General features: G+C 31.9%; 7 protein-coding genes across 7 annotated transcripts; 2 read left to right on the forward strand and 5 right to left on the reverse strand.

The window, feature by feature from the left end:
* Positions 1-2,186: 2,186 nt before the first annotated feature.
* Positions 2,187-83,829, forward strand: LOC124529655 (extracellular serine/threonine protein CG31145). The gene is made up of 12 exons (XM_047103487.1): positions 2,187-2,417; positions 23,809-23,841; positions 61,225-61,578; positions 68,264-68,506; positions 70,812-70,936; positions 73,394-73,472; positions 76,565-76,657; positions 79,199-79,442; positions 81,025-81,105; positions 81,399-81,511; positions 81,837-81,977; positions 82,417-83,829. The coding sequence occupies exons 3-12, from the start codon at positions 61,370-61,372 to the stop codon at positions 82,604-82,606; spliced, it is 1,518 nt and encodes a 505-aa protein (XP_046959443.1). The 5' UTR covers positions 2,187-2,417; positions 23,809-23,841; positions 61,225-61,369; the 3' UTR covers positions 82,607-83,829.
* LOC124529795 lies at positions 46,481-49,419 on the reverse strand. The gene is made up of 4 exons (XM_047103711.1): positions 47,709-49,419; positions 47,222-47,658; positions 46,572-46,898; positions 46,481-46,504 (listed from the first exon to the last, which is right to left on the reverse strand). The coding sequence occupies exons 1-4, from the start codon at positions 49,417-49,419 to the stop codon at positions 46,481-46,483; spliced, it is 2,499 nt and encodes an 832-aa protein (XP_046959667.1).
* A 12,576-nt stretch (positions 83,830-96,405) lies between the features above and the next one.
* LOC124529796 lies at positions 96,406-98,139 on the reverse strand. Its single transcript, XM_047103712.1, has one exon. It carries the CDS (start codon positions 98,137-98,139, stop codon positions 96,406-96,408), a length of 1,734 nt encoding a protein of 577 aa, XP_046959668.1.
* A 2,231-nt stretch (positions 98,140-100,370) lies between these two features.
* On the reverse strand, positions 100,371-107,614 carry LOC124529900. Its single transcript, XM_047103838.1, has 4 exons — positions 107,458-107,614; positions 103,250-103,370; positions 101,947-102,046; positions 100,371-101,271 (listed from the first exon to the last, which is right to left on the reverse strand). Exons 1-4 carry the CDS (start codon positions 107,497-107,499, stop codon positions 101,154-101,156), a joined length of 381 nt encoding a protein of 126 aa, XP_046959794.1. The 5' UTR covers positions 107,500-107,614; the 3' UTR covers positions 100,371-101,153.
* A 5,946-nt stretch (positions 107,615-113,560) lies between these two features.
* Positions 113,561-118,916, reverse strand: LOC124529890. Its single transcript, XM_047103828.1, has 3 exons — positions 118,802-118,916; positions 114,189-114,438; positions 113,561-113,862 (listed from the first exon to the last, which is right to left on the reverse strand). Exons 1-3 carry the CDS (start codon positions 118,857-118,859, stop codon positions 113,859-113,861), a joined length of 312 nt encoding a protein of 103 aa, XP_046959784.1. The 5' UTR covers positions 118,860-118,916; the 3' UTR covers positions 113,561-113,858.
* A 9,413-nt stretch (positions 118,917-128,329) lies between these two features.
* Positions 128,330-133,357, forward strand: LOC124530118 (pupal cuticle protein 20-like). The gene is made up of 4 exons (XM_047104120.1): positions 128,330-128,470; positions 129,823-130,097; positions 132,117-132,362; positions 132,568-133,357. The coding sequence occupies exons 1-4, from the start codon at positions 128,456-128,458 to the stop codon at positions 132,704-132,706; spliced, it is 675 nt and encodes a 224-aa protein (XP_046960076.1). The 5' UTR covers positions 128,330-128,455; the 3' UTR covers positions 132,707-133,357.
* A 5,361-nt stretch (positions 133,358-138,718) lies between these two features.
* LOC124529910 (pupal cuticle protein 20-like) lies at positions 138,719-142,276 on the reverse strand. The gene is made up of 4 exons (XM_047103847.1): positions 142,166-142,276; positions 141,742-141,884; positions 140,774-141,016; positions 138,719-138,882 (listed from the first exon to the last, which is right to left on the reverse strand). Exons 1-4 carry the CDS (start codon positions 142,175-142,177, stop codon positions 138,843-138,845), a joined length of 438 nt encoding a protein of 145 aa, XP_046959803.1. The 5' UTR covers positions 142,178-142,276; the 3' UTR covers positions 138,719-138,842.
* Between the last annotated feature and the right edge of the window lie 1,903 nt (positions 142,277-144,179).

Genomic DNA, 144,179 nt, shown 5'->3' on the forward strand with positions numbered 1-144,179 from the left:
ATTTCAAAATTTTCATAGCTTATTAAAGAATTTTTGTGTATGGTTTTGCTGTATTCGAATTTCGAGGTAATCTTTTTAGGTGATATTAAATATTAAAAATAACATTCTTTTTGTTTTCATTCTAAAACAGTGGGTAAACTTAAACTGATAACACCTTATTCCAAGTGAACATGCCAGCCGGTCAATGATATTCAAATAAACAGATATGTTATATCCATACTAAACAACAGAAAAAAGTGTGCCGCGCCGGGGACCGTTTATTTTAGTTTATTTTTACATTTCGTTAAAAGTAAAAAAGAATAGCTTGATAAAAACAATAAGTAAAAGGGATAACTAGATGTTTTAATTACGCAAAACTTATTACTAAGTAATTATGATGTATTATAACGTTTTACTACGTAAAACGACTAAAGGCAAACGTCACAATTAGGACGTTTTCTAGTCTTCACTTTTTGCGCGTTAATAACATATGTATATGTTTACTAAAACATCATTGCAGCCGGTACTAAGTTTTATTTTATATTATTTAGGAGTAGAATTCGAACTATAAAGTTATTCAAAATAATGTTTAAATAATACTAAACGACTTAGATAGGGAAACACAACTGCATACATCATTCATGAAGACTAAACAAAATATCGAAATAATTGTTTTTAAAATAACTACTTTTAAAATTTCTTGTAGCCCGTGCGACTCATACTCGTACATACCTACATACATAACTTTTTGGTTTGTTCGCGGATTATAATATTGATATAGTTTATTTTGTTTTTACTTACATACTTATGTCTTAAATTCAATAATAATAATGCGTTGGCAGAAAAGAAAATCTTGGTGTATGTGTATGTCTAAACTGACAAAGCTGAGAACACGTCGAAAATAGTGGCCAAAAGTTGGCCATTATATACACGCACCCTAGTAAAATGGTTTGACGGTAGGCAAGTGTTAAGCGTAGGTGTCTCACATACGATGATAAAGTTGGTTCGTGTCTTTAAGTTCTTTCGTAGTTTGATACTCTATCTAGATATGTGAATAATCTAGAAAAATGTTATTCTATTTTAAGAACTTCGTGTATAATTTGAATTTAAATAATTACCTAATACCTTATAAAATCTAATAATGTAGAAACAATTTCTTACGACAAAATATTAATTTATACGTGGGGGAAACCGTTTGATGACAGTTTATCATTCATTTATACCTATCACTCACAGTTTAAAATGCTCACTAGAATTCGATACTGAATTACAACTACCTCTTGTTGAATAAAAAAAATATTGTAAAACGTCAACTTCGAATTGTAGCTACAGCGGCTTTGCATTTTTGATTGTTTGCGAAACCGTTCAATGCGTACTGGTCTTTGTATCTATTATTTTAACATAACAAGAGACAAAAAACTAAGTCGGTTACTTTATCCGCTATAAACTAATTGTAGTGACGAAAGAATAAAATTGTATAATCGTAACTATTTTGTTTTTTTTTTTTTAAGTTCTTACCGATTATTTGTTTGACTCAAAATTTTTAGATTTGTTTTTAATTTATTTAAGTTCTTTAGGTATGTTATAGAATAATTTATAAATGTTATTGTTCTAATTAGACAGAGGTACACACTAAACTCATCAATAAAAAGTGGGGCAATACGTATCAGTCACTGTTATTTACAAGCCACTTTTGCGTACCTATGTACCTATCTAATGAATTCAAATTTAAAATATTATCAACCTATCTTTTTAAGTAAACAGTACGAATACGATTTTAATTGATAATTTATTGTTATTAAAATGTAATAGATACAGCAGAAAAAAAGTTCCAAATTCAGATGACCTAGCAAAATGATGAATCTTTTTTTAAACTTTTTTACAAAATTTTTTGTTTGTAAATTTGGATGACAGGCCGAAATTGATAATTGTAAGGAACCCTTTTTGTCACAGGACACATAAATACAACGTAAAAACAAACAAATGATAACAAGCAAACAGTTTATCCAATTGCACTTTCTTAAGGGCATAATTGCTTTAAAGTGTTAAAAATGGAACAGGAAAATATGTCACAAATTGTATCATACACTGGTCCTTGTTAGGTTAAATTTTCAAATCTGTGCGTCCATGTCCACACGAATGTAGTATATATTCAAAACAACTACGCTTCGACCAAGTTCCAAGTTTCAACTCAGTAATAACTGAGAGGCAGGCTGGGCTGCGCGCCTCCGTGTCCATACGCCGCGTAAATATTTACGTGAACTTTATAAACTTTCAAAACCTCGTGATTTTGCTTTAAAAATCTGTGAAAGTGATTTGATTATAAAATACCGGTTGAATATATATATATGCAATTGTTATTTCGCGAAAAAATATTTTAATCAGCTGTGTCATTTGTTTAGAGAAACATCGTTTTGTCGCCGGTCATCAATTCGCAGGTTGGTTGGTATTGGTGTTTGAACTGATAAAAATGTTTTGTTATTCGAATATTTATCTAGACAAAGCTTGTATTGGTATATTGCCAATTTCTCTAGTGTGTTACTGTTGTTGTTCTATGTGTTGCGTATGAAACAAAATAAACAAAACATATTAAAGAAAATAGGAAAAAGTCTGATTAAACATTTAATTACATTTGTTAAAATAAACTTAATGCAACAAAATTTTTGTAGGACGTAAATATAAAATATAATGAATTTAACATTGACAAGAACTACAATCAAAAGTTTGTTACACCTTATTCACAATTATTACTGGTTTAACATAACAAAATATAACTCATTAAAAATACTACAATTATGTAATACTCATATATAGCATATGACTCATATATATTATATGAACAAACTAAACTAAAAATAAAAAGGAAGATAATACATTAGTCTTACATAAAAACCATTAAAATTTCTTTTGTAGTTTCCTACTCTAAAACTTATCACCTTTAAATACATTTACAGTAACATACTTCTGATAATATGTGAACGTAATTTGGAGAAACAAGTTATGATATTTTGAGGTTAAGTAATCAAACAAAAAAATCTAATAATACAAAGAATAGCGCCCCACGCGTACCTACAGGTTTAACACACAATTACGTAAAATGTTTGCATTTTAATATTGTACGCCTCTTTGAAATGCAAGTCTTGTGTGTCTGTATACACAATGGTAACCATTTGCTATCTCAAATCTAAAAGCGACATTGGGTTACATTTTCTTCGCTTTTGGCGAAACTTGAATAAAATTGTAGACAAGACAACTTATAATAGTTATACAAATGCACAAATAATGATTTTATTATTGCAAAAAATATTATAAGTAGATATAATAAGTTTTAAATCGTTTCATTATTTATTAAAGCGACTTGTTTTCAACGCGCGATGTTTAAGGAAATATTTGAATCTAAATGTGAAAACTGGAGCAGTTTTGATTAAAATTTATCGCGACAACAACAAGAAGTATATGTAAAACTATTTTTTATGTTTGCAAATTTTATTACTAAAATATTTAAAAAAATAAATCGAACAGCGTTTATTTGCGTTAATGGGTCATCAAAATCAACTAATTCCATTATGTAGAAGACGGCCGATGATCCGATCCGGTTACGAAATTGATGTTTCGGTTATTTAACGGGCCCTAAATAGTCTAGCCTAATCCATTTGATACGATCAACATATTCATTACATAATCGAAAAACTAGTGTAAGTACTTTTTACATTGGTTATATTTGCGTACCTTTGGTCCTTATATCCTTATACATAGAAGCTAACTTACGGTATTTCTGTAAGTTCAATATTGTCCACATAACTTGTTTGAAATGTTGTTGTTAACATGCACTGTTTATAAATTATTGCGATACTGAGCATTTCATTATTGTTCAATACGATTTGATTGTTCTAATTTGCTTGGTTATATCATGCTTTAACATTTTTGGCGTTCTTATTACAGCACTGATTTTTTTCAAAATAATAACAAAAATCTCTGCGGTTTCATTGATATTTGCGATAATAGAAAACATGTCTGATTAAATGATTACTTTTGTTATAGTAATAAAATGTGACGTCAATATTTCGTCATAGTTAACATTTAAATTTATACAACCTATATAATTAAATTCTATCTATCTATATAAATATATATCAAAGTTCGCAATGTAAGCGGAAGTGCGGCTCGATTGAAATTCAAACTAGTATCTATAACTGCTGTAACAGACTAAAGAAACTTAGGTACATCATTGTTCACGGTGTATTCTCTATCCAAACTTGGAACTACTCAATTGACTATTTGGTTATCCCGAACTCGGTAAAGTTGATAGGTATATAAATTATCATTATCCCGAAGTTGACATTTTGACGTTGTTAGATTGGCATCTATAATAAACATAAAAAATTGGTGTCGCCTGTGCTTACCAAATTTTGAACACGGTGAGCAATTTAAATGATTAATTATTTATCTAAATGGTTCATGCACGATCTTGGGCACACAGATGCAATCAATTCCTTCGTTAACTTATTCCGCTTGGACAACAATCTGGCGAGCTCGGAAACAGATCAAGCACAATCAAATTTGGCTTCACGTGCTTACTGGGATGTAAGTCTGTTAATTATGCTTTCTGTTTGTTATATAATAATTAATATCAATGCAGTACTGGACACATAGAGTTTTTTGAACAGGTCTTGTTTAAAAATAAATGCTCTTTCAATAAAATTAGTCCAATAAAACCTGTATGTACATGTGTACCTGTAAAAAGACTAGGAAAACATAATTATCCGGCCTCGATTGAAGCACATCGCGTTAAAATTGACAGTAAGTATTAGAGTAGTATTTTTTGTTGTTTCAGTAATAACAACATACTTATAATAAATAGGAATAAGGAGGTAAATAGGAATATCTTGATAATTTTTATTGGAGTTTGCTTTTCAATTTTAACATTGCAAAAAATATTCAAGTTGCGAATTTTTCAGAATATTTAAAATTAATGGTCTGTTTCAGCAATATTTTATTTAGCATAAATTCTAAACATTTATTAAGAACATATTAAACTAATGATTTATATTTAAGTGTATTCTATTAAAAACAAAAACTTGAATATAAATTTATGAACTTGTGTGAAGTATAAAATTGCAATAATAGTATATTAGAAGCTTATGATTTTTAATATTTATAAAAAAAAAGAAGTAATTATAGTATGCAATGAATATTTTTACGTTGATGTAATTTATTTAATCAATCATTTAAAACTGACACCTAAAAAAATATAGTGAAGGTTGAAATTGAAACTACGTGTTGCTATTTGGGTCCCAAGATCACTGGGTAACTGTCAAAGATATTGCCGCATTCCGCACATACCGGTCATTTCTCTAATTATATTGTAGCATTGGTACTATAATATAAGTAAGAAAATAAAGTGTATTATTTGTAACTGTAACGTTTTAACTATAATATTATGACGAATATGTATTACTTCAACTTAAATTCCTTTGAGAAAAAAAAATTACTCGACTGTTGGAATTAGATATTAAATTATTGAATTTAGGGTATTTTTAATGGAATTTAATAATTCATTATTATTAACAATAAGAATAGAAGCCAGCTTTAGATATATGTGTATAAATCTTTTTAATTTAACTACTGCTTCAAAAAAAAATATAAGTTCCGGTACCGTGAAATCACAATGTTGGTAAATTAAACACATTAATAAAGAGCTATATGTGGACTAAGGCTCTATAAGCCACATTTTTCATGTTCCACTTTCTACGAGGAAAATTGTGGACTCCATGGTGTAATTAGGCCCCTGAGTAAATGTCCACTTAGTATCGGATGACAAAGTATAATGAGTTCAAGAGTAGGAATGAAATTTAATTATATGTTATCAATACAGATTATGGCGTAATGTACTGTTGATCGACTACATATCGTCTACACCCGCATACCATGATGATATGCCACTCTACCAGGCACTTTTCCGTAGAAAGTGCGACTATAGTGATGATATTTGACTTACAACTGATTTAACATATATCATCCTGATTTCTGAACGTGAGAAAGAGAAGGCGATATGTTTTAGTCCTATTGCACTTTGTATAAGTATAATAAATTACATTGTACATTTCCATTTGGTTAGTTGCACAGAGGCATTATTGATGATTTTTAAATAGGTTAAAAGTATTTATGCCTTTTTAACATTAAAACCAAAATTCTGTTAAATATAATGAGTAATAAACTGTTGCATTCATATATGTGACAGCTAATAATATATGATTTTGTAAAAAAAAAGAAACAAAAATGTAAAATGAATTACTAGAAAACCAATAAAAATCTGTAACATAAGCCATTATTAATGCCGTTACTTGGTTTAATATTGAAACTGCTTCTTACCGTCATTAGTAAATTTCGCCTTCATATTTACAATTTGCTCAATACTCTTTATAAAAGATTAATAAAAAAGTAATGGTGTTTTATTATTTGAAAATGTTTGGTTATGCTCTAATAGACTTATCAGAAATAATTTTAGTGTTATTTACGACAGATTTAACAGTAATCAGTGTGATTTATGAGAGGTCAACTAGAAGAAAAGAAACACTGGAAGAAAAAACTATTTGAAGTAGATGCACAGATCAAGGAAAATACCAAATTTTTGTAAGCGGGGTACAGTTGTAACTAACAGTATTTAAAAATGTTTAAAGTATTCAAATTGCAAAGAACCAAATTATACAATGCTTAGTAGTTCTAAGATAAAAACGGCCAAAAGTAATGTAATCGTTGCGTCGACTCCGAATTGACACTAATCTTGCGGTCACGGTCAACTGCTTTTTACTATTAAGGTAGTAAATTTTTGAATTAAATATATTACTCATTGAGCTTTACTGAAATTTTTCTATATATTTATTTGGCAAAAATGATTTGATGTTATTTGATGATCAATATAAAGAATGTAGTATTTATTGTTATACTTTGAATGGAATTTTATTATATGATCAGTGATAAAAGATCATTTGAGGAAAAATGTAGATCATTGTCTAATTATCTACATATGTAGAATATATAGAAAGAGATTACAAGTTACGCGTCAATTTACGGAATTGTAATCACGAGTTACAAAACTAAAAAAAATCTATTGATCAAGTTTTAGCGAATACGAAATAGTGCGCGCGTTTTGGATGGTTGAAATGTAGAAGATTTTTGTCTGTGTAAGAAAGCCATGAAAATAGCAGTACCAATGTCTATATTCCGTGGTGACCACTTACTTTCAGCGTCCAACAGGTGATCATGACATAAAAAATTAAAAATAAATCGATAGTTGATATTTATAATTTCAACTTTTAAATATGTTTTGTGTTTTTGCGTCAATATTTATTAATTCAGATTAATATATATATATAATTGTTATTTTATAGGATATTTACTTTTTTAATTTATTAAAGAAATTATATTTCTCCGAAAACCATTAGACTATGACGATAACCGAATATAACAAGAGTAATTAACACTACTTAAAAGTAATAAACTAGTGTAGCTAAATACTTTACGTATTACCTCCTAGTTTTTATACCTCTTCGTAACAGTTATGAGCGCTTCCTCGTCAGTTCCTTAGCGTTAGCGTAAATCAAACCATTTCATTTGAAGCACCGTAATAACAATGTTTATGATTTAACTGCTATAATGCTGATTAATAATTCATCGATTACCCTTTTAGGAAATATTAAGTTTAGCATAATACGAGACTTAATTTATTATTACGTTATGGTTATATTTGTAAGAGAACATGTTATAAATGAAGCCTGGTTTGATGATTTTATATAAAAAAATCGTAAAAATATAAAGGACATTGATTACAAAACTAATTTAAATTGAATTATCTGTTGCAAAAACGAAATTAAATTACGAAGTATCTATTATGGATCAAATTAAAATCGTAATGAATTAACACATTTAAAATAGTACAGTGTTATCTGTGCCCTATTATATTACGTTATTGACTTGGCTATAGATTATTTAATTGAAAATAATTATGCGTGTTACGTTTAATTATTACGTTTACATGGGCTGTGCGCTGTGCACCGTTACGAATCATTCAATCAGCTGAGCATTCGTTAAAGAAACGTGCAATCTATTCCTGATTATCTACGCCTCAAAGAAAATACTGTTTCGAATGAATTGTCTACCGCTAGCGAGGCTAATAATGTATGAGAAAATAATTGGATTGGATTAATTAAGCCGCTTTTTGCTTTAACCGTTGAACTCATTATGTATCACGTGGATGATAAAGCAAGTCTAAATAAAAATACTATTCTTATTGCACATTGTATGTTTCAAAGATTTACTTCTCCTCCTGCTCCTGGATTAAAATAATTTCTCTAATAACAAGTGAGTACATAACCTGTTAGTAATTTGTTTGGTACATTTTTATATTAATATAATTAAAAGCCTCTATTATTTAGGCTAAATCTATGTTGAATTTATTTATTTTCTCTGCTTGGTGTTCAATAAAGTATAAAGCAAAGTAAATATTAACTTAATAACTGTTTTCACATTGCGGATCCATGACTTAGAAGATAAGGAAGCATCTGATATAAGGGAGTACAAAAACCATATTACATTTTTTTTTAAATAAATTCCTATATTATATATGCGACCTCATCACTAAGAGAAGAAATTCATTACACCACAGACGTATTGAAAACATATAAATTTGTATGACAATACAGTACCATAAAATTAAAGTTATTGACAAACAAGCAATAAAATTATGTGGAAAATTCTCACGGCCATGAATAATAAAGATATAATCTAAACAATCTTTTTAACAGAGAATTATAATTTTATTACCTACCTAGTACCTAGTAGTTAGTATTAGTAGTAGAATTTTTTTCTATGACAATTTTACTAAATTAAATTAAATTAATGCAAAGGTTTGAATGATTCGGCAAGTACGGCTTAATAGTTTTCGGTAGGAGTAGAAATATTTGCAGCTAACTTCAAATACTTGGCAAATGCCGTGTCACGATTCGTTAGCAATGTCTGAAAGTGTAATTACATAACATTATACTTAACGTTTGAGTGCGTTTTGTAAACTAAGTGTATTTTTTGTCACGTATGTACAATGTACACAGAGAATACATTTTTTAATGGTTATATTGTAGTTTGCTCAATTCTTTGGAAAGGCTCTTTAAAGGTTCTTGGTCGATGAAAATTTAGGTATAAAAAGTGAGTTAAAGATTTTAGTATTCTGACGACTACGTCAGAATTGGTCTATGTATTCTAATAAAAAATAATAATATCGAATGTTGTCATAAATACCTACTGTCTAAAATACTTCTTACGTTATCTTTTTTTAAATATCTTCCATTTAATTATTTATTGTAAAATTTAGTGTAAGTATGTAATTAATGTAATGTTTAGGTAAATATGTTTAAATATTTCAAAATTATTACATTTTCTTGTAGATTTGCTTGCAGGTCTATATTTATATAACTATAAATAATATAAAAAGATAATAGGTACTATTACTGTAAACCAATTGCAGTAATTCCCTTTTTAAAACCGGAAAAAACAAGATTCGTGCGTAGTAAGAGTTCGTTCACATTATACCAAATGTCTGCTTCTCAGTATAATCCTAAAATAGCATCTATACTAGACACATTTTCTTTGAACTTAGTATTTTGTAGTAATGCTTTTTCGTAACTGTATTATTTGAAAAATAACGCAGTAACTCACGGAGTACAAACAAATTTAAAACTCATCAATAATTTAACTTCGACGGCTAATAGTATATTTTATAGTAAATAATATTGCATCACTTTTATATTAGTTTACGTAAGTATATTGAATACTATGAATCCTCTTATAAATAGCATAGGTGATAAGCATTTTTACCTTAATTAATCATAATGAATAGATAATGCAATTTTATTTATAATAAACTTAATAAATAAAATTAATGTCAAATTTACTGCAGATTTTAAAAGTGAATCTCATAGTGGGAACAGTCTCTCATATAAATCAGTCCCGTGAAGCAGCTATTTGTCAGTCCGGACACGGGGTCATTTCGAGACAATTGATTCATCGAGACGTGGCAAATGTCGGTGTTGGTTTGTCGACCTACCTCCTATGTACTCGTATCAGATGAATTAAAGCGTAGGAAAGGTAGGAGCGCACATATATATAAATAGACACAGCTAAAACTATTCCAGTCCTTACTGTTAATGTTGTTACTTGGTGGTAGGGCTTTGTGCAAGCCCGTCTGGGTAGATACCACCCACTCATCAGTTATTCTACCGCCAAATAACGGTACTCAGTATTGTTGTGTTCCGGTTTAAAGGTTGAGTGAGCCAGTATAACTACAGGCACAAGGGACATAACACCTTAGTTCCCAAGGTTGGTGGCACATTGACGATGTAAGGAATAGTTAATATTTCTTACAGCTTCATTGTCTATGGGTGATGGTGACCACTTACCATCAGGTGGCCTATATGCTCGTCCGCCAAACTATACCATAAAAAAATATCTTGAAGCTTTTCCTACTCTTCTCCATGGAGATCTAGCTGATATTCATGCGCTATAATTACTTTCGAATCATGTAATTTACTCTGATGTCTCGAGCATGAGGTGAATTATAAACGCAGTCGGTGCTTGTCTGGATTTTGTACGTGCGACCTTGGGTTAAATCCAAGCGTTCTACATCCTGGCTACTTCGGCTTCAAAATCTTTGTTCATCAATCACCTCATTTTTTTTAACCTAGCTCCCTCTAGTTAAAAGTATTAATATTTCTGCTCATAACGTCTTGATTTTTTTAGTCAGTATCCGTAAGTATAGTATCTTTTGTTGTATGCTTATAAATGATAAATTATAATCTTGTTTCTCATATTATATAATTTGTTGCATTACATAATTTATTTTATATTTCGTAATCTACATAAAGGTCCTTCATGATGATGTCGTCTTAACCGGTTTCGTTCACGCCGGTCAAACTCAAGGGGGACCAGTTAACTGCGCAAGAAATATTTCAGTGCACAAGTGCGCAAGCACAGGTACACTCTCTTATCTCACTCTCCTAATCCGATGGAACGGAAAATCCAGACCCCGGATTGTTAGTCAGTTTTTTTGCCATCAAACCGAATAATAAAATCGTCTCGACCAATCTGCAGCCGTATATCTATAGATGACTAACGAGCCAGTCACGTCTTTTTGCTTCAATGAATACGGAAGATTCTAAAGTTCAAGCTAAAGAGCATTTAAAGTGAAAGTAAGTCATATCTCAACGAGACTTATCTGACGCATCTGACCTTGACTGATATTCATGTACAACCGATTTATAAAGTTACTAGCTGCCCGGATCTTCGCTTTTGGTTTGCTGCGTTGAGACCATTTATTTTTTATGTAGTAATATGTAAGCCACAAATGCGTGAAAAAATTATAAAACAATTTGTATAGAATTAATGTTCTGCCGACATGTCACATGACATCATCATTAATATCACGTAATAAATAATTTATATGTACATATATTGTTTATATTTGTATTTTGTATGAATGTACATTTTTATATTTAGATTTGATGTGGTTTGCTTGTCAACCAAATTTTACAATGAGTTAATTAAAAAATGATACATTTTCGTTAAAATGTATTTGTAATAAATATATAATTATACAGAATCTACAAATATCGATCGACGATATTGAGGTTGACTATAAGGAAGGAAGAAATTATAAGTAAATTGGTTAGTTGATTATAATTGGGACATCCGAGATTATCTCTCGGTGACGTAGCGAGTATGTTATTTGACGCCTTAACAAATAGACAAACATGATTACAAAATTCTTAAATTTATAAATATTTTTATCAATTGTGGGACATCTCTATGATCGCCCCTCTCAGGTATTTATTTCAATTCTACATTATATAAGGTCAACAACCGAATATACAATACTAATTCCAGAAGAAAAAGTAGATATTAATAGTGTTTACCTTGAAATACAATAGTTTTTGTACTATTAGCCTTGTTAAAATATGTTAAATTACTTTTTAGACTACATTTATGTCGTGGTCATTTGTACCATTCTAAAATGTATATAATTATTATTTATACCTACCTACTATTAAAATATTTATTGTATAGTATATCGCTAAAATTAAATTTTGCTTATTTCATTTATTTCGCAGGGCAATAAAATTTAATTCTACACTATTTTTTCTTCATCTGTTGTATTTAAAATCAAATAGTATCGTGCGACCTTGGCCTTTGTAAACGAAACCATAGCATTACATGCTGTAATGAGATTTGAACTCCGCTTTGTGAGTTCTATCTGAAGCATCTTTAAGCAACGCATTTTCTATACCATTTTTTATTATGTGTATTTTATCGCTTGATTGGTGTATTAATTCACTAATTAATAGTGGTTGCAATAGAAATGATTTTTGATTTTTTGCAATAATTGCGATATTACGGTTTCTTTAATAAGATTATTGTCACAATTTTTTATACTTAATATTTACCTCGTTTAATGAAATATATGTCTTTGACAACAAAAAAGTGTGTGTTGTTGTATGCCTCGTTTCTTGTAGTTTTTTTTGATAATTTCAGCTCCCAATCTGCACAAAGATTGGCTGAAATTTGTTATATTGTTTAATCTTAAATCTACATAATGTAATAATTTTAGGGCTGCTTTTTGCGGAGAATAATAAATATCATATTTACCTTGGAGCTTATTCGTATTAAATTTATGTAACGTGACTAGTAAAATTGACTCACATGCTGATATCTAAAATAGTAATGTGCTCCGATATCACGCTCAATTGCCAAATCAATTAGTTTTCTTCATTTATTTATAATTATTAGCGCTAACAAAAGTATAGCACAGCTGCAACAAGTCAGGCATACTTACTTTTGCGGTTCAAATAACACGGAAATACCTTTACGTGTTGCTGTAATAAACCAATATAGAGAAGGTGAAGATCGTAGATAAGAAAATGTAATTCCACGAAATGAAGACGTACTTATTTTTTAATTTCAAATACTTGTTTTTGTTTACAAAAAATGCTTCATTTATTCCTATTAAAGCTTATTTTTTTTTTCACTTTCAAAGATTTTTCGTCTACACAATTTTAAGTAAACAGACGACTTTAAAATGTATTAGAAATTACCTTTTTTGTATGATTCTTTTTTATATAGAAAAACGTTTAAAAAGAAAAATATTAATACTATATCATAGAATTTAGATCCACAAGACCACTAAGCAATTTGGAAGATTATATTTTCTCTGCGGTCGAAATACTATACTACTGGTTTGAATAATACTAGGAAATTTTCGGTAACGAAAAATATTTAAATACAGACAGATTAGACAGATTTAAATACAGACATTTCAAATAAAAAGACTAAGGTTACCATTAATTCTTATTAAAATAATTTTTTTATACAACAAAAACAAAAACATTAAAAATTTTGATTTACAAAATGATATTTGATATTTTGTGTCATTTAAATTAGACGCATTTTATTAATTAGGTACAATTTAAATATCAATGTTTGTAGGTGTTGTCCTCACATCGACTGGACTTAAGATTTTCTGTCTTGATTATACGTGCACCTAATAATACAAAAAAAAACCGAATACAATAATGCAACTTACATAATGATTTTAGATAACAATAACGACGTTGAAAGTTTAATACCAATGTCCTTCTACCGAATCTGCACTAGATGTACTTGTATAATATGTATTGCAAACGGTCTATGAGGTACAATCTAATGGTCTGATGAGACGTCTATCAGACACAAGCGGAGAGGGTAAGGTATTTTGATGTTACAACATCGTACAGCAACTAAGAATTCCCTATTTTTTTTTATAATTGACTGGATCAGACACTTTGACCCGGAGCCTCGGTAGCTCTGCTTTAAGCTATATATAAAAGTATGTATGTATATGTATAATTAAACCACCATGGATGCTAGAAAACAGCAAAAATTAAGACATGTTCATCGCGTTTTTGTTTTTAAATTGTTATTTTGTATTCGAATGACAGGTACCATTAGCAAATTATCCATAAGATTAATATAAATCTATGAATGTTAATTGTTCAAGTAGGTATTTAAGGACGCTACAAACTATGAAGTTGTATTGTTTAATACTAACGACAGCTGACACTATTATGAAACCGTAATATTACCACATTATTATAATTACTTAATGATTCTTGATTGGCTACTTTCTCTTTCATTCGCATACAGGCATATATACAACATAATATATTATCAATATATACAGTGTCATCTTTCTAATCGTAAAAACTCCATAAAGCTTAATATACCTGTTACTATTCTAGAATATGAATTCGTTTTACCATTTCGAAAAAAATCAAAATGCCTGAATAAATAATGTTAGAATGTGAATAGAATTATAAAATATTGGATTAATTAATTAAATTTGAATATTTAATGGTAAGTTATATTCATGGCATGCTTGACGTAGCATGTTGTTATTTTTTTAATTGAAAAGTTTTTTTTTATTTATTTAATTCCTCTAAAATATCCTTATAAATGTAATGATTCCAATTACAAAATTATGGTTATGAAATATACAAAACTGTTATAGACGCTGCAATGACATTTATTCGTAACAGTTCCGCGATTATCCGCCTTGCCGATGACACGGTGCCCAATCGACTCGTCTGTGATCACAGGTCACAAGTTTAGGGTTGTCTATTTTGATTCTTAAAAAAAAAAACTATTACATAGTTTTCATTTCGGACACACTAAAAATAACTTTTTTTTTAATCTAGTTTGGAATATGGGTTCAAATTTGGATTTTAAGCATTAGGTCTGTATTAATTTATCTTCTATTGCCAAACAAATCTGCACACAGCCTCATTGATTCGTGGTCGTTTAATAAGGCTCAGTCAGAAGTCGAGTTCCTTGGTTCCTAATGGAGCCAATGTAAGTTGAGTGTTTCTTATAACCAATTCTCAGTAGTAAGTGAAAGTACCGCCCCATCAAACTATGGGTGAGTGAGTTATCGGTAGTAGTCATTTTATTATAGAATATAATAAAGACTCATTGGTTGCAATAAAAATATGTAGGTAACTTCACACACACTAAGTAGTAAATAATATGTAAATATTAAAAAAATAACGTAACCATATAAAATCCTAAAAAATGGACAACATGGGTGACGAAAAGGGGGCAACCTTTGGGTTAAGAGGTAACCGCATCGCACTAGTTCAAACCGGCTCTGCAACTTTCGCATCTTGTCCCGAACAAGTAAACTATTACGTCATAATTTATAAGATGACATTACTGTCCATTTAACCAATACTAAAATGTACCTATGGGAACAAAACTCAATAATATTTGTATTTTGAAAATATTAATAATTATATTAGCAGTTTGTTGCATTATATTGATTACGGACTACTTTATTAAGAAAAAAAGACAGTCTAAAATGTGTCAGACCCTACGTTTTTAATTTTCTGACGACACCGAATTTCGTTATCGTTCAATCGCCAGTTTCGAAACAGTGCATTTACTATAAAGTCAACTGTGGCTTCACTGGGCCTAAATTAGTTTAGTAATTGTATTTTTCTCTATTATAAACTAAATCTCACCTTTTATAATCTTCTCGCTATTGGGTATAAAATCATTTTAATCTCTATAACATAATATTAGACAATTTATTTTGATTTCGTCACGCATGGTGGTGTTACAGTGTAATAAAAATTACTGCAGACATTTTTTACATTTATTATATTATTATTATTCTGTAAATTTTTAATAGCATAAATAAATATTTGTTTGACAGTTTCAAAATAGAAAACATTGAATATATCAATCTTACTGCAATTTTTGTATGTATATAAAAATGTTTACGTTAAATTGTGATTGTGATATACTGATAATCTTTCATAGTAATGATCTAACTGTAAGAAATAACTAAATCGATTTATATCATTTTTTTTTAAATTCGTTGATGCGGAGAAGGCTCACGAACTATATGATATAATGCATAATTTGCGTTTAAAAACTGGTTATACAATGTTATATCGAATTATCGATTGATTTAACATATTATATGATGCTTTGATTTGAAGCGACTGAGTGGAACGAGTTATTTAAATATAAATTGTTCCGCAGTATTAAACAACTGATTTGAATTGAGTCCTTGAGTATTGCATCGAAATTAACGATTTGCCTTCTAGTTCTTTCACTTTCAACCTTCATGTGTGCCTAAATAAAAAAATGTATCGTATGTTTTTGTTTGTATTATATTTTTTATGAAGCATTGGAAGCGTTCGCCTAAACCTAATCAAAATAGTTCGTTTACGACTAAACTTTACTGGTTTTGCTATTTCAAATTTTAATGTTTTCTTGCAGTAAAATATCGTACATAGATTTATGATTTTAGGTAGTGATATGGAATTATGTTGCCGACTAGTAAACGTATAGAGATGAACATAAAAAACTACTTTTAAAAATAATCTATTTTTATTTGACTGAATGTATTGGTTGTATTTTATAACGATTTTTTGACGATCTTCATATGTTCTTGGAATTGTTTGTTATTTTATTATTGTATACAAAAAAAAATAGTTTTCATAGGTTAAGTCTACGTGTAAAAAATATGAATTATTTCTCAACACGGTACGTGTTACGTATATTCTTTAAGTGAATGATGTTACAAAGTACTTATGGTTATTATATTAAGATTATAAAAAGGTTAGTTTTGTTTGTCTGCTCAAATCCAGATTTACGCTCAGGTTAAACTCAGACTTTAATGTAGGTATAAACTATTATTAGCATTTGCGTTAATCTTCAATATAAAGAAACAGAACTTACTTTTATAAGCTTTTATTTAATTTGACCTGTGTGTATGTTCGGCTTAAGTATTGAAACTGAATTTTTAACCAGTTACACTCAACCGATTACGGTGAAATTTGGTCACATTTCCAGTTTTTATTGCAATATATGGTGTATTGCAATACAATTAAGTAAGAATAAATAAGAACTTTAATTGACAATTACTATATCAGCATGAAGTATGATTATTGTAACAAGCATATTGTGGTAGAATTTACTCATACGAAGACAGGATGGGTTTGTAGTCTTATAGTAAAGCGAATGAATACGGAAAAACAGTTTGACTTTAGTAATGTGTCGAGGATATGAAGTCAGGAATGCGCCTCGCCAGCTGACGTTGACTGGCAAAACGCCAACAAGGTCGTCAATACTTTCTATATTTTTTTCAAGAATCTCAAAAAAAGAAACTAAAATGTAATTGCTTCTCTGCTAATATCGTTAAAATATTTATAGATGAGCACGTTAGAGAAAACAGAGTCAAGTTCTAGAAATAAATATTTGTTATTTGAATGTGTTCTTTATAATATTTTTAAAAGTGCGTTAGTGTGGTTATACTATTAATTACGCCATAAATCAAATGAAAAAGAAAAGGGGAATGCAAATAAAAAAATTTTTAAAGTAAACTCCATATGTGAGGTTAATATAATCGTATGATTATCCTAAAAACAAAACGATGTTCCCAAAAGTTGTTGCTATCGTATGCGATTTTCCAGGCAACCTTGCCCCAGGGCCGGCGACACATGCTCTCGTTATAGCTCGCGCGATGCGTGGGCGCGCGATCTTTCTTTACAACAAGATCCGCTCAAAACAACTCGCGCGCAGCTCACTTTACAACACTTTTCCAATTTTCTTTTAACTTTTCTTCTATAAGCATGAGTGTGTGATTTGGTTTAAATGGTGAATGTATAAATTAATCGTTTTAGTGCAGCGTTCACCTTAGTTGTTTCAGTGATGCGGTATTTACAGTTTTGTATAGTGATTTTATATAGGTAATGTTTTATACTTATTTTGCTTACGTTTTTAAATTTGTAACTACAGTTAAATTATAATTGCTTTATATATGCATGATATAAAAATATCCCCATGTCAATTTCATAAAATAGTACGAAGTATTTATCTTTCAAAACAATTTATTACTCTCAATGTTATTTAAGTAATCATTACTACGTGTAGATATACAAATAATATTGATTGTATCACATTATATAATGTAGTGTAAACACATCCAAATGTACTAAGATACAGCAGACTTTACACATAAATTATTCAAAGTTATTTCGTAATTTTTTATTCGTATACATCTCATCTGATAGTAATAAATAATGCCTCACGAATCACGATTAGACGCCTTAAAATCTTTTTGTGATTCTCAAACCAAAATATTATTTGTCATTTATATTTGAACTGCACGTAAATATACCTACATGTAAATATATGTTTTGATAAGTAAAAACATATAATATTCATAAGTTTTATATAATACAATCGTAAATATTCGTCGACACTGTAATAGAAGATAGCAGGTTTAAATCTTTGCAAGCAAATGTAAGTCCTGTTGAAATCTAAATGTTTCGGATAAAATTCTGTCATATTTGCATTCACCAAGCCACAATCGCGCAACGACTGAAATAAGCTCCTAACGTACATAGGAAAGGAGACTTGAAAGGAGACAAAAACTCTTCCTTACTGCACTGCAAACGCAAACTACACAAGAATTAACCTTATACATATGATATAACACATCGCCTCAACTTTGTAACTATCCTTACATTGCTGCTGACATTAAATGCATGCAAGAACGAAAAATGTAAGGCTTTGTAAGTACGTTTCGACATTTATCAGGCAAAATAATAAGTGAGTTCATATTGTAAATGTAAAATTGTGCAACCCTACATATGACCACATCGGCTTCATTATATTCCGTATTACGTAAGGTATAAGAACTAAATTTAACGCATGTATACATTACGTGTATGTTCTATTAAGTTTATCGATTAGTAACAATATTAACTATCTATTTATGAATATTTAAAAACAATTGAATTGTATAGAACTTACTAAAATCTTGCGACATTTAGATACACCATATTTAATAGAATATCGCTACAGTTACAGAATGAAATAAACAACTGAATGCATAAGGATCCTTTTGTTTCAGCAATTATTTAAGTGACAGCGGTTTAGAAGTGTTCGCAATCACATTCAAAAAATAATGAAACGTATAATTAAATTACAATACTATAAATAATTCATTGATGCAATAAAAAAATAAAACGTTTATATTTTGATGAAACGTTTCTATTTTAGTACCTTCTATATGCCAGCTTACCTAACAAGCTGGTAAGTATATTCCGAGATCGAGTATTCATCAAATCAGGAATGTTCTCGATTTACTCCGTGTATTAGGAATATTTCTATAAAACTGTATAATAGCAATTCCTTTATTACTCATTCGTGTTACGTTATTCAACAAAAGTTTAATTATGTAGGTAGTAGATGTCTTTGATAAATAGGTACACTATGGCATAATTTTGTTTTGTAAGAGAAGAAACCCAAAACGAAATGTCAGAGATCGAAAGTAAATATCTCTCAAATATATATATCAGTTCCGAGAAGGAATCTAAAATATTAATGTAATTACACGATCATTGGTCTTATAAATATAAATATTGTTTGCGTTCACGCATGTCTCTGCGTAGTTTTCTTTTTATTGTACTTCAGATAAATACTCTGACTTAAAAAAAAACATACCTCAATTTCTTGTAAGTACGAATTAAATTGAATTGATACGAGATTTCATGTATATATATTTTTTGATAAACTGCAATTGAATTTTGTATAATTTAGATGTCACGATTGTGCTATGTTAAATGAGTTAACATAAATTCGTACATTTACATTCGAATGCCTTAAGCCTACAGTGATATCTATGATATCATCACATACTCCTAACAATTGGTAATACTTTTAGATTAGTCATATAAAATTATTCCAAAATATTTAAAGAAACGACATAAATATACTTAATTAATACATACGTATATGTGCGATGTTATTTTCATTTATACTATCGTAGTGCGCGTATTATGTAGTACGTAATTTCGTTAGTATGTACCTAACTAACACCAGAGAGGTACGTTTTCGATAAGTTCATTAAATTAATAAATAAAATATTATGTACAAAATAAACTGATAGAGTTATAAAACTTATCAGTTTATGCCTCTAACTTCGAACGGTAAAGATCATTCTTGAAAAAAATGTTTTATTGCTTCTATAAAATTGTTTTACCCTTGTTTTTGAAAATTATAAAAAAAAATACACATAATTATAGTAAACTCCAACAGTTTATGCCTCTAACTTCGAACGGTAAAGATCATTCTTGAAAAAATGTTTTATGTGCTTCTATAAAATAGCCCTTGTTTTTGAAAATTATAAATGACATGAAAACGTTTTTAAAAAAATACAGTTAAATATAATAAGATATTATAACAGAATATTATTTCACGTTTGGAAAATGCAATACCTGTCGCTATAAATAAGATTTATTTATCTAAACGCTACATACATCGTAATGTGCATTATCAATTTAACTTATTATTTTGCTTAACCTTTTACGTTTTGCATGCAATGGGGATAATTTAATATGATCATGACTCGGGCAGTTTATGTTGAATGAGTTTATACAGTTCTAATGAAGATTACCTTTAAATTTCTAAAACTCATCATCATATCGTTTAATAAAATTAGATCAGTAGTAGTCGGGACTTTAGTAGACAAATGTATTAGATTTTTAATATGTGAAAATTTACGCTGAAAGTCATCAATAGATCAGCTGCTGAATTAAATAAGGGTATTGTACCCCCCTTTGTTCATTTAAATGTATTAAAAAATATGCCTAGATTGTTCAAAACTATCAAACACTTCGGATTTCTTTACACCTTTTCTCGGTAAACATGCCTTTTTAATCTCATTGATCTTCATTACTATATTTAAATATGTATATTACATAACTTCTAAACCGCTATTACTATGCCGAGTCCCATGTCCAAAGGTTGTCTGGAAGAGATCTCTTTTTAGCGATAAGACCGCCTTTGTACGTCTTCCCTAGCTTTCTTTATAACTGTTTTTTTGTGTACAATAAAGAGTATTTGTAGTTACTTGCCGGCACTATACTTTAAAACGGTTACCGCCAGCTATTGGTTCTAGGTTGTACAAATGTTTACACGTAATAACAAAATGTCTTCTGAAATAATTCTTCAAAAAAATATTTATAGAAACTATTCTATCACAATTTTATGTATGGAATAAATCCAAACACAATTCAACGCTTGAATGAACAGATATAAATCCACAATGCAAGAGCGTGTCATAATTACATACATAAGTTTCAACAATGCGTAATACAAGCGAGGGCGCATTTGTCGCTTGTTGTATGCAACTCTGTAAATGTTGGTTCGAAAAAGAAAAGGACACATATATTCATTCGCCTTTTCTAAATAGATATAAAAAAAACTTAGATATACATATTCAATGCAATTTGCTAATTTTGATACTTGTGACTACACTTTTGATAATTACTTCGCCGACATTCAAAATGTCATTTCGTGAATTTATAATTAGTATAATAGATTTTATTAAAGATCTTGACCAAAGTTACACGTCAATTCAATGTCAAAGCTGTTTATTGGTACTCCTGCGGTCGAAATAGGCTATAGAAACCTATTTGGAGCTGCTCCGTTGGGTTTTAGCGGTAATACATCGAAGGGGTCAATGTTTTCGCCATTGTCCTAAATTCTGTTTAGACTCCATATAAACGAAAACTTCTAACCTTCTTTTATACATTGATAAAAAAAAACATAGAAATGACATCTTAATAAACCTTACGATGTAAACAAAAGCAGATATGCTACAAAAAAGTTGATGAACATTTTTTTTTAACATCGATAAATAACGTTTAATTTTCGTCATGGAAATATTCATATTTGGCAAATCCAATAATAATTTAGTAAGTATAGGTGACGCTTATCTCAGAGTCTTCTAGTTTACTTCACTTTAAAGAAAAATCTTTGTACACATAGCCCATTTATCGAAAAATGTAACAACATCACTTTAAACCTCAGGGTCGGAGTAATAAGGTTGTCGTTCAAACCACGCGGAACAGCTCTGCAGAAACATAAAAAAAACATTCAATGGAAATCGTAAACCACCAAAAGACCATATTTATATTTAGTCAAGACCATATAACACTTAACTTAATAATGGATTGACAAATTTGTATTTTATACGTCAGACGTCTGATGTCTCGTGCGGTACTTATGGCGGGTCTTTTAAACCTGTCTCCGACCTTGGCTCTTAAATAACCGGGCGTAAACCGGTACCGAGTTGATGTAAACAGAATGATTATGGTGCATGACATTTCTACGTTATTAAATAAATTACACATTCATTCTCTATCTACTACTGTATGACAAGAACTAAATCATTTATTTTTTTATTAATGGACCTTTTTTCACAAAAGTTTTGATTTTTTTAAATGGTCATAGATATATTTATTAATTGAATTAACGAGTCCTCAAAAAAGATACACACTAAATGCATATTCTTAAAAAAAACATATAAGGGTTACAAGTTGTGTGCTCCTTCAATTAAAGGAGACCACAGCATACAAAGCAAAAAATGTAAGCAATATTTTTAAGCAAAAATATTAAAATACAATTGTAGTAATTTTATTTAAATACAAATATAATATTATAATATCAATTTCCATATATTATTATAACTGTTATATAATATTGTATATTGATTAATAAATTTATGCATTAAAAACTATTTACCCCTAAAATAACTATATAAATTAATATGTTTTTCCCCCGTTAAGGGCAGTTATTGTAGAGGAATTTAAAAAAATAGTAAATAAATACGATATTAGTAACATTAAATTATAAAAATTAAAACTTTTTATTAATATATAATGTTTTTGTATTTAATATACCTAAATTACAAAGGTCACAAATAGGTATATACAATTATATTACTTATCAAATTAAACAACAAAGTCGTATGTTTAAATAGCTGGTGTGTGAGACAATTAAATTTGAGTAAGTGTAATTCAATACACTTCATTTATTTATTTAGATATTCGTAACAAATATTAAGGTAATATATATTTACGCAATACATGGTCATTTTGTTAATTATATAATTATATCAAATACATATTTTTTTTGTCTCATCCTAGATTTTTTTGCAAATTAAATATTATGAGACAGATTTTTAAATTTGAATCATAGAAAATCATTTAGGTACAGCAATGCAGTTTTTTATGTACCTAGTTATTTCAAATAAGTAATCATAATTTATGTTAGTGAATAAGAAGTTTCTGGTATAAATGAATATTAAAAAAAAAAAAACAGAAAAAGTATTTTGTAACGTTCTGAGCGCAATTAAACGAGACGATTGAATTTCTGTTCAGCGGTTGGAAAAGTTAATGGCATCATTTTTTTTTTCTTATAATTTACTATTTTATTTAAAATAATATTTAACGTAGCAACCAAACCCTCTCGTCAATTAAGGGGAAGTTCTGTAAGTTGCCGAAGTTTCTGTTTGATTTGACGTTTTTGCACTAATGACCGAATGGGGTACCGCCCGACCTCTTTAATGTTACTTGATGCCTGGTATTTATTCACATTTATCGACATTATGAGTATTCGTTATTGAAATTTATTGTTATTTGTCATATTGCAGCTACATTTGTGTTTACATTCGTAATACATAGTATTTTTTGTTTTGGGAGTTGATTATTGCCGTCTTTTTCTTTCGAATGAAAATCTGTTGTGACAAAAAGAGTAAAATGATTTTTAAATACACACCCGTTAAACAAACTTTATAAGTAAAGCTATAAAAGCGCATTATTTAGTACATTATTTAATTTCTATTATTGCCTTGTAAATTTGAGTATCACGTTTTTGTTTTTTTTTCAGGAACCTGTGGTCAGCAGTCTTCTTCTGTTGCAGGTAAAATAAAAATATAATTCTAATTTTATATAAAACGTTGAACATAAAGCGAATACAATGATTGATGTTGCTCATTGTTACACAAGATTAAATAAGTACAATAGGTAGATATGAAACTATCATAAAGATTGAATATAAATTTTTTTCACATCCTCATTAACAGTGAGACGACAAAGCGACAATAGCGTGCAAGTGATTTGTAGGTCGATCTCACGATATGATCCCGGTTAAGTAACCGTGGTAATATAAAACGCAGTAAATTGATACCATCTCTCCTATTATTTATTATTACATTTATATAAAACAAAAAAAACAAAAGAGCCTTATGAGATCTAATTCCTCGTATCCGTTGGTACCTATAGAGTCAACGGAAAATTGCAATGCAATTAATGGAACAAAAAATCATATAAATACTATTGTACACATAACGAATGTATTCTGTGGTATACAACAAAAAATGAAATCGAAAACTTTAGTAGAATACTAAAAAAGAATGAAATACATCTTGGTTTATTTATCAAATAATAAAACAATTGCCTTTTTTTATTATACTATTTTTATGGACAAACTGTGTGTGTCATTGACATGGTTTACATTTTTATTTAAATAATTAACAAATATATAACGGATATGGAGGTAGAGGACGACCAAGGCAACGATGGATAGATTGTGTGAAAGAGGATATGGTTAGAAAGAATGTTACTTGTGAGATGACGTCTGACAGAGAAGTATGGAAGGAGAAGACATGCTGCGCCGACCCCGAATAATATTGGGATAAGGGCAGGAGGATGATGAACTAACAAATAATAATAACGCAATTTCACGGACACGACTTATAAAATAAAATACTAAAATACTATAACAATACCAACCTATCTTTCTTATCTCTAGTTTTCTAGGTATATAACTTAGGTGCCTATTATTATATTTTCTTCCTTCTTTCATTCATTTATTGGGAATACACGCTATACAATACACCCTTTTAATACCTATCTTCATTACCAGTTCTCTTAATTTCCAATCTCACGGACTAATTTAATTGTATCTTCACTAGGTACAATAGTCACAGCTTTGTAAAGTAACAGCATGTAAATTTCCCACTGCTGGGCTAAGGCCTCCTCTTCTTTTGAGGAGAAGGTTTGGAACATATTCCACCACGCTGTTCCAATGCGGGTTGGTGGAATGCACATGTGGCAGAATTTCGATGAAATTAGACACATGCAGGTTTCCTCACGATGTTTTCCTTCACCGCCGATCACGAGATGAATTACACAAAAAGCACAATTAAGCCCACATATGCAGTGGTGCGTGCTGGGATTGAACCCGAAGTCATGGGTTAAGATGAACGCGTTCTTACCACTGGCCCATCTCAAGCTTTATAACATATAATAAAAATATAATTTGTAATAGATACGTCTTCAGTTTCAAAAATGAATTACATCGTTAATATAATAGTGTATCAAAAATCTATAAACTCAATTTCAATAGACGGTAATCGATACTTTGAATAAAAACCAATCATCTTTGTTTGTGCGCTAGGTCAAATAATATTCCTAGAAAAGATGTTTTACTCGTTACGGCTTGTTTTGAGAATTTCCATTTAATATTAATATAAAATTTTAATAATTTTAAGCAATATATATATATACTTAAAACGATTTTTAATATTTTCAATATAAAAATAAGTAAATGAATTCATTCCAATAATAAAATCGAAAAATTATTTCATAATTAAAAAAAAAAAACTTCAAAAAACATAACTGAAACTTAAGTTAATTGGTAAAGTTATATCATTGGTATATTTATGACGTGCACAAGATTGCATTGTAAATGAACACAAGTTGAACATTCTACATACCTGTATTTTTTTAAGTCGGCAAATATTACCTGTATTCTTTTAAGTTTATTGCTTAGACAAATAATCCTACCGTTTCATTGGAAAGTTAGTGATTACACGTATGAGTGCGCTACGATAATGCTTGTACCTTCGCCGTCACTGTTTTCTACTTGAAATTGACTCGTTTCGAACGCTGTAAGGTATTTTTATGGTTTACCTCATTAATTCGAAAAACATCACTAAAAGCGACGTATTGAATCTTAAATTTCTATCACGTCTATGTATAACGTGTTCTTTAATAAATATATTAACATATTTATGATTATTCTTAACATTTTCATACGTCATATCTCTTTATGGGTGTATCTCACGAACTTAGCTGTTATATTAATATTCTAATATTAATAATATGTCATCAATGATGATTTCAAAGAAGGAGGAAGAAAAGAGGTATACTATATATAATCATGTGAACACTCTCTTAACCTCACAATTGGATGGGAAGACAATACCACGTGACCAGAAACAGATGATGCGCAGGACTAACGAGGCAATGGAAATTTCCTATCTCCAGGTTAATACTGAGTATTCCTGTACAGAAAAAAACCTATTAAGTTTTATACGCCTGACCTGGAATTCGGGATATACAGCTTTATATGCTAGCTACTGTTTGCGTATATTCTTATCAATATTTTAATACAGTTTTTGCCTGTGGCATCACTAGTGTTTCAGTGGTTTGTCGCCAGGTACTATTTACAATATGCCTTCATAAACTATAGCCTATGTATCATTGTGATTTATAAGCTATATTATTGTAAAGTTTCATTAAAATCATTCGGTATATTTTTGAGAGAAAGCGCAACAAACATCCATTCATATGAACGTTTGCCTTTATATTAGTAATTTATAGAAAGGAGCTTCTGTGTAAAATTTGAAGCTTATAAGAAAGACAGGCTACTTTTGGCGTTATCTATTTGATATTTAGTAAGAAAGAAAATAACACCGTTAAAATATTCTTATTTTTTGAAAGATAATGTAATAATAATTAAACATATTTAAATATTAAATAGTTTGAAAAAAGTTAATGAGTATAATTGTGTTATAAAACGTCAGTATAATAAATACACTGGATATCACGAGCGCAATCATCATTTACCAAGTTACGCAAGCCGTAAGAAATAAGTGGATGGCGAGTAGATGGATGCAGATACTCATACTGTAAGTGCAACCTTGACCGACAGCTCCGTTTTGTAAACATGTATCGAATAATGAGAGAATATTAAAAATAGTGACAATTTTTATTTATTCTACCGCCAAATAACAGTACTCAGTATTGTTGTGTTCCGGTTTGAAGGGTGACTGAGCCAGTGTAACTACAGGCACAAGGGACATAGCATCTTAGTTCCCAAGGCTGGTGGCGCATTGACGATGTAATGAATAGTTAATATTTCTTACAGCTTCATTGTCTATGGGTGATGGTGACCACTTACCATCAGGTGGCCCATATGCTCGTCCACAAACCTATAACATAAAAAAAAAATTAAAATCGTTAAATAATTCCTCACTCTTCTATTTGAATATGGTCTATGTTTCATTTCCAAACTATATAACGGAACGTAGGAGCTATTTTGTTTGATTTTAATTATGTAAATCACTTCCCACTTTCCGATTGTGAAACTTGAACTCTAAGGATAATATCAAATGTAAACAGCAAAGGGTTCTTATTGGAGGAGTTAATAGTTCTCGCTTCTATAATAATAATTTGATGATCATGTCCTCTGTCGAATTCGGAGTCGATTACGGCGACTATTCTCAACAGAGAATTTGCTGGATACGTATATCACAGGGCACAATAGTTCAAGTGTGCGGAAACATGTAGGAATAATAAAATCGTAATAAATACATTATGTTCTAATTGTTATAATAGTAGTACAATATGATAACTATTTAGTAAAAATACAATAACATAGCAAACTTGAAATGGTTAAGAAGAATAGGCCCCCTTGGTATTTACTCTTAATCAAAGTCAAAGTGAAAATATACCTTATTCAAGTAGGCTTTTAAATCGACAACAAACAGACTATTTCTAATAAAGAAGGGTTGGGAATGTGGATTCTACTGAGAAGAATCGGCAAGAAGCTCATCAGTTACTTTTTTTCCAGATTTAACGTACAAGGTTATATCAGTTAAATATACTTATGTATGTATGTATTATATCTTGTCTGGAAATGAACAAGTATTAGCTTCACGCTTTTTTTATCATCTATATAATTTGTTATTGAATGATATAAATTTTTTTAGTAATGTATTTTCAGCAAAGTTTTTCTTTAAAGGGTTGGTTTCGAGTAATTAATTAGTACCTACTAATATTAAGATCTCTCCATATTCATACGGCCCGTCTGAAACAAAAACAGACAACCGTATACTCTTCGACCGACAGTTTCCCGAAACAAAGTTTTGGTATGTCTATAATAGTTTTGCCAATGTTGTCAGCGAAAACGTCCAGACCAATTCTCTTTCCTACTACATTGATATAAATCTACGTACTCTTAACTATGTTAACCCTTTTTGGGAAATTTTAAAAGTTACAATATATCGTATATAGATATTACTGAAGAATCCTCTCTGAAATCGTAAACATTGTTAAAGATGCCACAGTCTGAAATGTCCAGGTTCAAATGCCAAATCTTCAATATAATAGATTTCAATAATATAACGTTCTTAAAATTGATATAATTAAAAAATTCTAACGTTTTATCTTTCTATCACAAACATAAGTCAATTTACCGCCAATCGAAAATGTAAGCAAGCGAGTAACATAGGGTTGTCATTAACGAAATATTAAAAATAGGACAATATTTAAATGTAATAATATAAATATAAAATAATAAATAATAAATTATAAAACTTAATTTTTGTTCAACAATTTTATTAACTCAAATGCTGACACAGCTGATAGGTATTTTAATTTAATAAAACTTATGGAATATTATATAGATAAATATTTCAGACGGCACATTGAATATGTTTTTTTTTTAATTATTAATAGTAAACTTTAATTTTCTATCAAAATTATTTTGAGCAATATTTAATAAGCTAATATAGCCCTAGCACATAATCGCGTGCTGTAGATTTTCCGCTTCCTATGCGTTAACAACGAGCGTGCAAATGTGAGCATCAACACGCAATAACTTGTATATTATTAATATACTTTGTATTATAGGTGAAAGTAAGTTTGTTTGTCTCGTTTTAAGTTTCAATTCTCTTAAAAGAACTATTTTGGGGACATCGAACGCGTAATAAGTTACCACTTACATCACTATTTGTGCCCATAATATTATACTGCAATACGATAATTCCGAGTAATCTTCTTCAACGGTAGAATAAAATTTTGTGATTGAGTGAATGAATGAATGTTATGATGAGTGGTTACTGATTCAACAGAATTGAATAGTTGATAGGATTAGTTAATTACGTCCATCATTCCTAGTTACGTATAATATAATATCGTATTTTAATATTACTACCTTAACAGGTACAGAGGAGATAATTTTATGTGTAAGACTGATTATTATAGCTCTTTCTACCTGATTTAACATATATTTTCATTACTAATTATTTCTCTGAAACTACTATTAAACATAAATTAACGATATATGTTGTAATTTATTATTAACAATTACCAAACAATAAATGTTCACTTAATAATTAATAAAGAATTAATGAGCTCACAATTCACAAAAACAAGTTTTATTTATTTTAATATGATAAAAAAATGTCAAGAATGAATGCAATATTAAATTACATATTTTGATATAAATTATTTTATTTATATTGTTATTTACTGAGTGTTTATTATTGTTTCATTGGATATGTAGTTGTATATTAACAAAAATAAAATTTCAGTTCTTTAAATATTAAAGTTAATTTAATACTAGTAAAATCGAGGCAGTCTTGCCTCTACATATATAATATACAAACTATCACGGCGATTGCTTGAGCGGTACAAAACTTGATATTCAGCAAAGACATCTAGCGACGACTCACGTCAAAGAGTGTGTCTGTAAATAAAAGTATTGTTATGAAAAAATACATGTGGATATGTTTGGGCTTTGATGGTTATAGACCAAAAAGTATTAAGTCCAAGTAGAAGTTTTAATCTTAAACAGATACTATCAACGTCTATTTTATCTACATAGTATGAAACAAAGTCGCTTCCGTCCGTATTAACGATTAGATCTTTTAAAGTACGTAACGGATATTAATGCGGTTATAATCAATAAACAGTGTTTCAACAAAGTTTAATGTACGATATGAGAACAGTATAAAAGAGTAAAGTTATTTTTTTTGTTATTTTTTTTGCTATTTGAAAGAGCCGGGTCTAGGTATTGCTATGTATATATAATATAAATATATAGACGCAATGTACTTGGACATTGTCAAAAACTTACGACGTATACAAATATAACAATCAAAAGAGCTAATATAACGGGTAGTTAAACGAGATGTGTCTATAAAAATATGGTACGTGTAAAATAATAATGTACACGCACTAAAATGTTTTATCGTTTTCATTATATATCGGAACTTGGACGCTATCATCTAACTTATTATGGTCAGACAACGTCTTTACGAAGGACGTAAACGGAACGCCGTAAACGAATGTTAAGAAACGATTTATTCTTCAAAATAACTGAATGAAAACTATAAAAAATTATAGATACCTTATTGAAAAAAAAAACAATGTGACATAAGAATAATCATTTATTTATACAAGAAGCTACTATCCAATATACTAGAACATTTCCATAATACTGCAGAAATATCATAGCTGAGATGGACCAGTGGTTAGAACACGCGATCTTAACCGATGATTTCGGGTTCAAACCTAGGCAAGCATCAATATATATATGTGCTTAATTTGTGTTTATAATTCATCTCGTGCTCGGTGGTGAAGGAAAACATCGTGAGGAAACTTGCATGTTTCAAATTTCATCGAAATTCTGCCACATGTGTATTTCACCAACCCGCATTGGAACAGCGTGGTAGAATATGTTGCATACCCTCTGGAAGAGGAGACCTTACCTCAGCAGTGGGAAATGTACAGGCTGTTACTTTAATTTACTGCAGAAATATCATATGTAGGTAAACTTATGTGAAATTAAATAAAAATCGATTGTCAATAAAGAAATATTGCAGACTCTACGTTTACAAATGTCGCCTACTCAAAACATACGTCGAAACGAGCTTTTATTTATCTAAAGCCAGTTAAAAAACTAAAAAGAATGTTGTATGTACAAATTAAAATAGCGCTGAGGACTTATAAATCGGTAATTAACTTCCCTCGTAAACCTATTTTATCGAAACTAATCATATTCATGCAGCGTATTATTTCTTGGCCATCGACCGTGTAAACTCAGATTTCACGGTGACACATAAAACTGTAAAATTTATAGCTCATACAAAAAGCTATATTTTTATTTTTACAATTTCATTTTTATTTTCATCAATAAACGCGTTATTGCGTAAATATATGTGTAACAGAAAAAAACTTTACGATTGATTCTTGTATTATTTTATATCTACATGATTTTTATGTATAAATAATTTGTCATTTAATATAAAATATATGTTTTAAAGAGGTTGTACATGCGTATTCAATATAATATAAAAAAATGGAGTCTTGAAAAGATTTTTTAAATTCCAATGAATTAATAATGAAGCAAAAGATAAACAAATATTATTTTCGAGTGAAAATATACAGTTGGTACAAATTGATATCTATCAACAACCATTTTGTTTGCGATGGCTTTTGTTTCATACTAATGATCGCACGTGACGTTTTGAATATGTTTGCTTGGAGTGTGGGACGAAAAAATCCAAACAGTCTATGCATACGACATTATAGTATTTTTAATCAATTTAATTATTTATTACCTGTTTGTATTGGTTTATAATAATATTCTTTGTTTGTAATATTGACACGGAGATATAAAAAAGCACCTTTTTATTTACGACCACAATTTTCGTCGCGTGATCTAAATATTCGATTAACTCAGCATGCGATTAATTGCGTTTTTTCTCATGTTTCTTATTTGAATGAATCAACACTCGATTTCATTGTGTGCTATATCTAAATTTGTAGAGATTAAAATTTACTTGGTGTTTGGCGATGTTAGGAATGGTAATTCCTAACTGCGCTAAAAGTATAGGAGAAATAACTACATTATGAAAGGAATGAACTTACCTAGACCATAGATGTATATTTTATTATTATAAATGCGAAAGTAACTTTGTCGTCTGTCTATCACTCTTAAGCGCTGAACCCAACTTCCAAGAAAGGACATAGGCTTTTTTGCCTAATACATGACAACCAACACCATGAAACTGATTATATATACATATAAATATTGCAAAATATACCGAATGAGAAATCAGATGGTTTATTAAAATATAACATTGTTTATGGTCGTCACAATACATGAACATCGTCGACAGGGCGCTGACACCTGTAGCCACGCATGCCAAATATCATATGATATATTTCTCATTTAATTGCACATCAATTCATTACAATTGTCGTTTGATATGATTATGTCGTATCCAATTAATTGAACAATGTAAGCTTAATTGTATTATTGTTTGAATCTGAATCATATGATAGGTGATTTAAAACCGCATTTTGTGAAGCTAGAACCCATTTTATTATTTGTCTGTAATAAATTGTAGTTTACCCGCCGCGGCTTCGCACGCGTGTAATTTATTAATAAAGAAAATCAGAAGTGCATTTAACATGAAAAACATTAAGTGGATATAGTTATTTTATATAAGTAGGAAGTAATTTTATTGTAAAAAATATATCAAAATTTGATTAAGGTTTATATATTCATATTTGGGGTAATTTTAACATCTATGGTCAAAATTTTAATGTTACAGCCAGTTCATAGCAACACTTTTTTATTTTATACAATCGGCTAAATCTATAAAATATTCACTTGAATTATATAATGTAATGGACAAATTTTATCTATACTAAACGTCTAAGGATAAATAATTGATTGGAAACATGACTAAGCATAAACCAATAGTTTTTATTAATCTGTAATAGATAAAAATAGTTACATATTATGACTTTGCTGACATGGGCTTTACTGTTTGCCTTACAATTGTCTAATACATTATTTTGATGTAATTCGTGTGGTGTGATTAGCCACGTAAGTGTGCGTAAAAAGTAACGGAAATATTTAAACACCATAGCTCTTTCTCAAAACGCTTTCTTCTCGAACTTCAACGAATTTGAATCTTATCCAAATCCGTTGAGTTGTCTAAAACGAGTTAGTAGAGTAGTTTACTTAAAACTTTAAACCATTTTTTTTAATATTTTTGGGAAAATATATAAACAAAATACCTCTAATTAGGATTACTACCAATAACATATACATATTCAAAACCATCTAATGATCAATAGATTTAAAATTTAGGTGGTCGTGGTCGGCGGTGCGCCCACCACTATCACCTACTGTTGCTTCTGCACATCAATGATTTTTTGCAAATCACTAACCTTCAGTGCTATGCAGGCGACAGTTTCATAGACACCTTATACACTGGTCATACTATTATTGAGTCTTTCTTGAACAAGTCTCAGACTGGGAGCGGTTCTAATTAAACCCCAAAAATTCACAGGTATGAGCTATAACCGCTAAAATGTCACCATTTGTTTTATCTCCGCGATTTGAGCACATTCATATTGCTGTCACAGCTAATATCGAAATACTTGGTTTTATGTTTCGTACCTCGTTAAGTACCTTTCATTACTCCTGGCTGCTAAATTACAACTTTGGAAATCACATCAGTATTTGAAAGTTCATCCAAACTACCAAGATATTCAAAAATAAGCAACAGCATGGTCATTAAGGCATCTCCTGCCTCACAGTTCTAATTTGTCAAAACACCTTATTCCCTCGGAGATTTTTTCGAACCGACTCGACTTGGGGACTTTCAAGAAAAAGCCTACATACTTCTTAGGGGCCAGCCAAGCCTTCACGGGTGTTTCAGATGTCTATGGACAGTGGTAACTTACCATCAGAAGAGGCTCCTGCGCGTTTGCCGCCTATACTATAACAATAAAAACTATGCCTTTCGTGATGTATACGAACCCTACAGGAAGTGAGTACGAGATCAACTACTACTTTAGGTAAATAATGACTGAAGTATTTAAGAATGTACTAGTTAGATAAAAAAATCTTATCAATATGTTTCACAAGAGCGTAAATATAAAAAGTTTTTCTGATACCGAATTCCTCACGATGTTATTTTAACCACGAAACAAAAAACAAATTGAGTACTTACAAATAAAATTCATGCCTGTATCTTTTGTATCTGGAATACTGGATAGATTTTTATTTATTCAGCGAAAATAAACTTTAATTCACCGACACTACTTAAATTTATCTAATCGACGCCAGTTGTCTATATAATTCACTTTGTTTTAAGTAAAAATATGGATCAGAAAAATAAAATGAAGAAGAAACTACGAATAAAATATACCTATGAAATCTTTATCTATGCTATAATTTAGAGAGACAAGGTTCGTCTATTGAGCAATTTACTAATTAAATATAAAACTAATTATAAATTTGTAATATATTTTGATAACATTCCGTCTTATTACTATATATTAATTGTTGTTTACATGCCGGAGGTAATGCCCGAATTATTCCGTTTATAAATGTAGTTCTAGGTCAACACCTCCAAACGCATTGGATTAAGGCCAATTCACATAAATTAATACCTATCTCAGTTTAGGCACGTGTTTATCAATATGTAAACTATGTGTAGAAAGGTTTATAATACTATTATTGTATATAACGCGAGTCATCATAATGTCTTTCGTATTACGTGTATAAAATACAATAAATAAAATAAAATATGTATAGTACGACACAACTTGTCGCATCGGCAAAATTCGTAAAACCGATCACATCCGAATTAAGTAGGCTATCCCAAATTATCAATGTTTATTTCTCACGCGAATATGATCTTTGCACAAATGTAATAACTTGTAATATCATATGACCTAATATATTCGTCAATTTGACGCGTAAATTTACATGCACTTGCTTTCTCTGACGCGTGAATCTATAGTGACGAATAGCGTCGAATGGCGCGATAGGGAGCTATTTCTATTGGTTGTGTAAATCGGCAGTAATCGGTTTTATTTTCATTCCATTGGATTTTCCGATGATTCCATCTAATTTGTGTCTTACTGTAACTATATTAATCGAATGTTATATAGGCTACTAGTAGTCGCCCGCGGCTTCGCTCGCGTTTTCGCGTTAGGATGATTGGTTGCCACGTGTCAGGCAACAATGAAGCCTATGTCCTTTCTTGAAGTTCAAGTTTGCTTCATACAATATTTCAAATTCAGTTCAGCGGTTTGGTCGTGAAAGGCGACAGACAGACAGACAAAATTACTTCCACATTTATAATATTAATAATATAGATTTTCGGATCAAAATATAAATACTTTTTAATCACGTAGCCTTTTTTAATTAATTTATGAAGCCACCGCACAGCTTGGAATGTAGATTCCTCGGAGAAGGACATACAAGAAACTAATTAGTTTTCTTTTCTACCTCTTTTTATACATTTATATTGATTAAATTGAAACATTTTTTTCTACTTAAGTTCTCATTTTTGAATAGAGATGTTTCAGTGCTATGGTGCTATTCTCAAAATAAATTTGAGAAGATTCGACAATTATTGGAGTATTTATAATTATTTTATGAATTATAAATATATTTTATATGAATTATAAATTAATTCATGCCTAATTTGTGTTTATAATTCATCTCGTGCTCGGCGGTGAAGGAAAACATCGTGAGGAAACCTGTATGTGTCTAACTGAATAGGAATTCTGCCACATGTGTATTCCATCAACTTGCATTGGAACAGCGTGGTGGAATATGTTCCGAACCTCCTCCTCAAAGGGAGAGGAGGCCTTAGCCCAGCAGTGGGAAATTTACAGGCTGCAGTTTTTATGCTGCAATAGTTATATCCTGTATAAAAATCCACCAACATAATCTTAATTTTTTTATTATCTATATTTTTATTATAATAACTACTTAGTTTCACGCTGTTAATCAATTGCACTCTAGTTCTTGCAACAGAACTATTAAAATTAAATTTGCCCTGACCATCTTTGCTACTATTAAAGGTAATAATAAAGTTTGGCGTTGTAAAGAAAGTTACAACGAAGCGAACATTAACCTATTCCTCACAATCACCATCGTATAAAATTAAGTGAACATAATACTTTATTGGAGTAGTTTCCAATCAGGATAATAAAAACGACATTTTAGGAAAATTAAACGAAGAGCTACCATTGGTTTGAAATCTATACCGAAAAGATACGGTCAAAAGAAAATCGAAAATAAATTAGGTACTTTCATGCCCATAATACCTGAATTATTGTATTATTCAGGACTAAAGAACAATAATTGTAAATTTGATTTATCTTGTGTATTTTTTGGCAATTCTTTTCACTAAAATTTCTTTTCAGAGACCACCGTCTCCAACGACTACAGTTAAAATATTAACAATGGAAAATGATTGAACAAGATATGGAAATAACATAAGAAATGCTTAAATCTCTTATTTATTTTATACTCCTTTTATATGAAAATAATTTTCAAGTAGGTTTTTTATATTGTGTTGATATATGCAGTTCTGACATAATGAAGGTAATTTGAAACGTTTGCGGAATAGGAAGGCGTATCTGTCAATATGGGTTTAAAATATCTCGCCAACGAAACCAGATTTGAAAGATATTTATAACCGATACGTGATAGTCGCGTTTGTAATCACGTGTTCTGTGTTGATTGAAACATATATGTTTGTTTCACTTACTCCTGTTAATATTAAATATATCTTCCTCTCTCCCATGACATTCATACCGTTTAATATTTTCTATGGCTTCTAGGAATGCCATGTGATCACGTTATGTTAAAGTCGCATAGAAAAATTAATTACAGCAACTAAAATTATTTATATACTAGTTATTGCCCGCGGCTTCGCTCGCGTTTTAGAGTATTGGTTGTTATGTGTTAGGCAAGATGTCTATGTCTTTTCCTGGAGTTCCAGTTTGTTTCATACCAAATTTCAACAAATTCGGTTCAGCGGTTTGGTCGTGAAAGATCGACAGACCGACAGAGGTACTTTCACATTTATAATATATAGATATAACGATAATAAACACACTATGTACTTTCTTATTTACATTCAGGTATATAGTCAACTTTTAATGCTTTGTATTGCTTGTTTATTCCGTGGTAACATGGATGTTGAATATTATGGAGGTAGAGATTATATTTGCTAATAGAATTTTGTTTTTCCAGAATAAATTCCCTGAGGTATATTTAGTACCTATAACCGTCTAGTATGTTTATAATTATATTGAATTCTATTAAAACCCGACAAATGACTCCAGTGATATATCAAGCAGTCGAGCACAGAAATTTACGTGTAGCGTATGTGTTATTAAACGATTTTTTATTTTATCTGTTATCGAGAAGTTATAGCTGTCATGGTCATGAACGGAAGGTTCACACTCCACGCCTCCACTGATCTTCTGATCTGACTTCATTTAACTCCAAACTTTCTGTCTTACTTAACTATTTTGTTTTAAGATTGCATTGTAATAAAGTTTTTTTTTCATCCCTTGACACTCGATTGCTCATCTTGCACCACCGATGATATCTATAATGATATTGAATATAAATAATATAACTATATAAATGACTAGCGACCCGCCCCGGCTTCGCACGGGTCAATGCTGATACTAAATAAACTACAGATTTTCTCTTGGTTCTTTAGTATCTTGACCGTACATCATGTACAAAAAACTTCCTCTCCAATCGTTCTATCTATTAAATAACTCGCATCAAAATCTGTTGAGTAATTTGAAAGATCTGATTATACATTGGGACAGACAGCGGTAAGCGACTTTGTTTTATACTATGTAATAATGATGACTATGATTTTCATTGTCGTTAACAAAAATAAAGGTGACAACACTCAAACGAATTAAGAATTAGTTATCTCAAGATATAATGCAAATATTGATAAGACCACATAGAGCGTATTTGGTATTTCTACTATTATTAAATACATAAAATTTATCTTTTTCATTTCATGTAGGGTTATGGGTAAAAATATTAATCACTGCCAATGTAAGGAGTGTTGTTTATAACTTATGCAGACGTGTTGGCGCAGCCCTATCACGGAGTACGTTAAAATAATTTTCCGAACAGAAATAGAAGAATCGAGCGTATAATATAGTAAGGTGACGATAAATGACTATTTATGTACATATAACATATGTTCTCGTATACACAATAATATTTTTCCAAAATATAATATGTGCCTGGTTGCGCAGTACTGGATACTTGTGACTAATTTCTTACGGCCAATTCAAATTGTCACCAACTGAATCAACAATGTAAATAACAATTAAAATGTTTAATATATATCTTGGAAAAAAACCAGAATCGTGGCCTTAGTCATTTTAACTAATATTAACTATGTGTAGATAATATTAGTACAAATAACTAAGACTATATATTCTGTGCTAATATTATAAATGTTTGAAATTTGTTTGTGTGTAATGTAACAAAATTAATGACCCGAATAAAAAAAATCACTGGTATTAATCTACTATACTCCTGTTTTATTTATAATTTTCATTTGTAGGGCGGGTCGCTAGTTTCATGTTCGAGTATTTTTCGTATATTTTAACCAAGTTAGCTGAACCTGCAACTTTCAGCCTCCGAAATTCATAAAACTTACAGCACCCAAACCCTTCAATTTACTTCAAGGGGTGAATCCAAACAGTAGTTTGTACCCGGGGAATTTAAAATACATACTATTTCTACACCAAATTTCATCAAAATTTATTCAGCGGTTTAAGCGTTACGAGGTAACTCTTAACAGAGTTACTTTCGCATTTATAATATTTGCAGACATAAGTTTATTTTTATTTTATACATTGTTGTAAATATAACAATACATTGCCTTTGACTTTAGAATACTTAACGAACACCCATGGTCCGTATGTGTTTTCTATTTTAATGTTTTGCAAATAAATGTACTTTTTTTAAATATAAGCTAGCCCTTGAGTGTTATTACACCTAATGGAAAATGAAAATACAGTCTAAGGCTGCGCTTGCCTAGAGGCTAGAAGATGCTTATTCTAGACTTGAAGATACCCATATTGTGTTCGTTTTTATAGAATAGATTGGCGGACGAGCATATGGGCCACCTGATGGTAAGTGGTCACCATCACCCCTAGACAATGACACTGTACGAAATGATAACTATTCCTTATATCGTCAATGCGCCACCAAACTTGGGAACTAAGATGCTATGTCCCTTGTGCCTGTAGTTACACTGGCTCACTCACCCTTCAAACCGGAACACAACAATACTGTGTACTGTTGTTTAGCGGTAGAATATCTGATGAGTGGGTGGTACCTACCCAGGCGGGCTTGTACAAATCCCTACCACCAAGTAAAAGTATGGTGGAGAATACGAAAGTTGGCAGGGTATTTGGGACATTAGCGGTTCGTATCAGAAATGAGAAAACGTTAAGAAACAAAAAGAGTTGAGAGGCAGGCGGAACAATTAAACAGAATAAAAATAATAGTTCTAAAAACAGAACATTACCAAGATCCGAAACATGTTTTTATTTTTTATTTAAATAGTTATCGAACAATAAGTTATTTACATTTTCACATATAATCGCAATTGTTAAAATAATTGTTTATATTTTATTAAAATGTTTTCGATACTGATAATTTGCATTAAAATAAAGGATTGAAATGTTCCGGTCTTTAACAGTTTACAATAAAAACTATTGTTACATAAATATTACAAAAAGTAAAGATGCGTGTAATGCAATCGAGAATTCTATTATTCTATTGAATTGGAAGAAAATTTAGCATTTGAACATGACAAAGAATACATTGTAATATGTGAGTATTTTGAATATGTCATGCTCGTTAGAGTGACGTAATTATTTGTGAGATCAGTCCGAACGTTTGTTACGGACACGTACGGTGTAAATGTTTAATAGAATGTTTGAATAGACAATATTTTTGCTGTCGGTACTCGTATTAAGTCGGGAAATAAACAAACAGTCACGTACTAATTTTATACATTGTACGTATTTTTGTTGTATCTTGTACATAAGAATGTACCTATATAAAAAATTAAAATACATTCAAAAATATATTTGTCAAATACGTATACAATGACATTGGTTTTGTGTGAGATACGGTGTTATTATCAAAAACAAATTGAATCAGCGTGAGATTATTTTTAGAAAATTGCTAAAAGCAATTTGATTCTACATTCCGAAATCAAAGATCGTAGCTTAAGAAAGAAAGTAAACAACGCATATGGAATACGATAGCAATCGTCATAGTGCGCCTGTCCGCCGTGACACATACTCGCAGCTATTCACAACAATGTTATACCGAATAATTCTGTGAATTTAAATTGCACGATCTCATTTTGGGTGTTTTCTCTAAATTCCCTTAGCGTGACATTGATAAAGATCGCCGTTTTACATGGTTACATCCGTGAAACTGGAAGTGACTGTTATTTGTATGCAGCGCGGCCGGCGTCTACTGCATGGCTTATTAAACGTCTGACACACTTGTAGATACACGATTTAGATATCAATGATATAAATTTAATTCCTTAGTCTTGTTTATTGTATTTGATACACACTATAGTTTCGTATATTTTTAGACTGAATTTAATACTCATTTGAGATAACATACAATTTTGGTTTTATAAACTATAATTTTAACTTTGTCTGCAATGGTCTAATTATATGTAAATTACAAACACATTTTAAATTTAAATATGCGAATGTTATCTTAAGTTTAGGTGCAGTATTTTTTGTATAATTACTATCATAAAAATCGTACAACCTAGATTAAATTGAACATAATAATTTATCTAGTATATTATCTTTTATTAGATATATGCTATGACATACATATTAACATCCTAATGCTCGTAGGAGTATATTTTTATTAACATACCATTAAATGAAGGTTCTTTTTTTCTGTTAAAAGATTTGACTTTGATTCTGTTACCAGTCACCCAACGACCCGCCGTCACCTAATTACGTGTAACCCATTGTGAAACTGTCAATGTCAACTTTACACCAAGGTGGGATTTTTTTACTATCACAATTGTCAATATGTTATTGAAGAATTTAAAATTAATAAAGTTTAGATATAAAGAATAGAATATTTATGGAAAAAAGACAAAAGACAATTTTATAATGGAAAATGCTATTTTAGTTTGGTAATATCCTCATATTCTTGAATTACGTTAGGCAGTTTATTAAATAACTGTGTTCCTTCAAACAAAATATACTTTTGACTGATGATTATGTGGTTCTCGCTATAAGTAATCGAAGTTTATTAATAATATATAAATATTCCTTATTAAATTGAGCTGAATGCCTTTGGGTGACAATTTAGATCAAATAAAGATATATTACATTTGCAGCGCTTTTGTTTACATTATATCATAATAATTTGAAATTAACTGTAGCTCCTTAATTGCTTTTAAACAATTTAATATCGATTTTTCTGGTCCAGATGAATAGCTCGAAACTTTATTTCTTGACTGGAAGCGTTTAAAAATAAATGAAAGAAGCGAGGTTAAAAAGTATACTTGGACTGAATCAGTCAGTCAAGAGTGGGGAATAAGCTAAGCTGAAAGAACCTCATTTCCGCCGTTTATTCAATACATTTCATTTAAATTTCTTAGACCGTTTAAGAGATGGCTGAGTGGTTTAATTTCTCACATTGACTCCGCACGTGGGATAAGACCAAGAAACGCTTTTATCTTCTATAGGATAATTTATAGGTTAAGTGAATTGATGACATTCCTTTCACTATATTAGATTCTATTCACTTTTGTTTTAACTTATTTTTAAATATAGTGAAATTTTAGGTACATTATAATAGAAACAGCTTTAATACGCACATAACTGTATATAAAAAATAACTTTCTTTAATTAACTGACTCAGTCATTAATAATAGGCTATTTGACAATGCGAAAAATAAATTGTAAATTATTGTAATCAGTGTATATTATGAGTTTATACTTAATTTATTCAAAAATCAATAAATAAAAATGCAAATTTTCAAACGTTTGTCACGTGACACAAAACGCTCCTTATTGGCCGGGCTTATGATGAAGACATTTTCTTGTAAACCTTGCTTTTCTACTATATGTGCCACAGTTTAAAATACAGCAAAGTGACGTCACCGACCCCATTGCAGCGCCATATTGTTCAAGTAGCGTTTTCGCGCGTTATATAAATATGGAATTTTTCATATGATATTTTTCGGCAAATATGTACTAGAAATAAAAAATCAACTTTTACTGGGTTCCTTAACATCTATTAAATAATATAAAATGGATTTTAAAAACCAGTCAAATAGCCTATTAAAGTGACAGCACTTATAAAGTAAAAAGACGTCTCGTTTCGCACTACAGGGAATTTGTATTGACTGTTGATTTTGTATTAGCTTTTGTTGCTTCACTATGTTCCGCTTGCCTTTTTACTTTAAATTTGGAGTTAACTTCCATATTATTATTTAATTTTATGTAAAAAAAAGGATTTAGCAAAATTTTGACTTTAAATTCGCTCCGATGGCATCGATTTTACATTCATGAAGTAACACACTTAACACATACGTTTTTAGAAACAGTCAATACTGACGTGTTAAAAACATACATGCATACGTGTTAAATAATAAAATATTAAAAATTAATTTTGATAGAGTGCTGTTATACAATATGCTAAATTTATTATAAATGAATTAGATATACTTAACTGCATCGCTTTTTGGGTTTGCATGTCTACATCATACTTCTCCTGTGATATTTAATGGCTGCCAGAAAATGGATTAAGCCGTTTTACAAAAAAATTGCTATACAATTTTTAAGCAAGTAAAGCTTACATAATGTCGCGTAATCGTCGTGATCATCGAATTTGATAACGTTTAATATTTTTAAAGCAACTAGTTTATTCGCGCGGTTTTCCCATTAAACATAAGTTGCTTTTCTTAAGTTATAGGGTATATAATGTCATATTTGTGAATAAATGGATCAACAAACGCAAAAAAAGATTTTTAAATGAGAGTATAATATATTCTTCTTTTAATTTTGATAGTATCGACATAATTTAGCACAGATTAAATCATGTTAAACTGTACTATTGTACTGTTTTAATGACACGGGTACAATATTTTTATTTTTAACAATATACGTTTGGGTTGACCTAAATAATATTTTGTTCTTTGCAGCGTATACTCGTACATATCTACGTTACTACCGTCCCGTCCTCTACAGTCCGGTTGGAACACAACAATTTAGTCATTAACTATCTTGTGGGCAGGTAATTTGTCCTTCCGTCATTTGAGGGCCAATTTAGTTGTTATCCTAAAATAAGCAATTATAAATTTATTTATAACGACTGATAATTCCCTACCGAATTCAAAAACTTTTATCAGCTAATATAATTGAATTGACGGCTCATTATTTGAACATTAATATTGAACAAAAATTTGAGGAAAGGCAATTTGTTATGCACTCTTGTGGAGGATGATTTTATTTGCAATCATAGTTTTATTAAAATAATTTCACCAAAAACAAATACTGTGTTAATTGATGTATCATTGTGATCGTTGTTTTTGACTTCATTGAAGCCCGCTGAGAAAGGGATTTTAAATACGGAAAGAAAAATATAACGAAAAAAAAAAATACTAAATGTTATACTCATATTTGAAATTAGAATTCAAATCAAGATAATTTTGTAGATATTGAAATAGCAACGAGTAGTGCTGAAACCCGCGATGTACACAACGCCAAACAAATGCTGAATGATTAAATTATTTATTCCTCGTAGGTATTTCAATAAATATCAGAATATGTGACATCGAGGTAGTTCGTTAATAATAATTACCTGCTTGGACTAACATACTTAAATTTGCAAAGCAAATGAAACACGAGTCGTTTCTATTTTATTAAATGTCTAAGCAATTTACTTTGGCAAGTTTAGTATAATTCAATAATTTATCATACGAACCTTGCTTTTATTAATTTATATGCAGTGTTCGATTTGTAGTTACACAATTCTAAATTTTAAAGGTTACTTACTAGATAACTTTCATGTTTAATATTTGAAGTATTGCTAGGGATAAGGATAGAGATTATGCATTACCCATATCCTTTAATGTTATTGGCTGACAATGTGTATCCAACACTTCATGATGATCGGTTGATTAAGATGTGATCGTATATCAAACAAATTCACCTTCGTTTGTAATATACCTCTCCATAGTGACTTCGCTTGAAATAAATAATAAACAGTCACAAAACGTTTTTACCGTAATGTATATATATAGTCTTTTTTTTTTTTTTTTTCTTTCTTTTTTTTTTTTTTACGCTGGAAAAACGCTTTGCGCGCTTCCCCCACGTGATGGAAAGTGGGGGGGTGTGTGGGACTCCCCGGTTTCCTGAACGCCTAGTGCGCCCAGGTCCACCGGGTTTACCCACTAAAAAACCAGCGGTACCCTCTCCGTCTTTCGGAGGGCGCCACGGGATCGCTTACGCATGCTACCGTGACGCCCTGACGGTCGGCCCGCCTATGCGGCCCTCCAATACCTAGAGGGGGTTCCCAGGGTACTGAGACCCCCCTGGTCCCTGCGGCGCCTATTGGGGCGGGAGGAGAAAGTGCGCGTAGCGCCTCTTCCTCCTCCCCGGTCTTCTACGGCGGAGCGGGTCTGCAGCGGCGTCCTCTTCCCGCTCCCGCTCCGCAGCTTCCTTCTGCGACATCACGCTTTCGCAGAAGGAGCGCATCTCCGACCAACACGTCTCGCTGCCGAGCATTTCATTGACGATGCTCGACAGCGAGAGGTCTCCGCCCATAGACGCCGCCAAGGAGTGCCTCTGAGGCCCCCACGCGGCACACTCACTCAGGGTGTGGTGCGCCGTGTCTACTGGCGCACCACACTCGTGGCAGGAGGGTGACACCTCCCGCCGCGCTATTCCGTGCAGGTACTTACCGAAGCATCCGTGCCCGGTAAGTACCTGCGTCATCCTGAAGGTGAGCGTGCCCTTCTTCCTCGCGACCCAACGACTCAAGTGGGGACGTATCGCCTCCACTGTCGCCAGGCCCGCCGTTGGTGACCCCAGGTCCTCCTGCCATCGGGCGATCAGGGCTTGCTGGGCTAGAGCCCTGATCCGCCCGACCTCCGCCGACCCTGGACGGACGCCGCGGTTCCTCGCCTCAACCCGGAACCGGTACACCTCCGCGAGCACCTCTGCCTGGAGCTCCCAGGGCGGATCGCCCGCGAGAAGTGTCGCCGCAGTCCACGACACCGTACGGTACCCTCTGACGCCTCTCACCGCTATGACCCTCTGCGGCTTCCGCAGAAGGGCCCGATTGTCAGCGGTGAGGGCGTCGATCCAGATCGGGGCACCGTACAGCGCCATCGACCTCACTACGCCGGAGTACAGACGCCGGCATAGCGATCCCGGCCCCCCCACATTCGGAAGGAGGCGGCCGAGAGCGGCGGCGGCGTTGATGAGCCTCGGGCCGAGGTGCACAAAGTGCTGCCCAAAGCTCCATCGACCGTCCAGGATGAGGCCCAGATACTTCATCTGGGCCTGTACCTTGATCACCGTCCCCCGGACGGTGATGCTCGCCCCTCGTGGGGGTCCCTTCCGAGGACCGTGGAATAGGAGGGCCTCCGTTTTAGATATGGAGACCCTCAGGCCCAGCATTCCCATACGGTCCACGGTGAGGGCCGTTCCGACCTCGGCAAGGCGAGCCGCCTCCCGAAAGTCCCGCCCAGTCGCCGTGACGAGGGTGTCGTCGGCGTAGCACAACACCCCCATCCCGGGTAGGACGGGAGCTCGTAGGAGCCAGTCGAAACCGACGTTCCACAGAATTGGGCCGAGAACCGACCCCTGTGGAACGCCGCAGCCTACCCGATGCCGGACCAACCTCCCGTCGACCCCCGCCCAGAGGACCTCCCTGTCCTGGAGGTACGCCTCCAGCAACCTCCTCAGATAGGTCGGTACCCCATGGTATCGGAGTGCCTCCCGTATCGTCTCGAAAGGGAGACTGTTGAAGGCGTTCGCCACGTCAAGCGACACCGCCAGGACGACCTGCCCCCGGGCCACCGCTTCCGTCGTCCGAGTCTTCAGGGCGTCCAGGGCGTCGACCGTCGACCAGCCCGCCCTGAACCCGAACTGAGCCTCTGAAAGACCCGGACCGACCTCCTCGAGGTGCTGAACGAGACGGGCTGCGAGAATCTTCTCGAAAAGTTTTCCCGTCTCGTTCAGCAGTACTATTGGCCTGTATGCTGAGGGGGAATCTAACGGCCGACCTTCCTTCGGCAACAGGACCAATTTCCCTTCTTTCCAAGGCCTCGGAAACTGCCCGCTGCACAGACACTCGTCGAACAGCTCCCGAAGCCTTACACCTAGGAATTCCAGGGCGTCGCACAGAACACGCCCTGGAACCCCGTCCGGACCCGGCGCCGTGTTCTTGGCCCTCAGACGACTGAGAGCCATCTCCATCTCCCGCTCCGTGATCAGTGGTGGAGCCACTGCGTCTTCGATCACGGAGCGGGGAGCCATCTGCGGAGGGACATGCTCGCCTGGATGGAGTTCCCCAACCAGGCGTAGGAGGAGTTCCGGTGTCATCGTCTCGGTGACGGGGGCGCCTTGATTGCGGAATTTCCCGCGTACACCGCGGTACGGGCGCCCCCACGGATCTCGATTGAGACCCGCTAGAAGCTCCTCCCTGGCCTTTTCCTTGGCCTTGCTTATCGCCAGCTGCAGATCTTTTTTCAACTGACGATAAGCGTCCAGCATCCGTCCCTCCAGTTCCATGTCGAGACCGTTGCGCCTTCGACATCGGACGTAGGCCCTTCGCGCCCGGCAGCACGACGCCCGCAGGTCGGCGATTTCGGGCGACCACCAATAGACGTGCCGGCGCGGAACCCTGCGCCGGGTCCGAGGCATGGCCGCATCGCAGACCTCCTTGAGGGAACTGCGCATGCAGCCCGCCAGCTCCTCAGCGCTGGCGCCCTCCCTCCTCCCCGCGGAACCCCATCGCTGCACAATGGCGGCCTCCTTGACCAGCTCTCGATCGACCTGGCCGAGAGACCACCTCGGCAGCGTGGTCGGTACCCTCTGGGGTTCCGCCGGCCTGCGAGAGGTGGAGATCTCGAATCGGATGTATCGGTGATCCGATAGGGTCTCCACCTCCTCCTCCACTCTCCAATCGAGCACTCTGCGTGCTATTGCAGGGGTGGCGAACGAGACGTCCACCACGGAACCCCCCTGATGGCGCACGCAGGTTTGAACCTGCCCCCTGTTGAGAAGGGACAGGTCGGAGAGCAGGGCCCACACCTGGCCCTCCCTCGCGGGTTCGTGACGGGGTTGCCCCAGGCACGCGACTTCGCGTTGAGGTCTCCGAGAGCCATTATCGGTTTCGGCGACTGCCTGGCCACCGCAGCTCTGACTAAGCCGAGATATGTCTCGAACTCAACCAGGCTGCGGTTAGGGGAGAAGTACGTACCGACGACGACGTATTCCCCCCACCCCACCACTACGTAGCCCGAGCTCCTCTCGATGAGTGAGAGGGGGGGCCCCGTTCCGCTTCTCGTGAGGACCACCACGGTGTCGTCCGAGTCCCCAAGCCAATGAGGCAGGGGAGGGACGAAATAGGGCTCACAGGCCACCGCCAGGTCTACCTGCCACTCCGCCATCGACTGCAGCAGCAGGTCCTGCGCTCCGGCGGCGTGGTTTACATTCGCTTGGAGGAAACTCAGTTGTCCGTGCATTTTTTGGTTCGTTGAGCTTCCTCCGATGCCTGACGGCTACATTCACTTGCGGCGGTCCTGGTTCCTTGGACCGACTTGCCTTTCGTGTGGGGAGGGTTGCAGTCCTTTCCACCCATCGAATGCCCTGAGGGCCTTCCAGCCTCTGCACAAACTGCGCAATGAGCTGCTGCAAAGCAAGTCGGTGCCAGGTGTCCTGCACCTCCACACCTGTAGCACAGCGAACTCCTGTCGACTTTTGACGGGCAGAGGGCTCTCGTGTGCCCGAGACCAAAGCACCGAAAACAGCGAAGAGGTTGCTGCTCCAGGACCCTGACCCTAGCAGAGCTCCATCCCACTAGGAGCCTTCCGTTGGTGGCCAGGGTCTTAGCCGCCACCGTTGGGCACTTCACAGTAGCCATGCCCACTCCCGCAGGACCAATGCCGACAGTCCCGACCCGGACAGAGTCAACTTGGCAATTACCAACCCTGGCTATGGCTGCGGCCAGCTTGGTCTTTGTGACGGAGTCGTCCAGCCCCGTGATCCTCAACTCAGTCATCCTCACTGGTAGAACGACGTTGGCCACTCCATCCAAGGCGACGCGGAGCTTATCGGCCAGACGCCCAGCCTGCTCCTGGCTTTGCGACTTGGGCAGCTCCAGGACCCTAGCGCCGGTGGCAGCGCGGCGAATTTTTATGCCCTCCCCAATGCCTAGCTGCGCCAGGTCAACGCTTTGCTCGGCCTTTTCTAGCACCTGAGCGTACGTCACTCCCTTCACCTCTGCCTCAGGCTGCAGCGAGATGATTACGGCCGCGGTGCGGGGCATGGATATTTTGCCCTTCTTCGGAGCTACCGTCAGGGTGGTTGTGGGTTTGCTTGCGACTGGTGGGGAAGGTTTCTTCTTTTTCCCTTTTCGGACAACAGTGGCCCAACTTTCTTCCTGTCCCGTACCAGCCTGGGCTGAAGGGGCGGGCGTTCTAGCTGGTGGTGGTACCGTTGCAGCTGAAGTTGTCCTGCTACTTTTGGCCTGCTTCTGCTTTTTAGGAGCAGAAGCCGTGAGTGGCGACGAGGGTCTCGGTGCGTCCAGCTCTTCAGTTGCAGCTAGTGGGCTGCTTACTCTAGGGGGAGGGAGTCTGGCGTCCAGCATCGCATCGATCGAGATCGTGATGAACTCTCTTAGTTCATCAATAATTTCAACGCTGGATGGCGTGGCCGTAGAAGGCCCACTCAAAGCCGTCATGGCCGCCCTCATGTCGGCGAACTCCCTCCTGTGAGCCTTCAGTTCCTCTTTGAGGTTTTCGACCTCCCGGCGAAGGCGACTATTGTCCGCCTGCAGACGCCGTGTCTCTTCTGCCTCGGTGCGAGAAGAGAGGACCTCGACTATCGCCTGTAGGGCGGCCGCAGATTCCTTGAGGCTTTTAATATAGCCGAACTTGAGGTTGCCCGACTTTTTAGCAACTGTGAGGATAGCGGCTACGTTGCGCGCCGCCTCCGCCTGCAATTCATCCGCTCCGAGCGTCGCCGGGTCTGCCATGTTGTTTGTCACCGACGATGACGGCACTACTGCGTCCTTCCCTTCCGTTGGTGCCTTTTTAAAGGCACGGCTACGGAGGGCCCTCTCGAAGGCAACTTCCCGTTCCTCCTCCTCCTTTCGCTTTAATTCGGCCCGAGCTCGGGTGAGGCCGTTATCTTTATTTTTGCCACGGCGGTGGGCAACGGGTCTTGCCGTCTTTCCTCCTTCGCTTCCGGTGTCGGAGTCGTCGGTCTCCAGCGATCGATGTTTTCCGACAGAGGCCTCTGATGCGGTCTCCATCTCCGAATCCATCCAAATCTACCAAATCTAGTCAGACAAGATTATCCCACACGACAGGTACGATCCATAGGTTCTGATAATGTTATGTCATTTTTGTGTGAGATTCATCCGCGTGAGAAGAAAATGACTATATTAAAAAATCAAAGTTAGCCTAATGTGCAACCGAAACGAGCGTTAGATTTGGGAAAATTGGAACAAAATTTTATAAATCCCTGTACAAGGTCATCTGAATTGATATACCAAATGACAACTGGGAGGGTGTGGGGGGCTTTTTTCCGATTTCCCGAGTGGAAATCGAGAAAACGGGTACGGGGCGATGATCTGGGGGTGGATCCGAGTAGGATTCACGAAAAAAAAGCGGTCAAAATCGAACAAAATTTTTATATGAAAATATTTAATACTACGTAACGGGTAGGACTTAGCGAAATTATTATAGAAAAATTTAAAAGTAAAAAAGTGAAAAAATTATGAAATTAAACGATTAAATTAGTTAATATAAATAAAAATAAGACGAAAATGTGTAGTGAGAAAATGCGATATCTCTAATATTTTAGAAAATAGCAAGCCTGTAAGGAGACCGTGTTTCGATCGCTTAGGTAACCTCGGTTTTGAGGGTGGGTGTCTTTTCCGATTTCCCGAGTGGAAATCGAGAAAACGGGTACGGGGCGATGATCTGGGGGTGGATCCGAGTAGGATTCACGAAAAAAAAGCGGTCAAAATCGAACAAAATTTTTATATGAAAATATTTAATACTACGTAACGGGTAGGACTTAGCGAAATTATTATAGAAAAATTTAAAAGTAAAAAAGTGAAAAAATTATGAAATTAAACGATTAAATTAGTTAATATAAATAAAAATAAGACGAAAATGTGTAGTGAGAAAATGCGATATCTCTAATATTTTAGAAAATAGCAAGCCTGTAAGGAGACCGTGTTTCGATCGCTTAGGTAACCTCGGTTTTGAGGGTGGGTGTCTTTTCCGATTTCCCGAGTGGAAATCGAGAAAACGAGTACGGGGCGATGATCTGGGGGTGGATCCGAGTAGGATTCACGAAAAAAAGCGGTCAAAATCGAACAAAATTTTTATATGAAAATATTTAATACTACGTAACGGGTAGGACTTAGCGAAATTATTATAGAAAAATTTAAAAGTAAAAAAGTGAAAAAAATTATGAAATTAAACGATTAAATTAGTTAATATAAACAAAAATAAGACGAAAATGTGTAGTGAGAAAATGCGATATCTCTAATATTTTAGAAAATAGCAAGCCTGTCGTATATATATAGTCTATTACAATCAAGTGTCATGATTTTTTAAATATAATTATAAAATTTTAATTGAAATATTAATATTTAGTACGGTTTTGATTTTTAAATAAGTTTTTTTTCATTGAAATAACATTTATTAGTATGATTATTGATTCGGTTATCGACACCGTATAGTGGGACTCCCGTCAGTTCCTCTCGTGGCGTGGTATGGCGAGCTGGTACTGCCTGGCACGAGAAAAACAAAAGGCGGTTGATTTTGAACGGGGAGTGGAGAAGAAAGCTAGATTCGTGGTTGAGCGGTAAAAGTATAAAATTAATATGCAATAAGCGGATAAATAATATATGTATCGATTGGTAAAGTAATATATTGACATAAATTAATGTTATGTGAGTAGTTTTATTAAACAAGGAAGGAATGAATGAAGATAAACAAACCAAGGATTTACGTATTCCACACGATTTTCTAATAGCTCAGCTTGTACACAACACAGTTCTTATTGAACTTAACTACTTAAATCCACTTTATTTTCAAAGTACCGATAGTAGTTTTGTAATCCTTGACGCGATTTTTTCGCAAATCCATATCAAATATTACAGATTATTGAAGTTGTCAACCAATGATATCGTGTCAAATCTGTGTCTAAAGTTGTTTCTTTGGCTTTTGCCCTTTTGAGGTTGGAATAAACTAAATATTTAATACTTAATGCGGTGCAAACCAATAATACTCCCAGTCTGTCAAAAAATGCACGTAATGTACTAAGTACATGTATTCAAGTAAAACATTATGACCTTTGGAAAGTGTCAACGCTCCACATCCTCTGATGAACACCATAGATTTAGTTAATTCATGTATTTTAAAACAATTGCACTTCCTTTATTGCTTTTATATTACGTCATGATGTAGTTATTCTGGTACATAATAAATATACATAACAGATGCTGCGCAGGCGTCGGAAATCTGTCATTCAGGATGCGCCGCATATAATGGATATAATGAAATGATAATGAAGGCAGGTGTCCTTACACCTTTACTGAGTGCTCGTTGATATTTTAAATGTAATGTTTAACGTATGAATGTAATAAACAAATAAAATTACTTCACTAAAGAATTAAAGAAAAAAATATTATTTAATTGAATGATTGTAATGCTTAATCGTAATCTTCGCTTGAAGATATAATGTCCAGAAAATATTTTAATCCATACTGGTACAACAATAGTTTTAGAGTATTCATCATTGGCAATCCATATTCGTCCAATGCTGGACAAAGGTTTCTTCAAATGCACGCTTCTGTGCTCTTTCTTCGGCTACTCGCATCCAGCTCCTGCCAGCCGTCTTGCGCAAATCATCATTCCACCATGCCTGAAGACGTCCTACACTACGTTTGCTAAAACGAGGTCTCCACTCCCTTTAAGTGTTAACAGATTAAAATGCATGTCATAAAGTAAATTTATGTATAAAGGAAATAATTAATTTAAATTACTTAATTGATAATTTAAATTTGGAATCGCAATTTTCATAAGAACAAAGCCGCAAGAAATTGCTGTAGTGAATTTATTTTAATCGCATAGCAGAAACACTATGTCCATATTAAAATTCCTGATATGGATCTTGTTTAAAATGTACAAGGTTATCGATACATGTAACGAGTTTCGTAATTTCATCTGTTGTATGGAAGTCGATAACTTGTATTAATTAATTTTAACTTTATAAAAATATACTCTTACAATTATATCCTTTTGGGGTTTTATTACATTAAATAATTATTTTTAAATTGTCATAGATATGAATGGGTGATGCATAAAAAGGACTCAACAACAACAGCCTGTAAATTCCCACTGCTGAGTTAAAGGCCTCCTCTCCCTTTGAGGAGAAGGTTTGGAACATATTCCACCACACTGTTCCAATGCGTGTTGGTGGAATACAAATGTGGCAGAATTTCTATGAAATTTGTCACATGCAGGTTTCCTCACGATGTTTTCCTTTACCGCTGAGCACGAGATGAATTATAAAGACAAATTAAGCATATGAATCACCGGTGCTTGCCTAACCACTGGGCCATCTCGGCTCAAAAGGACTCAGTCTAGAATAATTTACTTATTATCTTGCCTAGGGGTAATACGAAATCTATGGTGTAACCCACTATCTACTAATTTAATAATTAGGCAGCTTGTTTACTTATAAAAATGAATAAAAAATAATAAAACAAGAAGTGTCTAATAGCTCTCAGAATGTTGTTTTTCGGAGATTCAGCCTCGATTAGTATCTTAACTGATCATATGATATCAGAAAGGTATGTGCTAAAGGCGATTTTGGCTACAATGATTATAACATTCAATAAATTCACATATGAAAATAGAATACCAGCGCAACTCTGATTCAAATTTTGCCCGAATGATATAGGAAGCGAGTTCTTACAGAATAGCACTGCAAAACAGTTACTGTTTCTAATTTATATTAATTAGATATGTTACGATACAAAATGAATGTTATTTTACAAAACTTACTAAGAATAAGCATTCGTAGAGGCTGTGCGTTATTTGAAAAAATGTCCTACTTCACAGCGCTGGCTTTCCACGTTATTGTATTGAATTGTGTTTTGTTATCTGCTTTAGATCGTAGACTTATATAAGCTGGAAGCGACATTAATGTTCACAGTAAATTATTTCGTTATACGATTTTGAGATAAATTATTACGCATTAGAATAATAAGCATAATTATTTGTCTAACGAAACCAAACTTAAAGAGGCATGATTTTTTAACACTTTTGAATATGTATCTTCACAGCTTGTATTTGAAATCGATACAATCGAAGAAATAAAGCAATTAAATATATGTTATTCAAATAGTTTGCATGTTAATATAACGTTGATTACGCCAGTCCCTGATATACGGTCGATAGAGGCTTCTTATTGTCTGTTATATTGTTCTAGGTACACGTATATTGCAGAAAGTACCTACATTCGGCTAATGGAAACTGTGATCAAGATGTTATCTCTATATAGCTGTTGTTGTACCATTGTTTATCTCCTCATTCAATGACTAAAGCGATCATTGCGTGCTCCTAGTGCTTATGTTTGCCTGGTACATTGTACGTCTGTTCCTTACATCTATTGTTCTTTAACTTACCTATATATGAACTGAAAAACTTTTTCTTTTGTTGAATTATTTTTACGTAACCTTTTCTTGTACGGTAAAATATTTGCCATTCATCTAATCATGTAGTGATTATACCATGTACACATTAAGCTATTCTTTATCGATATCGATATTAGTTTAAATACAAAAATAATTGGTCAGAACTTTTCGATACTTTACGAAGTCAATGTTAGAAGTCAAAGTATGCACAGTTGTGATGTTGCACCATATTTGTGTATTCGTGTTGGTTTTGAAATAGCACTTTCAATGACACTAATGCATGGGTGCATACGTGGAGGTAATGTTAGCTATCGTCCTGCGGTGCATAATGACCGCTGGAAGTTAAACATTACGCAAACACAACAATCATTTGTTTCTTTTGTAAAATTGCATATAAAAAATAAAAATGTTTTCATTTCATTTAAAATAAAATATTTTTGCTTTCATCGTAATCCTTTATTCCATTTCAATAATTATGCGTTATTTTCACAAATATTATTTTGCGTATTTAATTATTTGTAATTTATCGATGTTTGTAAATAAAACATCCATGAGAATCGCATTCAATAACGCGTTTCTCGGATTCCTTTAGTTACATCAGCACGGTTTAATTAATAAAGTCATATTTCTCTCTTTTTAATAGCATTTTTGTGAATTACAATGGAAATTAAATTTATAAAGTTATTGCATATTTCTCATTAAATAATGATAAAAATCCCAAAGTCTTGTGGTAAGCCATAGGTAATCTTAAAGTTTGTTGAGGAAAGGCGCGATGGATGCGAGATCTTCACAGTCAGGAATCAGCTTGCCTTTGAACTTGATACAGGACTCAGCACAAAGGGGTCCTTCGAACCACGGGCCGAACATCTTCTTGCATTGAGCGCAATTTTCAATACAAATTTCCAGAGGATCCCATCCAGTTGCAATTGCTGGGCTGGCGTTGGTTTGATCCAAATAGAACAAAAACATAACCACACACAGGACAGCGCAAAAGTTGAATTTTCCGATCATTTTGAAGTGATTGTAGGTTTCTTGTATTTAGTGAAGGCAGATGAGTTGATGAAGACTGTGATATCCAAATGGGTCGCGAGTGTTTTATACAAGAATCTGCTGATTTTCTTAAATGAACCGTATCTGTGAACCACGGGTGGTTTCGCGTTTTCCATTATCTAAATGTATTTTTTTTCTAATTAGATTGTGAAAATAATGGCGATTTTACTTAGGCTAAATATATCAATAACTACTTCTGAACAAAAACTTATTTATATTACTGGCCATTTATTTTTTAAATGATAATGCTTTGAATTCTTCTAATGAAGTTAAGTTGCATTTGTAAATCATTTGTAATGTACATGTACTAAATTTGTGTGAAGTCAATGTAATTATTAACTAAATATCAAACTACTATAAAATAATTTTAATTAGTTAAAGAAATTCAAAACGAAGCAGTTATGCTTACATTTCAATTACTAAACAGAAAACGTAACGTTAAATAAATATTTTTAAATAAAACGTAGCTCGTATCGTAGACATGCTTGAAATGATTATACATAAAATATTTTTTTTGTGTTATGTTATAAAGAGTCTATTATTCATTTTTCTATCAAACACTGTCACAGAAATTTCAATTTTATGTCAATAGCACTAATTAAGTTGGCTCAAGTTGCGAACTTATATAAATTAACGAGGGCTGCGTAGCGTGCTGCAAATTGGATAATTGAAGTCTTTTTGTTCGGCGTTATCATACTCGTATGCAAGGCTGAAGAGTCTCATGTACGTTTTACAATTGAACTGGAGTTGTACCACGTGTTCCAACTATTTTTCAGACGGCTTGCGAATTTTTGTTTCTTGTGATATGACAGGAACCCATTTTTTCTCCTGATTAGAGAAGATGCTTTTCATAAAGATGTATGATTTCGACTTCTGTGATGAATCCTGTTTTTACTATTAAGAAAACTGTTGTTATTCTGGATTCGTTAAATTTAAGAAAGCCTACTTAAAATTCGTTGAAATATCTCCACATTTCTTACGTGAATTAAGTTATGTTTGTTACTTTCATATTTTATTGGATCACTTATACGTATGCTCCATAAAACTTTAGGTTAGGTTTTAATAGTTTTAGATAAAAGTTATAAATTGTATACAATACCCATCTTTTTAAAAACTATGAAATAAAAAAATGAGACCTGTCTGGACGTGAAACCAGTAGTAGAACGTCAATTTTAAAATGCTGCAACAAAAATACAAAAACGTACATTTTTGTTTTCTCGTATTCGATTTCGAACAAATAAAACAACTTTGTCCTTTTTCATCTCTAATTGATGTTACTAGGGTGTTTCAATTTTTGAATCAAAAATCATGCGATAGGACGAATGCAAACTTGAAAATGTGCAAGAAATATTCAACAAAAAATATTTTATTTTTACGACAATGGTTCTAGTATGGATGTGGTAGCTTATAAGGCAAGTGAAAACCAAGAAAGGTATGACGGTGTGTCACGGCCTATTATTGCTTACGGTAACCATTATAAGATGAGCCATCTGCGCAGGAGATATAACACACATGTATAAAACACAGGTGCACTTTCTATTCCTTCACACTCCTAATTCGATAAAAAAGCAATCCTACACAGTCGAAAGAGTGAACTAGTAGCAATTTTAAAAGCATGCGGTATTTGTTAAACATGCACAATTGATAGTCCATTATACTTTTAGCAATGGATGACAGGTTCAAGAAATGGATAACATAATTTCTAGAGAAGACAAATTAAGAAAAAACTCACCATGTTCCGTTACTGTTCAATAAGTAGTACTAAAGATGCAAGCAATGCTGTCCATAACATTGATTTTCGAAAAAGTGTTTTTACCATCTGTTTTCGTTCTATTTTATAAGAATGTTTTTCTTAAAGCAAAACTTAAGTGTCGAGGATCAAAACACTTTTATTCTTTCATAAAACGCGCTTTTATGATTCGAAAATGGTTACGAACGCTTTGTAACGAAAAATATATATATGGGGCTATAATTTATTATTAATTATAATGTTAAACATTACTCTTGTTTCGTCATACTTGTGTAGGATTAGATCTTGTTTGAAATATATTACAGCTCTTACTCGTACAGATACAATAGCCATTTGGTATTATGTGTTTCTCCGACATCGTATGATATTCCCCTTGTTTTTTTCCTTGAATATTTTACAATATTTTATGACAATGTTTACTTTCAACGTCTCCTGGGGAAGCTTTACATATGCCTAATTTTTTTTTATGTTTACTGCCTCATGAAGGAGAATGACTGGTCTTATTATAATTATATTGAACATACAACCTGAGGAATCGGCTATAACTAAGGAGTATCGCACCCAGAGAGAGAGCATCTTAGAAGAAAAGCTGATGAGATTAGTTTGTCTAAATATCTATCGCTATATTCCAGACCACACAAATATGTTCATAATCAAACGGTATGTTAATAAAAATAGAATTTATTTTAAAATTGTATCCATAATTCATTTCTAAAAAAATCTCAACGTTTTATTGAATAACCAAATATAATTCAGTGAATACGACTCTCTCAAATCATCTTAGGCGCACGCGCCTGGATGGATATTCTTATCGACTTGGTAAGTTAGTAGTTTAACATAGATTTTTAAACTATTTTAAGACCCGACATGCTAATACATTATATTATTTAACATCTTTATTAGGCAATTCAAAAGCAAATCTTTTTAAATAATTATTACGTGGGGTCTCAATTGGTGATAAAATATATCCATTAAATCATTTTGGGACTGTAAACAAATATAGATGTCATAACAACTACTAATGTGTCAAAGTGCTGCATTTGAAAGTGTCTATTCATAAAATTAAGAAATTTAAAAACAGAATTCTTTAATATAATTATATTTGTTAACAGAATTTTATGAAACGCGTTATCCTAATTGTTAGAGAGTTATAACTCATAATTGGGGGTGGTTTTATTAAAATGTTATCAGTTGAAATCCATTTTTTTTTTAACTATTTAATACAACACGCACTAAATATTGTACTTTGGTGATTCAATGTGGGAAACCTTCAAACGAAAGCATTCCAAAAACAACTGTAAAGTTTCAACTTAGAAAGAAGAATCAGAAATCGGATGAAAAAACTTAATCTTATAGAATACATACAAAATTGTAGACATTATTTCTCATCCGCGTATGAGGTAAGCCTATTTGCACATTCACAAATTAAAATTACTTGCATCTCTTTAACCTCAACCTTAGCCATTTGAATATGCTAAATCCCTCTTTGGGATTCACACTTGCGTCATACTTGCGATTTTTGCTTGCTGAGATAGCATAACAAGCAGAGGGACAGATTTACTTATATACTAGATGTTATACCTGGAAAATATCGAACCGATACGACTTGGGAACCTTCAATGAAAGAGCGTGCTCCTCCCTTTTTTTTATATGTTGGCGGACGAGCATATGGGCCACCTGATGATAAGTGGTCACTATCACCCATAGACAATAACGCTGTAAGAAATATTAACTATTCCTTACATCGTCAATGTGTGCCACCAACCTTGGGAACTAAGATTTTATGTCCCTTGTGACTGTAGTTACACTGGCTCACTCACCCTTCAAACCGGAACACAACAATACTGAGCACTGTTATTTGGCGGTAGAATAACTGATGAGTGAGTGGTACCTACCCAGACGGGCTTGCACAAAGCCCTTCCACCAAGTAAAAGCCCTTCCACCAAGTAAACATATCGTTTTCCCTTATAACATAAAAAAACAGGATGTCTGCGTTTTCATAACACTTAACTTAAACAGACGTATGTTTTATTAAATGCCACATTCCTGAGCTTCATATTTACTAAGTAAAATAAATAGGCCTGTCAAACTAGTATTTACATAGATATTTATATAAGTGGTATTATAAACTTAGCTTAAAGCAAAAACGAAATGGGTCTAAAATACAATTATTATATATTTATTTTAGATGTATTATTATTTTATTAGAGTTCTAGTTTTACGATAGATTTCGTCTTTATTTAAATTCATTATTATTAATAGGTACGCATTCGAATATACATATGTAAATCAAATATGAATCTTTACATAATCTTTTTGTAGTTGTTCTGATATCAAGAAGTCGTAATATATATATATATATATATATATATATATATATATATATATATATATATATATTAATATAAATGAAAGTAAAAATGAACAGTAAAACTTAAATTCATTGTATTTGTTATGTAGTGACGCAATAACATTCGACAAATAGTCTATAATTTGTTAATCTAAAAAGGTCAACATATTTTACAATGTATTAAATATAATATAATATTATCAATTACTCGTGTCAGTTTTATCTGCGTATGCGCAGATTTTATGCATTGGATTATGAGTGATTAGCAGATTCAGCGATATTTAACACTACTATAACATAAATATTAGGTTTCTATTTCTTAGACTCAGCTAAATTGGCGAGCTGCATACAAATATGTATGTGTGACAATGTGTGTTGCAGAATATATATTTATGAGATTTTCTAAATTTATTTATGTGAATTGGTTTGCTTTGGTTGGTGGACTGCCAGAGGAGCTATTTGCAAGTAAGTGGTCACCAATGCCACCAAAAATTGTTATTGCAAAACAGATTAATTATTCCTAGTATCCGCTATATGCGACCAACTTAGGAACTGAGATATTGTCTCTTCTGATTGAGTGTGTTTGTTGTTTGACAGTAGAATATATGTTGAATGGTACCTACCTGGGTGAGTTGCTCAAAGCCCGGACACCAAGTAAACATATTCTTAAAACCTTAACTTGTTTAGAGAAGAAGATTATTCCTATACTTCAATAGCGATACTTAGATAAATTTTGTGGATGAATTAGATCAGATTCATACAATTTTCTTCGCCATGTATGACTTTACCTCTACTGGAAAATTTGTATGTGCTAACCACTGTGACAACTACTGTAGTAAAGATTTATTAAATAAGTGGATAATAATTCGAATGTGTTGCAACTGATGGCACTATGGCTAAACCTTCACGCTAGTGTCAACATAAGTACAAAGTTTTAACTCAATCGAATGAATGGCTCGGCACGCATACGACATAAATAAAGATAAGATAGAAATAATATTTTAATATACATACATAGATTGTGCTGAGGAATATAAAAATGTCTTAAAATTACTAGCTATTATATATGATAAGTTAAATAACTTAATTGATTATTTATCACATTAATTCACTCACGTAATACTTTAAAAGACGATATCTTTGAAAACAAATGTTTCATTCAAGTTTTTGTTAAAGGATAAAATTATTATCATATATATATCTAGATATAATTCTAAGACATCTTTTAATTACTTTTACTAGTACTCCGACATAGATAAACAATTTTCGAATTTGTTTTTCGAATATAATATTTATAAGAATTTTAAAGTATTTGTTTACAATTTAATACTTATCTTTTCAAGTCTCCATTGAACTCTGTACAAGTACTCAAATTAAGACGTCGCTTCCTTAATATTTCAAAAGCATTATACTCCGTCATTACTCCAGCTTGCGTAATCGGTTAACCTCACGGTCGTGAGTAAACGCTAGTGAACTCTGTAGTAGTGGTACCAACATTAGCTGTTTCCTTGGTATTTGAACACTATATGAACTGGTTTTATATAAAAATGTCACGTTGCTGCCATTTAATCGAATGCATTTAATGCCATTGTCGTAAATAGGTATCGCAAATAGGTCTTGCATTTTTCTGTCATCAAATTGTACAATGTTTTTTGTGACAGACGAAATAGAATGAAATTAATGTTATCAATTAATCCGAAGCATTTGCGTTAGACAAAACCTTATCTAATAAAAGATAGAGGTATATACCTAATAATTTTTATTCTTGTTAAGTGATGCGAGGCTTAGGAAATCCGGAAAAACGTACTCAAAAATCTTAATATTATGTTATCATTTAATTAAATAATAAACTTGAAATTAATTATATATACATACTAGCTATGTCTGTGACTACGTGCGCGTTTGAATTGAACAAAAAAGTTATTGTTCCGTTCACAAATTCTAATATTAAGATCAGCCGGAACAAACAGACAGAATGACAAATACTTTAAAGAAATGTTATTTTAATATACGTACTGTGTAAACTGTACATGAATTAAAAAAACCGTATCTTCTAATATTAACAACAGACACTCGAATTTTAATACACGTATAGATTTGGAACCTTGAAATAAATTTACTCTTATGTAAAATTTCGAGTATTTGTAATTAAATTTGTTTGCTTTTTGAATAAATAAATACGGCGAAATTTCCGGGAAAATTATAAATTATTACGAATTCAACTTTATAAGTGATGCGTTTGTTTCAGTGTTAGCGGGTGGGCGCGCGCACAGTGGCGGCGGTGGCGGTGGCGGTGGCGCGGTGGCTGCGCGCGCGACTGTAAGCGCTCGCCGACGCCGGACCATGCGCCTGGGGGCAGTGCGACCGCGCCGCGCCGCCAGACCGCGCGCACCATGCTCAACATGAAACTTAAAGAGCGCCTCGCGCTTGCCTTAAGCGCCTTCCTCGTACTATTCACGCTCATGCTTATTGTAGACCTACAAATGGACTATGGCATATCGGGGCATAGAGTACCATTGCATGGTCGAGTGAAAATAGGCGACGACACTGATAAAGGACGATCCGCGTACATTGAATTTCGGAAACGTTTTCTTCAGAAAAGGTAAGTTAGTGTATTGAGTGTTTTTAGTGATAGTGTTTGTGTGTGTTTCGGGGTATGTGTTGTTTATTACGAATTCGAAATATTCCACTTCGTGACATATCCTTCGTCAAAACAATAATTCCCTTAGATTTGCTTATCTTATCATAAATTAATTAATATATTGACCTCTGATACCGGAAATTAGATAATATTTTGTAATATTTTTCAAAAGCATTCAATCTTTAGTCGTTTGACATTCATAATTTTTAATCACTTAAATTAAAACAAATGTAACTTTAGTAATTAATTGCTATTTAAAATAAATTAAATCATTTTAAATGAACAATTTGTGAAAATCTAATAACTTTATTAATAATTTAATTCCATAAAATTTAGAAATAAACTGTATCGTTGCGTTATCATGTGTTTACTGGTTTGACAGCGTCTTCTGTGATAAGGAATTACGTTTTCTCATTATGTAAACAAAATATCATAATGATGTCTAAAACAATATATATTTATATGCATTAACTAATCGTTCTACTTTATTTTTATTACAAATACATTTATTAAATTTTTAATGCATTTAGTAATTCTTTAATTGAAATAATAGTGCTATTTATAAATGAATGTATTCGTATAATTTTACCGTTTTGTTAAACTAGCTGTAACTCTTTATTCTAGTTAATGTTAATACATTATATTTTAGGTCTTTCTTATTTTAATTTTAAGTAAGTAAAATATCATGATAAAATCGTTTGCAATGTTCTTTTCTAACTCTACATAATTATTTTTAAAAACGTACCAAACGTGTCTTTATGTGGTCTGTTTTATTTTTTTAAAAACAAAGTTATAATCAATAAGTTATATTCAAAATTATTAATTTAAAATTTTCGGTCGCAGCGTAAAAATAATCAAAGGTTATATTTAGGTACTTTTTTTCTTTTTTGTCTGGTCTGGTCTGTCTAAAGTCTGGGATAGATTAAAAAAATATTTTAAAATTTTTATGCATTATAGGAACACTAGGTACTTGCCTGTCTTCGTTTTTATAACAATTAATATTTTATTAGTTTTTTATCACGGAAAAATGTTTTAAATATTTAAAAAAAAAACTTTATTTATTTACAGGTTTTTTTTTATAGAATACTTCATTTCGCGTTTACGAAGTTTTTTTTTAAATATAATTTAAAAGTAAAATAAAGTAATTTATCTGTTACATGTAAATGTTATCAGTGGAAATTTTTGAATCTGCAAATTTTCTACGCAATGGATTTGTGTTCGGCGTCGGTGACAATAAATTATTTTTGAAAAAAAAAAAAAACGATCGTTAAATTATAGAATACACTTAACAAAAGAAACTAGCAACACTGAACGATTTTAAGACTTTAAAGCTAGTGATTGATATATAAGCACGTCCTTATGAAACTAAAGTACTATTAGATATGTTGAACAATACTTGAATCAACAATGTTTTCAGTTTCTTGACCCGTCTCGCTACTTTATTTCACTAATATGAATCTTATCTAATCTACATCACCCCTTCTATCACGTAATGGATTACTGGTATAGTTTTTACCTGTATTATTAAAGTATAGAAATCTAGCAGTGGGACTTAACTGGTCTTGTTTTACTGTAGTTACGGATTCATGATACACTGCGATAGTTATAATTTTTATTTTCGAAATGTAATGTTTCCATTTATTTATTGTTTGTTATTGTGTATGCGTTATATTGTTTAATAATATTAACATTTAACATCTAAGAATGTTAAGCTTTGAGTCGCGAGTTATGTTCAAATACTATGTTACTACTTCCGCACTGATATACCCGTCTAGTAGGAAATAATAATCAAACATATTAAGGTTAGGCTTTATCGAGTTTATATTTAATTATGATTAACAATTAAAAAAAATTGATCATGTATTTATGTATCATATAATATAATTATTACTTATTTGTTTACATTACAATATAATAATAATGATTGGTAACGATGTATGTTTGTTTATAACTCTTTGGAATACTCAATTAAAAAGAAAATACATATGTAAAAAAATTAGGAAATTACTATATGCTGTTTTCCATGAAACCATCATTAAAAATGTATACTGAAAATAATAAACGAGTGTTAAATATAACATCATCAATACAGAAATAATTCGTTATCTTAAAGTAAGTAAACACGTTCGAATTTCGGCCCTTTAATTTTTTATCAGTCGCTCGTCATAATCTGCTTTTTTATCAAATTTATCACATTTTTTATCAACTCAATCCTTCCATATTGTATAGATGTATAAAGTGGATTTTTTTGTATAACGTAAATTTGCCATAGACCGTTGTAATTAAAATCATGAAAGTGTTTCTCGTTTATAGGTAATATTCATATGTTGATATTCTTTTATAACTAACCTTTTGCGTAATACGAAGGTGTAGGTACTCTTTTATACTTTGTATTAAAGACCGTACAATCTAGACAAATATTGTAATTGTAACGAGGCCGTATGCCTGTGTATATTTATTTTTTAATTTATTCATAATTGGTTAATGGAATGTTAAAAGCAACTTTTATAAATATCTACTGTCTTTCTGTGCACTCAAAACTCGACCTTGCGTATTTATAAATTGATTTAGTTTTTCCGTAGGAAGAATATTAAATGTTGATATGTAAAGAACGTGAGTACCGAAAGGTCATAAGATTTATGCATCAGAAACGTTTTATTCAAATGTCACATTAGGGAACGTTGCACTGAAATTCGATCTTGAAATGTCTTATTGCGTACAGAATGTTTTATTTTCATAATGACTTATATAATAAGTGTGAAGTTGGGTGACAAATTTTTGCTCATATAGCAAGATGAACATACTATTAGTATGATACTCATTATACATGCTTTCTGCAGCTTTATTCTTTACGTTTACCTTTAACTTAGGAAAAAATAAATTTGTCTTTATGTGATTTTAAGACTGGTAGACCGTATGAATATTCTTACCTTAAGAAAACCTTATATAAGCCAATTAAACGAATAAGTTAGTATTTGTTTGGTTATTATATTACTATTGTCATATGGAATTTTAATGCCGATAAGAAAATCTTTCATAATAATTGTCATTACAATTATAAATTATTTTTTCCAAGATAACTATTATAACTAATTACATGTTAATTAGTGTGTTACCAGCCATAGTATATCTGGGAAATAATTAAAGAGAATTGTAACAGCGTGTTATTTCTATATGTGGAGTAAAAACCAGTGAAACATCTAATAAGCCTCTGGTCATCAGTATTAACTTTTCAAAAAGTAGCACTTTTTACTGTCCCGCTGCTAAGCTAAGGCGTACTCTTCTTTTGAGGAGATGTAGCAGGCGAGAGTATGTAGTTCATTCAACGGCCACTGCGGTGCTATAGATTCATATTTCCTAGATTTTCATATAACAAGCAAATTTCCCTACGATTTTCCTCCAATGTGGAATTTGAGAAGAATTATAAACACAAAAAAAAAATAAGCAAACAAAACTTATATAATCTTAATCTTGCAATCTGCGGGTAAAATCCAAGTCTTCTAACCACGGGGCGATTTCGACAAAGTTATTATTCATATTCATGCTTTGTGGGTTTTACGAGTTACGAAATAAATGAGTTTTACTATGATAAATTAAAATATTTGTACAGTTTTTTATGTATATTTCAAAAAAATGCCTTCAATAAGTTATTTGTAGCCGTTTAAGGTCGAGAAGTGTTTCCAGTTTTGCATCTTATCACAAGATTGCAGATGTTATGTCAAAGGTCGTGGGGAGATCCACTGCAAACACTCGTGTGGAATGATCTGAGTAAGATCTCAATATTTATATAAATAGTATATAATGTGTCTATATAGTTAACGCTCGTTGAGAAGATTATTTCTATCAAAACAAAAGATCATTTCAAAATTATTAATTTAAATAAGTAATGAGTCGAATTAAAATGAAATAAAACAAGTCATAAAAAATAAAAATTATTATTATAAGTTTTATCCCTTTTTCAAAAATTTTAGGATTTGTTGAATTTCGTGGCGGATAATTAATAAATTTGTGCTAAATTCGCATTAATATATAATATTATTGAGTCACTTTTGAGTTTCTTGCTCGTCCTCTGAAGTAGAATGTACAATCCAATTGGTGCTGATGTTATATTAGACAGGTTAAATTTCTCTAATAATATGTTAGCTATACTGTTTTAAATAGTTTCGCCTATATGTGACTTACTCGAACACATCAGTAAAAGTATTTGGTATTCACAGTTGTTTGCGTCAATATGTTACTTATAACATTTGCAATCTGCCCATCGTTTATAGAAGTGACAGCTTTTGTTGTAGAACAATGCATTAATTAATTTGTCACCTCGGCTGAGCAAATATGTAAAGTAAACGAAATATGAGTTCGCCACTCAATGCTTTTATGCCTTAGAACAATAGCTGTGTACAATCGAAACGTCATATCATTACAATGGCCCAGCAAACAAAAATCTTAAGAATTAATGCTCACACCAAGCATTGCCTTCATTGTTCAAGTAAATTATTTCTAGAATCGTTTATGTATAGTTAAGTTAATAAATGCCTGTATTTCTTTGCGCGCGATAAAAATTTAACGTTCAAATTTAAATTTTGCTCACGTTACACTTCTGTATCTTGTATTCAATTGCATTCGTTATTTATTATTTGTTTAGAGACTATGAAAATTGCGTCTAATACACCTGTCTAACGATGGGTGGCTTACGAGATCTGACGAGTCTTAGTTTAGTTAGACCCCTATTTTTATATAAAACAGGTTTTAAGTAAAAATTGAGCGCTCAATAGATAACGTTGCTTAGTTGCTGATTTAATCAATCGCGTCCGAAAATTAAAACATGTAGTTTTACGAGCATATATAATTCTTACTGCATCATCACAGACATGTATTTAATAATTATATATTAGTTTCACTTTTTCTAACTATTACTACGGGGTAACAATCATGTTTTTATTTTATGACCTTAAACGAGATTTAAATGAGTTCTTATACAAAAGATTTTTTAGATATCATTATATATGTAATACTAGATGTCGCCCGCGGCTCTAGATATGGAATCCACCCGAAAATAGTATCATAAAGAAATTACAAGAAATTTTATGAGTAGTTACTTTTTTATAAATGTAATACACTTTCAACTGTAGTCTGATTAGAGTACTTACGCTTTGTCCACCAAGAATTAGGTGGTATATATTATTTTTTTATTACATTAATTAAAACCAATGGGTGTTATTATATTAAAAATCCTGTATATGAACTTATATGAAATAACATCAATATCTTCAGTCCATTTGCTTCGTCTGAAATGTTCCTCGTAAGATAATTACTACTAAAAATTTGCATCGTGTAAACGGAACTTATGAAGACATTGTTGCTTCATTAACATTTAGCATCATTAAACGTGCACTCTAAATTGTAACGATCTGGCTACTATGAAATATTTAATACGAACTTAAAAATTACTTTGAAGAAAAATTAAATATAAATTATGAAAATTTTTAATAAACATTAAAAATATTACACACATGATTATATTTCTTAATAAATTAAATCTAAAGAATATGAAAAGAAAATAATAATAATAAAATAAACTTAACTAAATTATTATAATTTTTTATTTAATTTAAGATAATTAATTATATTAAAACTAATTCACCTATTGAAATTGTTTATAAGTAGTTGTCGCCCGCGGCTTCGCTTGCATTTTAGGATTTTGGTTGTCATGTGTTAGGCAAATAAGTAGCCTATGTCCTTTCTTAGAATTCAAGTATGCTTCATACCAAATTTAAATAAATTCGGCTCAGCGGTTAGGTCGTTAAAGAACGACAGAGTTACTTTAACATTTATAATATTAATAAAGATTGACTTATAAAAGCACTTGAAATCTCCTTCGTGCTCATTCCAATTTGAACCAACATTATTCAGATCATATACTCTTATACCATGTTATTATATGTCCAAGGAGATCTCGCCAAATAAAGTATATATTAATAGTCATTTATTTCAGCAATACTATAAAGATATACGTTATTCTATATACAGTAGGACATTATTTTTATTTCACTTCGACGTATACGAATTACGACTTTGTTATCATCGGTTAATGACTGAAAGCTTGCTTAATAATATCGCTTCGTCTGTTATGAAACTTTTTAAACAATTCAAAATCAAATATTTACAATACAAGTCTGGAGTAAACAAAACAATCGACTTGAAAAGGCTTAGGCGTGAATTGTGAAGGAAATTTCACAAAACTAATTGACTTAAATCTATTAAACCTTTATTTATTAAGATGTTATTGAGTGCGTACTCAGAAAATTCGTTTATTATTAATTGGGTATAAACCAATATAAATAAATAAAGCTTTTATTATAAAGTTATCTAAGTACATTTATATATAAATATGAGACAACATCACATACATTACTCTGATCCCAATGTAAGTAGCTGAAGCACTTGTGTTATGGAAATCAGAAGTAACGACGGTACCACAAACACCCAGACCCAAGACAACATAGAAAACTAATGGTAATCTACATCGACTCGGCCGGGAATCGAACCCGGGACCTCAGAGTGGCGTACCCATGAAAACCGGTGTACACACCACTCGACCATGGAGGTCGTCAAATATATAACTTACTTATTACGTTTTTATTGACAGTAATGGCAGCAATGGCTCAAGAGAATACGAGCAATCGGCTCCGAGTGAGACGAGTGGGAGCGATGTCGAACTTCGTACTCCGGCCACGCCGGCGGATCGCTTTGAAGACTTGCAAAGAATACTCCTTCTACAACTACAAGGCAAAGCCGACGAGAATCCCGTCGTGATACCCCCGCATCGCGACTTAAACGTCTTAAGGCCTGAAAACCCGACCATCGGCGAAATGGAAGATCTGGAGCCCAGGTGAGAATACTAATATATTTAAAAAAAAACTCGTTACAGTCCGAACAATATTTCAAAATAAATATTTCTTCGTTTCGTTTCGTTTAACATTAAGAAAACATTAACCTAAATATTCAAGAATGTACAGAAATTAATATTAAGACCGAGAAATATTAATTAAAATTGTTCGCGAAAAACGACTCGAAAAGGACATTACAAGGAAAATTTGGGAAAGTTGTCGACAGCTGACATCCACAAGTACAATTTATGTAGCGCGGCAAGACGCCGAATTAAATAGTTGGTTACCTACTCCGTTATTGCTGCAATTAAACTCTGATAAAACGTACATTGCATTTAACGATTCAACCGTTTCGCTTCCCCCGCACTTAATTCTCTTAAGTACCTTACATTCGTCATAACGATGGGCATGTTACGTCGATTTTTAATTTTAAACAAAAACCTCATTTAATTATAATATTATGAAGAAAAATTATAATTTGAAAGTCTAACTAAAATAGACTATACAGCATTCATCATTGCAAGAATAGTCGACTGTTCGTACATCCTAAAAGCTTTTCATCCACAACGAATAACCCGGCTGAGCGCTGAAGTATGCATCAAAACCAAACAGGTTGGTCGCTCAGTGGTTGACGTAATTTTACCAAAGTAAATATTAGGCCAAATCTCATAGGACCACGGCGAATGGAATGAAAAAATATCATGCTACATGGTCGTTCGTTTTTAGCTTTATGCTTCTCTTATGTCTTAAGGGAATGTATTTTCGATATTATTATAAAACGGATCATACTTGAACGATAGACTGATTCTATAATGTAACAGACAGGGTGACCTTTTTTATCTTGCAAAGCGAATTTTACCAGCTTTGCTGCGAAACTTATTTAAAATCCTGTTACGGGGCTGTGTGGAGATAGGCGCGGGCCTTTGACAATAAAACTAAATGGAATGAATGCATGAGGGCTTCCTCAAACGTTGCTCAAGATATGACGAGGCCTTATAGCTAAATTCATGTATCGCGCAAAAAGGGTTGCTTTGATATATGAATAATTTTTACCATATTCTCGGCTCATCTACGAAAATGTAAAATTAAATGAGAACATTTTCGAAGGTATTTTCTTTACTGTATATAAGGCGAATATTTTCACACATATACATATAATATTGTCTTCTTCGTACTTTTATAGTATATCAGGTGTTCACTATTAAGTTTTGAGGGTATTTTTTTTAAAGAGTACATTTTATTTTTCATGGAAACATATGAGATAAATCAAGGCATAACCAAATATATGAAAATCTTATCTATGAATAAAAAATTACGTCTTAGTCCTTATACTGGTCACGAGGTCTAAGTCATTTTCGGTTAAGACATACGACAATGCGATTCAACGGGAAATGCTGTTAGCATTCTTGTCACTACTCCATACGACCATGACCTTGATTAAGAAAAAAACCGCTATACCATAAGTAATATTTGCACTAAAATGATTTAATAAATGCATCATTTTGAAAGCACTGATTGTTACTTTGGAGATCTTAAAATATGATTTTTCCCAATTTTGTTTGAAAAACTGAGGCCATAGCAATACTTCGTTGGCGTTTTAGGGGGTTGGTTGTCAGACAAAAAAGTAGCCTTCCTTGAAGTTCAAGTTTGTTTCGTTGTCGTGAAAGAGCGACAAACAGACAGACAGAGTTACTTTTACATTTTAAATATTACTATAGATACTGAATTTTTCATTCAAGAAAACAGCAACAAAAACAGAGGCAGTTACGTTTTAAAAAATGACCTGCAGGAAAAATGTTGCTTTTGCAATTTATCAAGTTAGCCATTCAGAATTCTAAACGTCCATTTGTACTAAATCGAATCGATCGTTTTGAATTCCCATTTGACACGAGCACAATTCACACCGAAGGAGAGTCAATAAATTTTATGGCAGACGGCTTGATTTCTAAATGCAGGTTATCGGGGCATGCCACAAATCGAGAACGTAACACGTAGGCTCCTTAGTATTCCGTTCCTTCCTGCGCCGTGTCGCCTGGAGTCTCGCCCGCCTCTGGCAACCAAATCACGTCCACTTATGTGTTCCACGCAGCCAAAACCAACACGCCGTTGGAAAATCTTCCATGTAAATCTCGACATTAACGATCAGGTTTAAGAATGTGTGATGCAAATTTAAAGTGCCTCGGTAGATATTCCATTGTCCTATTGAACTTGTTACTTTCATTTTATCTTGCAAACATCTCATATGCTAGGCACTTCACGTCGCTGGACAAACGGATGCGGATATTGATTATTTTATTTCTTTTTCAGCGTAAATGCATCGAATTTAGAGAAATTCCAGCTAAAAATTGCGCAACATGAACTTTATGAAGATGGAGAGCCGCTGGTTGGCGCAGTACTCCAAGACATGGCTACGATCCCGATATTACACGTTGGTGCGTATGCAACAATTGTAACTCATTTAAAACATAATATATTTTAATAAAATGTATCTGTAATTGGCACTGCACTTTGCTCCAATACAGATTGTTAGACTTATATAGAAATCTATTATGTATGTCACAATTAGTTTGACATTTTTTTTAATTATTTGATTTGATTTATCCAATTCGGCCGACCATGCTTTTTTTATTAATAGCAAATTGATAAAATACAAATAATATTATAAATTAATAAAGTTTGTAAATTCATATAATGTATGTATTTGTCATTGCTCTTTGTTAAAAAAATCATCGAAACGTATATATGTATAATGATATTGAATAAAACTTGTGTCTCGAATATTTTACACTGTTTTAAACATAGTGGAAAATTTATTTGGTGCCTCATTGTTATACGAAGGCCTTGCTTTAGCATCTATCAAAATTCACAAATCCGAAATTTCAACATTTAACAAAGATATTCTCATACTGTATTACAAATATAAGATGCTCTATAAGATGATTAAAGCACAATGACTACTTAATCTGCTTTTAATAACAATAGCGGGTTCTTCTCTTGCCTTGGGCCATATTTATTCTAATCATACACTTTGCTTCGGGCTACGTGGTGTCCACGTGGACAGTGCCTGGAGTACTAGGTATTTAATAATAACAATCCTATGTTCTTCGGATAGGAAAACTTTTCAAAGAAACTTTGATTAGATTGTAATAATTTATGTATTTATTCAATACAATATACATATCATAACAGGGCATGGTTGTCCCAATTCGTTTAATAACAATATTTAAAATAAATCTCTGCCTCATATATGTAGCATATATTCCAGGTGGCAATCCTTGTGATATTTATATTTTCAAATATACCTAAAGATTTTGATCAGTGCAATTTTGTTTGCGATGAACGACAACGACCATTAAAAACACATGTTGACTCTGCATGTTACTCTTTGGAAGTGATTTTAGTACTAATAACTCCCGAAAGGTTATACGTTCATAATTGTTATAAATCATATATTTAATAACGGATAATTTCTGACAATCTTATGTAATAAATATTAATATATAATTTAATCGTAAATTGTTAATTCCAAACTAAGTTTAGCGTTTAAATATTTATGTCAAATTGCAAAACTTAACAATCACCAAGTGAAACGAGTTAGGTTCTCTACATTAGGATATCTATACTATTCTATAATAACCAATGTTGATCTGAATACCAAATTCCACCCACTATAACGACCAATCACATTTCTTTTTTTATATTTAATAATTGTATTGTTAGTTAGTGTTAGTTGCGTTCTTGTTAAAACCGTTCTTAAGTATCGTTATTTAATTTAATACATTAAGAAAGTCAATAAAACTTAACAAATGAAGGCTGATTTCATGTGTGATAACATATACACATTGACATCGGGAGTTTTAGTATAAGAAATATATTTTTCATGAGTATGAAATAATGTATTTTAATACCGACTCTTAATTATTAAAACGACCCACGCCACACATAATAATTACGATTTGAAAACCTTCGATCGTTCGTGTATCGTATTTTGTGAGGATTTATACGACTCGTGATAAATAATCAAAAATTAAAATCAAAATAAACTTTATTCAAGTAGGCTTTTATAAGCACTTTTGAATCGTTATTTTACAATTAAGTGAAGCTACCACTGGTTCGGAAAGTAGATTCTACCGAGAAGAACCGGCAAGAAACTCAGTAGTTACTCTTTTTTAACATTTAAAAATACAAAGTCATGTTAGTTAAATACAATTATTTAAATTAATATATCCTGCGTGGAAGTCAACAGGTACTAGCTGTTGAGAATTATGCTATTTTAATTATCGATATGTAATAAAAATAAATTCAATTATTTTACATAATTACATTTTCAACATCGTACACAGAGTAAAGTCGAAGTTTCATTAAGTAGGTAAAATACGTCGCGACCGTCCACCTGCGTGTGTACAAAAGCTTAAGCAGCCAGGGTATGTATATTAAATGAAGTCGGGTCTGCAATCAGTGGAGGGTTAGCGGTTGCGGACAATGGTGCCACAACAATCTCGCCCTTTACTTCCAATTGGACTTTAATATTTAAACTACTTAAATGGATTTCATTGTTAAAATCGGCTCTATCAAATACTACTCTATTTTTAGTTATACGATCAAGAATGATAATTGTTGAATGTATAGATGTGTATTACCAGATCGATTGGGTCCTTAGACAACTTTCAAGCTTAACCTTACTTGTATATTCTCATTTGTTTTGAAGGTCGTACTCTAATTTGTTATTGTGATACGAATGACATCGAATATAACGAATTAAATCTATTTCATTAAATTGTCAGTTGTTTTATGAGATTATTTAAAATGTAATAATGAAAAACAATATTATATAGGTTTAATTATTAATAATTGTTTGAGAGACGTTAAAAAGTTGTTTTCTATTACAGAACAAAAAGAAGGTGGCACCCAATTGAAGCTTATAATCGATTACCCCAACGGTGTCCAGGCGCTATTCAAACCAATGAGGTGAGATCTTTGTAATGTGTTATATTGAGAATATTTTATGTTGTGTTTTCCTACAGCCGCATTGTGCCATAACTCTAATATAAGTACTTTAGTTTCGAGTGCTTGGTTCTGTACGACTTGTATAAGTTCTGTCATGTTGTTGAGAGCATAACGCGTTGCTTCCATTCACCAAACTTCTGAGAACATTCTTTCACATGATCGGCTTAGAGGCTTGCCCACTCTTCTGAACTACAAGTGCTATTGAAGGAAGTGAGGAGTTTTTTCGAAGTTCTGCGACGCTTGGGCCATTGTTACCGTAATATTGTTGGCTTGTTCAAACTACGAATGCGAACTAACTTGTGTTTATTCTATTATCGAACTTAGGTATTCATTGGTATCGGTTCAACTTGAAAATATAAGTAAAAAAAAATTGTAAGAAAGAAAATAATGTTAAGATGAAATTAATTCGCCACGACATCATTATGATTAAATTATTCGAGAATACTTTAAGGAAAACATTGTCGGTTTCGAGTGGATAGTGTATCAGATGTCAAAAGCTTTTAACACTTCGGGGTAACTTAAAATTTTATTAATTGAAGTCGCGAATTACTTTATTTTATTTAGTTGAAATGGAAATCAAATTGACTCACATACACATATATTAGTTAGTTACATAAATTAAGCTTCGTTTTAAGATTAACAAGAAAATTGTATATAGTTATCTTGGCGACAGTTCAAGGGTTGGTGATAGCCCTCACTATTCGCTTTGGGACAATAAATTGCAACAGTCGATAGGAACCCTTCCCTGTTGATAGGTTTATAGGTCACGGGCTTATCCGAGTTATGTGATTACTTATAAAAATAAAGAGATCTATTTTTATAGATTTACCTTTCTTGATATGTAGTCTGCTGCTATATCCTTAGTTTATTTTAAAATCGTATAAATGCTTTAAATTTTATAAGTATTGTTAAAACATTAAACGATTACAAATTTTGTGTACATGTTTAGAAAAATATGAGAGGAAGTCAAGAAATATGTGAGACTTCTTAAATAAAATAATATGTTAAATAAATAAGTAATTAAGAGCTTCATGGAGATGGAATATTGAGTCTTATCGCCAACGTCATGCTAATGGACGTCGAAGATTTTGATATACGACTGTTATCGGACTGAGACGCGATTGATACAAAGTTGTCACTGCTGTCTGCCCTTCATTCTTGGTTAATAAAAAATAACATCATACGCCAGTAATACTGTAGTATTCACAAACACATACGTATGTATTTATATCTGTATACGCTCAAATATCACGTCACTACTTATTTTGCTTTAGGCGTATATTTCTTAGTAGTAAAAATAATTACTAATAATCTTTACATATAATAACATGTTAGTGTTTGTTTGTATGTATTATCATAATAGCAAGTTTTTTACTAAACGCATGAACGGCTATACCAATTTTGACGGGACTTTCACTGGCGGATAGCTGATGAAATAAGGAGTAATTTAGGCTATAATAAAAACTATTTTGTTAAATTCAAAAGAGTAGTTCAGTGCGAAGTCGCGGGCACAGCTCGTAATTAATATTAATATATTTACATTACATTAACTAATTTTATCGTAGTATATTTCGATCTGATCGTCCTTTACTAAGAGACAATGTAATGTCGTCTGTCGATCGTCGATTGTTATTAAATAATATGTATTGAACATACACTGTTATTATTGAGAATGAGTAAAGTATAAAAGGTTTAAATTTCATCGATCTGATCCACTAGAGCGCAATAAATTGGATGACATCCATGGTCGTATGTTACCTGAATCGCTGCTATCTAACCAGCTTCACGATTTAAGCGCCTTTTTAAACGTTTTGCTTCCGACGTATTGATATAGTACATCGTTTGTGTTAAACGATTATGTTGTTTCTATATACTTATTCAAAATTCAAATATGCTTCTTTACACGTAGACCCTTATAATTACTTTTAAATAGTTGTTTTACTAGATCAGTTTAATATTTAGTATTGGTTCGACACGTAGATTTAGTAGTAGTTATCTAAAATAACCGGCAAGATAATCAATAGATTATTTTTTTCCAAGAATTAAATAACAGAGGTTAGTTAAGTAAATAACAACGAAAGCTTAGTATTATGTATACATTTTTTATCGAATACGTTTTCTTTAACGATATTTCAATTTTAACATGAGATTTAAATTAATTAATTGGCAAAGCTAATATTATAAATATTTTATACTTCAGATCTATTGTTAGTAATTTAATAATCTCCGTAGTCATTTACGTTCGTTCCTAATTTAAATGTTTTGATATTGCTCAAGTGATTGTTTAGAAGATTTAATACATTAATGTGGAAAATTCAATCAATATATTTAATTAGTTTACCAATCGATTATAATATATAAGTTATTTTTAATAGTCTTGCTCAGGTACATACACACATTTGATACGCAGCAAGTTTAATTTTTTTTTAAATCGAAACAGCCAGAATCGATTATAGTAAAACCTTATTGGTGATCAACTTTAATTTCTATTTATATCACAATTTTAATCAATAAATAAAATTAAAAGGTCTTAAAGGTTAAGCTCTTAAGTATTCTTGTTAGAACTCAAATCATCCACAGTAAAGCACGTTTTATTAGATAATCAGTCTTGATATACATTAATTAAGTAATCAGAACAGTACGCGCCGTGCTTTATCTAAGATCATACACTTGTACACTCCTTGCTCTCATTGAAGATATTATCGCGTATACTCTGTATGTAGGCATAAAATGTAAAGTACTTAAAATTACTAATTTTGTACCTTATAATAATTAATTACAGAGAGCAATAAATTAGTTCTGGCGAATTTATTTTTGGAATACATTTAATATTTCGTACTATAAATAGAAGATTTTAGTACATTAAAATTTGAAAGTAACGTTCTTATTTATAACATATATTAATACATTAAATTTAATGTACGTTTAACGATTTAAATACAAAGATATAAAAGAAGAATGTAAAAAAGCTATGCATAGAATATTGCTAAGATCATGTGCTAACAACGTGGGATCAAACAACGGCACCGCTAAGTAATATCTTCTGCCGACAGATTCGCGCGAGACGTCCAAACATTGCCTAACCACTTCTACTTCTCAGACTACGAGCGCCATAACGCTGAAATTGCAGCTTTTCATCTCGACCGGTAAGTGCTCAGATTATTACAATATATTAACTGTAACAAAAGCCGTAACGAAAAAACGCATTATCGTTTTTTATAGACGAAAAACATTAGACAAATGTTCCGAGTATATGTATGTAGATTAAGTTTTGCTATATTTTCATGATATGAGTTGTACAACAACACTATTGACAATAATATTTAATGAAGCATTATATGTAGGTTGTTTTTTTTATTTTGTTAATTTGTCGATTGCTTAAACTGGAGTCAGTGCAAGGAGGTGTGATAGGATGCAATAAAAAAAATGTTAAAAAATATTACATCCATAATTCGAGATAATAAGAGACATAAATCAAGATTTTGGAATTCAAACGGAGACGCTTGTGGCATTCAGGTGATCTCTATTTACTGTAAACATAAAACAATAATTGTCACGGTGGTTACAGGTAATTAATAGGCAGTGTCCAACAAGATGTAATAGCACACTGTTGACTAGCACGACACTAATTATATGACGTAGAACTAATTAGGATTGTCGCTATGACGAGATGATTGCACGTAAATATAACCTTGCTAACTTAGAACTGAGTCATTTGTTGTGGTTTAAGTTTTTAGTTTGACAAACTGAAACCAAAATTTGTAGGTACTTTACTTAATTTACTTGGCCAATAACTTGTTCTACTAACATACTCTGAGCTTTTGGGTAGATATCACCAATTGATACATAGTAGATATAACATTTGCAACATCCATTTCCGTTAAAATTGTTGTGTTCCGGTTTGGAACGATTGGTTCAGGTACAAATTGCTGGTTAATAAGAGATTGTTGAAATTTTGTAATTATAACTATAAGGCCAATGTCTATGAGAGTGGTGATCACTTAATTAATTTAATTTTATATTCTGAGTTATTACTTAAATTTCAAGTTAGTTACATTGTTTATCGAGAAATAATTAAAATATTTAAGGAAGACAACGCTTCTCAAACTTTTATTTTCAAAATTTTATTCGAATAAACAAAACTTATAATAACAAAATAAGTATTGATATAAGTAAATGTGCAATACGTTTTTCCATTTCTTTTATGTCAATAGTGTCATGTTGTTGATAATAAACGACTCAGTAAACTTTCACTTATGTAAACCTATCGAGGAATAAAGTGTAAACCGAATCAAAGATTAGATACTATGACAATGATATAAAATTAAATTCAACGTAGTTGTAAGACAAAACAATAATTTGCTACTGTAATACAAATAACGATTGCTCGCTATGATTACAGAAATACACATTTATAAATATTTGACGTGTCTTACAATAAATACAGACATACGGTTCAAACCGTGAGTCATTATATATTGCGTTCTACCTAACATTATAAAGGCTCTATGTCAATACGGTATTTCATTTTTTCATATATGGTTTGTGGCTATAACAAACAAGAAACCTTATTATTACTAAAATAAAACAAATAATACAGCTTGCGTTACTTTTGAATAAATTATAAAAGCAATAAGTAACTACTCAGTTTCTTGACGATTCTGATTTCTGAACCGGTAGTAGCTTCACTTAATATACAAAGTTCTGTAAAATGACTATTCAAAAGTTCTTGTAAAAATACTCTTCAATTAAGGATATTTTGAATTTAGTGATTACCGATTACTAACAAACAAATCTTTGCTTTTTATATTATAAATGTAGTTAATTTCTATGTATATATTTATAGAAAGACAGAGATATATGTATAGGGTTGTTCGTAATTTTTAAGTTTGCATGTGATAGAGCGAAATGCAACAAAAGTAAAATTCAAAATAACCTCAAAAATCGACGATGTAAGTCTTTGGCGATACCAAAATTACAATGAACAAAAAACAATAACACTTTTAAAGTTAAACCCAAACCGTTAAATCTACAAACTGGATATCCGACACTGCATGTAATCTAATCATCTTACTGTCATAATTAAAGCGTATATTTAAATTCAAGCAATAATAAACCTTGTAATCTTTGCCGGAAAGGGTTAAGGATTCTTCAGAAAATGTTCGTACCGCACCATTTAATCAAATAATTAACTTCCGCAGTCTGCTCTGAGTCATGTGAAACCCTTTAAATAAATATTTACGTTGATAAGTTTAGTAGCTTTTTGGGACTTGAAATAATTTTAATGCAACAAACAACAACAACTACAGCCTGTCAATTTCCCAACAACAACAACAACAACAACAGCCTCTAAATTTCCCACCGCTGGGCTAAGGCCAAACCTTCTCCTCAAAGGGAGAGGCCCATTGAGAAGAAGGTTTGGAACATAATTCACCATGCTGTTCCAATGCGGATTGGTGAAATACACATGTGGTAGAATTTCTATGAAATTAGATACATGCAGGTTTTCTCACGATGTTTTCCTTCACCGCCGAGCACGAGATGAATTATAAACACAAATTAAACACATGAATCAGAGGTGCTTTCCTGGGTTTGAGCCCGCAGTCACCGGTTAAGATGCACGCGTTCTAACCACTATACTAAAATGAATATCATTTGCTACACCACTGTTAATATACTTCAACCAGGATCCTCGGCTTCCGACGAGCGATGCCAGTCGTGGGCCGCGTGCTCAACATGACAACTGAGATCTATGACGTCACCGAGGGGGACATCCTAAAGACTTTCTTCGTGTCGCCTGCAAATAACTTTTGTTTCCACGGCAAGTGTTCTTACTACTGCGACACGGGACACGCTATCTGCGGGAACCCTGATATGCTGGAAGGAAGTTTCGCCGCATTCCTGCCGACTGCGGATTTAGCTGAACGAAAGGTACGTGATCGAATTATTTAATTATCAATACACATTTCCTCTCCCTTTCATGCCAGCCTTTGTTCAATTATAAAACGTTACTCATACGACATTGACGTTTAATTTGTGTGAAAATTTAATTATAATAATGGTCTTAAGTGTGAAAAAAATAAATTGTTTTATGGTAATTTATATTACAATGTATTATTACTCGCCCCGGCTTCACACGGGTGCAAATGATATGATATTAAATATACTGAAGAGTTTGTTAATTTATTTAATCACATTAGAAACTTTTGAAATATCAGTATTTCTTAATCATATTGTCCATGTATTATTTACAAAAAACTTCCTCTCGAATCACTCTATCTATTAAAAAAAGCCGCACCAAAATCCGTTGCGTAATTTTAAACATCTAAGCATACAAAGGGACAGACAGCGGTAAGCGACTTTGTTTTATGCTAAGTAATTATGATAACCAATTGTAAGTAAGTATTGAATATATAGAATTTAATTATATATATATAAAAATTGAATTTTATCATTCGATAAAGAGCAAAATCGTTCGTAATGATGAGAGGGGCTAAAGCTAATTACGTGGGCAACCTCAACGCGACGTCTGTTCCCGGGCCAGATGTCTTGAAACTTTTAAGGGTGCCGGTTACTTATGTATGTTTATCTGTAATATTCTTTCGTGTTTTTGTTGATTTAATATTAAGCTGCAATAATCCTAACTAATACTATAAATGCAAAAATGTAATTATTTACTTGTTTTTTTATTACATCGTTATCGCTCAACCGATTGAATTTTTGCATTCACGTTGATAGGGGTGCAGAAAAAGATGTTTTGCCACCTAACGCCTGATTTGCACGACCCGAAGGAATGTGTTTAAAATAGAGACCAATTTTTTTATCTTTACACTATAAGTTTATCTATGTAATTAATTATTGTAAATCCTATTGTTTAACTTTTGCCTTTAAAATATACCTTTGTCGTTCTAATGAAAACTTCGAAATAGGTTTTTGTGCATGCCCGTCTGATATCGCCTCTACCGCGAAAGAGCAATACTTAGTTTTGGTCTGTTCCAGTGTGATGGGTGACCGGCAGGAGGGACGTAATATCTTAGTCTCCAACGATCCAAGCGTTTTGGAGATCTGAGAGATTATTAATGTTTCTTACAGAACTAATAAAGCCTATAGACGGAGTCGTACCATTAAATGGCCGATGTGTCAATTAGTTAACCTACATGATAAAAAGTCACGTATGAAAGTCATTACAATTTACAGAATGAGCATTAAATCGAGGTTTACTGGCCTTTAAATACTTCCACTATTCACCTTCTTTCTCGATCATCAGAATATGACTTTCAAATTATTCTACGTATTTGCAAAGTTTGAAATCGATACAACGATTAGAAGTAGGTTGAATCCACTTCCTAGAATTGTTTGCATACAGACTTTCTTACATAAAACATAAGTTGAGATCAAATGTCTAAAAACGACATTTGAATCTTGTATTTTTTAATAAATTACAATACAAAAACTACCTTTTGTACTTGTAAAGTACCACATATATAATTCAAAGATTAAAATATTTCATCAGGTTTGGAGGCATCCGTGGAGAAGATCGTACCATAAGCGACGAAAAGCTCAATGGGAATTACAATCTGACTACTGTGATACGGTTAGTGATTACTTTACTCGTTTTACATACAAAGTGTTACCATTTACTTTCAATCGTCGTTTTTTGGACAGAAGATAAATTTCTTAGATTATACTAATTTTAGTGCGATACATTTTCTAAAACACTGACTTGACTTGTAAAAAAAAAAAAACATCCAAATTAAATATTAATAATATATAACCCTTTTTATAATAATTTGTCCGAAAATATATTGACCTAAATTCTCTTTTTAGGAAAAGTCATACACGTAAAATAAACTCATGCGCTAATGATAATAACTATCTTATTGACAGGTGCGCACGACCCCACCCTACGACTCTGGGCGTCGTCTTCTGGATTTGATGGATATGTCTATATTCGATTTCCTTACCGGCAACATGGATAGACACCACTACGAGACTTTCAAGTTAGTATGTTAAACAGGATATTAGTGTGGCCGTAATATATATTTTTTTGATAAAAAATTAACCAATGAATTTGCTCGTACGATACAACAGTTTCGAATGATGTTTCATTTAATTTTTTAATAATATAAATATAAACACATAAAAATCTTTTTGGAACTTTATTAAGGTGCGTTTTATGCGTCGTATCAACAAAGGTGATATTGGATGTTACGTTATGAATATTTGCATAGCGAATCGATTTATTTGTCGTGAGCATATCAGTTAGAGTAGAGGTTATTTAATTATATAAAGAAATAACATAATAAAAATGAATTCTTGTTCCAGAATGTTCGGCAATGAAACTTTCACCCTGCACCTGGATCAGGGCCGCGCGTTTGGAAAAGCCTTTCACGACGAGCTCAGTATACTGGCGCCGCTGTTGCAGTGCTGTCTGGTCCGGCACACAACGCTTGCTGTGTTACTCAAGTGAGTCATACCCGCCTCTGTCGAGCTCATACAGTCTGCTCAATATATCCATAAGTAGCTCTATCTATACGTATAAATGTGAAAGTAATTATGTCTGTATATTTGTTACCCTTTAACGGTCACTGAACCGAATTTGATAAAATTTGGTATGAAGCAAGCTTGAACTCCAAGATAGGACATAGATTACTTTTTTATGCTAAACACCTGACGAACAAAATAAAAATTGGACCAATACCGTGGGCGACAACTAGTTGCATATAAATATTTTATACAATTGGCATTTAACAAATATTTGTACCTATGTTTGCGTCCTATACTTAATGATATTGCGTAATGATATTTATTGAATATAAGAAAAACTTTTCGCTATATTTTTTGGCATATTTTTAAAGCACAACAAACATTTTGTTACACTGTATTTCCGTTTTGTCTATTTCAGGTACCACAACGGCGTTCCTCTATCAACAGTTCTTCGGGAATCTTTGAAAGCTGATCCAGTGGCTCCTATTCTATGGGAGCCTCACCTGGCAGCTTTAGATCGCCGTATAGTCACTGTTCTGGACGCAATTAGGAAGTGTAGAGACAAGTTAGAAAATCCAATATTGAATGAAGTGAACGATTTCGTATGACCGTAGCCTGTCGAATATGATGGAACATTTGAAGGATCAGTTTGAAGACAGTGATAACAGTGTGATATGCAAAGTTACGAAGTGCGGTGAAAGGGAAGGTGCAATTGATGAAAAATGACTCACTAGTCGAACTCTCGTATTCCTGACTTAGATATAGAAAGATTTCAAACGCAAACGCAGGTCTTTGGTTCAGAGAGACTATTAGAATTAAGTTTTTGTGCCAAAGATTGTCCAAATGAAATCTTGAAATTTATTCAGCATAATCTTTTAACCATTCCACTGATTAAGGAGCCATGTTACATGCCAAAAAATTAAAAAAAAAATATGATGTAAATCTATCCGTTTGTACAAATCTATTAGAGCGACAATAGTTTGTGTGAACACGTGTTCGATGTATTAGTTTAGTTATTATTATTTTTTGTATATTTTGAAAGTTTTAAGTCTGAATCATGCCTATTTTAAGTGCAAACTTTGTACATAAATGAAATGCAAACTAGCTGTTACGTTTAAGATAAATCGATTTTTCGTTGTGAATCTGTTACCATAGTTCGAAGCTCAATGAGACATATCGTGTTGCGGTCCTTGCAAGTGATATTTATATAATAGATGTTTTATTATCTGTCTTTGTTGTTATATTACTTTTAGAAATTCATAATGCAACTTTTTTCATATATATTTTAAAGTGGACTTGTATATGATTAAGTTACTTGCGCTGCGTTTATTGCGTTTTTATTCTTAACTAAATAAATCTTACAATTAAGTTCTATTAGTAATTTTAAATTATTTCTCGAAGTGTAAGTTGGCGTTAGTTAAAATGAATTATACGTTAATTGTTCTGAAATATTTATTTAATCGTTATTTATATTTATACTTGAATGCAATAAAACATTAAAATGCAAAATAGTTTTATAGCAAACGCTTTCTACGAATTATATCCAATTTGGAATAATATTTACGAAATATATATAAATATATATAAGGTGTGTTCAAGTAGCATTCTTATAAAAGTTAATGTTAATTATTATTCCTACTTAAAATTATAATTTGTGTAAGCTTAGGAATGGCAGTGTCAGTTGATATGAGGCTTTATGTGAAACGCAGTTCGAAATAGACGACTTGCCAAAGATGTACCTTCACACATACATGATTGTGTTTAAACGTTGTATGAGATATATGACGCTACTGTATGCGTGTCTGTTGATTGTTAATAAACTTTTAAAAAGTAACTTGTGATGTTTTTTATTAGCCCATTCAGAATTTTTAGTGATATGTAACCTGTATATCTTATTGCATACGAAAATGTAGTACTTATTATAAAAAACGAAAAGATTCAAGTAACACTTTCGAATTTTCCTTTTACAAGATAAACGTAAATCTCCTGGGGACGTATATTCTAAAAAGAAAAAACCAGAAAAAAAATCAGTATATTAACCAATCATATAACGTAAGTATATAGGAAATGAAACCAGTGAACTTTAATCATTTATAAGATTAAGATAAGAATTAATAACATTAAATGCTTAAATATATACAAATATGAACTAAAATAAGTATATGGTAGGTCATACCCACGGTTGTTATTTCAAAATATTTGATAAGATTTTTTCAAATTGTTTGTTAAGGAATTTAAACAATTATGGAAATATATTTATTTATCCCACAGGACTTTTAACTATCGCAAATTAATCGTTTTAAAAAGTTCAAGCTTTTTTTTTTTAAATAATAAGTCGATATGGATGCGTGAAATAGCATAGTTTAATTAACGTTGCTTCTTTGCGATGTTTCGGTGTTGCCTGATCTAAAAATATTAGCAACGTATCTACCTCTTAAACCCTAGTCATGTCTAACCTAAAAGAAAACACTAAGACCTTGCTCTTTTACTCATACATAAAGTAGTAATTACTATGATTCTTTCACTAACTTTCTTATATTTAACTTAAAAAATAACGTAATTACAAGTCAATATTTCATCACCAATTTACCTCGGCTGATAAATTTATAATATCGCAGTTAGATTTTCTTTAAATTTGACATAATTAAAAAACTCGGTATATATTTACCACGCACTACATTTGGCGTTCCCAACACTAACTCTTTCGGCTAAACTGAAATGAAGACTGTTAATATGACAGTAGTGTGGTTTTGTCATTCATTCAGTGTGTACAGAGTGTCGCTAATAACTCGAATGAGACTATATTCATATACAATTTGTTCAAATACTCGTACGTTCTTATCTATTGTAGAATATTAGTCGGAAGGGGAAAATAAATTTGAGATGGTGTTTAGGGGAACAATTATTAAATAGATAATGATTCCCATAAATGATCTCGTCGAAGAAAGACCATTATTTTAGAAGATGCTATCTTCAAAACCAAATTTCATAAACCGAATTATATGGCAACAAAAGGGTTCTCGCGGGTCAGTGATCCCCTTGACGTAATCACATAAAGGTCACATAAAGCTGAAGAAACACAAAGATATGGGCGGCCGCTATAAAACGGGGATATGAATAGCAAAATATTTTGCCATAACTTTTTACAGCCTTTTTGTTGCATATTAATAAAGAAAATCGTTTTGTTTTATTTAATCTTTTTATCTGCCCTGCATTATAAATATTTTTTTTAATAAATTTATACTTAGAATATTATTTGCCAGTATCAACAGAAAATATACTTTGGATATTTGTTATTTTTTTATATTTCAAGGTTTTGTATAAATTACTGCATTCCAAATTCTTTTTAACAATTTATTTTTTGAAAATAAAGAAGTAAAAATTAATCTCCAATAAAATATAAATTTCTAATGTCTAGGTATGTTTTCAAATCTTCTACAAAATTTCGAAACCAAAACCAGTTACTATACCGAATTGCGAATACTTACGACTGAAAATATGTCACAATCTATAAAATTGTATATTCACATGATCACGTCAATTCCCACACGTCGGATCATCTACTGAATAACAAGAGTGGAATAGCGGGAAATTCTCGCATCCTGAAAATTGACAATTTTCAAACAAACGTCAAACATTTTTTCGAATTTTATGAGCAAATTGAAAGTTTATTTAAACCACTGAATACTGAATACCAATCATACTTACAGATTTAAAACAAAACAATTCTGGAAATATATAAATGTAAACATTAATTGAAAACATTAAATTCAAAAACACGTGTTTAAATAATGTTATAAATAACATAACGAAAACTACATTCACTGAATGTTTTTTTATTTTTACATTTAGCTTAGACTTCATCGTGTAACCCGTTTTTGGAAGTTATAAGTAAGATTTACGTTTGCCAGATTAAGGCCAAGTTTAAATTATTATAGTTTGTTTATTACAATTTCTTTGTTAGCATATTTTAATAAACTCCTCTTACTTTAAGCATTGAAAATCGGATTTTCTAATTAAAAACAAACATTACCGTCTTAAGAATTTCTTTGAATGAAGGAGCTATATTAAAGGGAATATTTTAATTATTGTAGGTCGCCATCCAGATTGGGGCAAAGAGAATTATCATGAAACGGGACGACAGTTGTTCTGAGTTACTTACAATTTACCCTCAATCGTAAACAAACGCTTATTATTAATAATTCGCCGCACAAATCCTTGACGGACGCCGAGTTTTTGATAATGTTTCAATAATTATAAACGTTCATAATTTTATTAATAGTGAAGAAGAAAATAGAAGTTGCGTTTAATGATATTCTTTCGTTTAATTTCTTACTATCGACCCGGTTTCGCTCGGGTGCAAAGTTGATTCTAAATGTATTATGATTATGATTCTAAATGAATTTGCTTATTTACGACGTCATATTAGAAACTTTTTAAATTATCAGTGTTTCTTTACTATGTTGTCCATGTATTATATACAAAGACCTTCCTCTCAAATCACTCTATCTATTTAAAAAACCGCATCAAATTCCGTTGCGTAATTTTAAAGATATAGGGACAGATAAATCGACTTTGTTTCATACTATGTTTTGATGACATTCTGTATTTAAACAGGTTAAATTTGTTTCGAATATGAAAGCCGATGAGTTTGTCGCAATGTTTTGTCGTACCGTTATATTGTGTATTCTGAAGGATATTCTGGTCTGAATGTGTACAGTTTTCGAACTACCTATCTCATTCAGACTTCCTAGTTTACACGAGTACAAACTGAAACTGTCGAACTATTAGTATACCTGAGAGGAATAAGGCGGACCGCATGCGTCATTACTTACTGTGCAAATAGATTGCTTATTATTAAAACGCTTAGTATTTGAATTCAGCAATAGTTCGTGTTGTTGTTGCGTAGATTAGATTTGAGCCAGTGTAACATAGGCACGAGGAAACAAAACGTAATATCTCAACAACCTTTGGCTTACATGGTTGATAGCTCATTGGCATTGAAAGAATAGTTCATATTTTTATAAGTATAATGTCTATGGGCGGTGGTGAGCTTTTACAATCAGAATATATATATCGTTATTCTACCTCCAAATAACAGTACTCAGTATTGTTGTGCTCCGGTTTGAAGGGTGAGTGAGCCAGTGTAACTACAGGCACAAGGGACGTAACATCTTAGTTCCCAAGGTTTGTGGCACATTGACGATGTAAGGAATAGTTAATATTTCTTACAGCGTCATTGTCAATGGGTGGATGGTGACCACTTACCATCAGGTGGCCCATATGCTCGTCCGCCAACCTACACCATAAAAAAACTTAACAGAAAGTTACTTAAAATTTTATCAAATGAGACTTCAGTAAGACGTACATATAAGAGACGGCCTTATTCTGACTGGAGTAGCAGAAGAAGAGTTGTACCAACTAACGAAAAGTCTAAACAATTAAGTAATTTTAGGTGATTTAATAATATTTCAAATGAAAACTTGTAAATTAAATTGTATAGATAAAGTAACTAAAACAAAAACAGATAAAAAAAACTTAATAGTGTAAACAAAGGACAGTCGATATTTGAATATCAAATACCATGCGTTTAGCCCTTAACCCATTTGTTTAGGGTTGGTAGAGTGTGTAACATGTCAAAGGGCTTGGAAAACTTTTACGACAGGTGTCTTGTTTGATCTTATTGGCCTGATATGATGGGACCTAAACCGCAGTTGGAGCGGGAACATTGTACTAGTGTACCTACACGTATATTAACTTACATAATGCAGATCACTAACTTTTTTTCTCGAATAAAAATAGACACAGTAAACCAATTAAAAGTAATAGAAATGCAAAGCACTTATGATCAGTATATTCCTAAACTATGTATCCCAAGATTTTATTAGAACTGGAATATTCAGTAATACAAAACTTTGGGAACTTTTCTGCAAATTGTTGCATCGTCGAAACACGCAAATCGCGATGCAACTGTGTCGCATTACAAATCTGCTCGATACGAAGACTCTGTACTGGACGGACCTGTGACACATGTCTCCGTTAATACTGGTTACAGGTGTGAGGTGTCAGCGACGTACAGTCAATTATCAACTCTTTTATGACACATTTATTGGTCTTAAGAATTATACATCTTCTATAGTTTTATTATACTGCAACGCAAACTTTACGATATTTATCCATACTACCCTTCTTCCATACTAATATTGTAAATGCGAAAGTGACTGTCTGTCTGTCCTGCTTTCACGCCAAAACTATTAGACCGATTTACATGAAATTTGTACTTACTCTACTTTTTAATTGGAAAATAGTGTTGTAAACAGAGAGGTCTTACATAAATGTTTTATACAGATAATTCGTAAATATAATCCAATTAAAAAACATAAATGTAAAATGAGAGCCAAGTACAATATTAAAATATAAGCCTTGGTTATTGACTTCAACAACAAAAGCACTTCTTTTGTCGTTGAAAATCTAAATGGGTGCCAAGTACTATGGCCAGTCCTGGATGTATTTATAAGTACATAAAACATAATTTATTTCCATATCTCAGGATAATATGTTATAGTCTAAGTTCTGACTTGGCTAGTTCTCTGACGTCATATTCTAAGCAAGTAAAGCCGCGGGTAACGGCTAGTATTTACATTTTTTACATTTTTATATTTTTTATAGTTTACAAAATCAGAATATTGATGAATATTTTTTTAAGAACATCCTGTTTGTCAGATCAGGTCACAGTCAGTTTTATCTTGTATTGGCACAACAACAACGAATACTATTAATAAGCCATACAAAGGGTACTCTGTTAAGCCTATAAGATCAACACAACAGCCAAACAAATACATACATACAATCTCGATATCTATCCGTGCTGTATCGATTCCGCAAGCATTTCTGTTCAATGCAAGTTCGCAGCGCTCACACAAAATACTTTGTAAGTCGTAATCTAAGAAAGTTGATAAAGATTTGAACATTCATATCTTTAAAATTTATGCTGAAAACAAAGTAGCCGGAAATTTAAAAGGTAAGTTAGGCGAATAAGATGTTACATACCCTATTTACTCTACTATTACGACTAGTAGAATAAATATTTTATGTGAAAATGTACCATATGCATTTACGAGATAGGTATTTATAAATAACAGAAACATGTAGTTATATTTTGTGTTGTTATAAAATCGCCAAAAGCAAGATTTCTCAATCCGACTCAATGCTCGTTCCAAGCTCTGCTTAAACGAAGTCTAAAGCGTTATTCGCCATTCAAACGAATGTAGATTATAAATATGGAATGAACGATTTTGTTATTCAAAGTGCCGTGACACGTTTAAAGAATGTTCACTTAGTTGTCTATACAACATGGGCCGCGCTGGCGAACGACTGATTTATGTACGTCGAATGGCGCGGCGCTAGGCGGCGCTACTGGCCTATTGTTTTTGGACGATTTATCGCCGGTGTCCAAATAGGAGTCACTGGCACAACAATTCACTTGGACAACGTTGGCTTTTGACGGCAACATGCGCGGTATTGTTTACTCCATGCGGTGCCCCGGTATTACAAATGGGGAATGCGCTGGCAATGACTTGTTAAACGTCACCCATAAATCATTTTCGATCAAATTTAACTTTTAATACTTTAAAATATCAATAGTAAACTCAATTTAATATTATTTACATATACCGCTTATATGGAGTTTGAGCTAGTTGTTACTCTGTGGATCAAAGGCAGCATACCTGTTTGCTTTCATTGGCAAATGGTATTGATTATAACACTGTTTGCATATATCCAGTGGTTCTGTCAATTTAATCAACTAAAATGCAATTGGACAACCTATATATAAAAAAATTGTTTTATGTTACACATATAGAATAAAAGGAAAATCGAAGTTTATAAGAAATAATTAAGAGACCTGAAATCTTAATTTATTTTTGATTATATTTGATGAGTTTAAATATTTAACAACAATTATTGTGTTGATTACAATCAATGAAATCTCTGCAACAAAATATTTGGCGAAAATTCTGTAGCTTTACAAAATTTTAAAGGATTCAAAATATAAATGGTTGACCAATATTTATAGTATATACGTTAGTACTTGTCAAACATATATTGTACATATGTGACATAAAAATGATTTTTCTAGAATTTATGACGATTTCAATTTTAATACAAGGAGCGATCATAAACCTCTGTTATCGGACTACACAGGGTTAGTCATTTGTTGTGGGACACTGCATACTCTTTTATATTAGGATGCCAGAACACGTTCAAAATTATTCAATTGTAAGTTAACAATAAAACTATTCCGAAACTTATAACTCCAGGCCGTACCAAATAAAAAATAAATATAATTAGCAATTACCTGGAGTAACTACAATATTGTGTTTAAATACTTAATAAAGATTTTGCTTCCGTGCAGTGTTTTTCCATACATAAATACCGTGATATAAGTTTTAAGACACTAACAAATGTAACTATTTAAACCTGAATCCTAGTTTATGCCTTATTTCTTTGCGTTGGATATTCGTCCCATCGGAATATGACTTTAAGAGAGTATAATTTTTGCACCATAATATGACATGTTCAGTTTTCAGAGTGCTCTCTTGAGAATGACCGCATCCACCAACGGCAGTCGTGCGAGACATCATCCCATGTTTTTCTAGTTTTTTTTTCTTGACTCCACTTTTATACTTAGCAGGTTCATATTATTATTATCATGTCATAAGAAAAAATATTCCTAACCCGTAGAAATTACATGGAGGTTATATTACTCCTTTTTTATTTTTAACATCACTTGTTATGATTTTTGCTCGTAATATATTCTTTACTAGATGAAATAAATTAAATAAATAATTATGTAATTGCATACTTTTTAAATTTTTTTTTACTTTGCCGTCTCGTAAATTCAAATCGTTTATAAAAAAATACATTGGTAAAAAAGGCGTATTATTCGATACAAGATTTTGTAGATGATAAAAAAGCGTGGACTTAATACCGGTTGACTTCCAGGCAGGATATATTAATTTAAATAATTGTATTAACTAACATGACTGTATTTTGAAAAAGAGTAACTATTGTTTTGAGTTTCTTGCCGGTTCTTCTCGGTTGAATCTACTTTCCGAACCGGTGGTAGCTTCACTTAATTGTTATATGACGATTCAAAAGTGCTTGTAAAAGCCCACTCGAATAAAGTATATTTTGATTTGATTTGATTGATTTAAAAAACTAAAATTACCATAATATTAAATTTCTAAATTATGAAAATTATTAACGGAAAAAGTACCACAGCATAATTTATTCATAGGTTTGGTGTATTTCCAAAAGCTTGGAATAATTTAATAGCTGCTGGTTGATTCATCAGATAGATTTGGAAGCTCACTCTAATTGCACGTGTCTGTGTCAATTGGGTAAAGGCTATTTCAGATACATTAATTATATTAATACAATTTGAACAGTTCAAGATTTTAAAATAACATTAATGAAAAATTTGTTATTGAAAAGTACACTTATTACTTAAAAACTAATAAGTATCTGCTTTCAGAAGTGATTATTAAACAGTAGTTTACCGACTTGATTAATTGATATAATGATTGTTTAATTTAGGAACGATTTGACCGGTTAAGGTTCTATTCGCACCTTTATTTGTTTTCATTTAGAAGTTGGTAATACTTAAAAACTATTTAAATAGGTTATTTAGTGTAGGTGAATTGAGAGGCACCGCGGTATAAAACCTGTGTTTTAATGGGAAATCAAATAATACCATTATAAAGTAACAGCCTATAAATTACCCACAGCTGGGCTAAGGCCTCCTCTCCCATTGAGGAGAGGGTTTGGAACATATTCCACCACGCTGTTGGTGCGGGTTGGTGGAATGCACATGTGGTTGAATTTCAATGAAATTAGACACATGTAGGTTTCCTCACGATGTTTTCCTTCAACGCCGAGCACGAGATGAATTATAAACGAAAACTAAGCAGATATATATAGTGGTGCTTGCCTGAGTTTGAACCCGAACTCATCGGTTAAGATCCAGGCGTTCTAACCATTGGGCCATCTCGGATATTGTAATGATATTATATTATTATTGGAATTTTTAATAATGTTGAATTTATATTGTCGACCATATAAAAAAACTAAGAATGTTACGTTTTAAACAGAGCATCTGTATCAGGGTCTCTAGTAGTAACAAAGTAGTGAATCTAAATGATCGCAATTAGAGCGGACAAATGTGAATCGATATCTCGGATTGGACGAATCCGGCGACTCTCGAGGGACTTGAGCATTTTAATTTCTGACGGCGAAAGCGCATACAGTGCTTTGAGAAGCATCAAATCATAACATAAATATACATTGACTAAATCGGATCTGCCATCGTTTTGAAGTTTAGTTATTTTGTGATTATATCGTTTAATTATTTAAAAAATAAATGCAATATATTGAAATGATTAAGAAGCGACAATAACCTAGTATTGAGATGGTTGAACTACATTGTGAAAGTTAGATCCCTTTACAAGCACTAATAATTTATTTTTATTACACTTTGTTCGACAATTTATGGCAAAGATCATTTATACCATCAGCCCCGATATTGTAATTAAATGCCGAATCTTATCTTAACATGAAATATGTAACTGAAAAAGAAGATATCAAACTTGGTGTTTTCGTAAACATAACTTGTTAACTCTCTTAATCCGATACGACAATCAAAAGCGAGTGGGCTCCAGGCACCGGGAGTCCCCACGACTTTACATACTTTCCGGTCTACGGATATGGCAACACTACCAATGCCACAGTTGGGGCTGTTATTGAGAATTTCCCGACATAACGTCAGTACACTTTAGCAAATCTAGTACCGGGATGTTATAACGAAGCTGCGAATGCATTTTAAATAAAATAAAACATTATTTAAAAAATGCTCATTCGTTTTCGAATGTATACAACGATATTTCTGACATTTTGTATAGAATGTAAATTTTGTAAACAAACACAAATTAAATTAATATTCAAAATATTGCAATAGTAAATAATATTCAACTTTTAAAAAATTAAATATGTCTGGTAATTAATTAATTTAATCAGTTTTTGGTTCCTTTATTCAAAACATTGTAACATTCAAAAATGCCTATTTTAATACATACAAAAGATTATGATAGCGGATGTATTTGACAATTCCTGGTATATATGGACATAAAATATTTTAATCTCTTAACAGGAAAATTGAAACCGAGGGTTTTTCTAGGTTATAAATAATTGCTACGATTCGATTTGTTGATTTATGGTTATTAAAGATACGTCCCAGAGATAACGAGCACCACAAATTTCATTTGCATGAAAACATGTCTCCCTGCTAGGCGTATAGAATAGAATGATGTAGGTCACAAAAAATGCATCCACATACATATACTAGCCATCCTTATTTTATCACAGAATATTTATAAAATAACTAGTGTTCATTACATTCAATTACTTATTACTGTAAATCAACCGTTAAAAATGTTACAAATGGTTTTACCGCAATATATTTCAATTATTAAATCAGTTTTAAATTAAATTCTTAAAACTATAATTAATATGAAGTTTTCTTTGCAGATCATATTATTAAAGAAAAATATTTTATAGTTGGTATCTGTTATAGACTAAATGATATATGTAAGGTAATAAATTGAAAAGAAAATCCCTTCATGTATGATTGAATGAAAAATATATACTGGTAAAAACAATTGTATAAGTTAATTCATGTTATGAAATAAAGTTATATAAGAAAAACTGGGCAGAGTAAAGAAGAATTAGCGTCAACTTTATTCCATCATAAGAATAAAGTATAGTATGATACAATTATTTATACATGTCGGTTCATCTAAAACTATACAAGGCGCTAATTCGGCCTCACATGAAGTATTGCCGACAAACATGTAGAGCCGAGATGGCCCAGTGGTTACAACGTGTGCATCTTGACCGATGATCACATCATCACTTCATTTTCATGTGCTTAATATGTGTTCATAATTAATTTCGAGCTGGGCGGTGAAGGAAATCGTCGTAAGGAAACCTGCATATATCAAATTTCATAGAAATTCTGCCACTAGTGTATTCCACCAGCTCGCATTAGAACAGCGTGATGGAATATGTTTCAAACCTTCTCATCAAAGTGAGAGGAGGCCTTAGCCCAGTAGTCGGAAATTTACAGGCTGTTGTTGTTGAAGTACTGCTCTCACCTCTAGGCAGGTGTTTTCCAGTTCCAGCTTCTTCCATTTGACAGTTTTGAACGGATAGCGGCTCGAGTAATGGACGATCAAACCATTTCCGATCTGTTTCATATTTTAGCTTTGTGTATAGATGTTAGATCATTCACTGTACAACACATACGAGTACACTGTAAAATACGTTAGGATGTGGTTAGCCTCTCTATGGCGCAGACTATTAAAATAGTGCAGAGCTGTTTTGTTTGAAAGTGTTTTATGGTTGTACACGTCAAAAAGTATAGCATACAATACAGATATACTTTACCAGTGTATTTAAATTATCTGGATCTAATAAACATAATTACATATAACAAAAAAGGTAATAGGTATATTTTGTTAATGAATATTAAATTCGATTAATTCAATTTTTAATAGCCATGTAAATGTACTCTAATATCTGAATCACTGAATCCACAGCACCTGATACCAATAATAACGCTAGTTGTGTTCTTTACAATAAAGGCATTATAAATGTATTAAGATTATATCACTGTGCAAACTAGATAAATGTGTGAGCTTTAATTCTCAAATAAACGCAAGTAAATAAGAAAATCAAACATTTATTCCTGTCCATGTAAAATGAATTATAATGTTTAAATGCGTAATGTAGTTATGACGAAGCTCGCGCATTTGTCACAGTAATGACTCTTTGTAGACACAGCAGAAGACCCCTTTACCCTGTACTATATCGCACACACAGCGTTTATAAACGGCCGCCTATAAACGCTTGCATTATTTTCGACTATCTAAATATATATGTTAGATGGGAGATGACCCAGGATGGTAGCGATGTTGAAAGTTCTGGAGCGAATTGGAAAATGTTACTCGAAGCTCCATCTTCCACGTGACTTTGTGTGACAGATACTCTTAAGCCTAGATTCCATTCCAGAATAACTTCGTTAAGGTGGATACGCTACCTTCTGGTCGCCACGCATTGTAGCTGTATCATTACAGCTTCATGGGTGTCACTCATGTAGCATACCTCCATCTCTATAAGGCTTATTATGTTGGCTTTGGATTGAAAAGTAACCTCTGTGAAACGCCTCATACTATCCGAAGTAGTCACAGTTTTCTGTAAACATTTGTATTTCTTGTATAATAATTTGCAATAAGTGCGAATCAAATCTGCTATCGTAAGGTCATACCAGACCGTTTCTTGAAATACTTTGTATTTGTCTTATATAATACATTCAATACATTGATAGCCGATCAGAGTACGAATGTTCTTTAAATGTTGATAGAGTTTGTGTATTCCGTATATAAATCGTTTTCGATTTGCCTTTACATATTTTGTTTCTAAGAACATATAATTTTATCGGTTAAGTCGATATGAAAATATGTACATTTCGATACATTTGTAAAGAGACGTCAGAAAGAGATGACAATATTATAAGCAAGACGGACACTTTAAGAGTTTAGTAAACCATTTTAGTAAACAGTATAATCATATGTCTGTTGCAATATCTTCAAATATTTACAATAAAACAACAATTTTTCTATAAGTATTTATTTGAAATTATTAATTTTAGCAAAAGAGATTCCAGATAAAATTATGGTGTTAAAATAAAATATACACATGCAAATACAAATTTGTTTTTTCATTATTCGTGTATGAATTATTATATATTAGATCTAGGTATTCCGATGTTTTTTTTTTTTTTCATTTATTTGCGTCGTAAAAGGACCCGGTGAGTAGTGTAGCGATCGGGGAGTAAACAAAGTTCTTAATTTACCGTACAAAGTCAGGAGGAGTTGTTACTTTTCTAAATTAATAGAAGCGGTGTAGCTTTCATGATTTTAGATTTAAGCAAATAACTTATAATGATGAGAAGGTGAAGGTTATGGAAGGCAAATGAAAGGCTACCAGTACACAAAGAATATCTCTTTCGACACGGATATTGCCAGTTAAAATATTAATTTGTTCAATTTACACAGCTTCATATTAAAGCACATGAAACATTGCCTATTATTAATGTAAATTCTTTTAGTGTTATATATAATTTTTAGCGTTCTCATAATATGATAATTATCTTAATTTATTTACTAGGCATATTAGTTAATCCTCTTAATTCGAGCTAAATTTAACGTAATGCGCTTGCCTTGTTTAATTTTCTTTTTAAATTTTGTTTTAATTATACATTTTTAGGGTTTAAATTAATATTAAAATGACATCAATATATTTTCTTTATGTACTTACTCCATAATATTTCTAGAGTAAAAACAACTGAACTTATAATGTACATGCAGGTAAGTCCATAGAAACAGGATTTCAATAACTCCATTCCCATTGGTTTCAAAGATACATCTGTTTTACTTAATTTTTCATTCCTCAATAATAATTTCAATATTATATCGTTCTCTATTTTCACGTAGAGACCTGATTCTGCTATATGATTAATAAGACGAGAAATTTCCGCAGCACCTGACCAACGAGGCCGCATATAAAAACTTTTCGGCATGGTTGTTCCGTTTTCTTTGAGAATTTGCACAGCTTGATTATAAAATTTTACTTGTAACAAATCAACCGCAAGCAAAAATTTCTTACCTGCGCCTATATCTTTTATGTAGGTCGTAATATCAGCCAATTTCAACTTTATAAAATTATATTCAATTGATGCATTATGATAATATTCTAGAAATGCTATCGGACCTCCAACTCCATCTACGACTTGTATTGCTTCATCGAGTGACGATATCTTTGGTTCTAAAATACTTTTTCGCAAACCATCAATAAGATTTCCTTGATATGATATACGAACAATTATGCAAAACCAAATCCAAAAGTTAAACAAGCTGTTTATTAGCCAATAACTTGAATAATAATTTATATCTTGGCCGAGGAATATAGCCAGCATTCTGAAAATTATTTCATTGTCACTTTTCTTTGCGATTCTATGAACGAGCTTCATTGTGACAAACATAAAGAAAAATCCCGCCAAAATAAGTAGGGTGGATACATTTATAAAAGGCAGTATAATTTTAGCCCACTCGTATATTTCGCGGCGTTTGGGCATACACCAAACCACATTGATACAATTAAATGAGGATGACACTTGTACAACTGCATATCTTTTCGATGTCCAAACAAGACCAGGTATTAAAATATCTGCATCGTTATGTCTTAAGTCGTCGAGAAAATCTGTCTTGTTTTTGTTTGTGCCCGAAATATGATCTTTATATAAAATTGCATCTAATGATGAATTTAATCTTTCCAGCAGCAACAAGAGTAGAAGACCATCAGCACCACCAACTTCAGTAATTGTATGATTTTCTTTTGTAAATTCAACGAAAGGTATGAATTCAAGCATCGTAACTCGAATTGGACATTTATGAAAGTTGTTGTATTTCCTTATAAAGAAAGTTTCATTGATGTTCGTATTAATATTCAAATCTAGCGCTGTATAATTTGCACAAGCTCCGTTTCCAAACGGTTTATACGTTGAATATCTAATTTTACCTTTTGTATCCATTCTCAATATAATGATATCACTGACATCATTTTTCCCGGCTATTTCAGTAAAGGCGTCGACAGAATCAGTCCATTGATTTGACAATATCATAATCACGCGTATAGGAACAATAATAACTTGATTTATTCTTTCAATAAAATATTCAAACTCATACGGAGCAGCAGCAAAGAAAACAGTTTGCTGATATAAAACTGCTTTATGAAAATTGATGTTCTTAAAATGTTCATCGCTAATTTTAACTGTAACTACTAAACCTTTGAATTTTTTTAGAAAATCTGTTACATTGTGTTGATCACAACGCCACCAAACAACAGATGTCAAACGATTCGGTGTGTATTCTTGATTTGCGATAGTTGCTGCTTGCTCTGTTATTTCAGAAGCCTTTAAAAATGTACCAAACACAAACAACGTGACTATTATTATTATATTCTTCATTTTCAAGCATGTTAAAATACTTAGACGACTGTTTCTAATTGATTACTGGTCACATCTAAGTCGATCATATTTTATAGTAGGTGTACATTTCGCTGCTAATAGCTGGAGGTTTTATTAGCTTTGTCAGTACGTTGAGTGCTACATCCATTTGATTGATTACGTAGATTTATTTACTTACTGTGTACACATTATTAAAACAGCATTTTTATCACCCTAGACAATAATTTACAACATTTTTAGGTGGGGTATTGTTTGTATCTTTATTATAGATAATATTTAAATAATTACATATAGTATTGCCATAGTAATGTTTATCACATTACCGTGGCACTACTAATGTATTTGATTATTCGGTAATATTCACAGCATAATTCATTGGGATAATGTTCATTTGTAAATTTGGGACAAAGATTTAAACAATACAATTCATCTTTAGCAACCAAATGATTGGTGTTGAATAGATAAAGTAAACAAATGGTTACAAACCTCAGTAGAACTAGTTTTGTTGTTTCAATAAACTTTATAATTTTCTTAGAGTAACTTTGTGTTGGTTCGCGAATAAATGAATAATACGATTATAATTTCTTCCTTATTTTAGTTTTAAAATACAATTTCATATAATTCGTACCAAATAAATAAAGAACTACATTCCTCTGATAATATCAGAGTTATACAAAGAATGTAATTATAAGTGACTGGAAATAATAACTAAAACTTAATCTATGATATATAACTTAACTTAACATGTTAGCTTCGTTAACATTTTACTTTCAGTAATTTTATATCAATATCTTGTCTGCTTCTATATGATTTTTTTTTATTCATAATTTAAACTTAATTTTATTAAATGTACTTCATAGGGGTGCATTTTAGGTCCTTTATTTTTTTCAAAATAGATAAATGACCTCCTTCTTTGTAGCAACTGCTGCATCAATACAAAAAGAAAACTGTAAGTACTACATAATAAGTAATACTAGCGACTGAAATCAAATAGCTTGGTCTAAATTTTCAAAAATATATTTCTTAATTTATTACATTACTGGACCAAAAGAATACCAAGTATAAATTTTTGAAGTAATATACTACTTTAGAGGATGAGATGGCCCAGTAGTTAGAACGCGTCTTAACCGATGATTGCGGGTTCAAACCCAGGCTAGCACCGCTGATTCATGTGCTTAATTTGTCTTTATAATTCATCTCGTGCTCAGCGGTGAAGGAAAACATCGTGAGGAAACCTGCATGTGACAAATTTCATAGAAATTCTGCCACATGTGTATTCCACCATCCCGCATTGGAATGGCCTTTAGCCCAGCAGTGGGAATTTACAGGCCGTTGTTGTTTTTGTTGTATACTACTTTGTACTTTATCATTTATGCCACAGCTTTGTAATTATTGAGTTACTATGCTTAAAACAATTTAGAAGTGACATAAGCATTGACATACTTTATGCATCAGACAAATTAACTCTACCTGCGCGTTACCGCCTGGCCACGGGAAATTCGCCGAAGCGAAATTTCGCGCGGTGCGAACGGCGAAGCGTGTACATTGCTATACGTTTGTTTCTTTCGCAAGACGCTTCGCAGTCTTCATCAAGCTCTAGTTTACATAAAAACAGCACAAACAGACATCAATTATCTCATTATAAGATACACACATATAAGATGAACGAGTGTATATCTACAGGGCCGGATTTAGGGGAGGGCAACCGGGGCAACTGCCCTGGGGCCTCCACATGAGAGGGGGCCTCCACATGAGAGGGGGCCACAGTTTTCAGCAAGTTAACAAATACTGAGATATAGTCAAATTATAATAATGTTACTATTTAATATTTTAAAAGTTAGTTATACAAATACGAAACAATTCATAGCTTACTGATTGAAATAAAAAAAAACTAATTAACTCATAATAATATAATTATTAGGGTGTTCACGCATCTGTTTGTCTAGGGCCCTCACTGCTTTGTGGCCCCGGGGCCTCCACACCTTTAAATCCGACTCTGTATATCTACACACATAAGTGTATAAATTTGTTCTTGTTAAGGACTATAGTTGAGTAATTCCTTGACTAAGAACTACACGATGATCAAACTTCACTTCTTAATTCTTTTTAATCATATTACCTTGTTTTATTTATTTCGATTGATTTTATTTTGTTATGAATTTTCGGTTAAATAGACGAAAGATACTTATTTGATATTATCTTATCTGCGATGGGAAACAAGAAAAGACAAATTAAAAATAAATTACATTTATTAAAACAGATAAAAAAACATTGGTGGTTACATGAAAATGCAAGAAAAATATCAAAAACTTTTGAGTACTTAGAACTGATTGACTTTTAAAAGGTATTGTTTAACATTAAATATTGGTCTGTTTTTCTTTGATATTTCAAGATTTTTCCGTTTGATCTAGATAAAGTGCACCTATAAGGTTCACCTTAAGTCTGAGGTATATTAAATACTTATTAATATTATCATAACAAAAACAATAACTTGTATACTAATTAACGGAATAATGGTGGTTAGCTTGCGTATCGTTTTGTACATGGAAGACTAGTTGTATTTTTTTATTATTAAAAGATATTCAGTTTAGAAATAAAGAAATAACAGCACACCTATAATATATCCTAGAAGTTTTAAATACAGTCATACAAAAAATATAAATCCTTAAATTCTATCTATGGACGAATTTGTAATTCTCGCTTATTTCTTAAAGCTTGTTGATTATTGAATATTTTTAAACTGTTGTTTTTATCAATGGAATGATTTCAAGGCACATTATTTTTTTTACAGAACATTTTGACAAGTTGATGTTTACCGATGAATCTTATATTAAAACACGAACACGTAAAGCGGTTACATCAATAAATATCGAAATGCATACATGAGCTTATATGCAATTAAGAATAATAATTATTATTTGTAAATTTTTAAAATCCATTCTTTAGAATGGAGAAATACTTGTTAAATGTTTTAGAGACTCTTTACAGGTAAATTGATAATAAAAGGGCACGGTTTAGCCTCCACGCTGGGTCAGCACGGCGTCAATCAGCAAAATGGCGCCGTTGATGATTGAGAGCGAAGCCTTTGCCAAATTCTTGTCCCTGAATTCGGACTTGGAATAGTTCTGGAATCTGAAATATAAATATAACCAACATTATTGTAACTGCTCAAACATTTTTTTACGCATACGCAAAAATCTACATATACAAGATTCTAAGTCTAAATCTACATATAGAAGATATTTGAAATGTGGAATTAAAAAAAATATTTTGAGATTCTATGGAATATTGTCTTTGGATAATATATTTAAAGAAATTGATCGTTATCTACAGAATTTTTTTAAAAGGATTTTTGTTGTGACAGTGTCATTCATCCCTTTAGCACCAAAGCTACATATACTTTTACAAATGAAATATCATGAACTTCATTTATTGGTCCGCTTTTCATGGTGATTTTAATTAATATAATACGACATCTAACATACAATTTACAAAATCAAAAATAATAAAACAACAAAAAAAAATTGTAGAAAAGAAATAGAATTATTGAATTTTAAATAGATCACATTTATCAAAATGTTCCGAGTTTAAGTTTTTAAACGAATCTATTATTACTGGTTAAATGAAAACTAACTTTCAATAGTTTCTTTATTCAATCAAAGATAGATAGTTAAAAGAAAATGGCTGTAAACGTAATAAAAATAGTATTTTATTACGAGTTTTTATAGCTGTTTTGCTGTTCAAGCAAACACTGAGACTGTTCTTTAGGAGTGTGTTTAGCATAATTAGCGTGTATTTCAATATTACCTGTCAATCAACACGGCTCCGCTAGCGACGAACAGAGCAACACCCACGAGTGAGTAGAAAATGTCGATGCGTTTGTGTGCCTGGGTCTGCATTACGTAGCCTAGAAATTATTAAAAAAATATTATATATTATACTATACAATCTATATTAATATTATAAATGTGAAAGGAACTCTCCCTGTCTATCTGTCACTCTTTCACGACCAAACCGCTGAACGCATTTGATAAAATTTGGTACAAAGCAAACTTAAACTTCAAGAAAGGATATAGGTTACTTTTTGCCTAACATATGACAAACAATACCATAAAACGCAAGCGAATCCGCGGGTGACCACTAGTTTATAATATGGAGAGGTCAGGAACGACCAAAGAAATGAAAATAATGTTAGTTGTGAGATGACGTCAGAGAGAGAAGTATGGAAGAAGAAGACATGTGCCCAAATAAAAATGAGATAAGCGCAGAACGATGATGATGATCATTTACCATATGGTAATACAGAGACAGTGCAATATTAATATAAGATAGATAATATAATGTATTATCAATTCAATACTTTCATTTATATTATTATCAAGCATCGATACCGCCAAAGTTCACACGTTCATAAAAACTTGCAAATTCGACCATGACCTTGGTCTTTTATTAAGTAGGGACACATACAGAACACGTGTTACATTAAATTGGAGGGTTAAATGTGAATATTATTAATTCGTCATAAATTTATTAATATAGATGTTAAAAGTGTTGCTTGTTTCTCTTAAAATATACAAAAAACTTATATTTAAGTTAAGAGAAACTTGGTACTCGGATATAATAGGACTTTGTTTTGGTTTTTATTTAAAGCGAACGCTGATTTTTCTCTTTATTTAACTTAATTTAAACAAACCACTTAAATTGTACGTGTTTTAACAAAGCCATAACAAATCAATTTCGTGAAAGGCACAATAAATTTTCACGTTCATTCAAATATTAAAATAAGCTGTTTTTTTTCGTTCGTGTAAGTGTAAACGTTAGGTATATTAATATATTGATCTTTATATTGGTGAGTCTGTTGACTCGACCAAATGAGGTCATACTCACACTATATTTGTTTAATCAAGACAATTGTTCATACCGTATAGAATAATCGGATAGCTAGACAGATAGATAATCACTGGTGACTAATATTTACAATATACTAGTACGATTTACCGATTTAGTGGGTTTTGTGTGGTAAGTGCTTTTAATAATAACTTTAATAAATTGGTTTACTAAAGTTAGTCAGAAGAATCTTTGTGTTAACAAATATGCAATATAGTCTTACCGGCAGCAGCACCAGCAAATATGATGAGGTAGCCGATGAAGGTACCGGTGACCAGCATGCCGATGTCCGCGTCGCCATTGTAGCTGTGGTAGTGCAGCGCCACGCAGGAACAGGTCAATGCCTGGAAATTGAAAACATTTTGTAATTAATACTCTTATTAACATTTTATTTATATAGACAATTAAAGCCTTTACTTCTTCTAATGTGTTATAAGATACTGCGTCGTTTATTTTTAGTAGCTGTTTATTCCATTTATAGCATATTGATTCATTAGTTTATTGTTGTTTTTTTCTGTAAATCAAATTGCTGTAGCAGCTAGAATTTTTAAACTTTATAGTGTTGTACTTTAGTGCCTCAGAAATCACGTTACTGTTACTGCTACTGATCTCTTTCTGTGTCTTAACATGTTAAAGGACTGAGTCTATCGGAACAGCTTGTATGAAATGCACTAATGTTTACACTATAATATTCTACTTTGATTCTTCCAATTATCTTAATAGAAGCCTGTGTTGCCAATAAATCTTAATAATTCACACACAGAATGGGAAAATTTTACCGTAACTTAAGTTCTGTAATAAAATAGAATAATATAAGAGTATAATAATAAACTATTTACTTATAATATAAACATTGCAAATATCATAGCTGGAATTTTGATAACGTAACAGGATATTGAATTGCCCTTGAAGATTATCTTCACACATTACGTTAAGAATGCATTGAGGCCACAGTGTTGAGGAAGGAGCGGGACACACGCTAACTTATTATTCAAATCGCTATTTTAATTGACAATAATTGTGTCTGCATCGCCAACGGTAATGATTTCGTATAATATTTACGTTTACTTGGGAATCTTGTGGAAATAACACAAATGTTTCAAGAAAATGGATACATTACTTGTTTTTTTTTTTTAATGAGAGTTTGTTACGTGCAATAATAAAAATCACAAAGTTTTTTTTTAATTTCTAAAACGTTTAACATGCAGTATTTATTGCATTTGTAGAAATATTTCCACTTTTTAAAGTCATTCTATAGACATAAGATTTCATATTTCTTGTAACATGTATATTTATGTCTCCCCTTAAGAAGCAGGTTAAAAAAGTATATTATGTGCAAGTAAAATATCATTGCAGTAAAATAACTTAATTATAAACTAATACTAACATATCCCGATCCTGTGTATAAAGCTTTTAAATAAAATTTAGTTTTCCTATCAATACTTTTATATACTTATTTACTATTTTCAATGTTCAATAAATTCATGCGTGAATAAAATCCCTTTGACTAGGTACATAGATTATCAAATTAAACAATACCGCTTCATTCGTCAGTCAAATCTGATACAATTTATGGGTCACAGTTACTTAATTATATGATTATTTAATAGCTAATTATAATCAAAGATTGCCTATATCTGATAGTATTCATAAAGATCAAAACAATGACATAATTTCGCGACATCATTTCATTTAGGCGTGTTGACGTAATATCAACGAGTTTGAAGGTCTATAAACCGGTATGTCATTACACGGTTAAGTTTAAAATGCAGGTCACAAACACGCGAGGTTATCGCAGCAATAGACCTTGTTGTGTTTATAGTGCTACATCGCAGAAAAAAAAAACTTTAAAATTCTAGAATTTATTGTTACAATAAGCTCCAATGTACAACATTAGACTTGTAAGTTGTTTAAACAGGAAACAATTCTTATCGATTGTTTATATGGCATTTTGCCAATGCTAAATAACTAGTATTTAGAAATTGAAAATAAGATTTTGCTGATTGATTTGTCAATTCTTTTTTTCCATTAAAACTCACTCGGAATGACAGCTTTTATAAAAGTAACTTCCCTTTGATCAGTTTCAATTAAAGACACATAGTTAGGTTTATAGAAACCTGGTTCAATTCCTATATGACTGGATTTTACGAAACACCGACCACGTTTTGGTCCGCTCACTCTTTCAACGATTCAATCAATCAATTAACAAATTTATAATGATTATTTGAAATTCTAACTCGTAATAAATATCCCAATTTCAAAAGGTAACAAAACAAATTTATAATTGTAGGTATATAATATATGCATAAAATAACGTATGCATGCTGGTGTTATCGTGTAGCAATATCGTTGAAAATACGAGTATTTCTAGGGTCACTGAATTTGCCTCGATAAAAACTATGGTACAAACAGTATTAGTCACGATATATTTTTAAATATTAATATACATGTTGATTAGTCATTAAACTATACAACATATTTCACAATGACATTGATCACAATCTTTTATTTTTAAGTGGAAATATTTATAGTTAATTATTAAATTAGGTATAAGCCAGTAAAACTACTTAAACACTAAAAATGTAACCTATACCTTTTATTTTTATAAAAATTTTTTTTTTTTTGTTTTGTATAAAATATTAACGTATACCTACGTATTACCTACGTATTATTTTAACATAATTATCATGAGAATTAATAAAATAAAGTAATTATTGTTTTTTTTTTCAACTGGATCTTATTATTATAAATACGCCATTAAATTTTGGCTCGAGAAAAAAGGTTAATTAAAAGTTTAGAAGCGCGTGTAATGATCATAAGTTTTATTTTTAATGTCTTATGACACACTTGGCCTAATCTAGAGGCCCAGTTGTAATAATAAAAATCATTTAAATCCTATTATTTGTTTACAACTTTTGCTTTATTGATTTTTATAAAATATTATAATTATTGAAAAAATATTTAAAATTTCCAGCCTGTTACCTTCAAATCAAAAACGCAAATATATGCGTAATGTTATGAACACGTTTAATAAAAAAATGTTAATTGTGTGATTAAAATAATCGATGTAAAACATAAATAATATCGTATGTAAAGTAGTTCGTATAAAAAAAATGACCTAACATGGTAGTCTCGTATTGAGGGCGTAATGATACACATACCTAGATAAATGTAAGCTTATGATGAAATTAACATATGTAAAATAGATTGAGGTAATCCTGTTTTTTTTTTCAATTACTATGAGTACAGACCACAAATTTAAAGATGAAGAAAGCATACCTTCAAATGAAGGTAATCAAGGTAATAAAATCAAGGACAACACTTGTTTTTATTACAGATTTAATTAAAGCTAGATATTATGATTTCATTCAACAAAACTAAAATGAGTAGAAAACTATTAGAATAGCTTTTAAAACAATATTTTGAGTAAATATTCATTCTGGGAATGATGTCAAGGTTATTGTTATGTGTATGCAATTATTAACTAATTTTTAAATTATAAACAATCCAATTTTTTACAACGAAGTTCCTCCTACAGATAACCTCGACTAGGGCCATAACGGATAAGAATAAGTCGATCGTTAAATCCGAGAATAAAGATAGCGCTAATCAAGGCGGTGATGACCGATTTTCAAAGAATTCGAAATAAAAAACAAATACATTGTTATCGCATTGGAATCATTGAATTTAGCGTTAAATGTTTGATTCATTAAGTTATTAACAACTAAATTTATCATTATTTCATAATAACTACTTATCATTTTTGTTCACAATCTTTCAATCAAAATATGTGTTGAAAACGTGTATGAAAAATGTAACATAGATTACGATTGATACCATAAAATGTAATAAGTATATTATGTTTAAGGTTGCTACACAGTATTCTAAACAGTACAAACATTTTGTCGAATTACCAAAACAATGTTCTTTAATCTAAATATATCGCGTAAGTAACTAAAATGCGGAACCGTTCCCCTTTAAGGCGCTCGGGAATTTAGTCATAAATGATACGTATGATAGATATATATGTATGTACTCTATCTATTTATATATAAAATACCTCATAACACAAAAATTAGAATAAATTTAAAACAATGTAACTGAATTTAAAATGTAAATAGACGTTAAATGATATGTAGAAAGATTGAGAAAAACAAGTAACTGTGATGACTCAGATAATTGTGGTGATGCTAATATAACGTATACAAAACTATTAAAGAGATCAGTTTCTTAGTTAATATATGTTTAAAACTTAAATTGAACTAAAATATTAAAAGATTCAGTGTTATTTTGCAATATATTTGCTAAACGAAATCAAAACAAAACAGAAGCGCCGCGCCCAGCTCCGTAAATGTCGAAAAAGCCACAATTTCTATGAATGACTTGACTAAATAAAGAAATATTTTTAATAATGAATGTATATGAACTTACCAGTTCCAGAAATTTAATAATAGATAATCTGCTAATAGCCATCTTCGCTTCACTTGATAAACGAACACAGATTTTGTTTACACCAGCGACGTAGCTGCGTACGAAACGTAGACTGGTTTACGTTCGAGACTCTAGAGAAGTGTGCGCGCCCGGCACGCTCTGAATGACGAAGCATGACATCATAGCTGGTGGGCCCACAATGTTTTTATCGCGAGGTAAAAAAATATTCACTTTCTTACAATAAATATTATTTTTAATTCAGGTCAGATGTTATTTGGTGCTTCTAATAACATGACCTGTATTTAATTTAAAACTTGTTTATTATGGAACGCATATAGGTATATTAAATAATACGTAATCGAGATTTTTTAAAATGAAGAAATTAAATAGATATACTTAAACAATCTCTTATTTTATAATAAAATAAATATTTTTAATTATTAAATTACAAAAATCACAGTACAATAAACATAATTTTCTATACTACTACATACAAAAAATAAACAGTATGATTTTTATTTGACTTAAATACCTTCAGCTATTTTTTTTCTCAGAAAAAAAATTGAATTTTATATAAATTCAATCATTAATTTTCTTTTACTGATTTTTGATTGACTATTTTGTTTTTTACCTTACTGCATGATGCATATTTAAATAAATTCTTAAAGATTACCACACAGCATCGAATAATAAATTTCAAATCTAACAATGAGTTGAAATAATCGTATAATTTATAAAGGACAATATTTATTGACCTTGAACGCTAGAACCTGTCCTCTGTTATCAGAACTGATTGTCACAGGACGGGAAGCAGTTACCCCCTATCTTTATGCATGACATCATACACCAGCTAAACGAGTCCACGCACTTTGCCTCTATCGAGCAGTTTACACGCAATGGTAGAATTTTAATACTAAGAAATTTATTTATACCTTACTATTCGTTGTCAACTCTTACAAATATTTCACGTCAGTTCAATCATATTGACAGATCCTTTTTGGGAAAAAGAAGTGTCACGATAAATCAATTGTACGAAATAGTCATATCTTATCATTCTCGTATATCCAAACCATAGAGGACCAATATGAACAAGAATAATTAATCGTAAAGCAGGCACTGGAAAGTAATTTCGGAATAAATTAAATAACTGATAAAAGAAAACATCTCTCCTTTACAGCAGCGGCTCTACCTATGGCCTTATTGTCTAAATAAAATTCGTTTCCAGAATTGAGAAATTACTCGTATGTATATATACTGTATAATGTTATATGCTATTGTGATGTATTTGTAATATCATTAAGAAGTGTTAAAGGTACAACATACAATAATGTGTTATACATTGTTGTATGTTGTACCTTTAACAAAACATAGTTTTATTTAAAAAAGCTACGTTTCTCTAGATATTTCTCTACAAGGAAATCAATGGGAATCATTTAGTTTAATACATATCAAACAGCCCATTTTACGCATGTGCTGCCAAAATTTGATGTTCTTAACCACCTAACTCTTTCGTAAGCTCAGTAAAAATTAATATACTGTATATATTCTCTTAGGCTAAGGTTATTTGGACGACAAAGTTTGGAACTTATTCAACCTAAGTGCTCCGATGCGGCTTGGTAGTACATTTGGTAGATTTTTATCCGACTCACGCACTCTTCGTGATGTTTACCTTACAAGTCGAATATCAGATAAATTATAAAGACAAATTAATCAACACACACAAAATACTGTGATGACATACGCAATCTTCGGCCTAACCACAACAGTACGAGAATTGTAATTACGAATACTATATTAATACGTGTTCCTTATGTAGGTTGATATTATCAATGTCGCCAACGCATTCAACGACATACGATCGGAGTATCAAATTAACTTCGAGGATAAATATATAAGATTCATGGTATCATGGTAGCGTATATATATTTTTGTATTAACTATTACACAACGCATATCATGTGTAGCACACATACATAATATATGAAATATTTATTTAGCAATAGCTTAATTTAAATCAAGCATTAATGAAATTACTGATAGTAATCTAACTAAAAAAAATTATCTGATAACATAAATAACTAATATACACGTTTGATTGTGTATGAAATATTTAAAGGTAGTATGATTAGGGTTATAAATATTTCAAAATACATATACAGAAAATACAATACATTACATACGTACAATATTTGTATACATATGTATATGTATATTGCAACAGTAATATACAATACGTATTTTAACAAATCTTGATACCTATCTGGATACCTACCTTCAACGCACTTTACCACAGATAGCATAGAATAATCAAATAAAAATTACCACCTTATTTGGCTTGCTACATTACAGATCCCTAAACGGAAATTCTTTGAATTTAGCATTGTGTTCCTTGTTGACGTCAAATATAATTGCTAGTTGAAAGCCTGAAGTAACTGCTAATGATGCATTCAATTGACAAATAATTACAAAGCCATGTACTGGTAGCGTCTATGTAGGATAGCTCTATAATAATTAATACGTTTATAAAATTAATCAGTACTTAAATACCTTAATAATGATAATAATAATCCATTAGTAAAGATTATACAAAATTGTACATTAAAACTAAAAGAAAAAATTAAATATATTGTGTAATTAAAATTTAGTATAAAACAATAAATCACTTGAATATTAGGTACTAGTTTTTAAAAATAGCGCTGACCTTACTTCACACCTCTGAATCATGTGGGATAAACTGTTGAAACACTTTACAAAGCAAACTATTGTATTTTGTTTGAAGGCTCGATTAGCTTCAAAAACATTGTTGTAAATAAAAGCAATTATGATTGTACCGTGTGTTAGTGTCTGTCTATTTATGAGTTTATACAATAAACTCGTAGATAGAAATATTTTAACGGATACATTATATTGTCACGTGTGAACGGATTATATTAAATTGTCCACTTTTGACTTTCTCTATCGGTATTGTTTTTAATTTATACTTTAGTAAGTAAGGCTTGAGCTGAGATGGCCCAATGAGAGCTGAGATGGCTCAGTGGTTAGAACGCGTGCATCTTAACCGATGATTGCGTGTTCAAACCCAGGCAAGCACTAGTATATATATGTGCTTAATTTGTGTTTATCACTCATCTTGTGCTCGGCGGTGAAGGAAAACATCGTGGGGAAACCTGCATGTGTCTAATTTCATCGAAATTCTGCCACATGTCATAGAATTTTGCGAAGAGGTCGCAGCCAAAACTACTTAAACAAGCCATTCAATGAAATGCCTATCCGCTAACTAAATGGCAACACTTAACTCATCTTAAACATCTTCCTCTCATATGATCGTATCATTTCCTTAAAGAAATATGTAAAAACTTAATTTCTAACTAGATTTGGTCTTGTTTAGTGATAAATCACTAGAGAGATTTCGCGCGAGGAGTGTACATACACCCTGTAACACCGAGGCCACTTACACTACAAATAAAGTTGTTTAACTTTAATTTCAGGATGGTCACTATTCTAGAAGCAGTAAGAGCGGTATCAGGGTCCGATATTATTAACCTACTCATGCTAAACTCTTAAATCATGACTGACTAGAATTACAGGACCGCTAATTGATAATGTAATACCCACATATGGATAAATTCTCACATGGATTTTTAGCCTAATCGATGAATACCGTCATATTATACTAGCTAATTAGCTTACAATATTCTATAAACCTTTATTTTAAAAGCCTCTGTTGAATCTTGTGTTTATTGGTTATCGCTGAATAAACATCCGTATAGTATCTTATGTGCATCTTCAGTAATGTTTTAAAGCGATAGAACTATACGACTAAATAAAGTTGAAATTTAGTAATAAGACGTACGCAATCCATTAAGCGTCCTTAGCTCATTGGTTCAAATTTATTGTTCAAATAAAGTAAGGAAGATGTTACACTCAATTAATACACTCACTTTACATTGCTAACGGACGCTTAAAATGTTGCGTTCATCATTAGGCGTTCTCGTTATTGTTCCATTGTGGTTTAATTGTTGTTCACGTAGAGTTCGCTTATCTATTATTACATTATAACACAAGGTTCGTCTAGTGGTCGAAATATTATTAATATTTATTGTAAACATGAGGAAAATATGTATTATTTTGTGTTTTACATAGTCGGTATAGAAAATAGACTCTCAAAAATGTTCAGTAACAGGTCGAAATTTAAAAGTTATACCGTAATCTCGCTTGCCTCCCGTTTGCTCCGTTTGTAAATTCAGGAATTATAATCTTGACATCATTCATAATTATTGCGTTGGATAATAAAATAATAAGAAGGTTTTATTAAGTTAATCCCAGTGTATGTCATTCAGGAGCATTAAAGGTAACTATTAATTTCCGTCGTTAATTAATCAATCTGGTAAACTGTTGACAGGTCAACTAGGTACTGATTATGTATGTTAGAACAACCATGTATAATGCAAACTGAAAACAAAAGGAAACTCATGATACATCTGAAAAACAAATAAACCAATGTCAAATATCCATAAAATTAAGATAAAAATACCTTGCATTACTCGACCCAAATTAATCATCAAGCTTGGTATTTAAGTATGTAAGATACTAGCAACCCGCTCCGGCTTCGCAAGGATACTTTATATGTATCGTTATATTTTGGCCAAATTACATAAAATCATTTTAAATTGTGGCCTATGTTATTCTGATGTTTAACCTATATTACTGTAAAATATCACCCAAATCCAGTTTAGTAGTTTGTTCGTGAAAGAGTAAAAAACATACACACATCCATCCTTGCAAACTTTTGTATTTATAATATTAGTAGGATATTATAATAGAATTATATCCTCCTTCCTTTTTAGTAGTTTACTGAAACAATGTAATTGATTGTAGCTCTATCTAGCGACAAATCTTATAAACGAAAAGTACACATTACAGACCATGTTACAATTTTATATGCAGCCATTTAGTTTACAACCGATCCGATAGATGGCGCTGTAAAGATATTTTATTGACTTAACATTATAGCGCAAAACATTTCTATGAAAAAATATGTATTTAATTTTTATTTTGATTTATTAGGTATTTTTGCTTAGTTGAGTTTTATGTACATGAAATGTAACTATTTTTTTTAATACTATATTTAACATCTAACGCTCCAACATTGAGCAGTCCTTGTTCTCATATAAAAGCTTGCGGTTTTCTGATTGATATTCCAAGAACAGAACAAATGGTCACCAATCGTGGTCAAATTTACTTCCTACGTAATTTAGTTAGTTCCTCCAATAGTTTCAAGACAAATAGATTTAGTTATCTGATAATGCAATATTATGTATTCTAAATTCTATTTTGTATCGTGATCATAAACGAAGATCAAATTGTTACATAGCATTTATTATTTTATTCATAGTAAAAATTATATGTGTGACCATCGCTTCAAATGGCAAAAGAACCAACGGCAGAGAGCGGCATTATAAATGTTTTCAATAATACTCTTCATTTTGATAAAGTAAAGATATTATTTTTAATTTCACCATTCCACGCGGTCAAGATTTATACCTTAACTAGTTTTAGTTCATATTTGTATATATATATTTAAGCATTTAATGTTGTTAATTCTTATGTTAATAATGAACATGACTTGTTTGTTTAATATACCTAAAGTTCAACTATCTATATATAACATAAACACCTACCTACCTATAACATAAGCGAAAATTTTAGAGAAAGGATAAAGTAATTTCTGGGTTGTTAATGTACCCATTAAACAATTTTTTTTTTTGTACGATGGAAATCAAAAAATATTATTTTGCAAAGATTGTGTTCCGAACAATTCTCATCTAGACCCTTTTTAAAACATTTGTATTTTTCATATGTCCTGATGTCACTGAAAGCGAATGTTTGTGTCATCCGAGAGTCCTTTTAAAATTCAATTTGAGAATAAAAAAAACGTCTATTTTTTTAAGGTCTTACACAAAAACCCTCCTCTTTACTAAAATAATATATTTATAATTTTTTTTTTTTCTATTTTTTATAAATCTGAATTAGTGTATCTACATATGAACTACGAAAGAATTAAACAATTGATTATAAAACATAGCAAATACAAACACAATAAAGATGTTATCTGAATATGTATTTGAACAATAATTTACGGACTACATCGTTTTGTGGACTTAGAGTGTACGCTGTCCTGATCTCCGTGGGCGGAACATAAGGCTAAAAGTGAATCTAACAGGAGAAAGGCTGCTAGTGCTAACGCACAAACAGCTGCCGCGTGTGCATACCCTCGACGGGAACAGTAAGGCACATCTCGCCACCAGTGCAGTGTCAGGCCACCGCAAGCCCCATACAACGCGGCGCCGGCAGCTGACCACCACGCGTCGATGTAAGGGTCAGCCGGCGCGGATATCGCCTCACCTTGTTAATACAACTTTCATTAGGTTGAATCACATTAGCCGGTTTTATCAATCTTAATAGGTTCTATAGATAACCTTGTTTTTAAAGTCAACTTAGAATAATGAAATCTCTAAAACATTTTAATAACATAAGGGCAACACTTGTAAATAAATAAATAAAAAAAAACAAAACAAAGAAGAACTCAAGACGTTGTAAGTACCTAAACGGACGGTGGCTTATCAGGAAATAAAACTACATTTAAGAAGCCGCATTTATACTTTATTAAGATTTTCTGTTCAGTCTAAAATTAGCAGTGTAAAATAATTACGATACAACTCGACACTTACACACTGACGTCTTCATCAAACTGCTCGCTGTCCATGTAAGCGAGGCTTAAATCGAACAACATCAAGAGAGCGTTGAGAACCGCTAACGATCCGACGATCAAGGCTGCATTATGATCCCCCGTCCGAGGATATATCGAGGTCTTTGTCCTCGCAGACAGCACTAAGCCACCGCTCACAGAAAACAAGCCGATCCCCAGTATCCCAAAGTACATGTCTTGGACGAGATCGAGAGGCGCGAATACCATTTCCCCTAAAAGTAACCTGTTTATATTATACAAAGACAATACCAACTAATATTATAATTTCGAAAGTGAGTTTGTTTGTTACGCTTTCAAGTCTTGAGACCTCGTAACTACTCGACCGATCGTCGTTAAATTTTGCATACACATCGTTGGCGAACAGAATTTTTCATGTTATTCGTTTTGTACCCAATTGTACCGACTTTAGTAAAAAGCACGCATGTCTCTCGTCATGTTCTATAAATAATACCGAAATATAATGAAATCGTGTTAAGTTTGGAGTATAAATGCGACTTTTTGAATGTTATTTATTTCCGTACATATAAATATAGATCTAGTTAGTTAGCTACCTAAATACCTCTTGGCTATGAAAATCAAAGAATAGCAGGGAATTTCACAAAACCAAACACTTTTATTACTTTAAAGCAGGGACTTAAATATCGATAAAAACACAGTAACGTTTTCTCTGCAAGTGCAAGATAACGTTATATTTGAGAGAAACGGTACATAAAAACGATATTTTGCTATGCTTTGTATGTGTATAACGTTTAAATTACGTTACGATACCTTTCTAAATTAAACGTTTCTAAAATATCGTTATAAAAAATAATAACGTTATTATTTATTGTTCTTTGCCATATATTTTACTCAATGCTGTTTACTCTCTTTTTCGTATTTTTTATCGAGCGTCGTATATAAAGCAATAGCGTACGTTTTGTGATCGTCAGCGCAGCAATTTAACTGAGACAAGATTTGACTTAAGGAACTAGTGACCAGCTCTGAGTTTGTTTAAAATAATTTATAAATCTTTTGTATTTTCTCTAAATTATAATAAAATCTTTAGCTATATGCGTTACGTAGTTAACAACCGTTTTCGATATCCTATATGTCTATTTTTTTTTACTAGAGATAGAAGTTTTTCGTAAATAAATATTTTGTTAGGGGCTAATTTCAAACACCTATCGTTAATAAATGGATCCGCAGATTGATATAATATTGGAACCAGTTAACTAAGCCAACTTGATAACTTTACTTATTAAAAAATCGCTCGCGATTACTTATTAACGTTAATTAGTTCCGCGCGATCCTAATGTTATATAACGTATTGATACCATTTTAATATTTCTTTTGCAAACAATTTTTCAAATATCTGATTTAAATATAGATACCATAGCAATACAAATATTTAATACTGAATTGAAAGAAAGAAAAGAAAGAAGACGAACACTAGTTATTATAATCGAACTAATCAGAAAGCATGAAAAAGAAAAAAAAATGTACTTGTATGTTATTCTAAACTAAGTAATAAAAAAAAAAACTTTTTACCGAACAAAATAAGTTGCAGTAAGAAGTAGCATATTTTAACGTCCAAGGTCCAATTGGTTTTATAGAGCTTTTATTCTATTTAATTATATAATTTCTATAAACTTACATGGTTCTGCAGGATGAGAATTAACTGAAATATCTATGTCTTTTGAAATTTAGGAATGAAGCGAAGTATTTCTCCTGATAGAATGGACCCGGAAGCAAATAATCGCCCAATATCCCCATCGTTGTTACGGCCTACGAGATCCAATACAGATGAGAAAAATAAGAATAAAACACGTTTCAGCGTCCAAATATTTAAGCCTGAATGTTGTACTACGCACATATGTGACGATAGAAGAAATGAATACTTTGTCCAATGGAGAATGTTCACTAATTTTGATTATTAGCGCTCTATATTGTCTGTCAAAATAAAAAATAACAGTGAAAGAATTAATTCGATACGTCAATTAGTTTCCGAGTTATAAGTAAAACAAGTTGTTACGCACGACGCGGGCTGCCGGTGACGGTGTGACGTCATTGTACAACACGCTCAGTCTGGCTCACTCGGTCCGCCCGCGACTGCGCGCCCGCGCCGTCGATATTATACCCAAATACTTTTAAAAATGTCCAGTCCAAATACTAGGAAATCATGTGTTTTGATTAAATGTAAAAATACAACTACCAATTCGCCGGAAAAGTTGTATTTTGTAGTTCCAAAAGATGTTAAAACGCGAAAAAAGTTGTAAGCGATTAGATCGATAACAATAGCGTATTCATAGTACATATACTTGTATCTCGTCGCAGAGCTCGATACCATCGAACATGTATTTCTCATCAATATCATGTACTACCTGAGGAGAGGAATAATCAAAGGATACGGTCGACAAAGTAGACGAGGCGATGGAGGTAATTTATTCCTTTCTGAAAGAAAACTCCAACTAATGTCAATTTTCTATTAGCGAGTTAATGAAAAAGACGAAAAACGTGTCACAAAAAATATTACGAATTTGTATGTCGGAAGATACTGTATCATTTTCATTACAGTAATTTTTCGATATCTTTCACAAGAATAAAAGAAACTTTGCCGTTTCGTAAATTCAAATCGTTTATAAAAAATACTTTGGTAAAAAAGGCATATTATTCGATACAAGATTTTGAAGATTATAAAAAAGCTTGGAATTAATACCTGTTTCCAGGCAGGATACATTACATACATATATATATATAATGGTATTTAACTAATATGACTGTATTTTTTAAATATTGAAAAACTGAGTAACTTCTGAGTTTCTTGCCGGTTCTTCTCGGTAGAATCTACTTTCCGAACCAGTGGTAGCTTCAATTAATTGTTAAATGACGATTCAAAAGTGCTTGTAAAAGCCTACTTGAATAAAGTTTATTTTGATTTTAATAGCGAAAAAAATTTTTTTTCTGCCAAAATTCGTGTATTTTTTAACGAAATCTCGATAACGATGATCGATACATGAAAAATGTATAGGACCTTAATTGTAGATCGTACAAAAAGCAAAAAAAGTATTCCATAAAAAAAATCGTATCTCGATAGGGAACCGAGGAATGATAAAAAGTGATACTAAACGGTACGCTTCCCGCGCGGCGTGTTGTGAAATGACGTCACAGCACTCGTGCGGCTTTAAGCGGGACTCGATATTTTTCGAAACTTTGAATGCCTATAAAACCAAAACTACTAGGTATTTTGAAGTAAAACAAAAACTAGTGTATTTGTATACATACAGGCTTTACTGAAAAAAAAAAATCAAGTGATTTGGTAACATTCTACATTACTAACTGAAGAGCTCAAATATATTAATCCATGTATGAGAACAAGATGCTACATCAAAATACTAAATTTTTTAAATGAGTTGAAAAATTACCATACAATAAAATAGAGTTAACGGACACAGAAATAATGCCAGCTAGACATTGCAATCGATTAGAATCAATTAGAAGCAATACTTTATTTTATAAATTATTATATTATTATTTTCATTATTAACTGATCAACCAATGCTCGGCATTAAAATAAATAAAAGACGAAAGCTAGGCAGCTAATATTTTTTTATTATTTTTAACAGACACAATTTTAGTGGATTTTAAATAATTTATCAATAATTATAAAGAAAGTAGTTACCTTATGTTACGTAACATTCAGTTTTATTACACTTACATGTTTTCAATAGCCAACTAAGAATGACTTAAAACAAAGTTGTTAAAAAAAATTGAAGAAAGATATTATTTTTTAATTTTTAGTTATTTTACTTAGCAACTGTGAACACCGTGTAAACAAAATTCTGTCTTTTAAATTGAGTTATTCACTACAATGGATAAATATATAATAACATAGGGTGAATTAACATATATTAAATTATAAAGGACAATTTAATTAGAAAATTCAACACTAAAAACATAAGAAAGTGTCGTGAGTTTTATCTAAAAAAATATTATAATATAATGTTATAGTGTCAAATTGAACCAACAAATTATAGACTACGATAATATTAGCAATTAATTATAGTATTACGATATTATTAGATATATAGTAATACTTCGCAAACGGTTTATGTCTTTATTGTTAAGAAATGTCCATGCATTAAAACGTTGCCAGCTTGATTCACGAACCTAGCCTGAGCTATCTAATAGGCCAATGAGATCCTAGCTCGTAAGTCGCGCGTATTCGCGCACTTTTGGAAGATAATAAGTTTGGCAACGTCGCCTTTTTATCGTTATATTAACGTTATATTGCCTGTCATTATTTCGTTCTGTTATTTTTAAAACGATATAAAAATATTGAAAACGATATGTATGCTGAGGTAACGATACCATTATAACGTTATTATATCGTTATGAATTATGTTATGTGTAACGTTTTAAGTCCCTGCTTTAAAGACATATCCAGCACCTCCAGTCTACCAGGATATCACAATAATGATTTATCTGTATTTTTATGAAATGTTCGACTCAATTCCCTATTTAATATCATTCGAAGTATCGAATATAACAGGTGTCACGTGTGTCGGAAGTATGTTTCAACAATACGTATACGCTTACCAACAATTTCCCCCGAGAGCACGATGATGTACCCTACGTACGTCCCTGAACATAACATTAATGTGGGAACATCAGTAAGGTCGTAGCTATAGTGGTGTAAAGTAAGACAGGCTATTGCTAACATCTGCAACAAAATATTTAAATAAATATATCTGTAAAGATGTCCCCAATATTTAAGGGTCATACAGAGACTTAAATTTTAAATGAAAAATATTTTGTTTATTCCATAATTTTCAAAACATTTTTAGCTTGATTTGATAAAGAATCTTGCATCTACCTCTGATTTGCCTTTATATAATAATAATATATAAAAATCACTCTTCCTTTGTCCTTTTCTAAAGTATTTAATGGCCTCTTCAAAAAATTAATTTGAATATAAAAGACACTATACTTCCAAAATTGTATCGAAATATAATTACTACCTGGCTAAAACATTTTATACTTTTACACATCAGAAAATATTTGTTATATTTTAGATTGAAGCGAAGATAATTCTGAAGTATCAGACTTCGACTCAATAATAATGAGTAATATGAATTAAAGGGAATTATTTTTAACAGCAACCAATTCCATAAACGGCAAAAATAGACATAAAAAAGTATCAAATTATCTATAATTTTTAGTGTCAAAAGTAAATCAAAATACCGATGCAATAATAACAAAAACTCACGAATTAGATATCATTTTATGCTTATTAAATGTAGTCCTATAAAATAATACGTATGATAAAGTATATTATTTGCCTTTACTATAACTTAGGCACGAATATTATACCATCAATAATATTAAGTAATTTGTAGTTTCATGAAGTCACTTATTATCAATACATCACTATAATTATAGGCCTCGTAATTCTGTGAAAGTGTGTCGCGCTATAAATTGAATAAGCCAACATAGCTAATTGATATTTACTATATGATTATATAATGTTATTAAAATCAAAACATATAACAAGTTTTAATAAAGTATGTGCTCTAGGAGATCTCTCATGCACTTACCAGTTCAAACAATTTGATTATACATGTAGGTATTAACATTTTAGTATATATTTTAGAATAATTAATAGTAAAAATTTTATATCCTAATTATGTGACATCTAATTTTAACAGATAAATAATACGAATGAAATTGAATGGTTTATACGTCATACGTCAAATTGTTAACGTAAAAGGTTTTATACTTTTAAATTATTTTTTTAGAACCTAATGTCAGTCATGAGTTGCAAAATTATAACAGACTAGGCACTCTAGGTAAGTTTTATGTAAGCCTCTAGTTTAGTTACACGAGACCTCGTAAAAGCCAACATCAAAATCGTGATGAACGTTACGTGAACTAACAAAAAGAAGCATTATTTTCTTTTCTATACACAGGACATAAAAAGTTTTCTTATTTTTTAAATGTTAAGAAATTGTTGTAATGTATCCGTAATAATGCTTTTAGCACGGCTGTATTAAAGTGAATAACAAGGAAAACGATACCCTACTAGCATAATTAATAAAAAATGTTAGCTTCATTTAACAGGAAAACTTAGAAGCTTATCGCTTTTTCTGCTCTATCGTAACTGTACCTTTAAAGTTTTATCTATGTAAGAGAATCTTTAACGGATGCTCATTTTTATGAATAATATTATTAAAAGGAATATTATAACAAATATAGTTTCTTAAGTCAATACTAATAAGTATATACTATGCTATATACTAATATTACATAATGTGAAAGTAACTCTGTCTGTCTGTTTTGTATAAAGCTTAAACTTGAAGGAAGCATATATGCTACTTTTTTTAACACAACAACTAACAATCTCATAAAAGGCGAGCGAAGTTGCCTACGATAATTAGTAACAAAGATTTTTATGATACAAAATTCGACTGCAAGTTACACAATCACCAATTAAAACTTTAATATTTAAATAAAATTACGAATTTTTACTGTTAAACTTTGTGGATTATCTCCTCGTAACTGGACTTTATTTTTGACACTTAATTATCCTAAAGTCTCCAATTTACGTTCGTGTAATAATTCCGTTTATTTAAATATCGCTGTGCTTTATTAATGTATTCACTTGTTTTCACCTTAATTATTTTAGTTTTGTTTAAGTTTAAATCTCAACTAGTTTCGTATTTAACGAAGGCAAGGAGTTTTATGGTGCAGTAAAAGTTAAGTGGAAATAACCGGCGCGTTTCTAGATTTATTCGCTTAACATTTAAACTTGCTATCGTTAAGTGTAAAGGTTAGAATCTATATTAATTTAGTTATATGAATTAATCAGCGTCCGTTAATTTATTGCAGTTGCAACATGTGGAACACAAATGGTTAATTATTATTATTTGCTATTTATGTAGTGGATATTCAGATTATCGAAAATAGAAATATACATACTTCTAACATTATCAACATCTACACGCAAACTTCAGTCTCGTGAAGTCACTTAAATATCCGTATATCCTAATATCCCGTATTTATTAACTGTAATAATAACAAAAATAATTTTGTTAAGTTAAAACCTTATAATCAAAATAAAGTATCGATATATTGAAAACAATTTTTCCAATATTCCAATCCCAGCACCGCTGAATGCTTATAATCTTTAATATAGTGGGTTATGAAGGAAAAATATATCAACTAAACCTGAATTCCAGATACAGGACTATCACATAGATATTAATGAAATTGTTTTGAAGTTACTGAATCGAAACCTCCTCTTTAAGAGAGGATTCCCTATGCGAATCAATGATACGCACAGACTTTTTTTTTATTTTACAGTAAATCATTTTTAAATTTATATAATAATTGCTTTAAAATTATTAAATATCTTAATATTAAAGAAGTCATATATTAATGGTATGTTACAACATAAATCGAAAAGATTAATTATTACTTTATAAAATGCTACCAGATTAATTTTAGTTATTAAATGAGATTAGGGAATGCGTTAAAATTAATATGGTTTACTTTCATTGGTTTATCATTATTATATATTTATTATAGTTATCAATAAATTATAAAAATACGATAATTAAATATGCCTTTTTTGCTGCTAGCCGAATGAAAAAAAAAACACTTTTTAAATTGGTATAAATAATAAGCCTTGATAGGTTATTTAAAAATAAATTTCCAACTTTTCTATTCATTACATTGCCAAGACTAGAATTACATTTTTAATATTTCATTTTGAAGCGGGATTAAATCGGCGACAAAATGGACCACTAAGCGATGATAAAATTTGCATGATAAACGAATAGTCTTTCTCTTAAAAGTTGAATATTTTTAGTACATAATTGTATAAAAAAATATAGAGATACAGAGTATTAGATGTCGTATTAAATAATATAATCATTATAACAAACATGAAGAATGGTAATCGAATGTAGACGTTTTTGTATTTCATTCCCTTTAAAGCCGATGAGAGTTATAAACCATTTCAAAACAGTTCAATCTATTCGATACAATTCTCTGGAGGATCCGTTGAACTTTAGCTGTATATTTATTTATTTATTATTAAATATCAATTAAGGTTGTTCAATAGATAGAAGACGTCTGTTCAAGTTAAATCAAATGATATTTTGTCAATTGTTTTCCGAATCAATAAAATTATCTTTGGCTTGGCGATGAAAAAAATAAGGAAACTTGAATGTGTCGTATGTATTTTTGCCATATATTACCAATCAACCCGTACTAGATCAGCTTGATAAAATCAACTCTATACCATATAGTGTGCTATTGAGTGGAACCAGGTTTACCTTTCTTTTATTTATATTTGGGAAATTTAGATTCTTTATCTTTATTATTTTTCATATAATTCATTAAAAATAACACTTAGTGTCTATCCAGATTTGTATGAGGCTTTTTAGATAATGTTGTGTTCAACGTAACGTTCAAAAGACTTAGTTATACCTATATTGTTATGTAGGTATAACTAAGTCTTTAATTTCTGCATGAGATGATGTCTTTAACCACAGCGATATATCTAGCTACTTTATTATAAATGAAGCAAGAACGTTATTCCTGTATTATATATCTTCAGAGATAACTGAAATAGTATTGTCATTGCTTAATATTCGTATGTACAAGCATGTTGGTATTTCACAATAGGTATTACGGCAGACATTTCGCCTCAAAATGACCGTATTATGATAGTAATCGCTGGAGTTCTATCATTGTCTGTATGAATAACTGATACTAGATTGCGAACTTTCATCGTAAATAGGTCTCAATATAAATGAACTCGACATATATGTATGTAAGTAGTTACGGAACTATATTTTCCGTATTACATCAAGTCAATTCTAATTCTAATAAATAATATTTCATTTCTCATAGTATCCATTTGTTATTTTTCTTTTCATGCAAAACGTTCAATGTAAAATATATCGAACGATAAATTTAGAAATTTCAAATGTCTGATATTAAAACATTGAGAATTCAATTTGTATGACGACAAACTTTCGATCTTCATTTTCTCTTATTAAAATAACCAATAAAAAAAAAAACTATACAACAAAGTGGCAACACTCGCTTATAATATTAGCATCTTTTTATAAAAAAATATAAAACCTCATTATATGTAAAATTACTTCCTATTCGTATTTTTTGCGCGTATTTCATCTTGTGTGAAACTATTAATGCTTAATAAATACTCAGTTCGTTAGCTTTCCTCATTGAATTCCAGGGCTTGTTCGCCACATTCAGAGCTCGGCTCATCGTGAGAGAGTTTACGCGTGATCGTGTTTCGTGAAATATTAGGATCATGACGGAATAGCGCCAGTTCGAGGTCGACATTGTTTTATACTTCCTATTAGCATTGCCTGTGGTTCTGTTCTTATTATTAAACCATTATTATTTTTTTATTATTTTATAATAATTACTTATATCTCCGCAGACTTTCGCGTCCGTGCATTTAATGATTCTTTTTCTGTCATATTACGTGACTCGGTAACCTTTAAATTTAAATTGATCCATAAAGTAATATTCAATAATAGTTGAATTACATTTTATTATTCACCCTATTAAGTTATGTACGACTATATAATTACCTTTCTATTTATTGCGCAGCATCGTTTTTATAAACATTCTTATCCCTGTCCTCAATAGATCTGTTCCTCTGCTAAATGTCTCAAAATAAATTAATATTATCACGTAAATAATATTCTTATTAGATCTATAATCTTCCTAGAAATTCTTAAATTCACGAAACCTGAGTAAAATTTTCATGTTTTGTAATTAGAATCTAACGAAGTACAGATATTAGTACATTAGTCTATATAAATATTACGCCCAGGAGTGATAATTCATTTGACTTGCATTTCTAGCTTATAAACGATTCAATATTTAATCTAACTTCTTATTTACGCAATAAATAAATCAAATTTAATATATTTCAAATAACACAATGTTTTACATAAAGTTTTTATAAATACGATTTTTTTTCGTTATATATAAATAAGTTGTAGGCGTGGTATGAAGATGATGAAACAAAATGTTCGAATAAGCAAAGGCTAATAAAGCTATTGTGTTGAACAAAGGAAAAAGTCAATTGCATTCAAAAGGTTAAAAGCATCTTATTTAAAGTATAATATATTTACACCATACATGTTTTTATCCCTTAAAATATTACATAAAATGCTATTACTGCGATACGTAATTAAAACTCGATCTAATATTCATTGCTAAGCTATGTGTAGTAGACACAAGACTATTAAATACGGTTAGGTAATCTACTATGTATTAAAAAGTTAAGTGGATAATTAAAAGCAATCATTTACATTGAAGGTATTTTAAAAAAGAATACCAAAAGTTTAATAATATATTCAAAATATTAAATTTTATTTTTGTCTTGTATCGTTGAGAGCAATTTAAATAAAATTAAAGCAATATCTGCGTTCGAACTTTAAGATTTTACTTTTACATGACACTGAGAATTGAGAATGGTTCATTGCCAAAAAAACTGAGACAAATATTAAATGATTATTTTATCGAAAATCGAGTTGATATTAAAAATGTAAACGGGATTTTTAACAAAAGTAATGATCGTTAAACAGTATTGTTTTCGGATTAAAATTAAATGATTTAAATACTATCAAAGATATTGGTTTCAATAATCGATGAAACAAAAGTGAGGTGCGCTCGCATCCGTTTGGTCACGGACGCGAACTTCAGTTATGTGACATTTGTTCCAGTATCTGATACTCCGTTGTCATTTATACTGTATACTGGATATGTTGAAGGTGGATATGTCAGGACAAACAATACACAAAAGTAATGTTTACTTTAAATATGACCTTTCAGAAAACGTGGATTTATTTAGAAAGACAATCGCTTCATTTCGATGGCATGGATGTGCAATTGTACATGATTTTTCTTTTTAATAAATATATTCCTACAAGAAAATGGAAGAACTCAACAGTAAACGGAAAGCATAGCATTGAATGTACTTATATATTGTAGGGTTTTAATTAATTAATTTATCAGTCAAGTTATAATTTTTCTGTACACACTCGTATATTCAATTTTATAATTTCTTTATCTGAGTCTCTGTCCATGAGAGAGCCCATTTAGCGATTTCTGCATAATACAGATATTTGCAACTTGAAATCTATAGCAAAGAATTCTAAATTAGTATTAAAACCTGTTTGATTAAATATTAAAATCGATGCAAATATATTATAACTCCAGCATTCTGGATTCTACAATAATAGTAAAAGTGCTTTCCACAAATATTATTATCAATACCTAAGTATTCTGTAAGAAATTCGAAACTCACCACAGAACAGGAACGTAAAATATTAAAATGAGATATGCGATATTGTTTATAACAATTATAAAATATATATTAAAATGGCTTATCACTATAAGTCAATTATTAAAGTTCAACGAGTAATATACGTAATGAGTTCTTACAGAATCGAAAATCAGAGTATTCAATATACATATATATGTATAATGTATATGTATATCGAGCTATTTATAATAGTGATTGAGCGTTAAATAATAGTTTAATTCAATTTAATTTACGGTGATTGGTAAGTGTTAGATACCCTATGTTGTTTTCTGTATTCCTCAAATAAACTTTTACCTTTTAATTACCACTAAATACTTTTAAGTAAATATATAATACTGTAAAAATATTGTATCGTTGTACTAAATACCGATACTGTTCTGTAATGATTTGGAGCTCGCACTTTAATAGTTAAATCGTGAAAGTCGTTAATAAACAATCAATCAAATCAACTCACTTTCGTATTTAAAATATTAACTAGGATAATGAACGATGACAAACAAAATTAATAGTTGAATTATACTTATTTCCGGTCACAATACTTAATTAAAATATTTTCATTAACATTAAGTCCGCGAGCTATGTTTATAAATCTTAAGTTATGAAATGAATCAAATGAACAAATAAAAATGAGGTGCATATGTATAAATAAATTATTTAAATTAGTCTTATCGACAACTTTGTAAAACACTTATAATGTTAGCTCTTTGAAATTTGAATCCTAATAATTTATTATTATTGAATACCTAAGATATAGACGTGTTACTATGCATAGTCTGAAAGGTCTAATTATGAAAATATTCTTATAGGTTATTGTTCAGAAATAGTTCGTACATAGCAGATGTCCCAATTGTATCTAATATAATTTTGTTGTAAAATATCTTTGGCCAAGATGAGATATTTCAATGACGGATTTTGGTGCAGCTTTAAAACTATCTCGAACTGATATTACGTCTCAGTATGAAGCAGAATATAGACTTCAGAAATACCGTGAAACTACGATTCGGTACTAATTAAAGTTCTAAATCCCATATTATGCCTATACTATATAGCATAGTAACTTCCGCCCACAACATTGCTTAGGTAAGGAGATTAAGATACTCCATGTAATTTTCTGTATCGATGTATTTAAAATCTTATGATGATCGGTTGAGTAAGTAAGACGTGATAACACAAAGGACCAACAAACTCACTTATGCATTTATTCTGTTCATACTACGCCAATGTGTGTTGTATGTGTGTAATAAAAAGCAGTTGTCAGATTATCATATTTTACAGTAAAATAGATAAACACAACTGATTGAAACGTACTTTTAAAATTGTTTTTAAATATCTAATTTATTTCTAAATTAAAGGTACAGAAATTATAACAAAACAATACGAAAGCTTCACCTTATTCTCAACCTTTATTATTAAAGTTTAAAACTTTGTTTTCGTTGCGGTCTCGTTACGTGAGCACACTTCATTATTAATAAAGCGTCTTTTCAGAGCTCTTACTTAATTTATTACTCCCAAAGTATGTCTAAATAATTATTTAACCGTATCCATATCGTCTAGACATTTGTAAATTGCTGTTTGGATCCTCATCATCATATGGATCATAAGGTACAGACAGACTAAGAATAAAATTAGGTTTATTGGAGATGAATAAATACTTGAATCTATACGTATAATAAAATGGAGTGGCTATTTGTAATATTAAAATAACCGCTTTTTACTGAATGCAATATGTATGTATACACAGTACATATACCAAAATAACAATTTTTTCAGTGTTTGGCTGTCTGTCTTTCTGCCTGTATGTTCCAGCTAATCTCCAAAACGGCTTGGCCGATTTTGACTTGAGTTTCATTGTTAAATAGCTGATGTAAATTAGTCACTAGCAAGGCTACAACAATAATTTTTATAGCAGCTAGTATCACATAATACGTATGCCAAATGGATATTTATAGCCGTAAATTAAATTTCCACTACATACAAATACCTTCATGACTACCCCAATAAATTATATTTTGATTTGATTTTGATCAGTCCATATAATTAACACGTGATCATTATTCTAATTAAATGCAAACATGATCGCATTCGTCTTCATTTCCGCTAATTCGTAACGTTGATATTAATGTAATTGATTAATTAATATTGCCAATTCGGGTAATTAATAAAACGTAAACGTTTTAACTGTTAATATCATTGCTTAAAATCTTTTCATATAACTACCGAAATTAAATACTTAAAAATAAAATAAAAATTAAAATTAGGAAACACGTGTACCTTTATTACAGTTCAATCATAAAAGTATTCTATCTAATCTAATTTTTGCCTGTCTGTCTGTTTGTTCCGGCTAATCCGGATTTTACTGGCAGATAACTGATATAGTGAGGAGTAACTTAGGCTACACTAATATTTTTTTTTGTTAAATTCAAACACGTACAAGATCGCTGGCACAGCTAGACAAAGTCTTCGCTATAGCAAAACTTGATTTACCATTATTATCTAATTTAAAACAATTTGATCGCAATTTTCCATAACATCTTATAAAGACATTCAAGCTTATATAGCTTACGAAGTAACAAAAGCAAAACTCATTTAAATAAAGACAAATAGTTGAAGCTGATTAATAAAATCATATAATTATAAGGATGAGTTCATACGAAAGCAATAAATACTTTTTAGGTATTCCGCATAGTATAGATAGTCCTAAGGCGGAGACTGAAGCTCGGATCCTCCGATATCGCTGCACGCACAAGGTGAGGCAACCGCGAAAGGGCAAATCGGAGCAATATAAAACGTGGCACATCTTCGCAAACAGTATTCTGCAAACAACTGAACGAAGAGTGCCTGCCACGTACAAAATAATAACAGAATCAAATCATATAATGTCTTCTATAACGGTAAGTGGTTTACGAATTAAACTATTTATTTAGTTCGCTTTATATTCGATCGAGGTCGAGAGGCTAAGGGTGAGTTGTTGATCTTATTCCTAATATAATTTTTCTAAAGTGGGTTTCGGAATTTATCTATTATTGGATTATTACAATTCAGGAAAATAGGATTGTATTATAGGATTGGATGAGTTGTTCTTTTTAAAAGAGACCCTAGATAATATTTATTACTGATTTCATAGAATATCAGATTCATTAAGTAAGTTTCTTGTAGATTATTTTTTATTCTGGAATCCTTTTTTAACATTTTTGTGTAATTAGGACAAATATTTCACAGCCAAGTTTAAGTTAGCTTCCGTATGAGTTTTATTTTATTTCTTTTGCGCTTTCTACATTAGGTCTACAGATCAACTCAATAATTTTAAAATTCTCTACTAGTTTCAGGATTTTTCATTTATTAGCAAAGCCGCGAGCCTCTGCTAGAGTTGCTCGTGGCTTCGCTTGCGTTTTAGGGCGCTGGTTGTCATATATCGTGCAAAAAGTAGACTTTATTCTTTCTTGGAGTTCAAGTTTGCCTCATACCAAATTTCATCAAATTTGGTTCAGCGATTTGGTCGTGAAAACCGTCAGACAGAGTTACTTTCACACTTATAATATTAATGTAGATATAGATTTTAGATATGATGCTCTTCCGTACCTGTCGTATATTCTCATTTCAAATTCCTTAAAAACGTTTTTAAAAAATGTATTCATTTCTGTATTAAATCCATAGTTACCCTCTAACAAAAAGTTTAAAATTTATTCCTTAAAGTTAAAATATTTATTATGACATATCACGACTTAACTGCCGCAAACTTAATCTACGAACTACAATAAATTTAAACGAAGCCGTAGGTAGTTTGCTACTGTTCACGGATTGCATATAAATTTTATGATATTTGTTTAAGACAATAGAAAAGAGTCTAACTATTATTATGTAAATTATTAAAATCAGAGTCATATACTTATGAAAATTTTAATAATCATTAACTCTTGAATTTTATTTTCGAAAGCAAGATAAAGTTTAAATATCTGTTCCAAATGTATGATATATGTATGATATATGTGGTATATATATCTTATTCAGAAGATTCTTTATTATCCTAGTCTAAATTATCAGACAATGTATTTATTATATACGACATAGATTTGAAACTAGAGATGATTTGTTTTTATTAACGTATTAGAATGTAAAACTAAAGATTACGTCACATGCGGGAAGATTCACTTGTACAGATTTCCTTGCTGTCCTCATTGCGTCTGGGACTGTTGATCGTTAATAACAACGTGATTAATTGTTTACAATAAATATCTGTTGATAGATTACCTTACTGGCGTTAGTGGCGGTGGCATCATGCGGACGGCTTGAACCGCAATATCTGCCACCGAGGCCTGGTGGTGGAGGTGGTAACGCAGGATTGGGAGGACTGGGAGGAGCTGGAGGGGGAGCAGGCAACGGAGGACTTGGCGGAGGATCTTTTGGCGGCGGAAGCGGGTTCGGTGGTGGAAACGGCTTTGGAAGTGGCTCAGCCGGTGCGAACGTCCCTATTCTACGATACGAAAATGAGAACAATGGCGACGGCACTTACAAATTCAGGTAAATATAATATCATCTTCATAATTTATTATATAACTACCCGCGGCATCGCTCTTTTATTATGCAAAAAAAAATCGCTTTTTAGGGCGTTAGTTGTCACGTGTCACGCAAAAATAGTAGCCTGTCCTTTCTTAGAGTTCAAGTTTTTTCATACCAAATTTCATCAAATTCGATTCAGCGGTTTGGTCGTGAAAGAGAGACAGACAGACATAGTTACTTACACATTTACAATATCAATATAGATAAAAACAAATTAATTAGTACTGTTGTTAAATTAATTATAAAATACCTTTATTCATAATTTATAATCACATACAAACTTGAAATCTATTCTCGAGACAGATTCTTCTAGTAAAATACGTAAACCAACGCTACATTATATATAATTGTATTCAGTGTGCCGATCGGTTGTTTAGCTTAAACACTCGCCAGAGAGTTAAATAAACTGAGTCTGATTTAATAAATTTGTCTTTAACAATGTCAAAATTGTCATAAAATTATTAAAACAAAAGAAACTACGGGTACTTGCTGATCAATTTATCATAAAGTTTGTTAAATAAGTAAATGTATGATATGATGTGTTCATCCAGATTGTCTCAGAATGACTTATATTAAATTATACTATTAATGTCTATAATCGAATGATTACAATAGTGCATTTTGTAGTTTAAGCGTTTGAAAGGTAAATGTTGTGAATTGTCTCTCTGCTTGTTAAGCGATCACGCTTCAAGCATTTAACTGACCCAATTAAACGACACAGACTATACAATTCTGAATAAATATTGTACTTTTAAAAATAAAGGTATATGTAATATTATAACTTGTATGAACTATCTATATATAGTCTCATTCAATGAAAATTCTTCTATTATACGATCAGTTTTCACTGAAATACTAATTTAGTAGTAACTAGTAATCGATGGTCCAGTAGGACCATCGATAGACTACTACTATAGACTAGTGTTGCACATCGATAACCCATATCGATATGCGACACTAGTTACAACAAATTATTTCTAAAACCCAAAAATATTAATTGAAAAATCAAAAATATGTAAATCGACCTGATTTCGTTACTTGACAATAATAAGTATCCTAGATTATCAGGAAAATTTATGCCGATTCACGGTAGACAGACTAATCACGAGCTCAATTTATCCGATAATCGAAAACGAATAATATTTGGTATTAAACAGAATAAACATGTGGATAAATTAATAATTGTTATTAATACAAAATTTTCAGACTACTTAATATTACGATGATATATGTTTAACAAAGTATATTGACTATTAATAATAACGATACACGGAATATGAGTTTAAATAATCGTCAAAGATTAAGTACATTCTATTTACATTTTGCGGTTAATACCTAAAATATAACTAGAACACACTGTAGAACTTCCATTATAAATGTCATTTGAAGGCACTTCACTAACTCGCGAGTTAGTTCATAGATGATTAAATAGGCGGCTTCCAATTTCAGCTAAAATTAGTTGTAGTTACAAAACAGCAATTAATCTTAAAGGAAGTCTGGTACAAGTACAAGTTTGCGGATTTAGAGAAAGCCAAACTCATCTTACATGTATTTTATATATACATAGGTATTCAAATTAAAATAAATTCAATAAATTATCTAATTATAATTTATATGTTTTACTTGGTAGTAGGGCTTTGTGCAAGCCCGTCTGGGTAGGTACCACCCACTCATCAGCTATTCTACCGCCAAATAACAGTACTCAGTATTGTTGTTTTCCGGTCTGAAGGGTGAGTGAGCCAGTGGATCTACGGGCACAAGGGACATAACATCTTAGTTCCCAAGGTTGGTGGCACATTGACGATGTAAGGAATAGTTAATATTTCTTACAACGTCATTTTCTATGGGTGATGGTGACCACTTACCATCAGGTGGCTTGTATGCTCGTCCGCCAACCTATACCATAAAAAAAGAACAGTTTAATCGAAATGTGACATGAAATATGACATCACCAGTAAAGTAATATGTACTAATTTGCAGCTACGAAACAGGCAATGGTATATCAGCTCAAGAAAGTGGGGCCCCACGTGCGCAAGGGCCCGAAGGTCCAGCTGTAACCGCTGAGGGCGCTTTCTCTTACCGTACTCCCGATGGTCAACAAATTTCCCTTACCTACACCGCTGATGAAAACGGCTTCCACCCCGTTGGTTCCCACCTGCCCACACCCCCTCCCATCCCCGAAGCTATCCTCCAATCTATCGAGTTCAACAGACGCAACCCATCTTCGTGAGTATATTGGAATAAATTTAATAACTTTAGTCACCTTACAAATATTTATAAGGTTAAATTTTGACCAGCTTTGAAAGAAACAAATTGATCAAATACATTATGAATTGCATTAGTGAAGAACATTTCCGATTCATATATTTTTTTAATTCAAATCTTCAGGAATGAAATAGACCATAAAATTAAAATACAAATTCTTTTTCAGTGAGGGATCTTACAATGGTGGTTCAGGCAATGGCAACTTCGGTGGATCTGGCGGTGGTAGTGGATTCGGCGGTGGTTCCGGAAGTGGTTTTGGAGGTTCCGGTTCCGGTTCAGGAGGATCTAATGGCTACCATTATTGATCTCATGCAAATTCGATTTAACTAAGAAAAGCTACTGAATCGTAGTCGGAAACATTATTATTGAATTTAGTTATAATATTCGGCGCATGCTCCTATACAACCGTATATACTTCAAAATAATCAAAACATTAATGAATACTGTTCGCGAAGTTTTCCTTTTAACTTATAGACAAAATATTTTTGTTTTTTTTCTTCTATTTCTCAAATTAACTTTAGCGTAAAGTTTAGCTTCCTTTTTTGTTTTCTCTTTTTATTATGGTCGCATCGAGAGCTTACCATGACTTTATATTAATTGTCCATGAATAGAATTTACATTTTCCACGCAACGATTTTCCGTTTTCTCGCGATTCGGTAACATTTTCTTAGTAAAATAGTTGACCTGTAAAAGTAATTGAGGCTTTATTGTATTCTCTTGCGATGTCATTTGCTTAATTTTAGCTGTAATTAGATAATGGCTACTTCTAAGGTTCATTTTCATCTCATCTTTTATACTTTTAACAATTTAAGAATAGAATAAAGGTGTCTATATGACCCCAAGAGTACTAGGACTGTGATACCACTAAACAGGCGAGCACTCAGTAATTTATTTAAGGCTTATAATGTACTATACCTATGTAAAAAGGCATGTGAATAAATATGAATTATACTAAAGACTCTTTTTATTTCCGCCGATTGAATTATATGTGATAACAGTAGTCTTTATTCTAACGCCAAACAGCAGTACTCAGTATTAGTGCAACTACAAGGGACATAACATCTTAGTTCCCGAGGTTGGTGCCTCATTGGCGATGTAAGGAAAGGTTTACAGTCCAATTGTCTGTGGGCGATGGTGACTCTTACAGGTGGCCCATTAGTTCATCCGGCAACATATACCTTAAAATCTATAGAATAAAGCATTAATTACAGATACAGATACCTTAAAATCTATAGAATAAAGCATATATAGTATTATTGTATTCGATAACAGTAGCTAAATTTTATTTATTTACCAACAACGTTTGTTTTTTTTTTGAATGGTATTTCATTATAATGGTAAGAATGACTTACTTTTTATACAGAAAATAAATAATCCTAAACGATAGGTCAAAATGGCAGGCATGATTATGTATAACAGCACTGGGCAAATTCTAAAGGGGAATAACGGACTATTACAAGAGTGCAACTTTAGAAAGCAATAGTTTTGTAATCCAAGATGAGGTCGAGAACATAGAAAGCAGTTATGAAAAGTTCAAAACACTAACAAATTACTAGACACAAGAGCGATATTGGACGACGACGAGGTCTTCACTGGCGGAGGTAAATGCTGAATATTACTGGATTGCAGTAAAATATACAAAAGGCCTTTAGCTGTAGAGAAGATCAAAATATATTGTAAACTGTTTCTCGAAGTCTTTATACGCACTATCACCACAGAGTATGAGATGGACCTGAGGACGAAGATTAAACGTCAAATGAAATGTCATCAATCGTTACAGAGTCTGTGGTGCCAATAAAATTTATCGGAACAAAATAATCACCGATGAGGCACTCATAACGTCTCAGACAAGACATTTTGGAGACATTGTTATAGAAATTCATTAAAATTGGAAGAGCGTTTGAAATTCGGCATTACGTCCTTCTCGACCATCTGCATCTTATCGGTCACAGTAACTTATTATTTAGCGATCACATTAACTCGCATTACCGATGAATTGCAGTGAACGCACGTCAGTCCAAATATTCGCAACCTACACTCTGGTAGAAGAGACGTCCCTTAAAACCGAAGGACTTTAATCTTGACCCATAGGTCAGGGTTTAAGAATTGTAATTAAAGAATCTGTTGAATTAGATAGATAAATAGTTTGGTAAATGACGTTTTAAAAAATGTTTGTAAAAGCCTACATGAATTAAGTATAGTTTTTGTATTATTGTTGTTGTTTGTTTTTGATTACTTGGTTGTATGGCAAGTCTGTTTTGATAGGGTTTCCCTCATTAGATAAACTACCGCCAAACAGCATTCCTTAATATTGTTCGGTTCTGTTTTGAAGGATGAGTGAGTTAGTTCGCGAGCGCCAGCGCAATGGATATAACATCTTAATACCCTAAATTGATTGCGCATTAAATATGTAAACACATTTTCCGGTCAGCCTAATATATAAAAAGAAGAATTTGCTCTAGTGGCTACCTTATGTGACCGCGTATTTAGCGTCCCTTGTGCCGGTAGTAACACACTCGCCCTTCGAATCGAAACAGAATACAATAAAACTAAGTATTGCTTCCTGGTGGTTGAGTGTATGATGAGTAAAGGATTTTAGTTTAAAAGTTTTCAAATAGTGTTATAATTATATTACAAACATGGATTTGTTTATTAGAACAAATACAAATGGAGAAAGCTCAATCTTGTACTAAATACATTATTATGATTAATAAAAAATAATAAAAAAGTACTAATATAAGTACCATCAAATTGTATTACTTATTTATTATTAAACTGGTGTCGTGGACTTATAATCAACTATTTCCAGCATTTCAAAGGAAATGAAGGACAACTTACGTTACTAACAGACAATACTGCCGATGACATGCATCATAATCACACAATTAATATTCACTTATGTTATACAACTATGTACTTGCAAAATGTGTTACAAAAAGGCCTTCGGAAAAGTCGACAGTATATAAAACTTTTTTCATTTGTTAAAAATCATAAAATTGATTCAATCATAAAATGATGAACTTAAAGTAGAGGGTGTTTTTTAAATTAAACAGTATGTCATGTTCAATGAAACATTGACCACGAATGACGTCACTAAAACTAAAGAGGAGCGTAGCAGCGGAAAACACTAAAGCGCGCGAGCAACACTTGGGACTATAAAGTAAAATCGCCGAAGGGAATACCATACAAACTTTCAACCCTTATTTCACCCCTTTAGGGATAGAATATCCGATCGCATTGACCAACGAAATAACGTACACTGAAATAGGTATCGATTTATTTTAATCAGTATACCAAAAATATACTTTCTAGTTTCTAATTAGAAAGTATATTTTTAATTAGTCTTTCATACAAACGTTTAACCGCTATTTCACCCCCTTAGGGGTAGAATTTCCAAAATTCCTTTCTTAGTGGGTTTTTACTGTAAGCCTCATATGTAAAGCAATTTAAATACAATATTTATAAATAATCATTAAATGTTGTATAACTTCTAGCTGTAGAGTTATATTCAGTCACAGAATTATATAAATGTCATGAATACTTTTTTATATTTTTATAAATAAAAGTAGAAATAATAATTTATTGGTACAAAAGAAATATAATATTGTTGAATTTGATATGGGATTTGTTAATCTGGGTTTAGTTACGGAAGAATATGGTGATTGTAAAGAAAACTGTAAAAATAAATATTGTAAACCATATTGAATATTGTTAACTATTAGATGTTCCTGTTTATCTGAAGCTGGGTCTACACTACTCAATAAATTGATCCTACTCACCAAATTTCAAGTATATAACATTAATACTTTATGGTCGGCGATGATGAATCAGTCTGTCAGGACTTGTTATTTTATAAATATAGATCGAAGATATAGAAGGAACCGGAGTAGGTAAGTGTCTGCCACTGAAGTTTTCTATGTATTTTTTTATATATTTTAAGATGTCAAAATGGCAGACTTGCTGCGATCACGTTTTGAAAGTCGATTTTTATGCTTTTCAACCGACTTCAAAAAGGAGGTTATCAATTCGTCTGTATTTTTTTTAAACTCCATGGAACACTCAAAGGAACCCTCGATGGGAATAGTGAACCTCCACTTCACCAACAGCAGATGAAGCAGTATACCTGGCGGTAATATGGATTTACTATAACGTAAGTCTGCCGATCACTGGCTCTTGGACTATTACGTATTCTTAATAAATTTCGATTAATATCTTATTTAAAATTAAAAACCAAAATATACACGTGTAAGTGTTTCTCTCTCAATATTATTTCGATATAGCGATTACAAATGTTTAATATAAATGGTTGACTTTCTTTTGAATATTTTTAAATGTGAAAATATTATTATAAAATAATCGTTATATTATACTCTCATCATAAATACAATATTTTCGCTTAATTTAATTTTTTGAATAACTTGAACCAATTGAGTTTATTAGTATATAATGTAATGTAATATAAGATTCATTAACGGTATATGAAAAAAATGGAATACCTAGGTATCCTAGTTGTATTAGAGAACTTCTGTAACATGTTCCTTAAATCTGTAAATCTAATTTGGAATGGCCGAACCTTTCCAAATTAGATTTGGACTTGATAATATAATCCTCGGTAGGTAGTTAAAATAATCACTTCGAGTTGCTGAAGTGAGTAATTTCTTTTGATCTAATCGACTCAATATTTATTATCTTGTGACGTCAAAGATATTACTTGTCAACTTACCAACTTATATCAGAGGTTACGTGTTTGTGGTCTCAAATTTAACCTGTGTAGGAAAACGATTCGTCTTAAACTGATTTATTAAGAGAAAAAATCGGTACAACTATTATGTATATAATAATATTTTGTAAAATCAACCGAAAGCCTCTTTAATATTGCATTATTCATTATATTTATATATATATTAATATTCTACAATATCTTATTGATAGATAGTTTCCGAGCCAAAAGAGAATTTTGAAACTTTGTTAACTTTGCTTTTTATATTTGGTAGATACGAATTTTTAAAGAATTAATTATATAAATTAACACACATAAACATTTTAAATATTTTTCTGATAACTATTTTTATATCGAAAAATATCCACGCCTTATGCAGACGTTTGCGAAGTATTATTTTTTTTTTTGCTCAACGCTCTGTACAACTGTTTATAAGCAATTATTTTATATAAGAAAATCATGTTATGTCATGTCATACTTATTGTCTTGAAACATCTTCCATTCCATTAGTGCATACACCTAGTAAGATTGGAGGACTTTTCACCGATCAGGAAAAAGAAAATGTCAAACAACAAATCTAAGCTAATTAAGCAATAGTCAAAATCATACAATTAAACCAAGATTCTTCAACATTAATGAAATTGACTTTAGATATCAAATGGAAAATATTCAAAAAGGGTGATTCTTACTACACAGACTTATAAAGGAGAAATATATTGGTAAAATATTACAAAAACCTACACATATTTTTTTAATATCCATTACAGTTCAGTAAATGTTCTTATTTTTATGAATTTCTCTCAATGTTTTAAATTATATTTCCAACTTGCATTATATAAAGATGAGTAGCATTGAAGATCGTGTGGCTTGGAATAACTATTACCAATTAATATTAGCATGTATAAAGTTATTTTAACTTTAACGATTGTGAATTTTACGTACCTAAAATTTTTACTCATAAGGCATTTGATACAATCCATCCATGAAATGAATACAATGTAAAAGTAATTAAATTAATGGCATGCCTCATGTTTCAATTAACTGTATGTTTCTATTCACAAACGAAGTAACGGGTTTCGACGCTATTAACACTGAAAATAATTATCGGTATGCTGATGTTTTCCTATTTCTACAATTTCAATTTCTATATTTTGTTTATTTATATTAGCTATGATATACTTCACATGATAGTAAGCGTGAGTCACATCTCTTAACTAAATATTAAACTATTTATTTCCTCTCAACCGTTTAAGTGTTATTCGACCTTTTCGTTCTGGGGATGTCAAATTAATCACTTACTTTGTTCAAACTCTATATTTTTAATAATGAATAATAAATGTAAAAGTAACTCTGTCTGTCCGTTTATTGCTCTTTCACGACCAAAGCGCTGAACCGAATTTGATGAAATTTGTTTTGAAGCAAACTTGAGCTCCAAGAAAGGACATAGGCTACTTTTTGCCTCACATAAAACAACCAATACTAAATAAAATAGCGAGGTTTTAGAGTTAATATCTTAATCGACATTTTAGAATTTTAGTCGTGTACATGAAAGAATGTAATGTATACGGATATTCGTAGGAATTAAACATGTAAAATGTACATTATGTATCTTTAACTTTATTCAGTTAAGTTGCTGTATAAATAAATCGTTTTAACACAATTTTCGATTATCACAGTCCATGCTATATTGAGGTACTGGCGTTCAGATGTCCTGCATGAGCTCAGTAGTAGCTGCTGCGTCCATTGTAAGAACCTTCGTTTCTGAAATTATGAAATAAAAATAATTTGAGCTTATTTTTTATAAACTTGTTAATTAATATAAGAATAAATAACATTCAATGCTTAAATATACACAAATATGAACTTAAACTAGTTACTCTATAAATCTTGACCGCGTGGAATGGTGACAAGAATGCCAGCAGCATTTCTTCGTTGAATCGCAATTCCGATCGTCTGGGCAAAAACGAACCAGCCCTCCTGTCACCAGTGGAGGCAACAAAAACAATTCTAATTATTTTTGTTCAAACTTGTTGAACAAAAATACATAGCTCACAAATGTCCCTAGCTGGGGAAATACCTGGCGGACGAGTAAATTGGCCGCATGACGATAAGTGGTCACTTTCGCTCATGGCACTGTCAGAAATATTAAATTTGGGTAACATCGTATTATACATTGCGCCAAAAACCTTATAAACTAAGGTGTTATGTCCCTTGTCTACTGGCTCTTTACCTCTTAAAAAGTTTTCATGGCATATTCCACCATCCTCTATAGTTTTTTGATAGCAATACAAATGTGCGGCAGATTAGCTTTAAATCAGGTCAGGTTTTGGTTGCCCCTCAAAGTCATAATTAATCGGAGATTGGCAATGTCAGCCCTTAGCTTATCTTTGAAATTTCTTACTTTTATTTGATCTTTAAACGAAAATAAACTATATTATCTAGTGAAAGTCTTATAAATATATTGACTAACGATTCTTGTCGGCGTATGTGTACATATATTTTATACTATTATAATGTTAACAGATCACTTTGTAACCTAATCTCATTAAGTTCATTGAAAAACCACTGATAACAATATAACTAACTGTATTTTAGTCCAACTGTTTGATCTACATTCTTGATAAAAATATAGCATTCTATTTAAAACATTCTTTACACGAAGGCTCCTAACAATAGTAGATCGAAATATTGGGATACATAAAAATTGTATAGGCAATTTTCATTGTAAACTGAAATGAATGTAGATGTTAAGATTGCATCCATAAACTAAAATAGCTTCATAATACCCCTATTATATGTAAGCGGAAACGTTTTCGCTATGCAAATCTTATTTGTTAAGTCAAGGCGAAGATATTCCGAGAGAAGGTACACTACGCATCCGTGAATAGTATAACCTAACCTATGTTTTTGATTTACCATTGACGTAAAAGCAGAAGCGCTACACTGGAGAAATTTTATAATGACTACCAACTCAATCTATCAACTTCTAAATAAAAAGCAATATTTCAGACTATTTAATTCTCAATTAGGGCTTAAATCTTGGGAAGTATATTGGTCTTCAGTCCATTGTCTTTTGCCCAGATTATTAGTCTAACCCGACTTGACTGTAAGACGTTTCTAGACCAGAGACTTTGATAATGTCGAAACTTCCCAAAATCTAATCTCTGCATGGCCAGAACTATAAAAAATGTATGTATTTTTGGATATTACAGTTTCATCAGATCATGGCTTACTCAGAAAGCTTTTTTGCGACATTTTTAATAGAGTCCAATATTATTCAACGTAATGCTTTTGTCCGATGGAAATTTCCCGAGAAAATGCTTTTGTTATTAGATTACTTTCCTGCCATTTTGTCATTTGACAGATTAATCAATTTGGACTAGACCTCTCACTGCTAGCAATTGTGTCGACGATGCTCTGATCCGTTGCTAAGGAATCGGCGTAAAGAGTCATATGTAGTTTTCTTCTGTGATTATAACCGTAAAAGACCGATTCCACATTAACAATTTCCCCGTAGTCTAAAATATATTTTTGTTAATATCTACTAATTTAAATTGATATTGATTGAATCGAATATGAATGCTTATAGACCTACGTAAAATGAAAAATCCCTTTGATTTGTAAGAATAAGTATGTCAAGAGGTAAACTTACGAAGGATGCTGTCTGTTGTATTCAAGGGAACGAAGAATAGCTTCCGGAATTGGCGGAGGTGTGGGAAGATGCGAGCCCGTGGGGTGAAAGCCGTTTTCGTCAGCAGTGTAGGTGAGGGATATTTGTTGGCCATCAGGTGCGCGATAGGAGAAACCGCCTTCGGCGGTGACTGCAGGTCCTTCTGGACCGGCGGCGCGAGGAGATCCACTCTCGTGGGCTGATATCCCAGTTGGTGTGTCGTAACTAGAAAACATTAACATTTAAATATAGACAGTGTTACATAAGTGTGGGCTATGAAGTGAAGTGATAATTGCATACCATTATATCATAATAGGACATTAGAGAAGCTTTTAAAAATAAAGTAAGAGTAAAATAAAAATATATACACACTCTTTGAATATTAACCATATCCTAGCATAATGAATACCATAATTACTAGGTATGTTATTTGACAAACATACTAAAACATGTTGGCAGTTAGCATGTTGTTTATAACAAATATCATAACGACTAGCTCTACCCTTTCAAATAGATAACATTAAATGTTCTTTAACTTTAAATAATAATTTATTATTGCAGATGTGGTAATTAGGCAAATACGAAACTGCATTTGCATGTTTATGTAGTACAAAAAAAAAGGTAAAATAATTTTCTTAAAAGAAAAGAAGATGCCTTTTGCCACCGGTGATATTTTTACAGTGCTTCAATATTTTTGTGAAACTTACAATTGTTATCAAAAATACTGTTAATGTAAATAAATTTGGGCATAATCATTTCAATGTAATAAGGAAAAATACCATTAAAATAATAGAAACACAACAAAAGAGTTACATTAACTAACAATTTGCATGAGCGATATCATTTCCATTCTGACATTTCAATTCTGATTGCATCAGAATAAACCACACCTTCATAAGGATAATATCTAATTCACAAGCTACACCATAAATAGTAATTTCTCAAATCACCTGAAGCGATAATTCCCATCGCCGTTGTTGACATTCTCAAAATGGAAAGGAGCGCCGCCTCCGTTACCACCGCTGTAACCTCCCTGAACCAAGTGATCCAGGCGAGCGCCGGACGCCATCACAGCCAAAGAAACTAAGACAATCTGGAATATTCAAAGAAAGAACATTGAAATTTCAAAATAGTACAATAATTTGGGATCTAATGAATGAGTTCAGATCAAAATATGGCAAGAATAGAAGACTTGAAGAATGAAGTAAAAAATAAGTTATACAAGAGTCCTTTGCAGCCCCATTGTAATATAATATATTGTTCCTGACTTATTTTAAAGCACAAAACAAAGTTTCACAATATATTCTTATTAAAGGTACTTATATGTAATCAAGATATGCTGACACTGTAAAGCGTCAATGTTAAGTATCTTACCAGTTTATTCATATTGTTTATTATTTTTCGTATCGATAGTCGATCACACTTTGAACTCTGGCGTCGGAATACTGTCTACAGGGATGTTCACGTTTTATATCTGAGTAAAATGCCCTTTCGGCAGGTTGCCTCACCTTGTGTGCATTGTTGAACTGCTTTGGAATGCAATGGTCCAATTTATAAACTGTAACTTGTATCATAACATAAGCGGTAGAGCTTTTTTCTGACTTAACTTTTTATTCTATGGCAAGCTCATACAGCTTAACTTGTCAATGCGTTCGGTTGAAATTTTCTGAATAAAGTTAAATACCAGTTCCAAATAGAGTTGACAATCTGCACGAACTTTTAGCACTACTTCACGACACCAGATAAATTAGTAGATATATTTCACTTTTTACACTTGAACTGCATACGCGTATCATACATTTTTAGTAGAAGTATTCTCACTTTTATATTATATATTTTATTCTCAGTGCTACTGTTAAAAGTTAAGGAATTACCTAATTCATTAAATAAATAAAACTCGGGTCGTATCGCTTGATAGGATAATATGTATGAGGGTGAAATCTGTGTTAACGCATTCTCTTTTCCTGTTCTAATATCTCGTCTGCAATTCTTTCGACTTGGGCCTCCGTAACCGAAATTTGAATACCTCCTGTTCCAATTTAGACGTGTACTATATATGCTACTCAACAACCTTATAAGCCAATATATATTATCCTTAAACCTATTTAATAAATGCGTTGTCTGTTCAAGATGTTTATGTATCCCCAAAAACGTATATGACCAAATCAATTCTCTAACAGACCTATCTTTTATTATTTGATTAACATTATGTAAGATGTATAGATAATGAATATTGGGTTCATCCTATATTAATCCAACTTATCAAAAAAAATATTTATTACAAAAATTTTCTGTACAGCCATTCTGGATTCATAAACTTAAGTCATAAACAATATGTGTACATCAAAATTGTTATTACAACTACAAATCAAAATTATCTCTATAATCCTAAGCTAATAAATTGTACTTTCTTATAAATCAGATTCTTTCCACAGATATATTATTTGAAAGTGTTTAACGAACTTCATCCAAATTATATATCAAAGATAAAGTTTGTTTTATAAAAAAAAGGTTTAATTTCATAGTAAAAGTTGTGCGTTGAAAGTCAGCCAGTCAGACCGATAAAGAAGCTTTGAAAGTACTTTCGCATTTAATTATTACCTACAAAAAATAAATCACTATACTATGCCTCTATAATATGATGATTTATTGAAATTTGTACCCAAAAACTATTCAGTTTTATGAAATCCATGAAAAAAAAGCTGTATCTAAATGTTATATGAATTTTAAATTACTGAAGCTTATATTTGCGCGTGCAGTAATTGGTCGCCAAGGAAAAATATATTTCCTGTATTATTTCAATTAGGGAAGTTTTAAACTGTTCTTGAGCAATTAAAGTAATTTTAACTACCAATATTCATTACATTAATGTGCTCGCTTAAATTTGCTAGCTCTTCTAAAATTTTCCAGATGCATGTCAGAAAGCAGTAGAAATCCAATTAAAATGAAACTATCGTATTATGTTTAAATTGTTTCATGGGCGTGCGTCACAAGGCAGCAAAAAGCCAATTTTGACCAGGTGTCGAATTATTATTTTCTTCGAAAAAATCATGTTTACAGCCTCTCTGTGACTGATCATTAGGATGTCGACCAAAGGAATGATATAGCGCGTCTTCACCTTTGCCAATTAGGAAGGCATGTATTATTTGTTTTCGCAAATACTCATCCCAAAATGGTGAGTAGTCATTCCATCCTCAATATTCTGAAGAACATATCTGAAACACCAACCAAACTGTCAAGTAACTCAAACTATTAAGAAATGAATCTGAAAATATTTTAACATAAATCAGAGACTCATTCCATTTATACTGAATTGAAAATCGGAATATATAATTATGATATAACGATACGCAAATGTTAAAATTTTAAAGTTAAAGTTGGTTTAGAA

Source organism: Vanessa cardui, chromosome 5 (genome assembly GCF_905220365.1).
Source record: "Vanessa cardui chromosome 5, ilVanCard2.1, whole genome shotgun sequence".
Lineage (NCBI taxonomy): Eukaryota > Metazoa > Arthropoda > Insecta > Lepidoptera > Nymphalidae > Vanessa > Vanessa cardui.

What these genes read in the sequence shown, in the direction of transcription:
- LOC124530118 (XM_047104120.1), top strand. An exon ending in GACGGCACTTACAAATTCAG is followed by an intron (nt 130,098 to 132,116) that starts GTAAATATAATA and finishes ACTAATTTGCAG; the next exon opens with CTACGAAACAGGCAATGGTA. An exon ending in AACAGACGCAACCCATCTTC is followed by an intron (nt 132,363 to 132,567) that starts GTGAGTATATTG and finishes ATTCTTTTTCAG; the next exon opens with TGAGGGATCTTACAATGGTG.
- LOC124529795 (XM_047103711.1), bottom strand. Translation starts at nt 49,419, where the DNA reads ATGGAGACCGCATCAGAGGCCTCTGTCGGAAAACATCGATCGCTGGAG. An exon ending in CAACCCTCCCCACACGAAAG is followed by an intron (nt 47,659 to 47,708) that starts GCAAGTCGGTCC and finishes TGTAGCCGTCAG; the next exon opens with GCATCGGAGGAAGCTCAACG. An exon ending in CGCGTGCCTGGGGCAACCCC is followed by an intron (nt 46,899 to 47,221) that starts GTCACGAACCCG and finishes GCCATTGTGCAG; the next exon opens with CGATGGGGTTCCGCGGGGAG.
- LOC124529890 (XM_047103828.1), bottom strand. Translation starts at nt 118,859, where the DNA reads ATGTTATGTTCAGGGACGTACGTAGGGTACATCATCGTGCTCTCGGGG. An exon ending in GCTCTCGGGGGAAATTGTTG is followed by an intron (nt 114,439 to 118,801) that starts GTAAGCGTATAC and finishes GGTTACTTTTAG; the next exon opens with GGGAAATGGTATTCGCGCCT.
- LOC124529655 (XM_047103487.1), top strand. Translation starts at nt 61,370, where the DNA reads ATGCTCAACATGAAACTTAAAGAGCGCCTCGCGCTTGCCTTAAGCGCC. An exon ending in GCAGCTTTTCATCTCGACCG is followed by an intron (nt 76,658 to 79,198) that starts GTAAGTGCTCAG and finishes TACTTCAACCAG; the next exon opens with GATCCTCGGCTTCCGACGAG. An exon ending in CACCACTACGAGACTTTCAA is followed by an intron (nt 81,512 to 81,836) that starts GTTAGTATGTTA and finishes TTCTTGTTCCAG; the next exon opens with AATGTTCGGCAATGAAACTT.
- LOC124529900 (XM_047103838.1), bottom strand. Translation starts at nt 107,499, where the DNA reads ATGGCTATTAGCAGATTATCTATTATTAAATTTCTGGAACTG. An exon ending in ATTTGCTGGTGCTGCTGCCG is followed by an intron (nt 102,047 to 103,249) that starts GTAAGACTATAT and finishes AATAATTTCTAG; the next exon opens with GCTACGTAATGCAGACCCAG. An exon ending in GGAGCCGTGTTGATTGACAG is followed by an intron (nt 101,272 to 101,946) that starts GTAATATTGAAA and finishes TTTATATTTCAG; the next exon opens with ATTCCAGAACTATTCCAAGT.
- LOC124529796 (XM_047103712.1), bottom strand. Translation starts at nt 98,139, where the DNA reads ATGAAGAATATAATAATAATAGTCACGTTGTTTGTGTTTGGTACATTT.
- LOC124529910 (XM_047103847.1), bottom strand. An exon ending in GATGGGAATTATCGCTTCAG is followed by an intron (nt 141,017 to 141,741) that starts GTGATTTGAGAA and finishes AATGTTTTCTAG; the next exon opens with TTACGACACACCAACTGGGA. An exon ending in TACAACAGACAGCATCCTTC is followed by an intron (nt 138,883 to 140,773) that starts GTAAGTTTACCT and finishes TCATAATTTCAG; the next exon opens with AAACGAAGGTTCTTACAATG.